Raw genomic sequence first — 121,896 nt, 5'->3', positions numbered from 1 at the left:
ATACGAAAGTAACTTTGAGAAGACTCGACGCGCCACCTTCGTTTGCCCACGGACTTAAAGCATGTGCCACTGACGAAGTCGGCTATTGTTTGTATTGGAAATTTGGAGTCAGTTTATTTTCTTTAACCACCTTTAACAAAGTTTGATCTGCTGGATGTGGAAGAGAAATAGTGGGAATGTCTGGTTCAGGAAAACACGCATGTGGTACGATTGTTGAAACTAGAGGTGATAAGGATTTAAAGGTGGAACTGTGACCCTGAAGAAAGCATGCTATTATCTCTACTCCATTTATCCATCTTTCATGTGTAACGTTAAATGTCGGGCTATTACACCCAAAGGGAGCCATTCATTCCAGTTTATGTCAAAAGGTTACTAAAGCTTATTTACAATGTGTTCTTATCTTGGATGACTAAAAGATGCCATGGTCCATGGTCAGTTAGGGGGAAAGTTGAGGGGGTGGGTGAGGAAAAGATCTCCAAATAGCTATAATAAAACCAAATGTAAGAGATCATTTTATTTGTCAACTTTTGTAAGCACGTTCTACTTCAGGCACGTTACATACTTTAAGTATGATGATGTGGACTCATGAACGAATGTTTTCGGTGAGAACCACACTGATTACCTCACTTCACCATTCATTGGTGTCTAGGGTTAGCCACGAAGACCTCTCTTGATTTTTAATTGGAAGGAAAGGTTTTTGGGTGTTGAAAAAGTTGGGAGGGGATTTGTTTGAGGGCTGGTGGGAGTGCGGTGAGAAAGAGAAAGCTAAGAGAAGAGGGAAAGGAAGTGGGGGAGGACAACAGGTTCCGGGCCTCAAGCCAGGGGGTATCAGTGTGACATGCCCTTACCGTTCATCCATCTGCACGTTGCTTCATTCTTGTGGTTTTCTGTTTTTAGCATCGTTTATAACGATTGCATATGTCATGACTTTACATCATGATGATTAGCACTGGACCTCTTCCTAAGAGTATTGGCGTTACCATGGAATTCATTCCAAAACCTCCTACAGCCGAAGACTGCGCTACTTCAGGTATCATGAAATTGTGGGCCCCCGTGGATTGAGAAGTTCTTCGACGAGACTGTACTCTTTATGATACAGACTCGCCAAAGGTGCTTTTCACCTTTTCATTCTCTTGCAGGCGGAGCCAAATATATATATATATATATATATATATATATATATATATATATATATATATATATATATATATATATATATTAATAGATAGATAGATAGATAGATGATAGATAGATTTAAAAAAACTACTGGGAAGGATAGTAAAAAACCTTGTACACTATATAAAACTGATACAGAATGGAATATTTAATTTAACACGTGGAATAAATGGATTTACTACAAAATTGCATTTCCTTCTGGTTATTCCAGTTGGTAATCACAAAAACAAAAGCAGCGTTTTCATCTGGGACGATACTGGACACGTTACGTATTCAGATCTATACAAAACCCATTTTCTTTTTCTTCGTCTCTACAATGCGTAAGATTACTTGAGGAAAGCGGTATGTTTTGCGCAGTGATCGCTGTTGTACAGAGATACACATACACCCTTAAAAAGAGCGTATAGAAGTTTTTGACCTGAATGGGAGTAAAGACAGCTCATGAGATGGGGTCCCACGAATGTGGAACTCCCTCCTCGTAGTCTACGATTAGGTTATTATATATAAACACACACAGACGCACATGAGCCATCCCACAGAAGGATCCATCCGTTGTCACACTTGAAGATAGTTTAACAAAACTATTGCAGTAGTATGTCGAGAGGGATGGTACCATCAGAAGACGCACACACACACACACACACACACACACACCTGGCCGAGTTATCACCTCAAGAGGAACCACACGAATAGACCGATAAATACGCTGGCAACCAAGAGCACCACAAATGCAGCGGTAGATGATGAACTTTTGTTCGAGCCGCTCCTTGGCCTGGAGACACGGGTCCGCTTGACGCCCCTGAAAGTACCGTCTTCTAAGTACACGTCGCCATCACCAACCGACTCGCAGTCGCCACCGCCACCCGAATCGTAGTTGCAGGAATCTCCACCACCTCCCCAGTCGTAACTTCCACCACAGCCACCCGAATCTCCGCCACCTGAGTCACAGCCGCAGTCGCTCATCTTCCTCCGCCTCCGCTGAGAACAGACATAGCCATAATTAGCGTTGAAAGTGTATCAACCAAAATTTGATTTACGCTTCTAATATACTACAACTGGTTGATGATTTCATGTCTTTCCAAACACATACACTCTCCGTGTGCAACTAATGATTTTACCAGTGCGTTCCAGTGGTTGTGAAGTATTTTTACCGGTGCTTTCTAGTGCTTGTGAAGCATTCTCCAAGCTTAATCCTTACAGAACGGCGGTATGATCCTTACGTATGACGGCCTGGTCTTCGACCTGTCTCCTTAGGGTTATGTAAAAGGCCAGGCCATCGTACTTAAAGGTCGTGCTCAAAGATCGTACCGTTGTGATTGGGTGGATGGAGGAGGGGGTGGGGGGGAGGTAGGTAACTTAATGACACTTGAAATAGCTTTCAAGCAATTATACTTATTACGATCCACTCACCATCCCAGGAACGCTGTAACAACAGTTATCACTAAGGAGGCTACATCAAAGCTTATCGACCTAAAGAGGAAGCTATACCAAGGCTTAGCATTCTAATTAGGCTACACAAGGATTATTAGTCTAAGGAGGATATACCAAGGCTCATCACTTTAAAGAGGATATACCAAGGCTTATCAGTCTAAGGTGGCTATACTAAGACGTCAGTATAAGAAGGCTTATACGTAAAAGTATTTGAAAAATTAGATGTGGACCTGCTTGCTTTCTTTTCTCACACCAGTAGTAACATACTTCAGTGTAGAATTTACTCAAACTCTTCCGTTCATAGGCTAATAGTATGCAAAATTACATGATTAATCATTGCCAGTGAGCACGGTGAGAATTTCTTCGTAGGCTATATATATATATATATATATATGCACACATTTCACTCGCCCGTATAACCAGTCAGTATTACTTGGGTAATGTTCAAGAATTATGTCGATTAATGAAACCTAGGCACATCCATGCATGTAATTGGCTGGCAGTCATATTTCGAAATAAGTACTCTGCAGGAAAAGTCACAGTTCTGTTTAGTGAGCCAGGATATATGGAATGAGAAAATTCTATTCACGCTAAACACTACTGTCAACCAGAGAGAATTTGTTCATCACACATGTGGTAAATAATAAAGATGCAGGGGAGGAAGTGAACCGCAAGCGAATTGGGAATTCATCCCTTCTTGCCTGCATGGTGGGTTGAGTAAATCCCCTGTTCCTCAACATCAGTTCATCTAAACGGTATTTATAAGTACCTATTCAACCCCACGTAAATAAGATTCACATGAAAGTGGGGGATGTGATAACACATAATACATGCACTACAAATTAGTATACATGCATACAGAAAAGTACATGTATTTCACATTTTTTTGTCACAACAAACCGTACGATATCTTTTCCAGCATCACTGGCAATGATTCGCTCTGTGTTATTGTTTTTTATGTTGAAAGTAACTTGCTAAATAGTCATCACTATATCCCACCAACTTATATGACGAATTTTCTTATCTTAGGTTAAAACAAATTCTAACTTGATTCTTTACCGATGTACAGTTTCGATTCTTTACCGATGTACAGTTTCGTTCTACCACTGTTGTCCAAGACGAACTGGGATCGTGGGCCGTAGGTCGTCCATTCTAAAGATGGGACTCATGAGAGAGACTGGGAGAGTTGGACATTTGCTGCCATTCCGAAACCATTTGACCCGTTAGATAACTCTGAATATTTAGATACGGTACCACATTATATATTTAGGATTTCGTTTTAGTCCTAAGGAATGTAGTAAGACTTACTACGTTGGGAAGCAAAAGATTTACTTCAAAGAAAATGCCAAATATTTATTTCGTCTAGGGATTTTTGGTATTCTTTGCCAACCTTGGTATAAAATTGCACTCCAAGACATCGTAGGATACTAGGAATCACGCCTCGCATATACATACTTAGTTCATAGAGCTCTTATATTTAATTGTCAATGTTTAGATGTTCTAATTCTAAGGTTTTGTAAGAGAAAACGTAAGTTCTCGGTTTTGATGCTTTATACTGGAGATTACAACAATTTGATATATTTTCTTTTCATCGTTTCGTGTTTGACCAGCTTACTGATGCATTCTAACGGTTTGTGACAGCTTACCATAGGTTCGTGAGCCCTGGCTTCGAGGATTCCATACTAATGAGGTTGGGTTCCGGATTCTTGAGAAGCGTACCACACCAGGCAGTGTTGAAATCAGAGTTGCAGGCAAAAATAACGTTTAACCCGTGATTGCGACTAGTCGGCAAAATAAACCACCATGTTCGGTGCTCAAAATGAACGTTTACTGTTCCTGACCGTGACACTCACGGGCCGGCCAGGGTCGAGCGCATAGGTTTGAATCCTGGTTGTGGCAGTCGGTCTACAGTCAACGTAGCTGTCCATCCATTCCAAGGGGTTAATCAATAAATTGGGTACGTGGCTCAGGCTAGGATATATATATATATATATATATATATATATATATATATATATATATATATATATATATATATATATATATATATAGCGTTAACGGGATGGCCTTGATTAGGGTCTCAACAGCCCGTGCCGTCTCAGCTAGCATAAAGAATTATTGTACCATTCGATGTTCTGTACAATCCCTTGCTTTTGCTTTTCTGATATTACGATTACACTATAGGTTTTGGTACACAAAGACAAACTGATTTGTCGTTGTAAACCAGAGGGGAAAATATGGAAATATGGGCAGAGTTGATAGGAGGCGAGTAAGGTTTTAGTTGGTTGGTTATTTAGGCTTCAGGCGTATGGACTGCCAAAGTCGTCATCACTAACATAGCAGTGACATTCTGAATAAGCCAACCCTTGTTCAGATGCCACTGAAAACATGAAGGAATATGATTTTTACTTGTCTTATGATCATATACAAAGAATGAATTTCATGATACAAGCATAAAACCATGGTAAGGAGTGAACAAAATTCATACACACTCGGGGTCTATGTAATGGTCTGGACTAACAAGTTTTACAAAGTCGTCCCTACTTCCTGTCTTTCCCTTAAGGTTTTCCTGTTAATGCTGCAAAGAAAACGGACATTTTTTTATTTTCATGAAGTGAAATTGTTGTTAGATTCTCCTTTGGACGTTTAAGGATATTCTGTGATGTAGATGAGTTATAGAAAAAGGATTAAGACTTGGTGGAACTTGATATCATTATCACTCGCCATTGCGGGTATGATGATGGGGTGCGGCCGCTGAACAAAGGCGATTTACGTCACAGACATCACCCATGAGCATGGAAGGAAATGGCGCCAAGCATAGAACCCACTTCTTGCATCCTGATTACTGGGTCGGTCAGTACTGGACCTGGCGTTGACAAAGAGTCTTCAATAGCCTCCAGATGCATGGGTAGCTTTCAAACCTTCTATTAGAGCTGTTTCGATTGATTGCTCGCTTCAGAGCCGGTGAGAATCGCCTAGGTTAGGGCAAGTACGTCATAATTCATATGATTGGGCAGTTGGGATCTTGTAATTTCCGATCAGTTTTTACCTTCGCGAAGACATTGAGGAAAGTCTTTACAAATCGGGAATGATCAGTGGCTTGAGAAAGAGCTAGTATATCGGTTGATAGAAGGCAGGTCGTCTGTGAGGAAGAGTTTGGTTGACAACTGGTCTAGCTCTTGAAGTAGGCCTCTGATGGTTAGGTAGCTTAAGAAGTAGGCTTCTGATAGTTGGGTGGCTTTAAAAGTAGACCACTGACCGGTGGTTAGCTTTAGGACGCCTCTGACTGGTGGCAAACTGTAGAAGGAGTCTTTTGATTGGTGATCAGCTGTGGGAGGAGACCTCTGAATGGGGTGGCTGGCTCTAGCACGAGACCTCTAGTTGGTGGCTAACTTTAGAAAGAGACCTATGAATGGTAGCTAGCTTTAGAACGAGACCTCTGACTGGTGGGTAGCTTTACAACGAGATTTCTGGTAAGTGACAACTATAAAGCGAGACCCCCTGATTGCTTATAAAGAAACGTTTGACTGTCTACCAGCTTTGGAACGAGGTCTCTAATGGCTAGCTTTAGAACGAGACCTCTTGAGGTTAGCTTTAACATCGAGACTTGATTTATGACCAGCTTTGAGACGAGACCGTTGATTGGTGGCTAGCTTTAGTAGACCATTGATTGGTGGCTAGATTTAGTAGACCATTGATTGGTGGCTAGATTTAGTAGACCATTGATTGGTGGCTAGATTTAGTAGACCATTGATTGGTGGCTAGATTTAGTAGACCATTGATTGGTGGCTAGATTTAGTAGACCAATGATTGGTGGCTAGATTTAGTAGACCATTGGTTGATGGCTAGCTTTAGAAAGAGGATTCTGATTAGTGGCTTGCTTTAGAAGGAAACATAGAAGAAGGCTTTTGATAGTGGCTATCTTTAAGACGAAACCTCTGATTGATGGGTAACTTTAGGATTGATGGGTAGCTTTAGGAGACTTCTGTTAGAGGCTAGCTTTAGAATGAAACTGATTGGTAGCTAGCTTTAGAAAGAGACATACTGAGAAACATATGCATATTTAGGTTTTACATTGCAATTTGAATGAATGTTTAGCACACATATAAATGACTAAGCAAATGGTGTCGGCTTTGGAAAATTATCAAATGAAAGGCAAGATGACACTCTGAGGTGACGAGTCAATTTGTTAATCATCTTTAGAATTGAATCATCTGTGGCCCTGCGTTCTCTGCACCGCGCTGGTGAGTGTTGTGCTACGCATTATGTGCGTAGCGTTGTTGCCTAATTAATTGCCCAGCTGTGTCCTAGATTCCATGTTAATGTTTGTACGTTGCCCGTATGGTGATTTGCTCTAGAAGCAACCTCATCTACGTCACACGTTTTGTTTTCGTTGTTGACTTCCGTTGTGACATGGTTGACGGTTGGATCACATGACACGTCACGTTGGGCATTACGTCCATTGCTTCAAGGAGGTATTATCCGGGACTTGTCAGGGAATATCCGTTTTGTGTGTGTGTGTGTGTGTGTGTGTGTGTGTGTGTGTGTGAGTTAATGGGTTTAATTATTATTATCATTATTATTATCATTAGTAGTAGTAGTAGTAGTAGTATCAATTATTATTGTGCGTGTTTAGAGTTTATATTGGGGGAGCGCTGCCAGACCCTAGTCGTATTAACAAGTTGTCTTCCATTTTTTTTTTTTTCGCTTTTACTGCCATAGGTGTATCAGTTTTGCATAGGGGAATGAGTGGGAGGGGACTTCAACCCCCCCCCCCCCCAAAAAAAAAAAGAAATAGTGCAGACTGACAGACCAAGTCGCTCGAGTGCATTTTTCCTGCAATGTCGGGCAAAAAGGAAAGCGGTAATTTCACTTTAGCCTCTTACAGTGTTAAATTTACTCTTATATCAAATCGATTCGAATCCTGAGGCGAATCGCCGATCGTGCTCGAATCTCACTTGAAGAAGGCAAGTGAGGCTCAAGCGCCGTACACACAGTGGTGTTATTAAAGCGGATGTTATGTGGACGTGTGATCTGTGATATCCTCTCCTAGCTTCGTTAGTCTGTTCTCCTCTCAACTCTCTGCTTCCACAGACTGTGTCGTCTTACCCGAATGATTTAGGCCAGCAAGCATTTGAGACCTGAGGGGGTCTGAGCCCTCCTTGGTTGAACCAGTTTATTTGTAGAACTAATGAAAGATTAACAAAGTTATAGACGCCTTTGGAAAGAGAACGGGACGAGAAGCTTCCTAGTCTCTGAAACTCAAATGTTGAAATTGATCGCATTGTTCCATTGTTTTCGTACATTGAGAATATAAATTACTGCATATAACACTGTGTTTAGATTGACTTACTTTTGTTATTACGCAAAGTCGGGATTTTTTGATTTTTTTTTTTTTGTAAAATTCTGTCAAATTTTTGCTAGTCCCTTAGAAGAGTTTGAGTCGGTGCTGTTATGTCTGTCTAACAAGGACTTCCTGTGTCTAGTAAGGCCTAGTGTAGTTCCCAAGTCTTTAGTATTTCTCGGAAATTTAGGGCGTAACTGGTAGGGTCGTCCCCTATGTACGTTGTCGGGAATTCTTTAATGTCTTTATGGCGTAATGTGGTATTTTCTTTGTGGGCTGCGACTGCCTTTCGAAATCTGTCATGGTCTTCACCTGTGATGACGAGGGTCATAATGGAGGATGTGGTACACATATTTTGTTTTTATTTTAGTGTGTTTATGCATTAAGTGCGTGGGTACATATGTTTATATGTATATATGTATGAGGATTTGAAGGGTCGTTTATTTGTGCATTTATCAGAAAAAAGGTTTTATTTATGCATGTGTGAGTAGTTGTAGAGATATGTCTCTGATGTGTATCAGCGAGCGTACGGAGATGTGTGACGCCTGGTGAGAGGAGAGGGTGTGTGAAGGGTAGGCAGGCCGTGTTGATACCGCGTGGGCAACACCCGCAGCTGTCGGTGCTCTTCACCTATGTAATTACGCAGCACGTGAGAGTACGTGTACGTAGTGTAGGTATGTGTACGTGACATACCTGTTTTGATAGATAACAGTAAAAATCCCGCGTGACTTATTTATAATGTAATCTTGATTATCAATAAAAACTAGACTTTCGTCGTTGTCTTAACCCGAAGCTAACTTAATATCACTACATCTAAAACTCGGTTGCACATAGCATTTCATGATATTAACAGTGCGTAAGCCTGTTTAAGGATGACTATGATATAAACGAGTTTTAGTTTTCCATTTAACCTTCACTATAAAACTGTCCATGTCAGTATATTCTGTATGTACAGCATTGTGTTGTTTGAGTATCAATTTCCCTGCCTGCTGACTTGAAGGTTATAGTGGGTGGGGAGGAGCTTTTTCATTTTTTTTTTCTGTGAATTACATGAATATTGGTATGTACCTGGGAAAATTAATACAACACGTTTTGTTAAACATTTATTTTCTATATACAATGATATCATGTTAAGAAAATAAAATTCTTAATGTAAAAAAACAGCATATATCTAAAAATGAATACATTCGTCACTGAAAAGGGTTTGATAGAGTATGTATTATCATAAAAAGTCTGATACAATCACGCTACTGGTCACAACTCTTATACTAATACAGAGTCAGGTACCTATTTACAAAAGAATTTGCAGTATATCTGGATTAAGATCTACCTCGTTTAACTCCCATGAGTAGATTTCGATGTTCTGCACGAAATACAGCCTTTGATTATTCTTATGATAACACTTTGATGGCAATCAAATAAGCAAAATCTTATATATATATATATATATATATATATATATATATATATATATATATATATATATATATATATATATATAATACATTGACCTGCCCCTTGCGCCTGTGAATTTTCACATGTTTACCACTGAATCTCACTATTTTCTAACTGAATGATTGTGACTGACGCAATACAATTGTAAGCGTTCATTGTAATTTACAGGTCATTATTTTGGCTTTAGACATGACATTTATACTTGTGAAGAAAATCCTTTAAAACTAGGTTCAACAAAAAGCAGATCACAATATTCCCTATTAGTTTTACAAGACTTTGTTCCTAGACTTTCGTCTTGGTGGAATGTTTGTTCTCTTTGAGGCCCGCAGGGAACACCCCTTTTTAGCAATCTTTGTCTTCATCAGAGTTTTCATAGACTCTGTACTTTTAGAGTCTCATTTCCTTCATATACTCACTTCTTTCATATACTCATTGTCTTCAGAGACTCACTGCTTTCATAGCTATAGACGACGAAGCAGAGACATCTTCGAACACTTAAGTCATACCGTTTCTCTCTCTTGTACTTTCAACACACTGAAATACAGCTGCTCGTGTCGTAAGGACGGTTGTCCGTATAAACCTCATGGTAATGTATATCTTCGGGGGTTGCTTCAGGGTTATGCTATATGGCAACCGAAGTTCCTGGAGTCATCAGCAGATACAGCAACATTCGGCTTGTTTTTGGTTTGAACCATTGTTCTTTCTCTTCCGTTTGGCATAAGATGTGCTGCTGGAGCCGCCCGCGCCGTTGTAGTATCTGCTGCTACTGAAGTTACTGTAGGATACACCTGGGTCGTAGTCAGTAGAGGAGTAGTTCCCTCCACTACTGTCGCATCCTCCACCCCAGGAGCTGGAGCCGCCGCCACCACTGTCGCATCCTCCACCCCAGGAGCTGGAGCCGCCACCACCACTGTCACATCCTCCACCACCTCCCCCACTGTCACAGCCACCACCGCAGTCACCCATTGTTATCTGCAATATGAAAGATTGATAATTTTAGATAGTTATCTTCACTGCCGTCCCGTATCTCTGGGAGAACATGGACCAAACGGGCAGTTCCTAACACGTAGTTTCTCCCAACAACAATATTTGTCCCCATCCAAAGCGGAAACCGCTGAATCCGCCTCTTCCCTACACCCAACGGGTGTCGTTTTCTACGATATAACTGATTTATGATTACCAGCAACGTAGAGAATACGAAATCAAATCCTTTATCCTATAATCAAGGTTCACTTCAAAAGCCTCTCTTGTAGCTGGTTTATAAACACGATGTACAGTAATGTTCTGCCAATTTGATAACCTTATATTTTTTCCCCATTTGTATTTAAACACGGGTATAAAAAAGACATTAGTACTGAGGTACCTTGTGTGGTTAACATGATTACTTACAGTATCTACTGTCTGTCGACTGTTTAGAGGTCACATTAGCTATTTCTTGAATCATTTACACAAATGTTTGGCATGCGACATGCGAAATATTAAAACTCATGTCAGGTATGAGGTTGCTTATATATACTCACATGATAGTAAGTTCCTCAACTGTTGTATGAGTTACGTTTGTTCAGAGTTGTCTCACACTCGGTAGTTGGATAATAACTGCATAGTAATGAAGTGTCCAACCTGTATATATACCCGTGAGCAGGATGTGACGTCATTTGGGAATCCCCAATACTGAACGCGATAGGCGCTTCTGATGACGACATTGTCAGGCTTGGAAGCCAACAACGCAAGAAATTATCGAGTGATACCAAGTGATAATGTTATATATATATATATTTTTATATATATATATATATATATACGCATATACAGCCCTCACACACGTGCTTGTAAATTACGTAGTTCTGTATAGATACAGAGAATGTGCAAATATGAATGAAAAGACTACGAAGAACCTCATATTTACTAAAAGACTAATATTATCGTAGTTTCTGCGGATAGTGGAAGTGAAGGTCACACATGAAGGTTAGTGGGGGTAAGCGTATATCGCACAACGGGTATACTACTACCACTACTACTACAAATAATGATACTGTGTGTGCGTGCAAAGAATCGCCAAGACAAAAGCTTGCCTTGGAAAGTTCCCCAAAAGCGGGTGGCAAGGTAGTGTTCGTCAGAAACAATGCGCGCGTTAGGTTGTGGGAAAATTCTGGCGAGCGAAAATACACATCTAAACAAGGCTGCCATGTTCCTCCTTTTCACTGATATTTGTTGAAGTCATTATTTCTGTGCACAGGTACCAGGTATCTACATCTTGCTTATAAAGTAGAAGAAAAGGTTTTCCAAACAACATCACTCGCACGCTTCCATAACCTTACGCAGATCACACATCTCTACATTCTTTGCACGAGCCCAAACTAAACAACCAATCTAAACCTAAGCCGTGATGATGTTTCTGTTACTAATACAAAGTTCGAAAATAATATGAGTAAAGTGGTGGTAACACCCGGCTTGCCATCCACCTCCCAGCCTGATCCCCGTGCCGCCCGCTCTTACCTCCCTCCTCTAACCTCTACCCCTTCCTCCGTGTAACACCCCACCTCCAATCCCCCCTCCCACACACCATCCCATCCCCTGCCACCCGCGTCCCTCTTGTCTCTGACGCTGACCTTCAGGAGAGTTACCAAGTGCAGTTTGTGCCTGATGTGGGTCTCGATGGGTTGCATGCAACGATATATTGTATTGATTATTCTTATTTCACGTGTGCTTCCAAGTTCAACTGTGTAGTTATGTATTTAGAAAGGCGTGTGTGTGTGTGTGTGTGTGTGTGCGTGTGTGTGTCTTTACGTTCAGTTACTTTTGTTCATATTTCCATCGTATTCCTACGCATATCTTTGTTATGTTAAATCGAGAAAAAAAATTGTGTTGATATGTGTACGTGTTTACTTCGTTGGTCATTTTGGTTGCAGGCCTATCGATTGCCATGGTCATTAAAGCCGTCAATGTCATATCATAACCACCAGTCAAATAGACTTGTACACCCTTCTCAGCTGTTCAAGATGATTCGAAAGTCATATGCACTTTCACCGGAAGTGTTGAGTGTTGGGCTTATCAATTGCCAGGATGATTAGGGCCGTCTACGTCAACATATAATCGCCAACAAAAATATTTTAATTCATTTTTCTTGGTTTAAAGATTAGTAATCCAAAGACCACACATACTCAATATGTATGTGGCCTGTTTGTTTGTGGTGATGGTCGGAGACATACAAAAAACCCTTTTGACGGGGGAAATAATGTTCAGGACATGTACAGCGATTTATCATTTTGTTTTCCTTAGTGAATTAGATGAATATTAAAAGACATTTTAGATATTTAGACATTTACTGATCAAACAAAAGTAAAAGATAATGATTTGTGTGATGAAGTTAAAGGCACACCAGTACGATCCTTGAGCATGACGGTGCATTCCTTTGGTATAATAGTCTGACTTTTGATCTGACCTTTAAGGATCATTGGAAAAGCCAGGTCGTCATACCGAAGGGCCGTGTGGTCGTGCTCAAGGTTTGTAAGGCAAGCTGAAGATCTGACTTTAAGGTTAGCCTTAAGTGATACAAGATGTATGATGACAGATATCCGTATTCACACGGAAGCTACAGACAGGGATCACGTCTTACATTTTAATTACATCTGTCTAATATTACGCTAGATTGTTAGGTTTATTGTTTAGCAATAAAACATGATTTCATAAAAAAAATTAGGGTCTTGAATGTGAGGCACATGTGGTGTATGTATACAATAAAGCTCATATTGTATTGAGGGTTTATGTGAATAAATAAATAGATGAATAAATAAATATATATATATATATATATATATATATATATATATATATATATATATATATATATATATATATTGCGCTAAGTTCGAGCGAACAGTAACTTTTTCCAGTCGAACATTCATTGCTCTTCTCCTTTAAGGGTTGCATGACGCTCCAGTGTATGAGATGATCTCACACGGTGTGAAGCTGATTGGAGCTGTACTAACGACGTGTTTCTGGGGACAGTTTCCTTCTTTGACTCATTGTCTTCACGGACCGGTAATAGAGGCAGGTACGTTGTTCTGGTTATTTCTTCCTTAGTACTAATCCCCTAGCTTGTGCCATGGCAGCGAAGCGCACGCGCTCCGCAGTTGTCAACAGACGCAACAGCATTCGTCTTGGGACTTGGCTTGGCGTTTACGTCTCTTTTGGTGTTTAGAGTAGTGTCCAGTAGTGACGCCGCCGCCGCCGCCTTTACTTCTGCTGGAGTGCCCTGCTCCCCACCAGCCCGTGGAATTATCTGAGGTGGTATGCCAGCCATCTCCGCCCCCGAAGCCAAAGCCTCCACCGCCACAGGAGGTGAAGCCGTCACTGCTGCTGCTGCATACACCACCGCCACCACCTCCTCCTCCTCCTCCGCCGCCGTCGTTGCAGTCACCCATTGTTATCTGCGGAAAGATAATGTGATTGTTTATCAGTAACTCGTTATTCCCAGCGTACCTATAGCAAGTTCGTGTTGTGATGACTACAGCACTGTCTACGAACGTAAACTCAGACCTAACGGTTTTGTACACTAATAATTTACTTCTGTGACTCGTATTTTCCCAGTACTTCGGGTACAGTCCGTGCAAATCAAACTTGATAATGAAGGCTTATGCTCTTCCTCCCATCTGTGACAACCTCTACATATTTATAGATAGCAACAACAGAAAGTGTGTTTGTAACGAGTGGCAACTTAACTCCCTAACATGTCTTCAATAATTTCTATGAAGAAATCTCGCGCCATGAGCTTGCAACCCGCTGCTGATAACAGCGGGGATGGGGTATCTAGACCAAGGTCAGATGAGCCATGTAATTTTCCTGTTTTTTTTTTTTTCCTGAGAATGAGCGAGAGTTTCATCACAGGTAGAATGATTAACAAAGAATATAAACTAACGTTACATATTTCATGTGTGCATGTATTAGTCAACTAAATTAAAAAAAATAGCATTGAAATTATCGTTACAGACTTACTTTTTTATTGTTGAATCAACGCTGAATAGAAGGATACATTATCGGCTTAAAATAAGCTCCTATGCAAGTAAACCAATTATTATGAAATGATTGTTATATATGATTTAGTATACTCACAGATATCTTTTCTTCAGTTTAAAACACTACGAGGCTGTGTAGATATTTAAACTGCTCTCTCAGTGGTTGGAAACCTAATGCATGAACTAAGCTTACAACGTCTGAAATATATACCGAAAAAATAGGACGTGACGTCATACGCTTTAGGACGCAACGCGTAAAGTGGGTGTGCCTGATAGCGTCAGAGCGATCACAGGAAGTTACAAAATACCGACCCGTATGATAAAAGATATTTGACGGAGTAATATTTCTGTATGTGACTGGTGTAACTGATTATAGTTGTGTCGTGAAACACCTATACTTGCCGACACATGAAACATGCATCGACTCTTGTAACGATCTATAGATTTTTTTTTTTTTTTTTTTTTTTTTTTATACTTTGTCGCTGTCTCCCGCGTTTGCGAGGTAGCGCAAGGAAACAGACGAAAGAAATGGCCCAACCCCCCATACACATGTACATACACACATCCACACACGCAAATATACATACCTACACAGCTTTCCATGGTTTACCCCAGACGCTTCACATGCCTTGATTCAATCCACTGACAGCACGTCAACCCCTGTATACCACATCGCTCCAATTCACTCTATTCCTTGCCCTCCTTTCACCCTCCTGCATGTTCAGGCCCCGATCACACAAAATCTTTTTCACTCCATCTTTCCACCTCCAATTTGGTCTCCCTCTTCTCCTCGTTCCCTCCACCTCCGACACATATATCCTCTTGGTCAATCTTTCCTCACTCATTCTCTCCATGTGCCCAAACCATTTCAAAACACCCTCTTCTGCTCTCTCAACCACGCTCTTTTTATTTCCACACATCTCTCTTACCCTTACGTTACTTACTCGATCAAACCACCTCACACCACACATTGTCCTCAAACATCTCATTTCCAGCACATCCATCCTCCTGCGCACAACTCTATCCATAGCCCACGCCTCGCAACCATACAGCATTGTTGGAACCACTATTCCTTCAAACATACCCATTTTTGCTTTCCGAGATAATGTTCTCGACTTCCACACATTTTTCAAGGCTCCCAAAATTTTCGCCCCCTCCCCCACCCTATGATCCACTTCCGCTTCCATGGTTCCATCCGCTGACAGATCCACTCCCAGATATCTAAAACATTTCACTTCCTCCAGTTTTTCTCCATTCAAACTCACCTCCCAATTGACTTGACCCTCAACCCTACTGTACCTAATAACCTTGCTCTTATTCACATTTACTCTTAACTTTCTTCTTCCACACACTTTACCAAACTCAGTCACCAGCTTCTGCAGTTTCTCACATGAATCAGCCACCAGCGCTGTATCATCAGCGAACAACAACTGACTCACTTCCCAAGCTCTCTCATCCCCAACAGACTTCATACTTGCCCCTCTTTCCAGGACTCTTGCATTTACCTCCCTAACAACCCCATCCATAAACAAATTAAACAACCATGGAGACATCACACACCCCTGCCGCAAACCTACATTCACTGAGAACCAATCACTTTCCTCTCTTCCTACACGTACACATGCCTTACATCCTCGATAAAAACTTTTCACTGCTTCTAACAACTTGCCTCCCACACCATATATTCTTAATACCTTCCACAGAGCATCTCTATCAACTCTATCATATGCCTTCTCCAGATCCATAAATGCTACATACAAATCCATTTGCTTTTCTAAGTATTTCTCACATACATTCTTCAAAGCAAACACCTGATCCACACATCCTCTACCACTTCTGAAACCGCACTGCTCTTCCCCAATCTGATGCTCTGTACATGCCTTCACCCTCTCAATCAATACCCTCCCATATAATTTACCAGGAATACTCAACAAACTTATACCTCTGTAATTTGAGCACTCACTCTTATCCCCTTTGCCTTTGTACAATGGCACTATGCACGCATTCCGCCAATCCTCAGGCACCTCACCATGAGTCATACATACATTAAATAACCTTACCAACCAATCAACAATACAGTCACCCCCCTTTTTAATAAATTCCACTGCAATACCATCCAATCCTGCTGCCTTGCCGGCTTTCATCTTCCGCAAAGCTTTTACTACCTCTTCTCTGTTTACCAAATCATTTTCCCTAACCCTCTCACTTTGCACACCACCTCGACCAAAACACCCTATATCTGCCGCTCTGTCATCAGACACATTCAACAAACCTTCAAAATACTCATTCCATCTCCTTCTCACATCACCATCACTTGTTATCACCTCCCCATTTACGCCCTTCACTGAAGTTCCCATTTGCTCCCTTGTCTTACGCACTTTATTTACCTCCTTCCAGAACATCTTTTTATTCTCCCTAAAATTTAATGATACTCTCTCACCCCAACTCTCATTTGCCCTTTTTTTCACCTCTTGCACCTTTCTCTTGACCTCCTGTCTCTTTCTTTTATACTTCTCCCACTCAATTGCATTTTTTCCCTGCAAAAATCGTCCAAATGCCTCTCTCTTCTCTTTCACTATAGATATGCACATAAAAAAGTACGACTAAGCTACCGCTCGGAAACTGAAAACAACATATCCATACATATACTTGTATACCATGCATCAAGTTTTTAGCAGATATACAAATGGTCAGAAAATAAAACACGAAACTATATATATATATATATATATATATATATATATATATATATATATATATATATATATATATATATATATATGTGTGTGTGTGTGTGTGTGTAAGCACACTTAACCTAGTAGAATAGACGACAGCAAAGTTACATAGATGTACATAGTCATACACAGTAAAACATACACACAACGCACGACCCACAAGAATGCAAACACAGACATACAAACACGCAGGCATGTGACCACAAGGCAGTCGCAGGAACACTATCACGCAGGAACACTGTGGACACGCTGTACGTCACACTTGCTGTGGAAACTTCCGTAAAAAGTTACTCCTTCTCAAATGCGGAAACTTCCTTGGGGAAGTACGATTTGTGTATCCTGTACCTGACTGTGACTCAATGATTAGGAGAAGACTGGTAGATTGACTCAATCGGGACGGCCCCGCCACCAAGCTGCCCCGCCCACACCCTCCTTCCTCACCCAATCCCCTTCCTCAGTCCCCCACCTCCCCTCCTCCGCTCCTCCTCGCCTGCGTTTGCATTTCGCTTCTTCGTCGCAAGACTTTTGAATCACTAGGAGAGTTTTTAGTACGAGATAGAAAGAAAACGAGATGAAAAAAATTGCCAAAGTTTACAGACGACTTCAAGACGTTTCTCTCCGCACTGTCTCTTACAATCATCAAGGCTCGAGCACACACACGCCTACGAGAGTGACACAAGCACTCTCACATGGCTGTACCCAAGGTCGGATGAAGGGTTTATGGAGCCCCACTCCACTATAAATGTTTTGATGAAGAGAGAGAGAGAGAGAGAGAGAGAGAGAGAGAGAGAGAGAGAGAGAGAGAGAGAGAGAGAGAGAGAGAGAGAGATCGTGGGTAGGCACGAGACAAAGTACAAATTTTTGCAATTTAATTTCTTTTGATAGATTATAAGGGAATCTCGCATGAGAATAAACATAGTCATATTTAAAGAAAACACTGGTGCTCAGGAAAACGTACTGGCATGTTTCTCATTCCGGCCCCAACTGTTTCCGGCAGACACCGTCACACAGTCTGTTGGGGACAGGCTATGGAAAGTTACCGAGTCAGTTGTGAGGAAACTTCCCGCACGGACACTCCCCTCCCCCTCCCTTAGGTACGAAAGCACTCTATAAACTGTAGGAAAAGACTGGTGAACTAACTCACCCGGTGCCGGAGCTGCCCCTCCCGCACCCCCCCTCCCCCATCACTAATCTCTAACCCTCTCCTCAACAACAAGTCCTCTTCCCTCCCTCCTTCTCCACCTCTGTGTTTGCATCATCGTCACAGCCGTCGTGTTACTGGAAGTTTTTATTACGGGAATGAATTAACAAAAAAAAGAAAAGAAAGCAGAGAGTAAAGATTGAGTAACGGAGATAAGTGGAACGAACAGTAGATTGGAAATTTTGAAATGTGGTATTAGTGGTATTTGTGTTTAGTGTGTGGTAATACTGTTTGTAATGTTTAGTTTGGTAATGATGTTTACAGTTTTTCTGTGGTACTGATATTATTCTATTTTTTTTTTGTGCGGTATTGTTGTTGGTTATTTTTGGAGCGGTTATGCTGTTGGTTATTGTGGGAGAGAAACATGAGAATACTTGAGCATAAAGAGCGGAAGAACACCATGCCAGCGTAGCACCTGTTCGTACGCATGGTGTCAATCACGTACACAGTCCAATCTGCGCGTGAAACGTTCAGTAGCTTTTGCACTTACACCTATCAGGCAGCTTATTTCTCCCATCAGCAACCCTGTTTCCAAATCAGTGTATTACTGCATCTTTTTTGTATTATAGATTACTAGCTTTAAAGCCATTGTTGTGAGTTTTCTAGTAGATGCTCTTGATATGTAATGATATTCTTTTTACTTAGTCCTCTCACCTAGATCAAATAACTTATAACTCTACGTCTTTTTAGGGAATGCACATGATTTTCCTTAGACCCACCTAGGGGAAAGATTTCCAGTGCTAGCTAGATATAGCGACCAAGCGTCGCTCCACAAAGTGTTTCCTTCTTGACGGCAACTTGATATGGTAGCGTCGCGGCGTGTGACTTCACCTGACCACCTAATCTCCAGAGGAATGAGACTTGCGGCTCACCCGACGGAAGCACCAATCAGCGTCGTTTCCAATTTCCAAAAGGAGGACACACCTTCTCTCAGACAGCCTTCGTGATCTGTCCTCCCTACCTGCTTCACCGTGTGAAGGCACGAGTCGGCCAGTTCGCTAGGTCTAGAGAAACAAGCGTACCGCTCCAGGACCTGAAGTCTTGGCTATGTGATTCCATCCAGACTGACGCTGTCCTCATGGCACATCCTCCGTCCGTAGACGTTCCTTACGTGACGTCACTCCCGACAACACTTTATCTTCTTGCAGGTTCGCCTGTGGTGACACATCGACATCGCTTGCACCTATAATGAGAAGCAGCTGAAAAATTATCCCGAACGTCTCTGAACAGAGCCTCGAACATCCTCTCAGAATATTCAGTCTAAGGACTCTGGTCGTGTTTAGAAAATGATTCGCATCTTCTGTAGTCGCCATATGGCTTACAGGCACAGTACTGAATATTTAAATTTTTTTGCCGTCAGGTTTCTTATTTCCTTCCTACGTTCATACCTTTAGTTTTTATTTAATTTATTCAAATGCTTAACCTTTTTTATTTATCGAATAATAGATATGGGTAGTTGCGGCGCACTAACCCTTCACTTAACCACAGATCTAACGCCATGTGACAATATGTGTGGCTATTTGTACTGTACGGGGAAGATTTTTACACTCGCGGCGCCCCAGCTCTTGAACATTTTCGACAACCGTGCAACCTTTTTAGCTTTCTGTATTCTGCCTAACGTTTACCACATCCTCTTCCAGTTCATACCATTCATCCACCACTTGTATAATTTAAAAGTTCTTACATTTTTTTTTACGACGTCTCTTGCTTAATTCATCACCAGTCTTTTATCAGAGGTTTTCTAAATGATTGAATTCGTTAGGCAGATTGTGTGTAATCCCAGAAACATTGTACGAGTCGCAATGGACAGAAGGTATCCGGTCATCACACTCTTCTGGAGTAACCGGCTTTAGTATTGATATCAAAATAGCAGTTGTATCATAAGTGTACTGTGTGATAACAGTTCAGTTGATAAGTGCCGTAAACAATGTTTGATGAGTGTACAGAGTTATCAGTCAGACATTAAGAAGACACATATAACTTTTTTTTTATAGAGAGAATTACAGTTGTACTCAGTGCAGGGTGTACGTAGTTTATAAACTACAAGAAGCGATAGTTACCCTTAAATAATATTTCATTTTCTCTCATGCACGGTAGCCTTCAGATGCATTTATCAACGTTTATGATTGTATACTCTCGTCAGTTGTCCACTCAGCTTCAGTTATAACAGTCTTTGATATCTTACTTTTTTTCTTCTTATGCTCATCAGTTTCCTCATCACAGGATACTAATATGATTACAAAATCTTTGTGATTTATCACAAAATGCAGTATAACAACTTGGGCATTACACGTTGCTGTCAGACGTAAGATCACTGCTGGCAGTTTACAACAAGTGAGGGAAGGTGGTTGTATACACGAGTACTTCTAACTACATCACCTGTGTACAGTAAGCAAATAGATCGTTTTTAGTTTCATTCATTTCACCGACGGTAGCTTAAGCATGTGTTCGACATCGCGAAGGAAAAGAATTTGTGTGGGGGTGAATAGGATGCTGGGGTGAGGGGGTGTTATAAAGAGGCTTTTGCTTATATTAAAGAGTACTATGATATTGGCAGCGTCATGTATACCGGGTTTGCGTGACGATTATGTTGTAAGGGGATTAAAGTATACTGAAAAGTATGAAATTAGCTGTGTTTCACCCTTGTCCGGGTAAGTGGAATTAGTATTCCCCAACGTAAAACAAAACGTACGTGTTTAATTAATTAATAGCATTACCGTGGAAAACAAAGGTCTGAGTTATGTTTTAGTCTAAATATCAGTTCTCTGCAGAATATCGTGGATTGACTACTAAGAGAATTATTGATTCGACATAGATGGGCTGGGCCAGATGACTTAGCGAGATGTTGCCATGAGGGATATGATGAGCAAGGCGTGGCTCAAAACGCCATGCACTTTACCATGAAAGAAGCCATGTAGTGCACGTATGTGTGTTGGTGCCAGACATAGCAATGTGCACCGGTTATGGCACCGTGCGCCTGACGGTGCAACCATGCAACGGACATGGTCTTACCATACAGCAAACACAGTACTGTCGGGTATGGGGAACACGCAGTCAGCGAATATAGATCAACAATTCGCTATACATGACATGCCACCATCACCTCATCACGAGATGTGAGGTGCTATCACTAGATATGAGACAATCCGCCGATGTTTTCAGTTTTGTGTGACATGCCATTGTACAAGGTCAACATGGCCGAGAAAACGTTAAATCCGTTTGATTGTAGCGACTGCTGTATTTAGCATGTTTTTCATTGATTTTATATATTTTTCGTATTATTTGTGCTTTAAGAACGCATACATTAGGCAGAGGTAAAGCAAGTGTGTTTGTGTATCTTTATTGTCAACGTGTGCTTTAGAAATGAAATAAATATTTTTAGGGATTTATAAAGGAAATGTTTATATCTGGTTCGAGTATTTATAATGTGAAGGCTAATACTTAAAGGCCGTAGTAATTAACCAGTTATAGCGTTTTATAAAAAAAAAAACTTTTTCTGGAAATGAACCAATAGTGACCAAAATTTAGAAGTAGGACTTACCATCGAGGGTTATCGTATTTTGGGGCTAGTAAGTTTACTTCGACCATATCTTTCTAGGTAAGGACTCTCTCTCTCTCTCTCTCTCTCTCTCTCTCTCTCTCTCTCTCTCTCTCTCTCTCTCTCTCTCTCTCTCTCTCTCTAATTGTGTGTGTGTGTGTGTGTGTGTGTGTGTGTGTGTGTGTGTGTGTGTGTGTTTATGTGGTTGTTTTCGATGCATTCCGCATGACAGCTAATGGATAGATGTGAGCGTATGTGGCCTTTCTTCGTCTGTCTTTGGCACTACCTCGCTAATACGGGAAACGTGAGTAAAGTATGGGGAATATATATATATATATATATATATATATATATATATATATATATATATATATATATATATATATACACACACACACACACACACACACACACTCACACACACACACACACTGTAACATGTAGGTATTCCCGGAATCTTAAGTGTAAATATTAAGAGGTATCTGTATTCCTTTATTGAGTCATAACTATACACGTCAAAGACCACTGATTAGTTGCTGAGTACATGTCGCTGATTTTCATTCGTTCTTTCACTTCTATTTTCAGATGGGTGACCGCGATAGTACTGCTAAGCGGAAAAGGAGTATCTCTGACTTGTAAGTTGCTAAAGGGCTACTACAGTTGTGAATAAGAGAGAGTGTGTATGTGTGTTTTGTTTGTGTGTTTGTATACGTGGGAATTTAAAGGTCTTGTTATGCGAGACAGTTGGCTTTTGCTTGTAGTCATGGCAACTCTGATACTGAAAATAGTAAAGTTACGGGTTAACAAGAGTCATTTGTAAATGTTCCTTAAGGGAGATTTATAGAGCAGGTCAGTTTGGGGTGACAGGGTTTTATATATATATATATATATATATATATATATATATATATATATATATATATATATATATATATATATATATTGCTTTTGAGTGACGAGCCCTTAGAATATTCACCAAGAACATTGTGCTCTAAAAAAGAAACAGTGAGGACGATGAGTTTTTATCAATAATTGAGGACACATAACGAATGAGAATTTGCAGTGAATTCTTCAAACAAGTTACCATAAAAGAACACGTAAAGCTCCTGGTAGCTAGCAGTAACATTGAATCATTAGCTATTTATTGTCAGAGAGAGGGATAAGTATACACCAGTCAAGTAACTGTGTTGGCTGTTTTGTCATAGAAAATTTTTGAGGAGTGTGACCTTATAATTGTATGTAGCATTGCTTTTAGTTTTCCTCCTTTTGTTTGATAAAGATTAGCCCATGTATGATGTTGATTAAAGCAAAGCAGCTGAGTTGAAAAAGAATTATGGGTGAAGGCGGTGAAAACATTGTAAGATGCAATTATCTGCTTCGTGATTTAGTATGTTTGTTTACCATGCCAGAAGTTTTTTAAATGCCCCATACCGGATACGGCATTCAAAGTCGGCATCTGGAGGTGGCCCTTTACTGCGTGTACATCACATCAGCAGTTAAGGGGATAACATCAAATTTGGTTTACTTAATAGTGAACAAGTGTATATTGTAAGTATAGAGCATTTTTAGCGAACGTAGGATGCATTTTTAGTGAACATAGGGTGCACTTTTAGTGAATATAGAGCCGTGAAATTGTGCATATTGTATTTTGATAAAGGATGGGGTGGTGAGTCTGACTGTGCTTCGTGTAGCTTAGAGTGATGAGTGATTTTCGTGATGATAAGAGAGTTTATATGGCATGATCTTGACAGATGAACATACCACTTAGATTTTTTTTAAGAATCGTTTATGTTTTCTTGTAAACTTTGAAGCTAAAGATTTTATGATTCAAGATTTTTTTTTTTTTATATTGAACATGTTTAAGATTGCTATCATGATACCACTATTTTTGTTTTCTGCCGTTTAAGTTATTTAAATTGTTACTGCCGTAATTGTCTTTCCATGCTTGCTTACTCATCCTTTCCATCTTATGTGTACTTGCACTTACTTAGGCAAGTACATAGTGTTTTTCGTAGTACTAGCAAATACTACTGTCTTCACGCTTATGGTAATTTAGTTGACTTGGAAAGTACTTTGACAAATGTTTTGAGCTTTGCAATTGGGATCATGGTTTGACATGACCAGAGAAGATTCATGTATAGTCTTGCTCTAATAGCAGAAAAAAAAAGATCACATTTGGAACGTATAGGAAGATCCTGGTTGAAGTGATAGAATATCATTGGAGGTCTTTCCTTAGAACAGAATCTTAGTAATTTTGTTACTTATAACTTTAATGAACTTTGAAATAGTGTGTTAGGTATAAAGGCTAGATATTGTCAGTACAGTGATTATTATTACATTCATGAGTATTTTACTCATAACCTTTCTGAAGTGTTAAGTTTTCCATACCGATTTCCCTTCTGTATGGTCATACCTCTAATCTCTGATAAAGTGCTCCATTTTCTCTTGTTTAATTTCTTTATTATGGTAATTTTAACGAATTGTTATTATATTTCGTTCAGACCAGCTATACCAAAGCGTCCACAGTTGGAAAATGGGGAAACAAGACACACTCCTGGAAGTCATAAGGGCAAAAGAAGACCCATTCCTGATGCTGTACTTCGCAGTCGATCAAAGAGGGTAGGATTTAGCTTTTAATGACTTGCGAGGTTTTTGTACTTTTTTTTTTTCTACAGCTACAAAACTTTGTGGTAAAGGAGTGATCCTCCATTTGTTTATTTCATTTATTTTTTTTCTTCAAACGATCAAGTTAGGAAATAGTTTTAATTGTATGAATTAAGGCTTGTTTCATGTTATCTTTAATGAAATTACGTTAGAAAAGGAAGTTTTCAGTTAGTTGAATTATTTCTGCTAGTGTACTGGTCAAGAGGAAACTAATGGTAAGCAAAAGCAGAATGATAGAGAATACATACTTCGAAACAAAAATACTTACATTATAGTCCCACTTTAGTGTTCTCACAACTTATTTCTGTGCGAGAGCACAAGATCCTTTCCATCTAAACTTACATAGCGAACATCCAACTTCCAAGGAGAAATAAAAAGCTTATCCATATTCCACGCTTTAGTGTATATATATATATATATATATATATATATATATATATATATATATATATATATATATATATATATATATTATCCCTGGGGATAGGGGAGAAAGAATACTTCCCACGTATTCCCTGCGTGTCGTAGAAGGCGACTAAAAGGGGAGGGAGCGGGGGGCTGGAAATCCTCCCCTCATTAATTTTTTTTAATTTTCCAAAAGAAGGAGGAGGGAAGGGGGCCAGGTGAGGATATTCCCTCAAAGGCCTAGTTCTCTGTTCTCAACGCTACCTCGCTAACGCGGGAAATGGCGAATAGTTTGAAAGAAAAGAAGAATATATATATATCCTCCCCACTTTTTTTTTCCCCCAAGAAAAGAAAAGAAAAGAAGAATATATATATATCCTCCCCTCTTGTTTTTTTTTTCCCCCCAAAGAAGGAACAGAGAAGGGGGCCAGAAGAGGATATTCCCTCAAAGGCCCAGTCCTCTGTTCTTAACGCTACCTCGCTAACGCGGGAAATGGCGAATAGTATGAAAGAAAGAAAAAAGATATATATATTTATTATATTTTTATTTCCAAGCTATTCACTATTTCCCGCGTCAGTGACGTAGCATTAAGAACAGAGGAGTGAGCCTTTGAGGGAATATCCTCACTTGGCCCCCTTCTCTGTTCCCTCTTTTGGAAAATTAAAAACGAGAGGGGAGGATTTCCAGCCCCCCCCCCCTCCCTCCCCTTTTAGTCGCCTTCTACGACACCTAGGGAATACGTGGGAAGTATTCTTTTTCCCCTATCCCCAGGGATATATAATCAGAGAAAGGTCTATAGAACCTGGTTGTAGATAGGGAGCTGTAGTTTCGGTGCATTACTCATGAGAGCTGTTATAAGCGCATGTGACCTTTCTGTGTCTTTTTCCTGGCGCTACCTCGCTGACGCAGGGAGCGACGAACAGGTGTCGTGGAAAGGAAGAGAATATTTGTTATCTTTTATCTTCATCATGCATGTGTGCTGTTTCCTGTGGGTTGTGATAGTGTTGGAAATGAATGCAGGCAAGTAAGACAGGAAAAACTGTTACGGAGAGGTGTTATTGGCTCTGTCATTCAGTACGCGGGGATGACCACATTAATGCGATCGCTAAACAGTCATGAAAATGATCTCCCCATAGATCTTGAAAATCCAATTATTCTATACCCCTCCGCTGATTATTCCACATGTAGCGTTATTGCACCTGACTTAGTTCATAATACTAAGAACTTTAATTTGTCCCCAGGCAATTTTAATTGCTAACACTAAGAACTTTGATTTGTCCCTAGGCAATTTTAATTGCTGACACTAAGAACTTTAATTTGTCCCCAGACAGTTTTAAAATCTATTACTAAGAACTTTGATTTGTCCCCAGGCAATTTCAAAGCCCATCCTATCATTAAACAGATCATTATGAGAGAATTGACAAAGCACTAAAATATATAAATTCAAGACACACGTAAGCTACCCAGGTCATCCCCCGCCAACCCCATATATATATATATATATATATATATATATATATATATATATATATATATATATATATATATATATATATAGTTCCAATTCACTCTATTCCTTGCACGCCTTTCACCCTCCTGCATGTTCAGGCCTCGATCGCTCAGAATCTTTTTCACTCCATCTTTCCTCCTCCAATTTGGTCTCCCACTTTTCGTTCCCCCCCACCTCTGACACATATATCCACTTTGTCAATCTTTCCTTACTCATTCTCTCCATTTGACCAAACCATTTCAAAACGCCCTCTTCTGCCCTCTCAACCACACTCTTTTTGTTACCACACATCTCTCTCACCCTTTTATTACTTACTCAGTCAAACCACCTCACACCACATATTGTCCTCAAACATCTCATTTCCAGCACATCCACCCTCCTCCGCACAACTCTATCTATAGCCCACGCCTCACAACCATATAACATTGTTGGAACCACTATTCCTTCAAACATACAGATACATAAATGCCCATACATTCACATATACATATTCAACGTATACATTCCTATACATACACAGACACATACATATGTAGACATGTATATATTCATACTTGCTGCCATTCCCGTCGCTACCCCGCCACACAGGAAATAGCCCCATTACTTATACATACATATACATACACAGACATATGCATATATACACATGTACATATACTTACTTGCCGTCATCCATTTCTGGCACTACCCCGCCCCACAGGAAACAGCATTGCTACCCCCTGCTTCAGCGAGGTATTGCCAGGAAAACAGACAAAAAAGGTCACATTTGTGCACATTGTTTCTATCTGTCATGTGCGATGCACCGAAACCACAGCTCTCTATGTACATCCAGGCCCCACAGACCTTTCCATAGTTTACCCCCAGATACTTCACATGTGTGTGTGTGTGTGTGTGTGTGTGTGTGTGTGTGTATGTGTGTGTGTCTGTGTATGCAAATACTATATATATGTACTTATTTATTTTCTTTTTTTATATTCAGGTGAAAGTACATGAAGACTTCTCCTGCAGATTGCGCTTCACAGATGATAACAATTGTAGCAAGTTTTTTATCATGCAGGTAGTCATATGCAACAACAAATTTGGTGTCTTCACACGGTGGGGTCAAGAGGTCAGTATTTCTAGCATATATTGTGTAAGATAGGTTAATGGATATTGACAGGGAGGGAGAGATTAGCTTTGAATAGTATTACAGCTTAATTTGAGAGGAAATAGATAAAATAGATTTGCCATAACTGGTGTGTAATCGATAGTAACTGTGGATAGCACTCTTAGCATATGAAATACAGATACAAGAGATTGTTTTTGAATCTATAACACTTTTGTTACATATTTCATGAGAAACACTTTTGTGGCATATTTATAATGGTTAAGGATTTTTAAAAATGTCACTGTGGTAACCCTGAACTTCCTCTCAGATTCTCATTTTGCAAACAGGACTGAAATTGTGTGCCTGCATATTTTTTGTCATTCTGTTGTCACAAAGCAATATACTCTTTATGTTCTTAGATCATTTCTGCCTGCAAACCATTCAACACCTTAAGTTTACACTATTTCCTTTCATTATTTTTCTCAGAGCTCAGTTTGTCTCACAGTCAGCTGTGACATGCCACTGTATTTGTTACAGCATGCTCCATAAATTTGCTTTGTCCTTTTACTTTGTGTATGTGTGTAACTTACTTTGATTTGAATATTTGGTGTATATGAGTCACCTTGAGCAATACTATATCACTGGGAGTAGTCTCATTACAGAACTTTTCCCTTGAAAGGAGTCCACTTTTTCTTACTACTGGATGTATCAAACCACAGCCTTGGGCTGCAGGAGCCTTCAGAAAGTGGTTCTGGGTATCACTAGCACTCTTTCATAAAAATTCGGCCTAAAGTAATTAAGTATGAGTGAATGAATGAATATATGAAGCAGTCAGAAAAAATCACAAAAAAAAAAAATGAGGGGCGTGGGTGTGGTTAGGGGGCTTTGGTTTTTTATGCATTATACGTATTATGACTGTTAGAGAGTTAATGTGAGCAAATAATGCCATCTGTTTGAGAGTTAATGTGAGCAAATAATTCCATCTGTTCATGTGTTCCTGGTGCTACCTTGCTAAAGTGGGAAATATTGAGCAAGTATGAAAGAGAAGAAAAAGATGTATATACTTACTTGCTTCCTGTCCCAAGAAACTCTTCTTTTCTGATGAGACTCCTGCAACACTAAGAAAATTGGCTAAGTCCACCAGTTAGGACCACAGGTCAAAATGTGTTGTGATGTATGTGCATCTGTGTGCAGGGAGTGCAGGGCAGTTGTTAGTAAGTGCACAGTATCTTCTTTATGGAAGGTTCATCATGGACATGAAGGATCTTGGAATATGTTGAAATGGTGTTTTTAGTGTTGTAGTGATGGGTGAGTTCAGAAGTTAGTTGGTGCTTGCATGGTTATTTCTGTGTTTATGTGTTTTTTCAGTGTTATATTTCCTGGGGATGGGGAATCTGTGAGTAGAGGTTACTGAAGTGTGAGTCAGGGGTAAGCATTTTATTTCTCCTTGGATGGGAGGGGTCTAGTGCTCTTTTATATTATTGAGCATGTTCTGGTGGGACTGTACTGGGAAGATCTTTGTTTCATGGTGAAGGTGTTGAGTGTTTGTGGTTGCTAGGTAGCTTTTAGAGGGTGGAAGACCAGGCAGTTGAGGCATGGTATTACTTTGGTTTTTTGCTCCCAAGAGCTGGCTGCTTGTGTGCCCACACCACTCACTAACTAGACCATGCTATACTTAGCAAGCTGCTGTGTCACAAGATTATTGTGTGGCCATCAGCATCTCAAGATGGGGCAATTTGATACCAGTTTCTTTCCCTGCACATCAGAGCTCTGGAACTCTCTACCCTCTCATGTCTTTCACAATAACTATGACCTAGCACATTTCAAAAGACAGGATTTTCACTTTCTCAATATTTTCCCGTCATTTTTTTTCCATCTCGTAATTCTCTCTGTATTTTAATTGAGGCCTGTCCTTGATGTTGATTTTTGGCTGTGACTGGAGCCTTGAACATAAAAAAGAAAATGAATTGTTTTGTATAGGATGTTGTGGGGTTCTTTTTCTTGTCCAAATCAAGTGGCATATTGTGTTCTAAAGGTATTTAGCTTGTATGATGCTTTTTTGTTGATGTTATTGGTTTGGGGAGTCTTGTGTGATGCTGTGAGTGGTTGGTGTTTTGCTCAGTGGGAGAGACTATCCATTCAAAGTGAATGGAGGGAGTAAGCTGGAGTCGTGTCCATTTAGGGCTTAGAGTGTGATTGAAGACTTCTGTGGAGATGCAGACCTTCTGTTTTGAGTGACCCATTGTTCTAATTGTATATTGTTTAATGTAGTGCTGCATGTTTGTTGTTGCTACTGTGGTGTCAGTGTGTTGTGATATGATTGTGAGATTGTGTGCATACAAAGGAATTTTCATGTTGAGGTTTGCCTGAGATAATGGTAAATTGTGAGGAAGAGATTGAAGAGAGTTGGAGAAAGAACTGCTCTGTAGGGTGCTCCAATGTAGAATTTAAGGTTTTAGGGAAGCCATTGTGAGTGACTCTGGCATATTAGGTGGTATGTGATTGGCCAGCCACTTTTTGTCATTGTTCACGCAGGATGGGGCTCCCTTTTACATTGCCAAACTGGTCACAGATTTGATTAAGGACTGTGCAGTGGAGTTTTTCGGTGACTGGCCCAGGAATCTACTGGACTTGAATCCAGTAAAATATGTGTGGGTGCTTATGACAATGAAATTACGTAATGAGGATACTTCGTCGATGTCAAAGCTGGTGGTGACCATTTCTCAAATTTGTGTAAAGATAGCTTCGGGACTATGCAGATTCTAGTCCTGGTCATTTCAAGGACTGTATAAAGAGGAAAGGGAAACCAATAAAGTATCAGTTGGTGGTGAATACACAGTTTTCAGGATTATATTTTATGTTTATCCATGATATTTGTGCTGCAACCCCTCATGCCAACTTCATGGGCAGGCACTGTATGTGTGGATGTGAAAAGTAAGTAGGTATCATATTTGAAAATGGATAGTTGTATTTATTACTGCCTTTATTATGTGTCAGTGTCATTATAACATAAATGTTAAATTGTAAGACATGTTTGTAAAGCTCTCCATAGTTTTTGTTTTTCTTGATATTATATTGATGGAATTTTTTCTCATGCACAGGGAGAGGAAGGTGAATGGGAAGCTAAGAAAGAAAATGGTGTGAAGGAGGCAATTAGAACGTTCAAAAAGAAGTTTCGAGAGAAGACAGATAATGGTTGGGATAAGAGAGACACCTTTTTACCTCAACCAGGAAAATTTTATCTTCAAGAGGGTAGGCAGGATAGAATGGCTTGTCTCTTTGTGGTAAAACTGTTGATTTGATGATTGCTGAAGTTTAGACTTAGGGAGCATGTGTGCACTTCATACTGTTTTCATGAAATTCCTCACATGTATACTGGCGGTCATGAAAGATGTGCTATGAAGGGAAGGCAAATGTAAATGTTCATGAATTGAAAATAGAAATGTCAGCCAGAAATGACATAATTTGCAAGCAAATTCACTATGTCTCCATTATTGTCTGTGATTTACTATGATATCTGCCATTCCTTTAGATGAAGAAGATGGAGAGATTGATAATGAAGAAGATAAGGAAGCAAGTGATGCTGAAATGGAGATGCAACCCTTGAATCCAAGGACTGAACTCATGCTAAGGCTTGTCTTAGATAGGAAGATGTTCATGAAGCAAATTAGTGTGATGAAGCTAGGTAAGGATGACACAAATTTATGAGAAATATTTGTTTATGAATTACAACTTGGTAAAATTTAGAGGACTTGTATAGTTCATGATCTTAATATTATGCTTAGGATTTCAACTTTATATGTAATTAGCATTCATCTGTATGTAGATTATTGTAATTACTTATAGTTATCTCTGCACCAATATTCATTGCATGTGCCTTCACATTGGTCAGTATATGAATCCTTTAGTTTTTGCTCTTTTTCACCTAACTCGTGCATTCATGGTAATTTTTTCCATATTTCTGAACCACCACTTCATTCTGTTATTTACCTTTTCAAGCACTACCCTTTCAGTTCAGGATCTAGGGTGGCAGTTAGTCCAAACTTGATTTTTTTTCTTACCAGACCCAAGAAAAATGATACCAGAAAAGATCACAGAACGACTGTTAAGCAAGGCTGAAGAAGCACTCTTGGGCATTGAAAGAGCATTAAAAGCTAGAATGGTGAGTACCTTATTCTATCTTAAATTGCCTAACTTTTTTTCTCTGTCTGTCTTTGGTAGCAATTGTGCTTTACAGACATTGTGAGAAATACTTTGAGAAACAAATGGGTTTGTTTGTTGTTATTCATGGATCTGGAGAAAGCATGTGATAGGGTTGATGGATGCTTTGTAGAAGATCTTAAGAATATACGATGTGGAAGGAAACCTGCTAGAAGTAGTGAGAAGTGTTTTTCAAGGGTTTAAGGCATGTGTATGAGTAGGAAGAGAGGGTAATGATTGGTTCCACTGAAGGATGGTCTGTGTGTGTGTGTGTGTGTGTGTGTGTCGGGGGGGGGGGGGGGGGGGGGGGGGGGGTGATTGCCATGGCTGTTTAATTTGTTTATGGATAGAACGCTGTGGGAGGTAAATTTGAGTCTTGGAGAGAAAGGTGAGTATGCAGTCTGTAGGGGATGAGATAGCTTGGAAAGTGAGTTAGTTGATGTTTCCTGATGATACGGCACTAGTGGCAGATGAGTGAGAAACTGCAGAAGTTGGTGATTGAGTTTGGAAGAGTGTGTGAAAGGAGGAAACTGAGAGTAAATGTGAGTAAAAGCAAGGTTATTAGATATAGCAGTGTTAAAGGACAGGTTAGTTGGGAATGTGAGATTGAAAAATTAGAGGTAGTGAAGTGTTGTAGATACCTGGGAGTGGATATGGCACTGAATGGAACCATGGAAGCAGAATTGAGTCGTAGGGTGAGTGATGAGGGGATGAAGATTTTGAAAGCACTGAAGAATGTGTGGAAAGAAGGAATGTTATCTGGGAGGGCAAAGATGGGTATGTATGAAGGGATAGTAGTCCCAACAATATCACATGGATAAAAGGCATGGGTTGTAGATAGGGATGTGCAGAGGAGGGTAGATGTGTTGGAAATGAAATGTTTGAAGGCAATATGTGGTGTGAGATGGTTTGATCAGGGCCTGAACATGCAGGAGGATGAAAGATGTGCATAGGAGAGAGTGGATTGAAATGATGTGGTATATAGAGGTCAATGTGCTATCAGTGGATTGAAATGGCATGTGAAGCAGTAGGGGTAAACCATGGAAAGGTCTTTGGGGCCTGGTTGTGGATAGGGAGCTGTGGTTTTGGTGCATTACACATGACAGCTAGAGAATGGATGTGAGTGAATGTGGCCTTTCTTTGTCTAATCCTGGTTCTACCTTGTTGATAAGGGAAATAGAGATCAAATAAGAAAATAAGAATATATTAATAAGATGGCCTTGATTAAGGCATTCAGTTGCCCATGTCATCTTACCTATCTTATGTAAATAAGAAGGAGAATCATGTAAGGAGGCTGTGCAGCACCTGTTTATTTGTAGACTGCAAACAAAACCATTGTATAAGAGAGCATGGATAGGATTATGGTGATGTAACTATTTGTTTTACCCCAGTACTCTTGGTGGTACAGTACCTCAAAGGTGATCTGGTGCTTAGCTATCTCAGCTGGTCATTATTATTATGAAAAATTGTTATTATTGAGATTGCATTGGTCATAAAGTCAGCTAGGGTACTGTCCTTAAGAGTAAATATAAAATTTTATAAGCAGTTTGGACATTCTTCTCAAAGAGACTTGTTTCTTACAGCCATCTTCAACACTGTCAGAGTTATGGTGTAAATTTTTTAAGGCCGTTCCTCACCTTGATAAGTCCTTGGTAGGTCCTCCTCAGCAGGTGGGTGAGGCTGCAGAAACATTTTTACACAAGAAGAAGGAATTGATGGGGATTCTCAGTGATATGAGACTTATGTGGAATCTTCTTGAACAAGTAAGAATCTAAAGTATCTTTTCATTTTATCTTTAAGTACAACTTTGTAAAGAATTAACATGGAGTAGATACTCATACCAGACATTCTTCATTTGATAGAGAAGGGTACCAATGAAATTCACTCATTTGGTAGGTCAGATGGAATATGTAATTATGGTTAGAGCTTAACTTTCTTCAGAACTATCTCCTTGTAAGACCTCACAAGATGAGTTACTGAAAATGTGTTGTACCTAAGGAGTAAGGCATTTAACCTGTTGTAAATGAAATAATATTAGGCTGGTTGAAGCAGTCAGTTAATGTTAGTGTTAAAATATTATTTATAAAACATTTGATAATGGCTTTGTGATAAATGAAGCCTGTAGCATAAGGAAAAAATTCTTCTGTTAAGGAATGCAGTACATAAAGTATTCGATGTTTGTTTGACATAACATTATTGCAGAAATTCCCATGAATGATGGCTGTGCTTATATACGCTCTGTGGTAAGGTCTCATTTATATTTCCATCCACTACAGAGTGAACCTGAAATGTCTGATAACTTTTGATGAAAACTGCCTGGGGAGAATTCATTTTTGAGTGCCTAGTTGTCTCTTGTACCACATATTTAGCTGCAAAATTTGTTAAGTAACCAACCATGCAACCACAAATACAGGAACTTGTTCCAGTATCAGTTTTGGCCAGCATGGTTGATGCAATACCTGCCTCTCATTATTGCGGGATGGAAAACCTGATGGCTGATTAGTTTTAACCATTAAACCATGGAACACTAGCTTTGCTGTGTTACATGCTGTGGGTCCAACTACTCTAGCCTTATTAAATCCTTTTATTTTATAGAAGGTGATTGGTTACACTGCAGATGTTGAACATGTAAGGAAGCTTGTTAGTGGTGTCCTTTAATCATAGCAAATGATGCCTCTTAGGACAATGCCCTGTTGAAAATGTAATTTTCACCCTTATGACATCCAAGGCTTCCATACATGTAGACATGAACTCCTGCAAGGGAGTCATCTTTTGCTGGGATCTCATGTCTCTAAGGTCCCAGCATGGAACTTTCATATCAAGAGGTATTACTGCTAGAGTCTTAATAAGATGGTTAATAGCATATGATAAAGAAGCACCATTGTTGAGATTTTCAGTAAAACCATACTCTTAGAGAAGGTTCATACTGGATATTAACAATACTCGGTAAGAATCTTCATGTCAAACCCATAGCATTGTTTTAAATGTCAAGAGTTTGATCAAGGGGAAAAAATCTGTCTCTGGTTCCTGCTATGGTAAGTGCATTGGTACTGGACATACTGTGGAGAAAATTACTATGCCAATATTTCATTGGCATCATAAGAAGAAGGTCTGCTCAGATAAGATACAGGTGGAGATGCTGAAAAGAGGGTACAGGCATTGCATGTGACACAATGGCCTTATACTTCTTATGCAAATAGGTAAAAAACCTCCTTCCAATCATAAGGCAGGATGTCTGATATATATACTATGTCTGTATCAAAAGAGGAGTATTTTTTGGCCTTTACTAAATGAGATTGTTGGACAGGGCTTAGGATTAATAAGAGGTGCATCAAAAAGTAAAATCATACAAAGTGGAATTATAGGAAAAAAGAGAAACAAATAGGATGGCTTCATCAGCTAGAGAAGTTACTGCTGTATCAGTTGTAACATCTCTTTTGAGTAGAGTGCTTAAAGTTTAGGTGGAGATGAAAGCTGTATAAGAAAAATTTTTTGTATTTTGTTGATGTTTATAAGTCTTATAAGTCAAAGATGGAAACCAAATTTCACTTACAGTTGAACTGTGAAAATCCTTCTAGGAAATTGTTATAATAGAAATTAGTGATGACAACATCCTGTAGATGATGCTTATTGCTGTTGATATATGAAATGATATATGATTAGCATTATCATTATTTTTTTTCCATCTGTTTTCAAGTCCTGTTGACTTGAACAACTTGGACAAGAAGTATGTTTTGTATTAAGTAAACATGTTAGGTTGTAGGGTTGGAAATGCACAGGTATAAGTCTGAATACAGAATTCCTGTGAGCTCTTTGCTTTAAACACATGGCAAGCCACACAATGATTTTCTCATGTTGCAAAATACAGACCTTGGCACATCTTATATCTTCAAGTTTTTTCTAGCCTATTAGTTGAAAGCATTTTTATGAGGGTAATAGATTTGCTTGAAAACCCTAGAAGGACCGTTTTTCATGCTGAATTTGAATCTGGGGTTGAGACATTAAGGCCCTGTAAATAAGTAATTAATGATTACTCTTTTAGAAGATTCTGTTATTATTTAGTTCATATTTATAAAGTGTCTGTTGGCATTGGGGAGCATTATGAGATATTTTCCATAATTATTACAATTATAGAAGTGTTTCATATGTCATATTTCGCATTTTAAACAAAAAGGTTTTTGGGCTAAAAAAAATCTCTGAACTATTGATACTTGCAATTTTGGTATTTTTGTGAGCGCAATAGATTTGCTTGAGAACCTCAGTATAAGGACCATTTTTTGTACTGAATTCAAATTTGGGGTTCAAGTACATGTTGGGGGGACATTAAGGCCTGTAAATGAATGATTGATGGTTATTCTTGTACATGATTCTGTGATTAGTTGGTTTATATATATTGGGTATCTGTCGGCTTGATAAAGTATTATGAGATATTTTCCATCATTATTTCAAGTATAGAAATGTTTCTTTATGTCATATTTCAGTTTTAAAACCACATGGTTTTTAGGCTTTAACATTCCCTGAACTATCACCGGCAATTTTTGGTATCTTTGTAAGGGTAATAGATTTGCTTGAAACCTCAGTTTTAATCTATTTTTCATGCTAAATTCAAATCTGGGGTTCAGGTATATGTTGAGGGACATTAAGGCCTGTAGATAAGTAAATAATGTTTATTCTTTTAGAAGATTCTATGATTGGTCAGTTCATATTTATTGGATATCTGGGGTTGAAATATATGTTAGGGGACATTAAGGCCCTGTAAATAAGCAATTAATGGTTACTTTTTTAGAAGATTCTGTGATTATACAAATCATATTTTTTTAGGTATCTGTAGGCTTGGGTAAGCATTATGAAACATTTTCTGTTATCATTTCAAGTATATTAGCATTTCATTATGTCATATTTCAGTTTTAAAACATAAAGGTTTAGGGCCAAAAAATTCCGTGAACCAGCAATTTTTGGTATTTTTGTGAGGGTAATAGGTTTACTTGAAAACTTCAGTATAAGGACTATTTTTATTGCTGAATGTAAATATGGGGTGCAATATATGTTGGGGAACATTAATACTTGTAAGTAAGAAATCAGTAGCTATGTTTTTGGAGGATTTTGTGATTATGCTATTTGTATTCATTGGGTATCTGTTGGGTTTGGAGAGCATCAAGAGATCTTTCTTTTTTCTTTCAAACTATTTGCCATTTCCCACGTTAGTGAGGTAGCGTTAAGAACAGAGGACTGGGCGTTTGAGGGAATATCCTCACCTGGGCCCCTTCTCTGTTCCTTCTTTTGGAAAATTAAAAAAAAAAAAAAACGAGAGGGGGGTATTTCCAGCCTCCCGCTCCCTCCCCTTTTAGTCGCCTTCTACAACACGCAGGGAATATGTGGGAAGTATTCTTTCTCCCCTATCCCCAGGGATAGGGGAGTATCTGTCGGCTTGGGATAGCATCAAGAGATATTTTCCATAAGTATTTCAAGTATAGAAGCATTTCATTTTGTCATATTTCAAATTTGGTACAAAAGTTTTTTTGCTAAAAAATTCTTTGAAATATTACATGCAATTTTTGGTATTTTTGTGAGGGTAGTAGATTTGTTTGAAAACCTTGGCATAAGGACTATTTTTCTAGTTGAATTTGATTGTGGGGTTGAAATATATGCTGGAGGACAGGAAGGCCTGTAAATAGGTAGTTAATTGTTACTGTTTTAGAAGATTGTATGGTTATTCAATTTGTTTTTTATTAGATATCTGTTGGTTTAGGGAAGCATTATGAAATATGTTCCGTGAGTGAAGCCTCAGATGTGAAAAAAGAAAAAATAGACACTGGATTGCCAGCCTTCCTACTCTTACTGTTTATTAAGTTTGAGTCAGTGTTTGATATTATGAATTTAAGAACTAGCTGAGCATAGTACTCCTCCACTTTGATGATGGGGCAACTGGTAGGTTTACTTAGCAGAATGTCTTCAGACTGACTAATTAAGGGTACCTGAGAATACCAGACTTGTGATTGGAGAATTACTAGAGAGATAATTTTATATGATAGTTTGCCATGTGAAGCATCTGGGGTAAACCATGGAAAGTTTTGTGGGGCCTGGATGTGGAAGGGGAGCCGTGGTTTTGGTGCATTACACATGACAGCTATAGACAGATTGTGAATGAATGTGGCCTTTGTTGTCTTTTCCTATTACTACCTCGTGCACGCGGGGGGATGGGAGTGCCATATCATGTGTTACGGGGTGGTGACCGGAATGGATGAAGGCAGCAAGTATTAATATGTACATGTGTATATATGTATATGTCTGTGTATGTATACATTGAAATGTATAGGTATGTATATGTGCGTGTCAGGGTGTTTATGTATATACATGTATATATGGGTGGGTTGGGTCATTCTTTAGTCTGTTTCCTTGCGCTACCTCACTATCACGGGAGACAGCGACTAAGTATAGTAAGAAATATAGAATATAGTTTGCCATTTACTTTTTGACTATCCATATGCCATTATTGACAGGTCATCACAAGCATGTACCTCTGCAGCTTGTACTTAATTACAGTAGTAACTCTTTCACTTTTTTCAGGACAGAGAGACAGAAGACTTGGACCCACAAGAACAGTATGAGTTATTGGGTTGTCGGCTCAGGCTCATAGACAAAGACGGTGAAGAGTATAAGGTATGACTTAAAAAGAAAGGGCAGCTACCTATAGTTAGAACAGTTATACTTTACACTATATTCAGTGGGAGGTGACAACAAAGCAGGTAATTGTCAGGATTTCAGTGACTCATGCAGACAATAGATCACCCAATACCCATGTGGCATTGTAATTGAATGTAAATTTCTTGAGTTTTAGTTTGAGTATTTTGGCTTCATGAATACTATAGTTATGTTGTAAGTGCTGTGTAATGTCATGATTTTAAACAGAAGTAATATTGCAGACATGTGAAATAGTGTTCAGTAGAAATATATTTTTGGTAAAATGCATGCAAATCACCATAAAATATTCTTCTTCAGCTTTTAGAGGTTTATCTGTTACTCATGCATTTCAGTAAACTTGTCATTTTTTGGTTAATAATTTTGCTGCTCTTTATCTTACTGTCTTTGCCTTTACAGCTCTGTATAACCAACATGGATATCTTAACTATATGCTTTGTTTGCTATCATTAAGTGCATTGTATATAATTGTTCAGGTCTTTTTTGTACTTTCAACAGATGGTGGAGGAGTATTCTAAAGCATGTAAAAATTCACGACAGTGCACTCTATTAGATGTGTGGAGCATTAACCGTGCTGAGGAAAAAGCCAGGTAAGGTACTGTCTAATCTTTTTTCATGTATGTATATACCAAAATGTTAAGTAAACTTCATAGTTTTTGTGTGCGACCAAAAAGTGTACAGATTTTGTATTTTAGCCTATTCATTCACACTCCTGAGATTGCTTGATCAATCTATCTATATCTCTGATGCCTATTCCAGTTGAAATTTCCTCAAAGGGGTAACCACAGCAACAGAGTCCCCATAACTAAAGAACCCCAATGATGCTTCTTAGCCTTTAGTGCCTCACTCTTAACAGGCATCTGGCAGAGGGCAAGTATAGCACAGTATTTGCAGAGGCTCCTACCTAATGTTTCTAATGGCTACTTCTGTCTAATGCTCCTACTTACTACTTCCACCTCACGTTTCTCCCTAAAGCTTCTGTCTAAATTTTCGTACCTACTAATACCATCTACTGCTCTTACCATTTTGCTGAAAGGCAATGCTACTGCATAGTGCTCACCACAGGAAAATCTAGAGGTATGAAGAATGAGCCGCTTGAGTTAAATGTTGTCAAGTGTTACATATAACAAGGAGAGAATGTATATTTGTGGACAGAATGCCAGTGGTCCACATGTTAGTGAGGCAGAAAGAAAACATAACTACCTGGGTGAGAGGAAAAGTGTAACTGTACAACCACCAAAGTGTTGGCTCACAATGGACTCCTATGGTGTAGTGGTTAGTGATCTTGACCTTGACATATTCATGGGCCATCCAGGGTCAACCACATGGGTTCAAATCCTAGTTGCGGCAGTCGGTCCACCCTCAACCCAGCTGTTAATCCACCCTTAGGAGTTGGTTGATAAAATGGGTACCTGGCTTAGGCTAGGGAGTATATATATATATATATATATGAGGATATTCCCTCAAAGGCCCAGTCCTCTGTTCTTAACGCTACCTCGCTAACGCGGGAAATGGCGAATAGTATGAAAGAAAAGAAAAGTATAAAAAAAAAAAAAAAAAAAAAAATATATATATATATATATTGGAAAGGATCACAATTTTGCTCATGATCAAGATATTCCTATGAGTCCACGGGGAAAATAAAACACGATAAGTTCCTAAATGCACTGTCGTGTAGTAATCACATCATCAGGGGAGACACAAGAGAGAAATGGCGTCCTAGCTTCGTCTCTTCGATGTATATCAACTGACTGTTATATTTCTCTCGTGTCTCCCCTGATGGAATTGATTGTTAAAGTAGTGGCAACAGTCAATATATCTACAAAATTCACTTATAACACATTAATAGTTAAGTAATTTCTGGGAGGGGAGAATTTTGCTTTTGGCTGTATTCAAGCATTTAATTACATTTGGCACAGGCATACAATATTAGCAGTTATAAATTCCTTTAGAGTGTCCAGCAATCCAAGAATTTAGGGAAGTGGGAAGATGTCAGAAAGAGAAATGGGAAACACAAATTTTTCTAGTGGAAAAATGAAAACTATAATGTGGGTAAAGAATAAGCTCACATTTTCCTAATTCATATTTCCAGTTTATTTTTTCTTACTAAGAGATTTTTCCCTAGATATGATGAGTATGCGGGTCTGCATTACCGGAAGTTATTATGGCATGGAGTGAATGTAGCGTGTGTTGCTGCAATCTTGAAATATGGATTGAGAATTACCCAATTTTCTGGGGGTAACCTTGGAAAAGGACTATATTTCACTCCTGAACATGCTAAAAGTTCATGGAATGGTAAGTTTTTTATTTCTGTTACTGAAAGCAGTGTCTTTCCTTCTGCATACAACTTTCCTATATTTAACGTCTGTAGATACATGTGGAGCTGTGATCAGTTTCTACTCTCTTCTCTTTTCAGTAGCAGGGAAAGGATGGATTCCTTTGAAATGGGTAGTACTTTGATGAAATTGTTCTCTCTTTCATTCATTGATTTTGGTACAACCATGCTTGAGATGAATTTTCATTCACAGTGTAACTACATTGCAGGCACAGTGTGATAACGCCTAAATATAAGTATGTGCAGTTTTACCTTTCCAAAAGTAGGAACAAACATATAAGGATTTTTCCCTCAAAGGCTCAGTCATTTGATCCATATGCTACCCACTAACACAGGAAATGGCTATGAAAGTTGAGAGTAAATGTGAATAAGAGCAAAGTTATTAGGTTCAGTAGGGTTGAGGGACAAGTTAAGTGGGAGATAAGTTTGAATGGAGAAAAACTGGAGGAAGTGAAGTGTTTTAGATATCTTGGAGTGGATTTTGCAGCGGATGGAACCATGGAAGTGGAAGTGATTCACAGGGTAGGGGAGGGGGTTAAGGTTCTGGGAGCAATGAAGAATGTGTGGAAGGTGAGAACGTTATCTCGAAGAGCAAAAATGGGTATGTTTGAAAGAATAGTCGTTCCAACAATGTTCTTTGGTTGCAAGGAGTGGGCTATAGATAGGGTTGTGCAGAGGAGGGTGGATGTGTTGGAAATGAGATGTTTAAGGACAATATGTGGTGTGAGGTGCGTAGATCAAGTAAGTAATGAAAGGGTAAGAGATGTGTGATGATAAAAAGAGTGTGGTTGAGAGAGCAGAAGAGGGTTTATTGAAATGGTTTGGTCACATGGAGAGAATGAGTGAGGACAGATTGACAAAGAGGATATATGTCAAGAGGTGGAGGGAATGAGAAGTGGGAGACCAAATTGGAGGTGGAAGGATGAAGTGAAATAGATTTTGAGTGATTGGGGCCTGAACATATGGGAGGGTGAAAGGCTAGCAAGGAATAGAGTGCATTAGAACGATGTGGTATACTGGGGTTGACAGTGCTGTCAATGGATTGAACCAGGGCATGTGAAGCGTCTTGGGTAAACCATGAAAAGTTTTGTGGGGCCTGGATGTGGAAAGTGAGCTGTGGTTTCAGTGCATTATACATGACAGCTAGAGACTGAGTGTGAACGAATGTGGCCTTTGTTGTCTTTTATATATAATATATTTTATTTTATTTTATTATTTTTTATTTATTTTATTTATATTTTATACACATTTTTCTTCTACTATATTTCATTTGATTGTAATTTTTATTATAGGTTCCGTGCAAGGAAACAGGACGAAAGAATGGTCCCAAACAACCCCCCCCCCCTCAATACACATGTACATACACACGTCCAACTACCATATATATACATAATCTACACAGATATGGAGTTAAGATACACTTCACTATTCTCTGATTCTCACTGAAAGGCTCGTTTACTGATACCAATGAGTCCACTTCACTGTGTTTTCTTGTCACCTCCATGCGATCTCCGAAGTCAGACAAAACATTTTATTTTTCCTATTTGTTCTCCCTTTCTCTTTTCATTTATTTGTTCCTTTGTATAATCTTTACATTTTATCGCAGGCCAAACCTTAAAAACATCTTTGTTTACAACATTTATTTATATTTACTTTTACTTATGGTATGTCTCACATAATCCATACAACATGAAATTGCCAATAAACCATGAGTTTTGTGGCCTGGAGAAATCAGTCTCTGCGTCAGGCATTTACATGCCAGCTCGAGACCTGATGTGAACAAATTGGTTGGTCCTTTTCCTTAAACATACCTATTTTATTTTTTTTTATATATATTTTCATCGATTTACATTTTTATAGTACACAAAATTTTTTCTCCATCATTATTATTATTATTCATTTTATTCTTAATACTAATATTAAACTAATTGCTGTTTTCCCGTTCAAAGTCACCAGCCAATGAATTGGCCTATCCACCATTAGACATGTATAATACTTGCTTTATTACATTTATTACAACTTGTCTATCCCTAGGATATAGAATACTACTCACCATCTCTGCATTCTACTGATAGAGGGTTGTTATGATTCATGGAGCCACACGTGCTCACCTCCAGGCTCTCCAATCTAAAAACTTTCATTTTAGTCTCCCTTCAGACTCTTTGCATTTACTTTTTTTTCCATATAACTTTTAAAACATGAGAATCAACACGCCTCTAGAAAACATTTGTTCACTTTTAGAATTACCTATCATTATGGCTGTCTCACATAAGTTCAATGCTACATCTGGATTAAAAAGAAATGCCACATGTTGATGATACAAATTCTCACCATATATTCTTAAACATTGCTAAAGGATATCTTGCAACACATTGGTTCAGATAATAAATGTAAACAAATCTCTGTTGCTTTTTCTCAGTATAATCATCTCATAATTCTTGTGGTATGAACCTGATTATCACATTTACTGATTAGATAAACCTTTTCTTTCCATCTTGATGTTCTTTACAGTTTCTCATATATATACAATGTTACAAGACATTTCTCAGATTCTCTATGACTCCTTAATTCCTTTGGTTCATTATCATTGGTGTTCACTGGCACTATGAGGAAAGCAATTCGGTCAATTATGGAGCACCTGCATTGGAGCATAATACATTAAATATGACAACAGCTCACCATCTGTCAGCCCCTTGTTTCAACATATTGCTCTGCAAGCATGCAAACCAGGTAGGCGGCTTTCTTTGCAAAGGCTTTTGATCTTTACTTGTTTAAATCATGTTGAACAAATTTGATTACACTGCAAGGAACTGCACACTTTTGCAGTTCTGCTTGCATCAGACAATTCAAGAGAAACTTCTAAATGATATTTATTCTTCTTCCATCACGTATCTTTTATATCCCATTACGACCCTCAAAGAAGTCATATGCTTGTGCATGAGACGTTTTACCTGTTGCCAAACCTTTTATACCACAAGAATTTGAAGAAGTGTTCTTAGACATGTGGTATGTGTATATTATGAGGGCAATTTGCGGCTACGGTATCTTGTCTAATTTCCTTTGCTTATTTACCCTAGCTAACTCGTGCAAACTCTCAGGCTTTTCACTCTGTGTAATATTAGTACTGTATTTTCAATTTCTAAATTGAAACAGAAAGCCTCGAAGTGCTCATCCATCCCAAGGCTCAGACTGGGTTTCGAATGTTGTATGTATCCAAGATGAATAGAGGACGATAGTTAATGTACTTCGAGGAAAGAAACTTGGATTTCTGCTTAAGTGAATTAAAGTAAGAATAAAGGAAGAATGATTGGTCTTTGGAGTTAAGCAGGTTGTGATATACAGACTAAGGAATGTCAGTACTCTGATCAGGAGTTATGGAATTCAATATGAGTTAATGAAGTATTAAATTGATATTATACTGAAATGGTTGGCAGAGATGGTGATATTGATGCACCATGGCAAAGACAAAGACATGGGCAATCATTTGAGCAGTAGTGATGCATATCACTTTTGAGTAAGAGTATATTATAGATAATGTAATGCATAAGGAATATGTGAGAGAATTACAGTATTATTGATGTCTATGGGTAATTTGTTTATGATGTAATGGTGAAGATGCTTGTGGAGTTTTGCTGAAAACTGGTGATGAGAATACCGGTTAAAAGAGAGTGGACACAGAACTTTTTTTTGTAGTTCCTCGCTTCATGTTATAGACTATTTTTTTGTTGTTTTGTGCTACGCTTGCAACTTTTGATAATGGGGAAAGAAAGTCTAGAAAGACATTTTGTTTACAACATTTGGATTGTATATTTACTTATACATGTATGGTGTCTGCACATATATTCATATGCAAATTGGAAATTAAGCAAGGGTAAGAGAATGCCACAATGATAATGGATGATACTGAAATTCTCACCAATAATCTTGAAAGACATTTTGCTAAAGGATAATCTTGCAAAGAATTAGGTTAGATTAATGAAAGTAACAATGCTCTTGTTGCTGGTAGGCTCAGAAGTAAATCATAAAACTCATAATTTTTGTGGTATTGAACTGATTGTATATCAGAATTTATGATTAGATAATATTCTTTTCTTTCTCATCTTATAGTTGCATTTAAAGTTTCTCATATATTACAATGTTACAAAGACATTTCTCAGATTTCTCATGATCTGCCATTAATATCCTTGGTTCATTACAGTTGGTGTTCACTGGGGCACCTATGAGGGAGAAAGAAATGTGGGGTTCATGTTTTTAGTGGAGACTGCATTAGGGAGAATGAAGTACATTAAAATGGGCAACAGCTCCCTCTGTCAGCCTCCTGAAGGTTTCAACAGTATTGCTGCCAAGGGCAGGCTAGAACCAGGTAGGCAGCCTTTTTTGCAAATAGGTTATTGTTGAGGGTCTAGTTAGATTGTTTAATGGCAGTTGAGGAAAATTTGATTACACTGCTAAGGAATCTGCCAATTTTTGGAGTTACTGCTTGCTATTTAAGACAGTTAAGTGGAGAAATTTCTTTTTAATATGAAATTTATTTTTCTGTCCATGTGTTTTATTCTTTGTATTCCCTATACAGACCCATCTAAAGACAAGATCATAATGCTTGATGACATGAGAGTGTTTGTACCTGTTGGCCAACCTGAACCACAGAGAGAATTTGAAGCAAGTGGTTTCTTAGACAGTGAGTATGTGATATATAATGAGGGGCAATTGCGGCTACGGTATCTTGTCAAATTTTCCTTTGCTTAGTTACACCTAGTAACTGTGCATACTCTCAGGGCTTTATCAACTCTGTGGTACATATTAGTCTGTATTTTCAATTTCTAAAATAGGAAACAGAAGGAGCCTGGCGGGAAGTGCTCATCCTCCTCGAAGGCTCAGACTGGGGTTTCTGAATGTGTGTGGATGTAACCAAGATGAGAAGAGAGGAGAGATAGTTAATGTGCTTGAGGAAAGAAACTTGGATGTTCTGGCTGTAAGTGAAAAAGCTCAAGAATAAAGGGGAAGAATGCATTGGTCTTTGGAGTTAAGCCAGAGGTTGGTGAGAGGACAGGAGCTAAGGAATGGGTAGCAGTACTCCTGATGCAGGAGTTATGGGAATGTGCAATAGAGTGTAAGGAAGTAAATTCTAAATTGATATGGGTAATACTGAAAGTGGATGGCAAGAGATGGGTGATTATTGATGCCTATTCTCATGGCCAAGAGAAGTAAGATCATGAGGCAAGTGTTTCGGGAGCAGCTGAGTGAGTGCATCAGCACTTTTGACGTAAGAGTGGATATTAGTGAGGAGTGAATTAGATGCAAAGGTAAGTAATGTGGTAGTTGAGAGTATAATTAGGGTGCTTGGGGTATTTAGTTTTATGAATGGAAATGGTGAAGAGCTTGTGGAGTTGTGTGCTGAAAAAAGACTGGTGATTGAGAATACCTGGTTTAAAAAGAGGAGTGGACACAGGGAACTTTGGTTTTGGTGTATTACACTTGACAGCTCATGTGTGGATGAGAGCTGATGCGGCCTTTCTTTGTCTGTTTCTGGTGCTAACTCGCTGATGCAGGAGGCAGTGATTGGATATGGGGGAGAAGAAGAGAATGTAAGTGTTATTATTTATTTCTTTTCCGTCATGCATTTATGCTGTTTTCTGTGGGTTGGGGTGGCATTGGGAATGGATGATGGCAAACAGATGTGCCTTTCTTTGTCTGGTTCATTGTTCTGCCTCACTGATGTGGGAAATAGTGTGCAAGTTTTTAAAAAAATTATATTAAAAATTCTTTTTTCTTCAGCCAAAGATAATGAACAGACTATTTCTTTGTCTTGTATTTATTTGGTTCTTGTATATTTGCACAAGTAATTTTTAATGAATATTTAGATAGTTGGACAAAGTTTCATTTGCATAAGATTCCATTCTTTTATGAAAGGTAAATTATATATGTAGACTTTATACAGTATAAGATAGGTGGCATTAGACTATGATTTTCGATCCAGTCTTTACTCAGTGTCTTTTCAACATTTTTTTAAAGTGCATTTTACTTTTCTGTAGATGTCCTCTTACCTAATGCTCTTGCCAGGTTTTCCCATCTATTTATTACTTCTACCTAATGTTGGAACGTTAGGTAGACACATTAGATTGAAGTAATCATTAAGAACATTAGGTAGGAGCCTCTGTAAAACACTGCGCTAAAGCTACCCTCTGCCAGTGGCCATTGAGAGTGAGGCACTGAGGCTAAGAAGTGGCACTCGAGTTCACCAGTAATGGAGACTTTTGCCATGGCCACTCCCTTGAGGGAGTTCCTGGAGGGAATGGGCATCATAGATATCAATAGATGGATTGTCTTCTTTTCACTCTTTTGCAAGTGGATATATCCTTGTCATAGATATATATATATATATACTGAATGTATAAGATAGTCTTATAAAAATATTGCTGAGTGATGGCTGTTTGTGTTTTCTAAATCATTTTTGAGAAGTAAGTGCCATACGGTTTGCAGATTGGGTAAAATTGTTCATTATGAATATGGCACTTTAATTGAATGCATAGCAGTTAGTGCTAAAATGAGAGTAGAATTAAGTTTATTTAATGTTGAATGGTAATATTCTTTATAAATGTTTATGCTAACTGTACATCATGAAAATTTTTTGTTTGAAACAGTAAGCCAGAATATATTTTTAACTGTTTTTGTTCAGAACAAAGTTGTGAATGACTGTAGGTAATAATATAATCTATATGGTTTTATTTTCCTGATATTTTTAATATGAGTAGTATAGTTACAGCATGAAATTGTAAGATAAATTGTGTATTGCAAGTTTCATGATTACTATGAAATAAGGAAACCAAATACAGCTATAGCTGTCACAATGTGTATACACCTATTTCAACAAGTAGACTTGAAACAAGAATAATGAATAGTTTGCAACTTGCTTTTAATGATTGGAGTTATGTTGTATTATAGAATTTACAGATTGTATCTGATATTGTTAACTCTTCAAGGCAATGAAGTTTCAAATGCTATTAGCAGTTAAAGAAAAAAAAAATGCGCTGTGGTTCCTGCTCAGGGACCCTTCAGTTCTTCCCCTGTTGGGATGAAGATGCAAAATCTTGGTCAACATGCATGAAGTCAGTTTTGTTCATTGACCCCATTCCAGTCTTTGGTTGTGGAGTTTGGTGTTCTTTTTATCAGTATCATTTATTTCTGTTTTATATTGTCTATACCTATATTGGAAGTGACATTTGTGGTTTCCACTTGGCTCTGGGAGTTTGCCAAGGTTGTACTGATGATTGGTTGACTTCTAATGGTTGATATATGTAACTGTGAAGTTTATTGTTGCAACTAATTCGATATTTTTTATTTGGTGTTTTGGAAATCGGTATAAGGTTGTGACGGGTGTTAAATAATATGTAGATGTGCATTAGATCACCCTCCCTCTATGTAAACAGCTTGACATTCATATATAGTTTCCACTTAGGAAACAACTCATTTTCTTTGCATTTTCTCCTAAGAATGTTCTTGAACCACCAATAATGGCTTAGTGGGCCGATTTCCAAAAGAATGGTAAACATGATCCAACTCACCACAATATTTTTCACTGGCAACAAAGCGATCAGTTGAAATCTTCTAAATGTATTCCAGTTTTCCTTGCCCTTACCACCATGGAACACTTCTGCCATAAAACTGAACCATCCCAAGAGCTTTTGATTAAACTTGATCCATGATTGCTTGTATGTAACTTGGATTATAAAAGTTAAAAGAACATTGCAAATGGGACTGGTATTTTAAACTTATTGTCATGCATTCTTGGTGCTAGAGCATATAAAATATGAGATTGTTTCCATTGCATACCTAGGGAAATTAGCAAAAGTTGCAATCAGCTGGGACATTTGCATCTTGAGAGGTCAGGGGCGTTTTGTTGGGTAATCTCTATATTTATAAAATTCATTCTGCTTTCATGCCTCAGTGATGTTTAAAGGTGTCAGCATTGGCAATCAGAACTCGTTGCCTTGCTTTAAGGTTCTCAAGATGGCAAATGTTTGATGATGTGGTTTCAACATTATTTCATTGCATCAGGTAAAAATATTCAAATAGACCTTATTCAGTTTTAATATTTGCTTAGTTTATGGTACCTGTTTCAAGTATCTTATCAGTCTTTAATTGCTTAGGGCATTAGGTGGTGTACCTTATTGCTACCTTTGGTTATACTAAAGAGTTTTGTTGAAGAGAATGGTATGGCTGTTGGATTTCCTGATATGTTCATCACATCTCTCTTTATTGTCTGTGAAGGGAAGGGGCATTCTACTGTGTTTAATGGTTCTTGTTTCATCAACCCCTTTGGAAGTAGATAATTCATGTCAGACATATTGAGTGAAATATGCTTGCTTTTTAAACATTTTACATTCAGGAATTGCAAGGGTTGCAGCTTTAAATCCATTCTTTGAAGGAAGACAGTGTAATGAGACATGTTTAGTCTAATTGTTTTGCTCAGGGATGCCCACATTCTGAGTCACTTTGATGAATGTATCACAGTATCACATTTTTGTGTCACTTTTATACCATTGCAGACACTTAGGGATTGCTTTGTCTATCTGTCACCTGTAAATCAACACACTTTAACCTTCAACTTAACATTGGTCACAACTTTAAAACTCTAAATCAGATATTCTTGAAACATTATACTGTTAAGGAAATGACTTGCACAGGGCCTGTAATTAGATTTTATCTTACTCATTATGCCTCGAAAAATGAGAGGTTTAACCTATAATATAACCTACCTCGTAACTGGAAGAAAATTCATCTTTTGGTAAGGAAACTATACAGACATTTCACATTACTGAAAGAACTGAATGGCATAAGACTCAAATCTCTAATTTGATTTTTATATCACTTACTTGAAAGGTTTAAACTAGAACTTAACCCGATTCATAACCTGAAGAAAATTCCTCCTTTGCCCAGGAAACATAATGCAAACATTTTCCAAATGTATTGTCACACATTTTCATGTCATTCCTAGTAATTGCTGCACTGCAAATGACAAGTTTTCCATGGAATACCCTTTTAGTGTAATAGTATGAATGCCAACGTATAGTTGTGTTATAAATAGTAAATTTGTGTGGTCCTGCCAATGAGTAACTATGCTTTGTGGAATTTTGACGTTTCCCACGTTTGAGTTATGTGACTAATTTTAGCGAACAGATATGTTGACTTGTAACAGACTGTATTTTCTAGCAATTGGAGTTAACTGTCTGTGTATGAATTCATTCTTGCTGTCCTTTGTTAAGTGTTATACAGACATGATTACATATCCATATGAATTGCAATCTAATGTTTCTGGTCTGCTAAAGAAACCTAACAGCAGATCAAATAAATTGTAACAACTTGTGGAGTACTATTTTCCCAATGTATAAGATTGTACAACTTGAGTTATTTAGGGAAGTGGTCACTTTAACTACATGGCAAACTTGATGCATGCAAACTGACAAAAGTCTTAATTGAAATTTTACACTTGCTAGAATAGCATTACACATATAGTGATCATGTAAACCAATGTTTTCTCAGAAAGGCACAACCCCATTTTGGAAAATTAAATGGAAGGGGAGGATTTCCACCCCCCTTCTCCTTTTAGTTGCCTTCTATCCAAGCAGGGAATACATGGGAAGTATTCTTTCTCCCCTATCCCCAGGGATAATATATTTATTCATTTTATTTATTATACCTGATTGCCATCTGTGTCAGCAAGGTAGTGCCAGGAAACAGACGAAGAATGACCTATCCACTCATATTCACATGTATATACACAAATGCCCACACACGCACATATACATACATATACACACATGTACACTTGCTTGCCTTCATCCACTCCTGGCACCACCTCACATCACAGGAGACAGCATCAATACGAATGTGGCCTTTTTGTCTTTTCATGGCACTACCTTGCTGATGCATAGGGTGGCAATGCTCTTTCCTGTTGGGCAGGGTGGCACCAGGATTGGATGAAGGCAAGTAAGTATGAATATGTACATGTGGATATGTCTGTGGATGTATATATACATGTATGTGTGTGTATGTATATTTTTATTCATTTATTGTACATAATCACTGTTTCCTGCATCAGCGAGGTAGCACCAGGAAACAGACGAAGAATGGTCCATCCGTTCATATACACACACAAGTGTGGCAACGGGAAAAGATGAAGGCAGCAAGTATGAATATGTACATGTATATGTGTATGTGTGTGTATGTATATGTATGTCCATTGAAATGTATAGGTGTGTGTATATGTGTGTGTGTGTGGGCGTTTATGTATATACTTGTGTATGTGGGTGGGTTAGGCCATTCTTTCATCTGTTTCCTTGTTTACCTTGCTAATGTGGGAGACTGCCTTTAAGTATAATGAATAAATTTATTTTTTGCATACTATTTACCATGAGTGGATGGGTCTTTCTTTGTCTGTTTCCTGGTGCGACCTCGCTGATGCAGGAGACGGCGATCAAGCATAATAAATATATATGCTCATAGAATTGAATACGACAATATATTTAGAGTTATTAACCTTATTTCCTATATTCTCTAACTTTTTTAATATTATTCTACCATTAGGTGGGTGCCTAAACACCAGTTGTCCGTAGTGCATCATTTGATACATTCAAGATTTCGCTTTCACAGAGGCACCATCAAATATCGACAAAAAGAGAAAAATACTGCATCACAATATAGCGTCAATGAAATGGCCTTGATTAGGGCTCCAGCTGGCTGTGCTGTCTCAGCTAACATTGAAAAAAATCTCCAAAGGCCTTGTAATTATCGTTACATTTGTGATGCAATTATACTGTCTCTATTGCATGATTCCTACGAATAAATAAAAGCTCAGCATAGAGGCTCAGCTGAACCCCATCTATTGTTTCATATTGGGAGTTCAGTCCATTCTCATCGTGTCTGACCAACTGGAAACCTAGATTCCTGAGACCTTGGATGACATTGATGTACAGGGCAACTGATTCACGCTTCCCTTCTACTGTCTTATTGCTGCGAAGTTCCTCGAGGTGAATCTGGGAAGAGAATGAAACAATGCTAAAGGCAGATTCACATGAGTAATTTCATTAGTGACTTTCCTCAAGAGAACTTGCTTCTGATGCACAGAGGTGTGCTAGCTTATTTTTGTGGCCAAAACCAAAAGTCTGCCATGCTCATCTTTTCCTAAGTGCTGACTAAACACCATAAATTTAGTAAAGACAACATTATGATCATTGAAAATGAATGCAATAATATCCATCAAACAACAGTATTTCTGTAATGAACTTTATATAGTCCTGACATGCAAGAAGTACATATTTTTGTATTGAAATTTTAAATAAACTGCTTTGAATTTGTATGGACTGAAATTGCTATGTTTGGATCCCTCAAGGCCAGGAGCTATCATTCTGAATTTCTTCAGGCTAGCCACCCTCACATCTACTTGATGAATCAGAAGAGAAGGGAACAAGGAGGAAGTAGATGGATGAAATTAATGAAGCTTCGAAGGTTTGGGACCAAAACATACCAGAGGATGCGAGGTGTGCAAGGGATTGAGTGAATTGGAACAATGTTAAGACACAGGCAATGACAGGATGTCAGTGGGCTGTATCAGGGCTAGAGAAGCGGTCTGTTGGGCCTGATTGTGGATAGGAGACTCTAGTTTCAGTGCATTTACATGAAAGCTGGAAAATAGCTGTGGACAAATGAGGCCATTTCTTTGTCTGTTCCTGGTGGTACCTTGCTAATGCAGGAAATGGGAAGGGGGTGAATAATACCGATTAATTTAGGAACTTTTTCAACATGAATGCTTGTTCAGGTACATATTACTTAACATTACTGCAAGATACATAAATTTCAAGGTACAGAAAAGCATAAGAGGGTCATCCTGAAGCATAGCTTAGGATAGGGATAATGATGGACCTTAAGGTGCTTACTTACTCGTGCAATATACCTTAAGCTTTTAGTTTTCCAAGTATTATTTTATAAAAAAAAAGAGTACATTTAAGGCAAGCATGCCACAATAATTTACCCAAAGATGGAACTACACATTTGCTCAAAATTGTGCCTTTGCTTTGGTTCCTATACTTTCTACTTTCCTATTTAATGTGCAGTCTACTTGATTTACTACCAGTTATTGCATATGTCCTTGATTTGTTATTTTGTTGAGGTACTGGGTTCATCTTAGTTCAGTCCTTGCGACTGGTGTAGGTCAAGGAAAAAAGTTATTTATTTACACTCATGTGACCTTAGCCACAATGACTGGTCTGTATATACCAGCATTGAGAGACTGGTCACCTAATCTCATGTTCATTTATTTTGACTTGCAGGTTTTATAGTTTCTTTTGTCACTTTTGGTTCCTATCTTTCAAAAATAATTTTGAATCAGGAGTGGATGAAGGCAGGCATGAATATTAGCATGTGTATGTATGTTGTGTCTGCATATGTCTATGTATATGTATGTATATGCTGATATGTATATGTATGTATATGTGCGTATGTGGGCATTTATGAATATATATGTGTATATGGGCCATTCTTCGTCTGTTTCCTGATGCTACCTCACTGACGTGCGAAAAAGCGAGTATGTATAATAAATACAATAATATATTTCATGTGTCTTAACTTTTTGTGTTTGCATGATGCCTTCATATTTTTTTAACTACCACTTGTTTAGTTTTAGTGTAACTGTTCAAAAGCCACTGTGGGTTTGTGGAATGTGTTAACTGCCGTGGCAGGTGTATGATCTAATTAGAAGTCCTAAACAATCACTCTAATGAAGTTAACCATGATTATAATTCTACCAGGAATTAACAATTTTAGAAGGACTGATAGGAATCATTATAAATATGATGCAGCAAGAGTAAGGGAAACGAATAACAGTTGAAGGCAATCAAACACTGACGAGAATCCAGAAAGAGAAGTGAAATGAAAGATGATTTGCACAAATAACATAATATGTTTGACAGTATAAAATGATACAGTGAACACTTGAGAACAATATTTCCAAATTCAACTCCTTTCTAAGAAGTACTTATAAACAAACTTTCTACAGAAACTTATACAGTGTTCACATTATAATGAAAAAGGATTAACATGATGGAATTAAAAACAGAGTCAAACAGAAAAGCAGAGAGTATTATAAGTTAATGATAGATAAAAGTAAGAACAGAAAAGGAAGTACCATTTCTGCATACCTATTACCACTAACCCCACTGCCATTTCAATGGAATACATAGAGGATAAAAGAGGACTAAAACATACTATCTTTAGAGGAAATTCTGCAAAATTGGAGTCGCTAGAACAGCAGGCTGGCAAAGGGATTTGACTTACTAACCTGTTGAAGCCAACACAAGCCACAAATATGTACAAGGGACTAACCTCCAGGGTCACCTGGGAGACAGTGGACAAGACAGAGGTGTTGTGCAGGATCTGATGTAACACCTTCCACTCCTCACCCTCGATGTCCATCTTCAGGTAATTCAACTGTCGGTCCTCGTGCCCCAGGTTTCTGCAGGTAGTGATCGCATTGATAGTGGTATTGCAAAAGATGTACATCTAATGTTAAAGAAACTCATTACTGGAAGAACCTACAAGTAAGACTAAGTAGACAGACTCATTACTGGAAGAACCTACAAGTAAGACTAAGTAGATTGGATCTGGTAGCACAACCCCTACAGCTGGTCTTAACATGTAAACCCCTCAAGCACAACGGTACGATTCTTTATGATTGCATGACCTTTGACCTGACCCAGAGTCAGGCCTGATATCATACCCAAGAGTCACAGCATCATGCTCACTGACCTGACCAAGGGTCAAACCATCATACCCAAGAGTCGTAGCATCATGCTTACCGAGCCAACTAAACGTTTTTAATATTAAGGTTTATGTATTTGGGGCTTTGTGATTATGAATCTAGGAATGTAAAACATGAATATGAATGAATCTAAAAATATAAATAATTCAGAAATCATCATTCCCTTATAGCTATGAGAGTGTTGACTAATACTACAAGGTATTAGAATAGGTGTATGTATGTATTATTATCAGAGACCAGAAGCCATTCCAGATGTTAACTTTATTATCGGTTGGTCCCTTTTTCTCTTCTGTATTTGTCATCATTTAATATCAAGAGATCTCTTGGATCACATTATTGAAGTGTCTGAATATTTTCTTTAGAGCTGTTGTGAGAAAGTAAGTCAGTAAATAACTCACCTGCGTATGTCAGCCATAGTCTGGTAGCGGAGAGCAGGTTCACATATACGTCCATGAGGAGTCTTCTCACAAATCCTGGAAATAGAGCATAGAATTAGATAAGATATTAATTCAGATCTAATCACGATTCATGGAGACAAAACTTTTATAGACTAATAATATATTTTCTAAAGTTTCAAAATAAAATCATATGAAACCACACTATATTAGTCTCATGCCATGAAACCCTATTGGACCTATGTATTATATCTAACCTAACCACTGTGGAATATGGAAAACCTGTTTTTTTCAAGCTTTGTAATTTCTCTATCCACAAATGGCACCAACAGGGAACTTGCAGTGCCAGAAGACAAACAATTGCAAGTTTAAAGCGAAATACAGAGCTACGTTTTGGACATTATCTTTTAAATACAAAGACAAAGTCTCCGAGAGGCTGAACATGAAAGGAGCCAGACACACACAACTGGGAGTCAATGTTAACCTTATGAACATGACAGGAAAATGTGACCAATGATCTGACCTATGATCTTATTTCTCTTAATTCTGTGTCCTGATTCAAATAACCCTTGCTTGTGTTAGGCAATCTCTGTCTTTGCACCTCTCTATCATAAGTAAAAAAGTAGAAACAACAAATATGAATAAAGACTAACAAAGACATGATTTTCACTAACAGCAACCTTATTATGTCCCTGAAGTTCATTGGGTGTCACTGCTTGCACGACATCAATATTTACTTGTACATAGCTCTCGTGTTTAGGGAAGACCTACCTCAAGAAACCTGTCTCAGAACCGATCCTGGCCTTGTGGAAGAAGGCTATGGGACCCAGCCGATGGTCATAGATCTCATGGTCATTGTCATGGTCAAAGGCGTGGACCTCGCACCCGAAGTCCTGAGGTCGATAAGAGAATACGCTGGAATTACTTTTGGGAAAGAAGGTATGACCCTTGGGTACAATGGCCTGAACTTTAGAGGTCAGGCCACAGTCAGAGGATGTACCTGCTTCCTCAAGTGCCACAAACTGTGTGTATGTGGTTGCTAGGCAGGAGAGAGAGTAGACCAGGCACGCAAGGCATAGTATTAGAGGAGAGGATGTATGGTTTGCAGAGGATGTTGAGACTTTTACCAAGTTCAAAACTACTAGAGCCAGATGGTGTTCTGTGGGCATTTAGTCTGTGTTGCCTCCGTGTTTATATCGATGTGGGGGTGAATATTATGTGTATTATGTGATTCTTAGAATGGTTGGTATTTTGTTCATAGGAAGTGTCTGTCCATTCAAGTTGACTGAAGAGTAAGCTGGTTTCTTGTCTATCCAAAATGTCTGAAAAAAAAAAAAAAATACATCCACCCATCTATGCTTTTACAAGTGTTCATGCCTCCACCCACGTGTAATTCTCTCCGCTCATCCACATAACCGAAACCTTACCAGATATAGAGAAAAGTGCATAAAATTTATCATAGATTACTCAAAAAACAAGGGTAAGAAAAATAGAGCAACGTCGTACCACTTACTGATATCAATGTTTAAATGTTCACTTTTTTTGGTGATTTACTGAGCAAATACCTTTTTCGTTGAAAAATGATAATTGTCTGAAAATAATGTATATATAAGGTAAGCTAAACCCCACTCTCATCCAAAACCCCATCATTGTTCACTACCAATAGGAAACCACAACATATCTATCAACAGAGATCATACCTTGTACTACAAAGTTATTCGATTTTACAAGAGCCTTAAAGGAAATGGATTACACATAAGAGTTCAGGTAAAGAAATAAATTAAGACGGGTCCACCAAGGTCACCTGCATGTGTTCGTCGAAGGTGAAATCGTTGCCAACTCCGAAGGAATACAGAAGGCACTCGAGGGGCCGGAGCTTCACATCCTCGTCCATACACACCAGCTAGGAAGTAATATTTAGATTGTAGATCAAATCCATTCACATTTTCTCTTTTTCAGTATACGTGCATCCGGGGCAGTTGCACTAAATGATCAAAAAGAGTACAATTAGTCATACTATTCTCATGTGTTTAGTCAAGTTCCCACGATTTGAGTTATGAGAATGTTTAACAATGATAAAGCATTCCACGTGTAAAGAGGATACTATAATATCTAATATTTCGGGGATATCAGAATAGGGTTGTGTTATCAAATGTAGGGACTTTTAAACAATAACAGCTGTAAACTAAGCATACATTATCTTCATAACAGTGTGTACCTCTTATGGTTTCTAGCTAAATGTTAATTGATGTTGATGGTCACCATTTCTAACAATAAAAATATCAAGTATAATGAAATTTGCTTATAATATGAAAGAGCAAGATTAATCTTTACAATAACCCACTCTTACATTCGCCATAACATTCTTTCCTCCCAGATAAATGTTTTTACCTTCAATGTTTCATAATTTTAGTGTCAACCTTTGATATGATGGTGCATTAGTATTGCCTCCACTTTAATATGAACATACAGGTATGACAGCTGTGCATATGGTCAACCAATCTGAAGTAGTTAACCATTTCAGGCCTTAAATATTCGTATCTTTTAATAGCTGATTTCAATTCCTTAAGGCACGACGGTACACCTCTGAACACCACGGTACAACCCTTGAGCACGACCGTGCTGCCCATAAGCGCAAGGATGGGACCCATGGGTATGATGGCCCTTATTAAACTGCTCACGTGTTCATCATCCTATAACCCAGTTCGTTAACGTGCATGCTATTTACTTATGTGTCAACCAGTACACGATGCAGTAAATTTGATTTTGAGGTGCGGACAACAGGTGCCACCCACCTTTGCACCGTCGTAAGCACCGAGGCACGACCGACCGCCCACCCTCACCAGCCTTCGACAGGACGTTGTAGGTTGCGTCAGGAGGCGCTGCAGGTGGTGTGCTAGGTCTTCTGTTGTTTCCTTCAGGTTATGGTTAAGGCTGGGACTCCTCGCAATGGCAGGAACCTGCGCTATGGGAAACACTCTCGTCGTGGGTTTCGGTAGGTCATCCGAGATCTGAGGTATATTGTTGCTCCTGACCAAAGTTTTACCCTTGTTTCTCTCTAGCTGTTTGAAATAAACGTTTGCTGCCTGGAATTCTTCGTCGCCGTCTTTTAATTGGTCCTCTGTGTGTACCTCGTAGACAGTTTGCCTCAAGAGATAATGATAATCTGTAGAGACGGCATCTGGAGACAGTAGAGACCTTATCCGCGGGAGGAAAGTTCCCACTGCAGCCAGCGTCATTACAGCAACAAATGACACGACGCTTCGACATAGTCTCATATTTTGCTTCATATCCCTTGTTTCTCTGACTGAAACGATGATTCACGCATAACACCACATTATTCTCACTTGTCCCCAAGAATATCGATTCTCCACAGTAAATTATCCAAGCATTTGTTTCGACGATCAACCTTACTGATCCGCTGGGTATGGTCCTGATGACATTGTTCATACCTCTACAGCTTCTGATTTTTTACCCCCTTCAAGAATCGAACTTCCTGTGACACTGGTGCTTTAGGGGGTTGTTTTACGGTCTTGTGGGGTTTTCTCTGAAGCTGTTTACGCTTCAAGTTGTAAGTAGACGTCACGTAAGCATCTTGCGCAGACCGAGACTATCCACAAGGAAAAAACATCCAGCCGAATCTATTTTCAGTATTACGTTTCCTAAACTTTACCGTAACTGGCGCTAGAATAAACCAGATTCCTAGTTTTCATTAAAACTGGAATAAACTTCATTCAATGTGTACAATTCCGATTGTCTTTACACCCTATTAGCCTCGCCATCCGAAATGTAGCTGTTAAAGGGATGAATGTTTATCCATCAGGACAAATTCAAACTTGGAAGGCAAGGAAGTAAGGTGAACGGAAGAGTTCAAGACTGAAAAGGAAATACATAGGAAACAGAAAAAAGGCGGGTTGTCCACGATGCTAACATATATGTGCTGGTGGTGGTTGAAAATAATAATGTCACCTAATTATTGATTGGAGATAAAGATTTTATGAGTTTAAGAATTTGTATGGGGTTTGATAATGGCATCTTACGAGTGCGGTGAGGAGAAAACAATTAAAAACAAAACAAAACAAGGAAACGATGAAGGAAACAGGTCCCGGGACTTATGTAAAGTTAGTAATGAATAGACGAGCTGGGATAGATGAAGGGATATATATATATATATATATATATATATATATATATATATATATATATATATATATATATATATTACTAACATCAAAATGTCTAGGACTTTATTTATATTGGGAGACAGACAGAAACATATGTTCAGAATCCTGTGACGAGACAACTTCTCACGAGTAACAGGAAAATGTGTCCAATATTTACTTGGAGCAGTTGCCTGTCGCGGACCTGGACCAGGATCAGTGTCGGGATGCTCCTGGTACTAGCACAAGAAGTAAATACGAAACGAAGAAAATGTGACAAGGATATTCTTATGAAAAAGAGAACAAACCTCTAAAATATGTAATATTATCACCATTACATACGTGCTTGATGCCAATGGGAAGTGACTTACTACCATGCAATTCTTTTTTGCAATAGGAACATCTGAAAACTCTGGCATGTGTCAAAAGTCGCCCTGTTCATGATTAGCGAGTGAGAAACTGTCCTCATATTCTCGTGCTAAATCGTCCATCTTATGTCTCGGTGATCATTCCCGTCGCTTCTAGTGACTATCATTGACGTCCCTCTCATACTTCGTGAGTGTGTCTGGCAGTCTTTCTCATGACTGCTATATAAGGCAGTTGCCCCGATCATTCTAATGATTATGACGAGAGTAAAACTTGCTCGTCTTTTCTATCGAAATCGACAGCAAGGGAGAAGTTCCTCCACTCAAACTTCACGACTGTGGAAGATGTCGACCCTCTAAATGCCCGACTTGAACCAGGAATTTCGTTGCTAGTTTTTCGACGTGGGACACAGATCCCGGAAAGGCTCACCATATATATATATATCAACTTTGTGCTAGATTTGGAGCTTTTACAGAAAGTGTTATCATGAGAATCAACATTTTGCAGCTGAGGATTGAAATGGTTCGAGGCATATCGCCCAGAGATGTAATCCAGATATTCATATTCATGTACGTATTTCAACTATTGTTTGTATACCACCAACTCTCTGATGCGCACAACCATGAGAGGGTCTGGCTACAAGGGAAATCGATTCGTTACAAAGAAATCCCGACGATGAAACATGAGAACGTTTACAATGCCGTACACGAAACAGAATCTGAGAAATGGCGGATTGATTTCTTAAAGATGGCCACGCGGGGCCTAAACTCCACACCAGCCAGTTCCCAGCCACTTGAGAATAAAATCCTTGGACCCACTCATATCCAGCAGGTGAGTAGCATGAATCCTCTTATTCTCCTCATTTCAGCAGCCTCAAACATGGTCGTTCATCGCTCTGAACCTCTTCAGTTTCACTCAGTCCGTCTATGCTTCGTCCTACCCTCTCGCTACACTTGTCATATCTACTTATAATCTACTTATCAAAATCCTTCTTATCCTGTCCTGTCCAGCCCAAGGCATCCTTACAGCTCATTTCAAGATAATTAAGACCAATAAATGATGCTGAAAAAAGTACTTCACACATGAGGATTACTTGGGGATCTTAACCTGCTGGAAAAACCTTAGTCTTCAAAAGCTTAGCTTCACGAACATACCACTGACAACTTGAACAGTGATACATGGCAAGTCTTCTTCGAATGTGTTTATTTATGGTCCACAAGAGGAGTCTTGAGTCACTGTTTTTCCTCTCTTCCTGTCCACCGGCAGGTGGCAGCAGGGGTGTGGCACAGATGGGAGCCAGGAGGAGTGGCATCCACCTTCCTGCAGTACGTCACGAAGCCTAGCGCCTTCTGCAGGAAACTCATCAAAGTCGGCGGTACTTCGTGTCTCCGTAGAGTGGACGGGGACAAGGTGAGCCTTTCTACCACTCAAGGTAAGGCCTGCAGGGTATAAAAGACCGCGTCCCTCAGCTGAGGAGACGACGGTGACTGGTGATGGTGAACGGGTCCGTGTAGAGGCTGGCGCATGACAACGGTCCCTTCCCCTCGATCGAAATTAGGGCACAGGCGTGATCCGTCTGACTGGCGCAACACATCACCCTTAACCACAGGGGAGGGATTTTAGCGACGATCAAAATGCTTGGCTAGGTCAGGCTGTGAACTACTCAGACGGAGCCTAAGTATCGCTCGGGTAGCTACTACTCTTACGCTTCAATAGTGATGTTGTAAATTCTTCCACCTAGTTTAGTACAGCGTCTACACAGACGAAGTTTCTTTCGAGGTGTTAAATGCTAATTATCGGCAAAGCAAAAGATGATTACAAAGAAAAATGTAATGGATAACCATATAGCTGAGTTTATACACTCTGTGCCCTGGTGAAACTACAGAAAACCCAGGTGAGTTTAGATTCTAAAGACTATTCCATAAACTATCAAATTATATAAGTTTACCTATCGATCACCGACATGAGAAAGTAGGTGGACGACTACATAGATAAGTGTGACACGACCCACCTAAGACTCTAGACTACCTAGATGAGACTCTAGATTACCTAGATGAGACTCTAGACTACCTAGATGAAACTCAGAGAGTGTACACTACCCGGGCGAGACTGCAAAACACCTTGAGGAGACTCTCAAGTCTACCAAGCTTACAATCCTCAGTGGTGTCGACGACTACTCACGTCTGGACACTCCTGCAGGTGGTGTGTATGGATCCGAGGCTGGGTGCAGGTGGGGTGAGGAGACTTTCACCCTCCAGCAGCGCGTCTTGCCTGGTGCTCTCAGTGGGGGTCGGGCACGACCTCTCCTTCGACCGAGCCATGGCTCGCCTCGCCTGCCGCGTCCATGCATTCGATGACGACCGTACCTACAAGTGAGTCGAACTGTATTTTACATATTAGCTGGAGAGCCTTGAGGTTAGTAGATGAGCTTTCTTGCATGTTAGAAAAAGAGCCTACGAGTTAGTCGAGGAGCCTTGAAATTAGTGGATGAGTTTGCTTGCATGTTAGAGAAGCAGCCAACGAGTTTGTTGAACCTAAACATCAGTCAAGCAGATTGGAAGTTTGCCTAGTCACAAACAAAGTTTAGAAGGTTGTTTGGGAGGCGAAAGTTTAGATCATCACATCAAGCCACCAGCAGCTCGTGAAAAGTGTTCTCAGCGACATTTTTATTCTTCATTCTCTAATCCTCCATTACTGGTCGTCTGCAGGATAGGCCTGTATTCTAAATGTTTCTTACCTTAGCTGACATACGCATCTTCACAGTAGAATCCTTCGTCAGGTCTTGGTCGAGGTACCAGGGTCCAGGTCTTTCCTTCCATCGAGGTCGTCTGGGGACTCAGACGAGGCGCTTCACCTTCTGTGACCTGGGCAAGGGCGCCTCCTCCTGCAGGAGCTACAGGCACTACACCCTCCAGGTCAGTCAGGGTTGATCCACATCCCTGGGAAGTAAATCAGTTGGTATGAACCTCATGATGCGTTCAGAAGTATGATGGAGGGGCTGGAGGAACACTCACTACAGGGGAAGACATTCGGTTCTGATGCTTAGAATGTTAAGGGAATCCGTCAGATGTGTTAAACTTCGAATCTGCTCAAGATCTGACCCTTTTAAAGCCAAGATGTTAATCCTGTAAAAGAAATGAATGCACATTTAACAACCTGATGTGTGCTACTGAAACTGCTTGGTGGATGTTAGCGACATGACCCCTCCCCAACAGCTGCCATCCAGTCGCCCACCACCAGTTTGGAGGATCATCGTCATGGCGACGTCATTAAGCTGACTACTGTAAGCTCAGGAAGTGAGGAGATAAACCCTAATGCCATAGGATCGACTCCCTCACAACCATACTGTGGCAGGTGGGTCTTCATTACCCATATTCTAAACCCTCCTCCATCCCTAGTTACCCTCAAATAATGATGCGTCATCGTTAAAACATTAATCAGAGACTTGGCAAACACAACGCACACTGTGTCCCGCAACATTAGTGCTCACAGTAAAGCAGGGTCAGGCGTTGGACTTTGACCCTCATGGCAAAATACATGGGAAGGACAGATAACTGGAGACCTGACGGTCTTTGACGAGTTTATTTGCGGTTATAATGTTAGAAATGGGATAGTAAAGCGAATGATACCCATGAATAATCACTACTACTACTACTACTACTACAACCACTTACTACTATTAATCATAAAATACGAATGGTATAACACTTGAGATATCTTACTGTTCTGTTAAAGGTTGAGACAAACTACAGCTTGAGTTTCTACTGTCATACAAGGGTGTGTGGGAAATCCTCACCACATTTCTCCCAACATGGCAGGAGATAAGGACTCGGCTGGGCTACGGTAACGCTCCAATCCACTACCTGAAGGTGGACATCGAGGGGGCCGAGTGGGACGTGCTCCACCAAGCGCTGCAGAAGGGATGGCTGAAGGAAGTCAAGCAGCTGGCCGTCGAGGTGAGCTGTGGGTGTTGGTTCATGGTCGTGAGTGTATGTTGGATAAGCTCAACAAGTGCATCATTCATCAACATACATATACACTTATAGGTAAAGATGTGAAGTTCACATCATACTCATAAACGTAAAAAAAGGACGGGTAAATCTCCAACTTATAAATAAAGTTTTTAGTATGGGACGCTAGACAGCGGCCTTATCTCATTCCATTAGATAAAATCCCAAGAACATATCTGTGGATATTGATTTACCATAACTTTCATTATCGTAATACTTCGATTATCCACCTCACTGTAAGGGCAAACGTTTATTCTGCTTCATTTCCAGATCCATCTGGAAGACCTACGTGACCCTACGTTAGGAGAGGACCAGAGGAGGGACGTGGTCGCTTTCTATCTTCAGGTGTTTGCGTCCCTGGAGGCCAGTGGACTTGGTCTGGCTTCCTTCACTCCCAACACTAGAAACCCAGAGACAACCGAACTGGACGGCGTCCGGATCCCCTGCTATGCCGAGCTGCTTTGGATTCGTGTCTAGCTGACCTACGCACACAAGACTGATAACATTGTGACTGAAATAAGAAACAAGGAGTCTTGCACGAACTTCCCGATACTCTGCTGCCACAGAACGGAACTACTAGCGATGCATTTGTATGCAATTGGGAAGATTATATACAATATAGATATTCTTGGGAAGATTATATACAATAAAGATATTCTGTCATATATAATCGTACAGCTGTGTGACTATTCTTTCATAAGAGACCGTGCCAGGCTGTCTGGGCGAATGTTCACACACACACACACACACACACACACACGCACACTTGTTCACCATTATTCTCTACATATAAACTTACGTGAATAAAATGAATAACTCCTTTGCCCATTTTATTGTACCTGCTTAGATGTAATAATTGTTATTCACGTCTTTAAAGAAGGTGTGGTCATATAAGTGTCTGGCATTGAACTTGTATGGTATTCTGAGGTACAATTTTTCTTTAGAGCTAACTTAACCTAACCAGACCTAAGGTAAACCAATTAACTTCTCAATACAGGGAAAAAGCGTTCTCAGTATAGCCTGGCAACATTATCAGTTAAATTTAGTCTTTTAGTTAATACCCTTTTTTGTTTTTGCACTAGCATAAATTTAGAGTCCTTGTTTCTGGAGAAACTGCAGCAGTCCTTCATAGTATTATTTGTAAGAGTTTGAACTTATTACATGCATACACAAAGTGCACTGCCGCTAGAATTTTAAAGTTTACCACTCAAAATATCGCCTTACAGAGCATGTAGGTGACAGGAAGAGAAGCCTTTAACAGTAACTCGAGTTGGATTAGATCAATGTGGCCAGTTAAGCTTATCTAATGAAGATGAATTAAACCCATTTTGAGGTTTGTCTTGTTCGCTGTGTTGAAGCTGAGCTCGCCTGGCTTTTCCCTTATATCTTTACATAAAACTTCAGGGAAGCGACATTTTCTTACAAAGAAAATAAAACTTTTTTTTTTTTAGAAGATTGTTCATTACGAAACAAAATAAATAACACCCACACAATCATACATTCATTTTCATAAATTAAAGTTCAGCAACTTTAAGCTACATGAGTGAAATAAGCTTAACTTGCTCATGTTCTACTTAAAGTTATATTTTCTGACATATTGACGTGATTTTTACTTACTACAATAATAAGGACAATCTAGCTTCATCAAAAATGTTATTCTTTGGTAGACTGAAGAGATTGTTATGTCCTGCGCAGGCAATATCTCTAAGAAAAATTGTGATATATGGTATTATCTACTTCTAACGTAAATAAATTCATTCTTAAATATGAAGTTTATAAATTACAAAGAAATTTTACATTAAATATAGAAATTAACACAAATTATATCTAAATGAACATACAATATAACAATGTATATTTGTATCAAATACATTTTATATATAAGCGACACTTATTAACTAACAAAGATTTTAATACAATATACAATATAAAATTTTTGAGTTGGGAGAGCCATGGTTCCATGATCTCCCCAACTTAATGTGGGCGATTCCGATAACATTATGACAGCTCCGGTTTCATGTTACTGACAGACCAGGCGCCAACATTGGAGTATGAAAATCAGTTAAGATTTCTACACTGTATATAATGGTTTCTATACGACGCGAACAAATGCCACCTGACAGGAGCTGGGAGGTATATTTCCTCAGAACTATTCTGAGATCTGATGCTCGAAAAAGACATTTCCTTCATAGTTTAATTACCATTGTCTCGTAATATTTCAGACTCCAGTGCTACAAAACTACAGTAAATGATTTGAAGGTTAATGAATGATCACAAACCTGGCGGGGACAAAAATCTTTGCGAGATACAATGTCAATTTCATGATGTTAATGGGAATTTTGGGTGGGTTATCATGCCCGGCATCATAAGGTTCGAGATAAAAGCAAAGCTAAACACTGTGTTTTCCTAATATATAACGAGTCGACAAGGTTTGGTACCATAAAGACTGAATATGACACAGTTGGTTTGTGCGTCCTTAAACTGGTGAATATTTGTTTCTAAACTTAATATTTAAGTCAAAATTGCCAAATAACAATTTACATTATTCACTGTGTGTGTGTGTGTGTGTGTGTGTAGATTCGCCAAGATTAAGCTTGGCATTGGCTGTTGTTCAATGACACCTCGTTCCCGGGTGTGCCATTACTGGCACAAGGCGGCCCATGAGGTCTTAAAAGGAGGTATGGTTTGTGTAAAATGTGATGAAATGCTTCATCCTAAATAAATTCTATTCTTGAAGAAGGTGGATCTTTAACCGTAAAATATCCAAACATCAAAATTACAAAAATTGAATGTGACGTTTGAATTACTCTAAAACTGCATAAGCTTCTAGTACAGTTATGATAAAATGCAATGATGAACTATAAATTAATTGTGACTCAATGTGCACAATTTTCAGTGAGCTTTGACATATCACCTCAAACAACCAAATTTAACGACGGTAAATTCTCAGCTTTTTTATGTAATACTTCTCACTTTTCCCACGTCCTTTTATTACACTGTACTTCATCTACAGTTACTCTCCACTACTAAAATGGTGCATATAACAGAAGGCTCGAATTCTACGACCTGAAAGAGGGGCTCAGCTACCATTTCCATACATTAATTTCCCTGCACCCCAAAGCTATAACTATACTGAATTTGATTAAATTTGTTTTGACTCTTGTTTCAGAAAAAACTTTATTCTGAGAGTTTAAAACGTTTCTTTAACCGATTACAGAATGGAAAAATTTACTTTAGTATCCTTTTAAAAAAATTGGTATTCTTTAATAAAATTGACAAACTGAATTTTTTATGAAAAGAATATGTATATATATCATGTCATATTAAATCTATATTAAAACCAATGAATAAACTACAATCATAAATTTAAAACTGATAAAAAATCTACTATTAAAAGAAAGAAGCAATAACGAAAAAATAATATAAAATACTGCAATATATTCGTCCATTTTAAAGAAACTATATATAAAATTCGTCAGTACTAAAATGTTAAATATTTACACATATTTACATAAAATTTATGAGTTGGGAGCGCCAGGGGCCCATGGCCTCCCTGATACCATACATTCATATGTCAAAGAAGCTAAATGGCAATCAATCACAGGTCGGCTCGTACCAATGACAACTTGGTGTGCAATCAACGGCAGAGGTCGGGTGCTTAAGTAAACGGGTCTATTTACATGGATATGTGTGTGTGTGTGTGTGTTAATATGTAAACTTTTATTAATAAATGCTGAAATCGGTTATGTAGCAGTTCTTTTTGAAGTTCATGGAAATGCTGTTATTTGACGAAACTATTGCTTCCGTCTAAGATAATTCTAATTGTTCTTTGACTTTACTTGGGTTGACGCACGTCGGAATAGTCAGTGTCTCAGATACAAGTTTGCAGGAGGAAATTTGTCGATAAAAGTGCCCGTGTCGCAACAACGTTAAAGGAAAATCACTGTTTCGTATACGTATAAGGGGTTAAAATTCATATTCCCTCCCCCTAATGGGCGCTATTATTTCTTACCGTCTGATCTTAAGTTATTACTGCCGCCATCTGCCGCTCGTTTATCGGGAACCATATACTTATTAGAATAAGCTTTAAAGGATTACAAAGATCACTGATAAATTTGGATTGGCTGTAAAGCCATATACTGTAATAAAATTGTTTCATTACAAGAAGTTTATAGTCTTTCATACAGCAATTTCATCGAGTGGATGGAAAACGAAGATACAATTTTTTTCCCCTTAAATATATGATTATTAACAAAGTAATGTGCCATTTCACGCGGGGTTTGTTAGGACATATACCTAAAAGATTCTCCTATTTTTCCACTAGTTTGTATCCACATTTCTGGCCACAGACTTTACAAATCGAACGATTTAGTAAAATTAGATAATGAGTCGAAGCGCCAACATTACTTAAAGCTTAGATTTAATGTTGCAAGGACAACTTCATTAAATTTTACCATGATTCGTTTGGGTTGGAAGGTAAACAGTAAGTTGAGATGTTCGTCGAGATAACAGGAATTTGTCTGTGTCAGGGACAGATGTGAGGAACTGATTCGATTCCTAAACCTACGTAGACGTCTGAGCTCACTCAACATATTTGCAAAACTTGGATTCAAACATTATGACGCATGGGGGTAATGGAATGCATAAATAGCAAAGGAAATCAGGAATGTCTAGACTATATAAACAAGTTTTCTTGTATGGCGGGTTCGTTCTATTTGTATAACGACATAAGAGACGAATAAAACTCTAGAGAATCCCCTAAAAGCGCTCCGGTGAATATATTTCACCGTCTCGAGAACTCTCTCTTTTCTCATGTAGAGGGAGCACATTAGTAAATGACAAAATGTCGAAGGCGTCCTTCCTATTCGTACACCATTTGCTAAAACTGAAGGAAAGTGTTACGAATGCATTACTTGCACTATAAGCTGTTCGTTTTAGGTGTTTTCAAACCACAGTTTCCCTCTACTTCACAACCCTGCCCACTTAACGACACTCTTCATGTTGATGGAGTTGGTGTTGTTACACCTAGAATTCGACACTTGTACATGAACTTTACACACCGTAAGGTAACCGTATGTAGTAACTTCGTAAAATTGTATTACCTAGAAACCGCAGAAAACGCGTGTTCGCTTTGTAAATTTTTACCGTATAAACTACGGCTTTACTCAATGAAGTTCAGTTTGTTTCACTTTAGAAAAAAAAAACTTAATTGCAATTATTGGTGTCTTTACCCCGGATACAATATGGATATACTTACTGAAGTTTCATCAAGGCAATTGCTTACTCTTTGATAGGTTTAAAAGGTAATGAATTACAGTGAAGAACATCTGAAGTTTTTGAACAAAGATTTTAATTATGAAACCTTAATTTTTAATCTTAGTTTTATTTGTAGATTATAAATAAAAATAAATTTTTAAAAGCAAACAGCATTGAATGTAAAATTTTTTATACAGTAATAATTCATATTATAAAAACATAAAAATTAGCAACTTATATATTTACTTGAGAGAAATCCTATAAACCTAAAATAACATTCAAATAAGAAACATATTTACATATATTTACATAAATTTATGGGTTGGGAGGGCCAGGGGCCCATGGCCTCCCTGATATAATTCATGCGTATCACTACATCTCTATCAGTCGAGTACAAAGTAAAATCATAAAAAGCTTAACACTTTTAACACTTAAAGGTGATCAAGATATTTCGGTTGGTAGTTACGTCCTGGCAGGACAGTTTTAAAGCTTAATCCACCAACACATTACTGATTTCCCTATATCTAAGCCGGCACTTGTCAATGTTGTGTACTTGCCATTACTCACGAAGACCGGGTATGTGTTCTTTGGGTGCCACTACTATGACTGGGCGGGAGCGTGTTTTCAGGGTGAATATACTGACATAGGTCATATGTGTCTATATACGATTTATGGGCTCTTGTTGGTGTTCTAGCTTTGGGATGCTTGTTTTACAGTTATGAAATCGCCGTCTGGTATAAAGATAAGAATTTAAAGGGATGGAGTATTCATTCGTATAATTCTTTATCTATTTAATACTAAATAACCCACTGATCGGTCTTCCATATGTATTCATGTTATCACAACTAACTAGATAAAGTACCTAAAACATAAGTATCTGTTTCCCAAAGCTAGTTTTGGTGTAGAGTTCAAACAAACTTTGACCCTAAAACATTTGTGAATATGTAACAACGTAGGCAAGTAGTGGCTAGGCGACGATGCCTCTCGTTCTTGAACAATGAATCTCCAACAAAATTTCAGTGAATCACTGAAAATTTCCTTCAGGATAAAGCGGGGGAGATTTGGACGTGTGATACCAATAACATCAAAACCTAAACTAATATTGGAGCTCAGACCAAGGAAGGGATGGGTAACAAGGGACGCACAGTCTTCTGTTGTGCTACACTTAAGTCTCTGTGGATCACAGATATTATGCACCTCGTCAAGAACAAACCCTGGGATGAGTACATGAATCCATGAACCTCGCTGGTCGCGGACACCAGAAATAAAGCTCCGTACGTATCTCAAACATTACTACGACGATGGCTGTTAATGTGACGCAATATCTAGATGTTGAAAATTTTGTCACCAACGTATTTGCAAGCTGAGGGATTACAAAAAACACCAAAGTTAAAACCCAGGACACTCTGACTCCTCAGGGATTCGAAGCACAGAACCATCTAGGCAAGCTGGTCTACCTGTTGTTATGAAGTAAGGGAACTCACCTTCTGTTGTCGCTGTGTACATGGCTTAGGTGCCAGACTGAAAACTTCATATCCCTGGTTTGGTATAATGTCTCCATAACTTCTAGTCACAAGCGTGATAGATGGTCGTGACAGCTGCTCTGATGCTGGCGAATCAGAAAACGAACACTGCACAACACTTTTTTTCCTTGTAATACTACGTTCTGAAGGAATTTCGAACATGCCAGCGTTTTCAGACCAGAGCTGGAACACTTCTCATGAATCAGGATAAACCAATGATGATCAAAGTCCCATAATCACTTACAAAAAGAATCTTACTCTTTGTTGTTACTTGACAAGTTTTACCCCCGACGAGTATCAACATAAAACTGAGAGCAGCCAAGGCAAGGGAATACATACCAGAAGGGAAACTTAACTGGGACATAATATAAATTATTTTGAATATGCGGTCGAAGGCTACATACACAATACCATCTACAGGCGCGAGTTTGCTAAAAATTGACCATCACAGAAAATGGTATTCTTTTTCGTCGTAGAAAACAGCCATAAGCTAGGGATAACTATAATAATAAAACGTCTTTAGGAGATGTTTGGTTGAGACAACTTATTCTTTTAAAGTAAAACTTTACATGTACATGTTACGTCCAAAATATATGTCATGAGTCTTGCATGATGATTTTGATATTCCTATTTCACATCTACTGGTATTGGTTTGCAAGTGTTTTCAAAGGTTCGTAAAGATCAAGCAGAGCCAACATTCTTGTCAATAACAGACCCTGTTCTCGGGTTGTTATTACGGGAGACTATAAGTGTAGTGGGTTCTTTTAAGTGTATGTCTGTGATGTGTAAAAGTGTGTTTACCAAACACTTTGTATAAAAGAGTTCGAACTATGGAGTGGTCAGGAGATAAAGAAATGTATTCAGTTTTCTTTCGTTTACACAGCAATCGTGGACACTGCCGTGAACAGAATTCTAGGTAAAATAAATTCAGATAACAATACTAATGTAATTCATCGTATGCATAGTGGAGGTGTATCTTAAAATTATCTTTAACATCTGAAGGTGTTTAAAATGTTTCGGTTGATAGATGTAGTTTGACATTCACAGCCACTTTGACCTTAAGAGTTGACAAGCTTAAATCCCAACGAACCATCCCTTACACATATGCAATCTTTCAGTACATAAGCATAATATCTACATAAACGCTGTATAATGTATTATTCTCACGTAGGACACAATTCAGCTAGATTCACTTAGAGTCTGTATACATATCAACCATCAACCTTGCTTTTTATATATAAAAAAAACTAACGATTCGGACCACAATTCTAAAAATGGCTTCTTTAAAGAAAAACTTTGAGTTTTGTGAATAAAGGTAAAGGAAAGAGGATAAGAGGCGGTGTTAGTGCTTATCGACATTTGCACGGTATAGTTTCATGGTTTTCGAAGTACTATTATTGACGAATCTTATTGGTAAAGTAGTCATATGTACACTGAACTGGAGTTATGTAGACATTGTGCGCTCGCCGTTCGTTAATTCAGTGAAATATCGTCTTTATTGTGTGTTGTAATGATGGAATGTCCTCTGGTTGCGGACTGAAACCAATGAATAATCGAATCACATCCAAAATCATTTCATGGAGTTCTTAAAAAAAGAAAACATGGTTTGTCATTTACCCACTATTCAAGTAATTTTGCTTGTCCTAGATACATTTTGGCCCAGGGCCATGCATCCAGTGATGGTGTATATGGTCTTTTAAGATCACCTTGAACATCTGCAAGCGTTTTCACGATTTTCTTTTGGTGTTTATGAATTGACGGTCACTGAATAGCCTTATGACACCGGTTTAAGATAGGCTTCAATACCAAATAAACATCCAACTCTATCTTATTTTCCCTTATGTATGGCATTTTTACAAAGCATTTACAGTCCATGATATTCGATTAAAAAAAATTATTACCTGGACAATTAATTTGATGCTAGATGTGAGTCCATGCATTGGGAAGAGCTTTGAAGATTAGGTGAAAACATGAAGTTAGATATAAACACTCTGTATAGAAATGGAAACCAAACAAAAACAAAAATTTCTTTACCTACGACTTTAGACATAATATACATCGAATTTCGCACGGCTTTGAAAACCAAACCAACCAAACCTAACTTAAACCTAATCAAAGCTTAACAACCTAATCAAACCTAACAACGTAACCAAACCTAACATAGCAATACTCATCTTTCTCTGCAATGGCTGTTCCTCGCTGGCCCATGGTCGGCAACGCTAACCAGTACTTCACAAAGGCTCGTATGTGTGTGTGTGTGTGTGTGTGTGTGTGTGTGTGTATGTGTGTGTGTGTGTGTGTGTGTACATATGGAAGTTAAGAATATATAAACATGATAAAGAGACTAGGCAACACGAGTGTAAAACTCTTTCCTCTTGACACACATATACTCACAAATGTACACACACACACACACACACACACACACACACACACACACACACACACACACACACACACAGTTTTCTTATGTTTAAAGCATATGTTCATGTCCACTGATGGATATAATGGCCATTTACTACTAAATGGCATTTATACCAAAAACTATCACAGTCATGTTTAACTACATTATCACGAAAACCTGTTGCACAAAAACATTTAAAATAATTAAGCATGGAGGAAAAACTGTCGTTTATTTTTATACATATAGACAGAAACCCCCTCTCTGTAGCAGGCTGAGAATACACCATTAAAACAAAAGCAAAAAAGAGAGAGAGAGAGAAACAGGGAATTTCCGTTGGAGGTGAAATAATTAAGAACATAAAAGCTCGTGGGTACCAGGGAGGAGATTACTCTTGTCCACGTCTTCTCATTTTCTCGCCTCTAATACTATTTAACACTCCAGCAGAACGAACGAAAACGGAGGAGAAAAAAAAAAAGAAATAGAGTAAGTCTCTTAGTAAATAATAGCATAAAAGTGGTACTTAAAGGGGGGATGGGGGGAGGGGGGTAAAAAAAAGAAAAAACAAAAGACACACTTGGATGATAAGCTACGCTATCATGTGGTCTCATTTTCACAGATAAGACCCAGATAACATTCCACGCAGGGCTTGGCGAGTGAGGGAGGAGGGAGGGAGGGAGGGAGAGAGGGAGTGAGTGAGTGAGGGAGGGAGAGAGGGAGTGAGTGAGTGAGGGAGGGAGGGGAGAGGAAAAAAAAAAAAGGAAAGAAAAAAGGACCATTAATTTGCGGAACTCCTCCAGGAATCCTCAGCGTTGTACATGCAGATGGAAATCCTATTACCACACCTCAGCAAGCAAAACTATTAAAACTTTGATTCAGGTTTAGTGTTCCGCGTGAGGGTGAGAAATGCCTCGTCAGGGGCCTTGTGGGCTTAAGCCCTTCCTTCCTTCCTACCTACCCCACCCCCAACAACCCCCCCCCCTCTATTGTGTGGATGGCCAGGGAAAATATATATAGAAAGACAAAAAAAAAAGAACTAGGTTTGCTCGCCGGACTTAGTTTGAGAAAGGGTTTTTGGGAGGAAATGTTTTTTAAGAAGTTTGCAAGACTGATCGCTTCCTTGGTAGATTGCTTAGAAGAAAAAAAAAAAAAGAGAGAAGGGGTCGGGGCGCTAAATTTGCCCCGATGATTCGTTGAGCTAGAGAGAGAGAGAGAGAGAGAGAGAGAGAGAGAGAGAGAGAGAGAGAGAGAGAGAGAGAGAGAGAGAGAGTTTCGTAAGAGTATTTTCTCGAAGATTCCCAGACCGAGGCAGCTCGAGAAAATCGTCACAAGTTATAATTGAAAAGAACATTGAGTAAGGGATAAGGCTCTTAGCGAAGTATTGGGAAAACGTTGTGGGTAGAATGTCCTTGAGTCTCCCCTCTCCAAAAAAGAAAATACTGATCAGTGGCTAGAAGTGATTGGGGGTCTTCCTCAAAATGCTCATCGTTGGGTTGGATTTACCGGGTAGTAAATGGATAAGGCACAGTGACCTCAACTTAACATACGTACACCTGACAGTGGGTTCCGAAGGTCTTCTACCTCCACAGCTGAGTCTGTTTGAAGCTGCAGCCCATAGGCAAAAGACTGAGTTACTATTGACACAGTTGAAAATCTACAAGGACATTATTCTGCGATGTAATAGCACCATAGATGAAAGAAATGGGTACACAATAGACGCATCAAACCGGAAAACGTAATAAGAATACCAGGACGGCATCAACATACACCACCACGTATCATAAAGGAATGTACCTACTGACTATATAGTTCCCCTTCGTCCTCACTCCTGCTATCCTAGTGTTGGAAACTCCTTAACTCTCACTTAGTTAGAATCTCATCCCTTTCAGATCACCGAGGTGCAGGGTCGACTAGTGATGTCTCTCATGGGACCTACTACCTCTAGTCTTCCCTCTTTCCCCCCCTTTCCTCTCTCTCTCTCTCTCTCTCTCTCTCTCTCTCTCTCTCTCTCTCTCTCTCTCTCTCTCTCTCTCTCTCTCTCTCTCCCTTCGTGGCTTTCCATATCTACAAAGTATCTGACAGGGTGTGGCTTCTTTTTTCTTTCTTTTGTTTTCTAAACCTCCATTTCATGGTTCTTTTTTATGCGTATAGTCTTTCTTAGTCGAATTACCGCGTTAATCAGCGATGGAACGACCTCATACATTAATCATCAATGGTGGTGTTCTTAAGGGCTCTGTCCTGGTGCCTTCCGTCTTTATTTTCTCCATAACATATATATATATATATATATATATATATATATATATATATATATATATATATTATCTATATTTTGCTTTGTCGCTGTCTCCCGCGTTTGCGAGGTAGCGCAAGGAAACAGACGAAAGAAATGGCCCAACCCAATATATATATATATTGTGCATTATAATGGCGATGAATAAAAAGAGAAGACTGGACGGTCAAGCGGTAAAGTAGGCTAGGCTGGTATAACTCGGCTTACTGGAAAAGCCTCTGAAACATAAAGCTTGTATATTGGTTCAGATGATAATGTTATTAAGTCTTGGAGTGGTCAGACATATTCATGAAACTTTCAATCATGCCCAACCAGTGAGTGATTCCATAGTACCATTCTAGATGGCGTGATATAACGATAGCAATAAAATCATTAGATGAAATGAAAGAAATCAACAGCCTTCATTACGTTATTTCAAGCTTGGATACAAAAAAATTCTTTCTCCAAAATATACATCCTGAGTTAATACCTTTGTTCTCCGGCCATTCCATTTTTGTTTTGAATTGTACAGAATCACATACTAGCATCATTATGATACGGGATAGTCTGTGAGACAGATAGATTGTGGCTAGAGACGTCTCTGGACCTTCTAACTGGAAGAACCACTGTCTGCCGCTTCAGTAACGGTCTAGTGGCATATCACTCGGGTCTAGAAACCTGATATGGAAACTGAGTATCTGAGGATGAGTAAACGTACCTCAGCGTTGAGCAATTGATGGAAATGAACGCACTTAACGTTGAGTACCTGGGGAGGTGCGAAAGGGAGGGTGGGGTGAGGTGCGAAAATAAAACCCACACGGGAAAACTTGCGAGTTACAATTCCAGTAGATTACTTGAAGAGTATCACTGTTCCATTCCAATCCTCTCCTCTATATTCTTTTCCATCTCTCTCTCTCTCTCTCTCTCTCTCTCTCTCTCTCTCTCTCTCTCTCTCTCTCTCTCTCTCTCTCTCTCTCTCTCTCTCTCTCTCTCTTCCTTTCCTGTAACCTATTGTTATTATTCCCTTTGTTACTATCTATCATTAACTGTTCTTACTATCTATTAGAAACCGTGCTATTCTTTTCAACACCCAGACATACGATTAGTCGTCCCTCTGTTTATGATCCAGACGTACGATCAACTTTCCCTCCGTCCACCATCCACAGGTACGACCAACTGTTCTCCAGCTTACCATCCGGACGTACGACCAAAAGTCCTCTTCACCATCAAGACGTATACGATCACCGATCCATCTATTCATCACCCAAACGTACGATCAGCTGCACCTCAATTCACCATCCATTATCCAGACGCACGACCAACCATCCGATAATTCACCAATCTATCAGTATGATCAAGTGTTCCTGCGTTTACCATCCAGACGTGCGACCAAATGTCTCTTTGGTCACCATCCGGACGCACGATTAACCGTCTCTCTCTGTTATTCACCAACCAGCAGTACGACCAATAGTCCCTATGCTTCCCAACCAGACGCACGATACATGACGAAAGGCTTGCGCTGAATATTATCAGTTTTGTTATATTACCATAAACGCGAAACGTTCTCGGAAATCTGATTTTGCTGTTGTTGTGCTGGGCTGGTGTGTTGTGGAGGTGGTGTGGTGTGTTTGAATAAGCAATATCATCTGCCGCCCGTAAAGGGGAGAGCAATATTGAGGCTATTTGGATGATATTCAATTTAACCTGTGATTGCTGCTGAAGCAATATCGCTCGAGTGGATAAGCCAGCACAAAATATGACACATTTGTCGACAAGAGACATGGGCAAGACTATAGGTTTTCCCGCTGTAACTTTTGTGGGGCGTGAGGCTCCTCCTCCGGAGAAGAACGACTCATTTTTACGATCTTGTTCCTCGTTTATTGAGACATCGAGATGCGGGTGGCCTCACAGGATAACCCTCGCAGATGACGCACCTCTCCCTGCCTGCCTCCCTCCCTCCCTTCCTGCCTCGCACGGAAGGATCTTCTCCTTCCCTCCCTCAGCCCTTCTCCTTCCCCCCGCCTCCCTCTCATCCTACTCCTTCAGCAGCCTTCGTCAGGTAAAATCGAAATCTCCTTGACCGTTTCCAAACCCAATAAACGTCCGGCTCGGCACAAGGACTGAGCAGAGAGGCGGCGTTGGCCTGAGGGCGGATGGGAGAGGAGCGGGAACGGGAGGGGGGAAGTCTAGAGCCAGGGGAACTGGCCGGCCACCGCGTTAAAGAGAAATCGTTTGGCCCGGGGCAGATGTGCTCCCGGCTCTGTATGGGCGACTTTATACGACTTCATATAAAACGTGACGACTTGAACTCAAGCAGGGGAACCCGTGGCTTCGGCGTTCGAGTATATACGCCACTTTATCTGTGGCTTTATTGGGACACTTGGCCATGCGTGGTCCCGGATGGGAGTGGGTGTGTGTTCCTGGGGTCGTGGAGAGGATTCCACAACGGAACGCGTAGGCTGTAGGGAAAACATTAGATGCAACGGTGAGTCAAAGCGCTGGGGGAAAGGAATGGCAAACGAGGAAGAATTTAAAGTGTTGTGAATAAACAATGTCATGCAGGCGAGGAAGAAGCGAAGCAAATTGCTTTTATTGTGGGGAGAAAAAAAAGGTTCATAACATTAGACGTAAGGAGCAGTGGCGAAGTGCTCGCTAAGAGGACAGACCAACCAACACTGAACCTCACACACGTTTAACCCCTGAGGCGTGATGGTACGACCCTCAAACACGATGGTACGACCTCTGGGCGTAACGGTTCGACCCTTTAACATGATGGTACGACCACTGAACATGACGGCACGATCCATAAGCACAATGGTACAACCTCTGAACACGACGGCAGGACTCTTGAACATGATGGTACGACCCTTGAGCATGACGGTACGACCCTTGAACATAATGGTACGACCACTGAGGCAAGACTGTACGACCTTTGGGCCTGGCTTTTGACCTGACCCTTACGGACATCTTTAAATATCACACATGACCATCTTGCACTCTCCTCTTTCACATTCCATCACAAAATTCTCACTCTCATCCTCTTATTATCTCATCTCTCCTCATATCCTCCCTCATCTTCCCTTACGATGCAACTTCACCACACCACTAGTTTACCTCAATATCTCTCTTACATTATTCCTCCTCACCATCTCTTTACTGTACTCTCCCCACAATCGTTCACTATCCTTCCTTCCCTTCCCTATCACTCTCCTCACCATCATTTGACCATCCTCTCTCTCATCATCACTGCACTCTCTCACCATCACTTCATTCTCCTACCTCACCATCCCTCACTATTCGATGATAATGAGGTACATCACTCTGCATGCAATTATAACAGACATGAACGTACAGCTGAAATTACTAGTATTAGATAAGAGATCAACCACCGTAATTCGACACAATAAATGGTAACAAGTGCCCCGTTGTTACATTTAGATAACAACAAGCGACTCGTTATTACAGAGAGACAATAACAAAGGATTTGTTATGACATATAAATCCAATAAACACGTGCCTGTGATTCTGTATAATTCATGTGATACAAAGTTAATCAAACACATTTTTTTCCCCAATAAAAGTCAATCATTGTTGACGTAAGTATGAACGAGTTGTTTAATTCGGGACAACAAACACAACTCATATATGATTTATCCTTGTTTTTTTTTTGATGGATTATGAAGTGAAGAACAAGAGTTCTCTCTATATAAGAGAAAGGGCAGATATAACCTGTGACGAAAGGTAATCAAGCAGGCGAAAGAAAAGCCTCATACACTGAGTGAGTTTGTGGAGGTATTGTGAATTACCTTTATGTTTGTACGGGGGAGGGAGTTCCACATTCGTGAGGGAGGGAGGAGACCCCATCTCTTGACCTTTCAATCCTGTCATACAATTTAAAAAGACTTTTCTATACTGCCTGTTCTTACAACGTCATCACTTACTCCATTCATCCACTACTCTGCTAATTGAAAGTAATTATTTACGTCTTTTCTAAGGTTTTTCTTGTCTAGTTTCTCATCTTATGATCTCTGGTTGCTATGCCTTCGCATCTCTCCAAGTGCTGTTCTCTGTTGACATCATTAAACTGCTTTAAGAAACTGAAACTTGTGATTAAGTCACCCTATACTTTTCTCTCTTCCGTGGCGGACAAGTTCATGTGCCTTTGATCTCTTACCGTAACACAGCACTATCAGTTCCAATATTATATATATATATGTTGCCTTTCTTAAGACTTTCACTTTATATTTCTTGAAGTCCGGTGACCAAACCTGAGTAATAGAGTCTAGTTTTGTCCTAATATGCGATACAGTTAATTTGTTGACTATTTCCTTATGCCACTTACTAAAAAAAATAACCTTTTTTTTCAGACTCAAAAGCTTTCACTAGTGTTTGCGAACATCCCAATCCACACATTTTCAAGTGGTGGTGGGGAACCAGGTTTAGAGGGGTATGGAAACAATATATATATATATATATATATATATATATATATATATATATATATATATATATATATATATATATATATATATATATAGATAGATAGATAGATAGATAGATAGATAGATAGATAGATAGAGAGAGAGAGAGAGAGAGAGAGAGAGAGAGAGAGAGAGAGAGAGAGAGAGAGAGAGAGAGAGAGAGAGAGAGAGAGAGAGAGAGAGAGAGAGAGAGTTTCTACTATACAGAAGGACGACAAGAAACGTTGCTTTTCAGTTGCCAGTTTCCTACACACTGTAACAGTCAACTTGAGTAAGACTGAACATCTCCCCACCAGCTTCCCAGCGACGAAAATTATTAAAAATTTCGTTGCGGAGCGAAAATTCATCATGGTTACCAAAACAATTTTTAAGGAACATAAATTTCTCTTATATGTATTTTATCTTCGGAACGGCAAGCTCACCAGCTGAATAAGTCTCAGGAAGCAACAGTTTATAAACTTCTTCGATCAAGGTAGAGCATATATATATATATATATATATATATATATATATATATATATATATATATATATACACGGATATTTATCATTCGTTTAGTCACACACGCATATCTAATATTTTCAATAGCAACTGTCCCATATGTGTGTGAAATTGCTTCACAGTCATAATGATACGCATGTGGGAATATTTAAAATGTTGTACATTACGCTTGTGAGAGCAAGCACATCTCCAAGTCTGCGAATCAAGTGTGGAGGCCATACCTGATCAAGGATGTTTGAAGCGGTGGAAAACGTGTGCAGTCTTGTTTACGTGGCTTGTGCCATTATCAACAAATTTATCATACGAGTGAGTAAGATATTCAGGAAAACACAAGGGGGGAAACATGATAGAGATTTAAGGTTCCATGTGGACTATATGATACGGATGGGTGTGTGTGTATATATATGAGACAGTGATGGATAAGAGTGTATATATATATATATATATATATATATATATATATATATATATATATATATATATATATATATATATATATATATATATATATTTTTTTTTTTTTTTTTTTTTTTTTTTTTTTTTTTTCCAAAAGAAGGAACAGAGAAGGGGGCCAGGTGAGGATATTCCCTCAAAGGCCCGGTCCTCTGTTCTTAGCGCTGCCTCGCTGATGCGGGGGGTGACGAATAGTGTGAAAAAAAAAATATATATATATTTATATTCCCTGGGGATAGGGGAGAAAGAATACTTCCCACGGGTTCCCTGTGTGTCGTGGGGGGCGACTGGAGGGGAGGGGAGCGGGGGGCTGGAAATCCTCCCCTCTCTTTTTTTTTTTTTTTTTTTTTTAATTTTCCAAAAGAAGGAACAGAGAAGAGGTCCAGGTGAGGATATTCCCTCAAAGGCCCAGTCCTCTGTTCTTAACGCTACCTCGCTATCGCGGGAAATAGCGAATAGTATGAAAAAAAAAAAAAAAAAAAAAAAAAATATATATATATATATATATATATATATATATATATATATATATATATATATATATATATATATATATATATGACAAATATGGATGTGAAGGTATATTTCAAATGATTTGAGGTAATTATTACTAGACGACACAGCAAGGAGAAACTCTAAAACAGGAGCTTCTAATTCTGTGGAGAGATATGAAGAGAAATCTGGAGAAATTCGTCTTCTCATCCAATCAAGGAGAGAGAAAAGGAAAAAAAGAAAAGAGCTTAGTCAACATAAATCAAGGTATAATAGAACCAGTAAATGAAAGACCATCGTATTATGTATTCCATATTTCCTGCTCTCTTGCTGAAGTTGAGTCGAAGTTCTAACATTTAATCCAGCACTTAAAGTAATTCCCAGAATTTGAATTCCTTTTGTACGTACGTATCTCTGTCGCAAATGCGCATTTAAAGTCGTTATATCAACTGAATTACCTCGCACAACAGAACTACCCAGCCGTTTAAATTGTCAATTTGTTTGTGGTGGTACTTTCTCTTTGTATGTAATATATATTACTATCGAGAGAACTTGTCGAATATGAGCGAGATAAAAGTAATTATTCGCACGTAATTTTTACGTTACATAATCAAATGTCAAACATCAAATGATTTTTTTTTCTTAGCCAGACTTCATATACCAATACGTCTACAGGTACGTATTATAAAAAAGAAAACAGTACTGATAAGTTAACTGTTAAAAGGTGAGTTGGTCCAACCAGCTTACCAAACTGCTCAAGGGGGTTTATGGAGACTGAATGTGCTTGATATGACATAATTTTGAACATCTAAGATGTTCCAAGATCTTTTTTTTTTCGTTTATTATGATAATATCAACGGATTTACCCATCCCAAAACAAACAACAAAACATGAATTATCATAACTCATAGCTTTAGATTAGGTAGCACCCATACTTTCTACAATCAATTCTTTTTCTTACTTAAACTGTCACAACACTTAGTTGCAACACCTTCACTTAATTTAATCCCTTCCCTCCACCTACCAATGTTTGTAGGTTAAATTGTCACATATTACAGACTCAAGCTTAGTCATTAGCTGTTGATAGCCACTGAAAACATAAATATCCAAATATACGTAAAATAGTTTATGATGTAACGTTTACTGTCGTTACGTATATATTTTTTCCACAATATCGTTGGAGATATTGCAGTAATATATTTCGCTTCTTTGGAAATCACCTGAATTCCTCTATTGTGCTTCAGTTGGGAATGATTCATGTTTGGGTTATCTGTGTTCCATTTTCTTGATGGTATCCATGGTTATCTTGGCTAATCTTACGATAAGACGAATTATCTTAGTTACTTCGTGGATACCTTTGAATGGTGGCAGATCTCACAGGCTTGGTTTTCAACTCTGCAATATATTATTGGTTGTCTATCACTCAGAGATTAAGTTGGAAGTGGACACTATATAGTCAAGGATAGGATCGCCCATGGGTTTTAACGTTCTATCAATTACTCTATGTACCAATGACTGACGTATTTGACCTTATATAGATCTGACGTAGCTACATATATACCATAAGTAAACCCCGGAGAGTCAGCCATTGTTCTTGAAATTCTATAGGTGCCCAGTTGTATTTCCATGTCTTTTCCTGTAAATTTCAATGTCTTAGTTTCTATTTCCTATTTTTTCCTCCCATCTCGATTGATTTTTCTTCTACTTCTGTACTGGTTCTACCGTTTCAGGTTTGGATTTTCATTCACAGGACACTATTCTGTGAAGTCATCTGCAAATCCTATATATTCAATTTACGTAGAGGGAAAATAAGCAGATCTTTGATGTTAGTTCTGTAAAAAGGTCACACTGGCTTGTGGGGGAGGGCCTCCAGCTGGGAGGTAAAATTAGTTTTGAGTTCGAGAATGTAATGTTCATGTGAGTCTGTACCGTTCGAGCTTCTATGAATTTGCATGTTGTTCTTCGCATCCTATTTCTAGTGAAGCCGAGTTGACTTAACATGAATTTTTAGCCCGATGTACCAGGACCTTACCAAAGGGCTTTGTTAACATCTTTGAGTAGCAGATGACAAAGCTGTTTGTGAATGAGTTTTAGTGCTGTTATTTCTGTGGATGCTGCTTGCGTGGTTCCTCCACTTTGTATGAATCCAAATTGCTCTGCGTTTTAGATTATCACTAGAAATATTCTGTGTCTTGTGTTCAGTAGCCTAGGTTGATATATTCATGATACATTGACGGAGGAAAAAAAATATGTAATTAAAAGGCTACAAAGGAAAATTTCTACACGAAGTTAGCGATTGCTGAAAAGAATATAGTAACAAGAAGATCGCTATTAATTTCATGTCATTCAGATATGATTTTGGTTTTTCATGATGCCAGCTGAGGGTACCAAAAAATACAAAATCATGAAATCCTTGTGTACAGTGAAACTGTATTAACTTTGGGTGGATATGACATAAAAACAATTTGTAAACGGCATTTAAAAGCCAATTTATTACAGCTTTTAAATAACAGCAGTACACACAATTGTAGCCCTCATGACTACTAACGAATGCATTCGCATTTCATTATTCCGTGACGAACTAAACATGGCAACTGTAGGAGAGATGGAAAACAGTAAGATAAACTAGCAGAATTAAATGCCAGTGAGGAGAGTGTGGCAACTGTACGGGAATCCTTTCAAAGGACTCCATGCAGATCGCTAAAACAGGCATCCTGTTAAATCAAGTAGCCCACAAACAAACGTGCACAAAATTCTCAGAGTGAAATTGCAGTGACTGAAGAGCAACTGGGGAACATTTTCAAGCAGATGCAGGATCGGACTGAGCGTTGGAGCATGATGGTTTGGTTGAAGTCTAGAACCGGGAACCGTAATTTTTCAATAACTTTGATGTAACTGTTCTTGAATGCCAACATGATCTCCCTTCCTCTTCACACCTTGCTTGAAAAATAAGGACTGAACAAGGCTCCTTACCTCGGCCAACACCCCCAAAGAAGAAGAAGAAGAAGAGGAAGAAGAGAAGAAAGAAATACGATTAGCTAAGTGGCTACAGAATCACCAGTGTGGTTCGCCCGCTATCAGCTATTTACTGCTAGTTTTCTGTACTCTTAAAACATACTTTCTGTTTATCATCTTTTATTCAAAGAAAAAAGAGGAAAAATTATTTATCACATATAGTATACTGTTTATGAAGCTTTCTAATATGCTTATTAACCTTCACCAAAAACTATTTTTGATATACGAAGAAAGTGTACCAGACATATTTGATCTCATTGTTTATTTTCAAGTGTGTCATCAAGCGAGGGTCCTACGATATATTTGATTACATAAAGTCTAATGAATATGAATGTTTGCAACTCGCTTGTGTTGATTGGTTAAAGGTCATTCAACTACAATGTGTATCATATGTCAACTGATAAAGATTTGGTTGGGTAGGTTAATCAGGCACCAAGCCTATGAAACTGCCAAGTCGTTAAAGCTGCCAATATCAAGTTATGATAATCAAAAACCTTGAACACTTTCTCTGGGTGTGAAAGATATAACTCTCTCTCTCTCTCACTGTCTTTATAAAATTGACAATTATGTCTTATTCGACTTGCAAGCCTACTGGTTTATGACTGCATTCAGGATCCTGAAGCCGACCTCATTTTTCAGACCACAATCCTAGCCCTTATTTTTATGAGTTCCCATGAAACTTGGAGCCATTCTTAATTCTTAATTCTTAATTCACGAGAACGGAGGGCTCGACTTTAAAGGGGGAAATAGCTGAACAATTCCCCCCCAAGAAGGATGATCTATCCTTCAGCCTCGGGTAATGTGGTAATGTGTTTGTGCGAGGGACTGGATCAAATGTTGAATAAGCTGAAGCGCTCAAAGTTCGCTACGCTAAATTTCAGACGCTACGCGGAGGAAAATTGGGAAAACTTCGCGAAGTCGTCTTGGTTCAGCCTCTAATCTGAACTAATTTGTGTACCGCTATCAAGATAGTTTGTGTGTGGGTAATGCACACGGTTTTTCTGAGAGTGAAATTGATGGATTTTATACAACTGTATAGAGGAATGGAGTTTATGCATGAGTATTATTGTTCCAGCAAATCATTCGGGTATAAAAACTGATGATGATTTTTAACTAGATAAATCCCATTGACGGATTTTTTTTTGTGTTACGTTAGACAAATGACTTATCAAAACATCCCAAAATTACTGAAACGCAGACCACAGAAAATGGGCCTACAATGTATTCGTAGAAGATTTTCAGGGAATGACTGATTATCTATTGATTCTAACGTCAATATAAAGAACTGGCGTCAGAAAGCAATGTATATTTCATTTGGATAATGTTCAAATGATAGTAGTTCTGGTTGTAATATGCACTGCTGTTTTAATTCATGTGTTCTAGTGTACCATTTAAAGTCATGAATGCTAGCAAAGCTACTTTGGCTCACAGAAAACATCTTAGGTCATTTCTCCACACACGCACATAGACACACACACACACACACATCACTCGCTGAGTCCTCAGTCATCCATCATGTATATATAAATAAAGGATTCTATCCTGTTTACAGAAATACAACTGTTGAATATCTTCAAAAATAACTGTAAAAATCATGGAGCTCGGGAAACAAAAGATGGAACCGAGACGTAAACAGTGCTTCAAAGATCAGCAACATCAAACAACTGGGGTTATACCATCGGCTTGTCTACCAAGAGTTGTGCTTGCCTAAGATATCGATAGCATGTAGCTCCATCGCCTAGCCATCCTGAACAAGGTAGTTATAGATATAGAAATACTTGTAGTTTCCAACCACCGATCGCGCCGTTGTTCGTGCAATGAAATTGAAATTGACTTTGAGTAAGGAGTGGTTTACAAGAGTGCTTGGTGTCTGTGGACCACGTCTGCCATGTCAGTATCGGAGCAAATCGTGAGAAACAACGAAAAAATATATTGACTGCTGTGACAATACCATAATACTTTGCGTGCATTTAGACTGATTGGACTCCTATATGGGTCGGCCAAAATCTCTATCATGCTTGATAGGAATACTTCCCGTTCAGACATCCATGATATTTACCATATACGTGCATAATGGTTTAGTTGATTATATATTCCTTAAGCCAGGGTCGTGAAGGCCGTCAACGTAAAGCTACAGTCACCAAACGAAACATATTTATCACCTTCTTCACGTATATAAGATCAGTGAAATACCAAATATATATATATATATATATATATATATATATATATATATATATATATATATATATATATATATATAATGTTGGTGGCTGGAGATGACGCCACGAAAACATCTCGTCTGTTGGTTAGAGCGAAAGGTTTGGGAACTGAAGAACCTGAGAGGGGTTTTGATGGAGCGGCACCTCAGAGTGTGTGGTGCTGAAGAGAATGCTACATAATGGGAGGGAGAAGAGGAGGGTAAGAGGTAGGTAGGTCTTAGGGGCTCCACGCACGAACGCTCTTGTAACTGTAAAGTGATAACAGGTTATTTCAGTATTCTGAAGTCTATTGTTGTAAAGTTTGAGACGGTAGCGTACCAAGGAATAGATCATTGCGTACGTACAAAGTTATATTATCTAACAAACTTTCTGCTGTTAATCAAATGGTCATTATTGTAAAAGTGTATTATATACACTAAAACGTACAAAGCTAAAGTTATTCCAATCGTTCAAAAATGTGTGAATCATTTTGAAGTCAGAGGTTACCAATCGTTCATAAATGTGTGAATCATTTTGAGGTCAAAGGTTACAGGTCGTTGAAGGGTCATTGATCCATGAGCTAAACTATAAACGTCAGACTCACATCACAGACACTCAGTAAACACACATCTGTCTGAATATCATACATTTTATTTTTCTGATGAATAGCAACTGCAAGCTCAAGTGTCTTACTCAAGTTTCTGAAATTCATAACTTACATCAAACATAGACGAGATATGTTTGTTCTTTCTCTAAATGTTATGAGAATGATTAGTTTAGTTTAGACCTGTACACACACACACACACACACACACACACACACACACACACACACACACAAGTAGTGACTCATACAAATGGAGATGAATTATTATTAATTGATAAATTGCTGGCATTTAAGTTTTTGTGTTTAATGAAAGTCGCGCCCCTGATATTGTTGATGTTGTGGAAAGAACGCTTCTTAAAGAGATAAGATTTGACCTATTCTGTCCAGAGAGACATATACATGGGGCAAAGCGGAGACGTGATCGTATATAATGCTCAAATCTGATTATGCGGTAAATGAGGAGGTGAAAATAACAGAGACGAAACCTGATTTAAAGATGAGACACGATCGTGCTAACTTAGACTTCGACAATTTCTCCGGCAACATAAATTGGGAGATGGAGTTCGGGCTAGCCAAGGGACCTTGCTTGGCCTTTGTGGTGAAAGGCTCTGTGAAATTTACAGTGGAATGGGAACATACGAAGGGAAGGTGGGGGGTTTAAGAAAGAGGGAGGAGTGGCTCAATACTCGATATCAAAAAGTGGTGGAGTTTCCAGTCAGGCTGTGACGAAGATGCTGTATGTATACATATATATTGGGAGCACTCCAGGCCAGCCACCGTTCGTAAGGGATGAGAGAGAGAGAGAGAGAGAGAGAGAGAGAGAGAGAGAGAGAGAGAGAGAGAGAGAGAGAGAGAGAGAGAGAGAGAGAGAGAGAGAGAGAGAGAGAGAGAGAGAGAGAGAGAGAGAGAGAGATAACAAAGGAACGTGCACAGCAGTATAAGAACAGAGGAACATAGAAACTTTGAATACAGTGAACAAGGGAAAAAGACACACACAACAACACCCCCCCAAAAAAAAATTCCTACAATCACCTCCCCCCCAAAAAAAAACACCTTTTCCATGAACTCATTAAGAATGGACTCTCATTTCAAGGAATAGCTAATAAAGCTAAAGGTTTCGGAGGAAAGAATTATAGAGGAAGATGTAAAAGAAAAAAATACGAGGAACTGAATGACATGGTAAGAAACATGTCCTTTTTTTTTTTATAGATGGAAGACACCATCGCCAAAGCATCAATGAGATGGAACGGTGGGGAGGAAGCCTTACATAACAGAATACTAAAAGATCTTGACCCATCCAAGAAAAAAAAAAAACGATAGAATACCGACATACGGCTCATTGTCCTAATGAAATTCCACCATAGGTACCTAAGAAACGCGCACATACACCAGGTAAACTATTTGAAATACTGTTGAAGGCGTTGCTGTAGACAGTCAAAATGGGTAAGGGAGTGGGAAAGGGAAAATGTCATAAATACCCATAGAAAAAAAGAAATGTTGACCATTAAGAAGCACTGAGGTACATATTAGCGTCCTTGTTGGTCTGTTTGGAGGAAATAACCAGAAATCAAACGATGACAAAAAAAAAACCTATTAAAGAATATATGAAGTTCTTTTATGGTATGAGAGTGGCGAAGGGATGGAATCAACTGCATGAGGCACATGATGATTCTGACTGCATATATACACAAGTTTAAAAAGTTGATGGCATGAGCATGTCCAAGACATAGGAACCCACTTGTGTAAAACTCCCTTGTCGTACAGTGCACATGAGGGGGGCCCTCTAAGGTGTAGTGGTTAGCGTTACTGAGAAAGAGCACTCACGGGCCGGCTCGGGAATCGGATCCTGATTCGGCCCACAGCCAATCCCAGCTGTTCAGCCTCCCATCGGGGCCGGTCTATAAGTGGGTATTTGGCTTAGGTGTGTGTGTGTGTGTGTGTGTGTGTGTGTGTGTGTGTGTGTGTAAGTACACAGGGATGGACGAAGACGTAGCCTCAAACAGCTGTCATGTAAAATACGCCTGCTTGATGTTAAAACGCAAGTGTACAGAAAGTCTCGTCTAAGAACTTCTTTTTCTTCGAAGGAGTCCATCCTGTCCCTGCTACTGGGCGTAACGCAGTCTTAAAGATGCAGAGGTTCCTGAACCACTGGGAATATATATATATATATATATATATATATATATATATATATATATATATATATATATATATATATATATATATATATATATATATATATATATATATGTATGTATGATTAACGCAAAGATATCAGTAAGATTAACCAGTGTCAACCAGCGTAAGGTTTTTCATTAAAAAGGTCGACATAGGATTATGATGCAATTTGTGTGGCATTATCTATACCCATGGGGAAAAGAAATGATTTGTAAATTAGACTACAGTTCTGATTCCGGGAAAAATCAAGGGATGTATATTTTATCGGTATATTTAATCAGGGGAAGTATATTTTGTCGGTATATTTCATCAAGGGATGTGTATCCTATCGGTACATTTCATCAAGATATATATATTGTTGTCTGTAATTAGTGGATATATCTTGGACCTGTTTTAGTTGTATGAAATGCCTGGATTATCAAGGTCGTCAACTGCATAAGCCAACTAACAAATCTTCGTCACCATAAATGTGTTATGGATAATTTCAATCTCATATCTTCTCTCATGTAACTACCCTTCGTTGGTTGGTTGTTTGGGCTTTAAGGCCCATCAACTAACTACCAGGACCATAAAGACCGTCGACTTTAAGTTATACATCCACCAACCGGGACACCTTCAACGCCTTCATCAGGTGCTGAAGATACTTCTAAGACCACATACACGCTCACTAAACCGGGACACCTTCAACGCCTTCATCAGGTGCTGATGATACTTCTAAGACCACATACACGCTCACTAAACCGGGACACCTTCAACGCCTTCATCAGGTGCTGAAGTTACTTCTAAGACCACATACACGCTCACTATGCATGTGGCCCATGACTTTTCGTAATGTTGGAACCTACATCGACTGATGACTGACTACACACGTTTTAATTGTACATCTTTACAACACGTTCTATTTTGCGTAAATTTTTCTTTTATAAAAGTCTCCTCCAGATGACGAGTGACAGTACCTGTAAAAAAGTTAATTCTACAACACCAGTGAGATAAATTGAATGTACTTGTTCTTGTCAAACTGATGTAATGTTGGCACTTATATAACCGTTCGCATTTATAATGGCATATTTCTAGTGAATATTTTGTACTTGAATCTAGCTTTTCTCTTTTTCTTTTCTCTAAACCTTCTCGTTATCTCAATATGTTTTGATATGATTCTAGCCACGTGAACACCTGATAACAGTGCATCTGTTATTCTTGCTTTTACAGAATCTTTTAAGTTATATTCTTAGCCTCAGGTTATATTGTTAATGTCACATTCGCCATGCTAATGAAACGTAAGTCCATTCATATCTATCTCTTTTTCCTCTCTAATTCAATCTGCTTTTCCTTCAAATACAACCTTTGTCGACACATCTCAATTATTCTCAGTTAACTTCCACAAACTTTTTGAGCGAGCCAGACGCAGATTTCTAACAGAGTATTTGTCATTTATCATATACTTTCTAAGAGAAACTTTCCCTGTACTTTTTGCCCGGTCTCGAAGTAACTTTTGTTTTCACGTAATAGAAAAATCGTAACATTAATTCACATTTAGCTCCCCCCCCCCTCAAAACTACTTTTGTGGTTTGTAAATAAACCGATAATTCTCCTTATGTTCTTTAACGTCTCTGCAGGTGTAAGCGTTCTCCGTGCTCTCTCTCAAACCATGATGTTAGGTCAGACGATTTCGTTCAATGGACGTAGGACAAAAGAGGTCACTGGTCACAGCGCATGCGCAGGACCTCGGACATATATCCCCGGGTCTTCGCCTGTTGATTCAGTTGCCTTGTGGACCCTGCGCGGTGTGGGTGATCCGGTCTCCTCCCGTCAGCCAACCGCTCGAAAGGCGTGGTGCGAAAGGCGTGGTGCGAAAGGCGTGTGCGAAAAGTGCTCTGTATATCCCACCCTTCCTCAAAGAATATTGACCTTATTTTCCCCCCCAAAAAGAAAAAAAAAAAAAAATAAAGTATTCATACCTTGAATCATGTGAAATGTTAAAAGTATCATAGTTATTTTTTTTTCATACGGATTTATGGCACTGTAAGGGAAAAGCAATTTGGCCCTCACAATGTTAAGGCGGAAGTGTATAACCATCTTGTTGATGCGCGCAGCTCTGCTAGTTCATGGAACCACTGGGAGTGCAGGTGAGTGTGTGTGTGTGTGAGTGTGAGTGTGTGTGTGAGTGTGTGCGTGTATGTGTGTGTGTGTGAGGAGGGGAGAGGTAATGTCCGTGGTGGCACTAGGGTCATAGATAAGAGGAGCGGGACTTAGTACGTGGCACCAGAGACACAGATAAGAGGAGAGGGACTTATAGAGTAGTGATAAGAGGAAGACGCTGTGCCTTTGATGTGAAGAGGTTCGACACCCGCGTCATTAAGAAATGAACTATGTTGTGCTCGGGGAGGAACAGCAATTACATTACGTTACGCGAGAAATACAGGACGAAGCTTTGGCAAGACTCGTCACATAATTGTCCTCTGGAGGTACTACTTGTCATGATGTATTAGCCATGACTTTCCATGAAGTACAGTCCATAAGAGCAAGTGGGAGGGAGACGTACCATGAGTTGTTATTGACGGATATCCTACCGTCTCATAAGAGAGATAAATGTGACGGGAAGTTGGTAAAGGACACAGCTGATAACGATAGCCAGGGACGTCCCTCAAAAGCCCGTCATATCGGTTTGATAATGATAACATCCGTGACTCACTAAGGCTTCCTTCGAGAATGCGCTAGTCTTTGACGAGAGAGGAGAAAGAAGGAGGAAGCTGTATGCTAGCATCCTATCCTCCCCAAGAGTAAAACCGAGACGGATATGATCTGGCAGAAACATCATGATGTCAGAATATCAATCTTAGGATCTTCACGTCACAGTAAACTAGAATTTTCAACGGAGATGTTGTCGACAGAGGGAAGTGGGACGGTCGTCCGAGAGCGAAAAACATGATCTTTATGGCAACAAATTTCGTGGCCAAAGAATCAAAGCGCCAGTTATTTTAAAACATGACTAAAAGAAATAAATTTTTCTCGTCTTTGAATTTTGTAGGATGGATTTCGATCTTTGTATATTTCTCATTCATGATATGATAATTACGTACGTGTGAAAATAGATTATATTTCTTTTATTTACATGAAAATAGATTATATTTCTTTTATTTACATGAAAATAGATTACATTTCTTTTATTTACGTGAAAATAGATTATATTTCTTATATCCGCATGAATGATTAGAGTCAAGAGGTTATAATAATGTAACGAACATATATCAGTTACAGTCAGCATACTTAAAAACCTCTATACAAGAATAAACAATGTACAATCAATGTCATAATGTCCCAGATGCTCATCTGTCGTCCCGAGCATCTATACATGTAAACCTACATTTACAGCCAGTGACAATTAGAAGTGAGTGAATCTCTAGAATAAAAATGGGAGAGAGAAAAAATAATGGCGACATGATTTTCCTATTGCACAGTATGGCCGCAAACTTGTGTATATGGGTAGCAATCTTAGACCGAGGGGGTTGAGTATGTACATTGCCTCCGTTAGGCGGACAGTCCAAATGCCGTCAACTCCTTTCCGTATTTCCCCTTTCTAGACGTTTATATTCTTCCTTTCATCCTTATTTTCCTTTCCCTCTAATTTGTCTCTTAGGATATTATTGATACCTTTAACAGCAACAGTTCAGTGCCGTATATATATATATATATATATATATATATATATATATATATATATATATATATATATATATATATATATACACACACACTGACGGAGGTGGGTGTGCGTGTATGGTCTTCGAACCATCACGACCGCCGAAGAAGTTGGTACTCAAGACTTTACGATTTGAGGTTCGAACACGACGTTGAGGGTCTTAATAACCTTGGCATTTATTTGGGGCTGAAGCCTAAATAAACAACCACCATCTGTAGACTCATATGCCAGACACAATCATATATAATTACGTCTATCACATCACCACAGTCTATCGGTATACGATGGCGTAATACGAGAGAGAGAGAGAGAGAGAGAGAGAGAGAGAGAGAGAGAGAGAGAGAGAGAGAGAGAGAGAGAGAGAGAGAGAGAGAGAGAGAGAGAGAGAGATTTGTGGGCGGGTGTAAGCAGTGAGTTTAATAGCAGGATAATTCTGGGTGATATATTTGAGAGGCCATCATAAAATTCCCTTCCATAATGCCTGTCATCCATTACGCCTGATTATTCGCATACAAAAAGGAACGTTGATCAAAATTCTTATATATTTTTGTCTCTGTAATTATCATACACACAGCCTCCTCCTCCCCCATCTCTCTCTCTCTCTCTCTCTCTCTCTCTCTCTCTCTCTCTCTCTCTTATGACTCAAAGATAATATGATAATGATAATAATGATAATAATGATAAGGAAAAGGTATTTCAGGAAAATAACTTTGATGACATGTTTTCTTCTTCTTCTTCTTCTTAACCTTCGATCTACTCCCTTAAGATATATTTGGTCGAATATATCATCTCTTCATCCCACTCTCGCATGTAAAGATACGACAAGACCAAGGTTAAAATGGCCTATTTTCAGTGACAACCCGTTTTTCCGGTGTGCCATTATTGGCACAGGTCGGATATGCGCGTTCGGGTATGCTGTAGCTGGCTCAGGTCGTGTGTGTGTGTGTGGTGTGTACTCGGGGTGCCACTGTTGGCTTAGGGCGAACAGTGTGTTACCGTAGCGTAGCGGGTAATGATGTAGATATGTATATGTGATGAAATGCTTCATCTCAAATAAATCCGAATAATAGACCTACATTCCATCATCTATCTTATTCATGTCATACATTTAGATTCTGATGAATAGCCATTAAGCCTACCTATGTACCAAAATCTTTGATGTGAAACTTTTAGGACGTAGATGGAAGTTTGAGGACAATGTTTTCAATCCATATTAGTAAAAATAATGAAAATGAAAGAAAAATAATTAATAATGATAATTAGAATTGATAATTTCTGTAACATGAGTCATCTGGTTGCCCTTTATCAAATATCAAATCCTCAAATCCTCAAAAAAGGATTATCTCTTCCCAGGCGTTGAGGGTACAAGGTTTTCCCTGTGAAGATAATAAGTCTTTTCTTTTTTTTCTTTTTGCGCCTATCAACGGCAAGGGTCAATAAGGCAGTTCAAAATCAAGCTATGACCATTCATCAAAAAAAAATTCTATGACGCTTTCTTAAGCAGTTGCGAGCTACAGTTAGGACCACGAATGCTGTCACTACATTTTAAAAATTCTTGAAATCTGTGAATCTAAGTATTACTGTAAGGTTCACTTGGTTTGTACTGTTGACTGGTCCTGCTTGGGCCTGTCACAATCTACGATACATCGCAATCTTTCAGGCGAAAATATGTCAAAAGTGTTATATATATATATATATATATATATATATATATATATATATATATATATATATATATATATTTTTTTTTTTTCTTTTTTTTATACTATTCGCCATTTCCCGCGTTAGCAAGGTAGCGTTAAGAACAGAGGACTGGGCCTCTGAGGGAATATCCTCACCTGGCCTCGTTCTCTGTTCCTTCTTTTGGAAAATCAAAAAAAAAAACAAGAGGGGAGGCTGGAAATCCTCCCCTCTTGTTTTTTTTTTGATTTTCCAAATATATATATATATATATATATATATATATATATATATATATATATATCCCGAGGAAGTATTGCACTAAATATTGATATAAATTCATTTACCATTAACCAGAGCACAACTGAAAGCATATATATATATATATATATATATATATATATATATATATATATATATATATATATATATATATATATATATATTCAACGTTTGACTATATTATAGTTACAGTATAATCATAATGAATACCTAGGTGTCTTTGCAAAACTGCTTTGCTGAACACCTGAGTCATCTAGTTAATTACGAAGGTAACCCTTTATCAAATTATAATTAATGCCCATTTACTCTTCTTTACCGTGTCAGCATAATTCATTTGTCTTAAATGTTGAAGCATGATATCAAGTGTTAAGGCATTTATAAAGTTTTTTATTTTGTTAACATACTTATTACAGTATAGTACATATCTAATGTAGGTTTAATCAATCTCATTTTTACTGGTAGTATAAGACCTTATAGTGTTAAATACTGTATAGAAATATTCTATGTATGTATGCTATAGAATGTGATGATGAACCATACCATAAGCCATACACATGTTCATGTTGAAGGTTCCATTAAGCCCACAGTCACACACGGGTCGACCCATCCTAGCCATGGCACTCGGAGAACACACACACACACACACACACACACACACACACACACCCGACCTGTGTCAGTGATGGCACCTCGAGAACACTAGAACACACACCCGACTTGTGCCAGATATAGCACTTCGAGAACACGAGAACACACACCCGACTTGTGCCAGAGATAGCACTTCGAGAACACGAGAACACACACCCGACCTGTACCTGGGACAGCACCTCGAGAACACAAGAACACACACACACCCGACCTGCACTAGGTTATTTATGAGGAGTTGAACCTGTTGAAGAAGGATGATCCATGTTACACTCTATCTTAAGTATGTTCTTAAAGACGCTAAGAGAGGTTAGGGGTATACATAATGTAAAGTATAATCAAACATCACTACTTTGATATTATCCTTAATTGGTTTTCAGCTTTTTTGTTTATATATCCTTTTGCATACCTTATTATATCCCCGTTCATAAATGCTGCTTATACCCTTAGATATAGTCTTAGATATACTTTGACATACTCTTAGATACCTTATCAGTTTACATTCACTTGGAGATATGATCTATACAATCAGATCGCTCTCCTGAGAGCCAGCTTTTGTTTCACTGTATCACTTCAAGTCTTCTTTGCAACTTCTCTCGCTGTCGTGTATTGTACATCTGACACATCAGATTTTCATTCTTTGCTACAGTAACTGTTTACAGGTGTGCACCATCCATTTCATCCATTCTTTATCGTATTTCAATTTCCTTCTATGTTACGATATATATTATAATGACAGCGCATGCGCATCACATCATAACCCTATCATCATTTGTCTTTTAATGTCCAATCTAATCTAAGATCCTTTCCACATTTAAGTCTTCAGATAACCCATTTCTATTTCTTACTTTCTTCTCTATCCAAGCCATCGTAAATTCTCCAAAAATTTTGCCCTTACCTTCACCACCACCTCTTCAGATATTCTTTTATTATTTTTTTTCAAATTTTCGGTAACTAACACACTGGCTTTTATATTCTTCCTTATACTTTTCCTTTCCCGCTTTTTCCTTTGCCTCACTAACGTCCACATTACGCACACTCAAACTGGGTTGTTCTACTCTGTTTAACTGTTCTCTGCACCTCTTCATTTTGTAATGTTCATATCTGAGTCACTTACTCAGCTTCACGGATCACCTGAATCGCTTCCTCCGCTTCCCGAATATCACCTGAATCGCTTCCTGAGTCACCTGAATCACTTCCTCAGTTTCTCGAATCACCTGAATCGCTTCCAGAATCACCCGAATCACTTCCTCAGCTTCTCGAATCACCTGAATCACTTCCTCAGCTTCCTGAATCACCCAAATCACTTCCTCAGCTTCCTGAATCACCCGAATCACTTCCTCAGCTCAACTGCTGTTCAACAGATCTGTGATCATCTCTCACATCATCTATGCTCACTCAAATCTTCAGACGAAGTTACCAAGAATTCTACGTACCTTTCATGCATATCTCTAGACTTTAATGACACATCTTAGCTTCTCAGTAAGCATTCTGGTTCGAATAGACGTGTGGTTCTTCATCATTATATTCCCGGGGATAGGAAAGAACAATTACAGGCCACGTATCTCCTGTGTGTCGTAGAATGAGATTAAGAGATGCAGAAACGAGGGTTAGGAAATCATCCCCTCCTGAATTATTACTTTCTGAAAGAAGGAACAGGAAAGGAGCCAAGCGAGGAGTTTTCCTCCAAGGTTCCGTCATCTGTTCCCGACGCTCGCTCACGTCAGAAAACGGCGAACAAAGTAAATAAAACTTTCTTTTTTTTTCTACCAAGTTCTGGCAGTTCTATTCTTTACTAGAAGGGCGAAAAATAATCTTCCTACATGTTTGTATTGACATATAAACGCTTTCAACTTTATAACGTTTACATATTGATATACCTAATGACTCTCAACATACAGGCACCCGAGTCGAAGTGTATTATGCAACACCACAAGCAACATCTATGTTTATTTTATTGGCTGTCGACCACTAAGTTGTCCCAAGGCCAGAGACACTTCGTTTAAGGATTTCAGTTCTATTCACTAAGGTTTGGTTAAAGGCTGGACCGGTCCGAGCGTTGACATAGCATTCCTATCTACCATAAACCAGCCACTTCTCGGAGTGTAGAGGGTCTGGTGTTGTTTCCAGTACCTATGGCAGGTGTCCTACGTATGACGACCGTATTGAACAGACTGAAGATTGAGGAGAAAAGGGCATGGAAATAAGGATTGGGATATCAGAAACACGAAGTAAACACTGAGGAAAAAAAAAAAGGGTGATGAAAAGAAGGGGTGGGTGGGTGGGTTAGCAGAGGGGATCAACAGGGAGGAAGAGGAGCACAAAAGACATATTAATAGATGGTGTGCAGATCGTCTTTCTGGTTCTGGGATCTAATCCTATACTGTAGTAGATCTTGTGGGAATCCTGTCATGTCCGTGTGGTACTGCCCGGATAGTCTTTTTTTCCCCCCAAACATATTCAAATACGTAAATATAAGTATACACTAGCAGTTCTCATCGGGAAATTTAGCGGTGGAGGGAGATACAACCCCGGAAATCTACCATGATAGGAGGAAAAAGACTCAGGGAGCTGAAGACTTTGGTAAAGGTGTCCTTAGAGAGCGAGGGCTCTTGTGAGCGCAGAGAGAAATGGAAACTTTGGAAAAGGTTATGTAGATCCGGGGGTTCAACCCGAGTGATCCATTGCTTTAGGTGTCTGGGCTTTAGGCCTCTCAACTGCCAGGGTCATTACGGCCAGCACCAGTGGATAAATTCTTAAACGCCTTCTTCAGGCGTTAAGGGTAAAGTCTACGACCACGTACATTCATATTATGCATTGGCCAATTCCACCGTTGTTAGCGAGGGATGAAAAAGTGTCCTCAGAGAAATTAGAAGTTAGGGACAAACGATGAGCAGAAGAATATAGTAGAACAGAAAATGAAATACAATAGAAGTAATGGTATATCGATGTTATTTGTCTGAGAAAGAACATTTGTACAAAGAAACACGTTGGAAAATATGGGGAAATTGAACAGAAGAACCTTTGATATCAGAGAAGGAAATCCTGAAGAGAAGGTATATGACCAATCTAGCTAACGGAAATGATTTCAAACATATATATATATATATATATATATATATATATATATATATATATATATATATATATATATATATATATATACGTACATACTCATGATCATGTCTAAGTCATGTTAATACATTATCATGCACTGAAGACAGGCAGGTTCTTAATCGGAAGAAAGAAAGCAAAATAAAACCCGGCCTAAAGTGGGGGAATCGGTGCTGCCAGTCGCCAGCCTAGCCGAAGCCTCACGTCGCTCTTACTCTATTTACGATCTGGTGAACATACTGACGTCGGGCGAGGAGTGGCAAGGCAGCAGTCTCTCACAAGGATTACAGGCAACAGCACGGGGAGCTGCCAGCGATTCCTCTCCCGTATATAAGACAAGTTGAACGGAAACTTCAATCAATGATTTTGTTAAGAGAGAAACGGATGATATATAATCTCTCGTTTTTTTTTTAACCGCCCATCAAAATTAGGTGTAGGTGATTGAATCTGATTGGATACAATGTTTGCTTAACAAATTCCATATATTTTCTCTATGAGGGTTTTAGCAGCAGTGGTGGATTAAGGAGCAAATGGGTCATAGGCTGAAATTTTTGCGAGTCTCCCATATTGTATACAGGCAAAAATACTTTAAACAGACAATACAACACTTTCAAACATCACAAGGACCACATCCTATATGTATACTGGTACAGTGTAACTAAAAGGTAAATACATATAATTTCAGCTTCATATTCTTGTATCAGGTTACTGAAGTCTAGGTTTCATATAAAACCTTGCTATTATTTACCACTGCAACCGTCCACCCTCTCCTTAGCCACTGCCCTAGAATTAATATTTCTTTTTTGTATACCACTAACTACACGTCCATGATGTCAGTTTCACTCCATTATCCTGGGTATAAATGTCTTTGTACCCTCTACAAATGGGCCCATCGTAGCTACTTACACTGGAGATTATTAACGATATTCTTTTCTTCGACGCTGCTCAAACTGGCTCTTGCTGTGCTCGGTCGATTGGGCCAGACTTATGAAGCCTAGCCCGCACCATCTACCTTTGGTCATTCATTAGCACGCTTCCCAAATGCTTCCTGCACTTAATACCGTAAATGTATTTGTATAAAATAAAAAATGATAATATGTGATGCCTCAGTGTATTTTAGCTCTTAAATATAACATTTTACTAAATGACATGATTATCTTAATCGTCAGGAGCCAAAGGGGGAAAAAATAATTCTCCACACGAGCGGGATTCATTATGGAAATATGACGGCAACCGAGAGTAAAAGAAAAAAAAAACAAAAACAATCAGGCTGCAAAGACTAAAAATATCTTCATGTAGGATTATGCACAAATACATACCTTAGCACGCAAAAGAATTACATTATATGTATATATTACGAAGTATCAAAAGCTGATTTGATTAGTGTCGACCGAAACAGATATATGGCAAGCTTAGATTTGCCTGATTTCATTCTTTAGTACCAGATACTATCTCGTGTAGTAGACATTTTCCTTCGCTTATGGCGAAGTTCTGCAACGCCCGTCTATAGATCGAGCGCGTCTGGATGGTATTCCAAAGCAGGGTTGGATTCTAAGATGGTGACGGAAGTAATGAGCAGAGTGATAGTTAAAAGGGGTTTATAAAGGGATTATACTTTAAATGCTGTAAGGTTATTTTTATTTAATCTTAACCCATATTCTTACGAATATCACTTGTTTTCTCTCTAATTCATGTTGTGATTTTTTTTCTTTTTTCCCCCCCTCTGGGTCAAGGATTGAACACCGCTGTTTTTTCATCATAGAAATACTACGGTAACATTCTTATAAATTTCAGTTCTTTAAAAATCTTGTTTTTCCATCATAGAAATACTACGGTAACATTGTTATAAATTTCAGTTCTTGAAAAATCTTGTTTTCGTCATTATTTTTGACCTGTCCAGGAAGAGCGATGTAGGTGATGGGAGTTAAATACTTCTAAGCAGAGGATCAAAGTAACCTAGAAAGCTATGACTTTGAAATCTTAGAAACCTAGAATATTTGGAGTGACGAACACTGTACCACGAAGACTGCGACTTGTCAACCCCCGAATAAGATTGGAAAACTTCTTGACGACGTAGGATGGAGTTTGCGCTGAGTATAATGAACCTCAGAATATATACAAACCATCTCGAAAACCAAATACCCAGCTCACGTTTCTGTACATTATACTACGTGATGAAGGCGAGGACGACACACACACACACACACACACATCTCGCTATACCAGTGAGGGATACGATTCGTGTTGTTTCAGCCATAGTTGAACTCAAGATGGGAAGGATAAACATGGATTACTTGATGATGTTTTATATTTTTCAGTTGGTGATGATTGTCTCCCTTGACGCTGACGACCATAAAGACTGACAGATGATATGTAATCCAACCGACCAACCAACCAACCAACCAACCAACTAACCATGGCAACAATGCCTTACACAATACACACATGCCTATCTGTATGAACCCACGACATGGCATGACGCAGCGTCCGTCTTGTGCCAGTATTGGCACACCAGGAACACACCCCCGACCTGTGCCAGTAACAGCAAACCCAAGAATAAAACGGACCGAAATTGAGAGAGCCACACACACACACACACACACACACACACACACACACACACACATATAAATAAATAAATAAATGAATATATATATATATATATATATATATATATATATATATATATATATATATATATATATATATATATATATATATATATATATTATACTTAATCGCTGTTTCCAGCGTCAGCTTTTCAAACCTTTTCATGGTCGACTTATATCAAAACAAATGTTTCTGTTGGGAGAGTCGATGGGACTTGCTCAACCACTGGAGGTTGATGGATCTGAATATTCGTCTATAGACGTTGATAGATCTGAGTGCTCATCCCTAGGGTGGGGTAGGGAGGTGGGGGGGGGTTGACTGCCTTTTTCTTTTTTTTAAACCCAAAGTTTGATGGACTGTAATGTACGTACCGCTGGAGGGAAGGGTGGAGGGAGGTGGAGGGAGAGGGAGGGACTGATAGACTTTGAGTTCTCGTCCTCAGAGGTTGATGGACTCGAGGCCGTCACTCCTGGAGATTAACAAAGAAGAAGGGCTCTTGGTCGTTGATTCTGTAGACCTATAAATTATGTAGGTAAATATTCATCTTCTCAAGTTGAGGAGGGGGGAAAAAAGAGGACGGGGGGTGTAGTAGTGGTGGGAAGAGTAGGGGGTGGAGATGGTGGGCGATGGGGGAGGGGAAGGGAAGGGAAGGGAAGGGGTGGGTGGAAAAGGTATAGATATTTAGAGAGAGAGAGAGAGAGAGAGAGAGAGAGAGAGAGAGAGAGAGAGAGAGAGAGAGAGAGAGAGAGAGAGAGAGAGAGAGAGAGAGAGAGAGAGAGAGAGACACCGTTAACGATATTTTTCCAATGAAGCGCTGGATGATGATCATCATAACGACAGACAGGTTCAAGTTACTGGTAATGTTAGCACTAATGGGGGATGTGGGTGTGTGTGTGGGGTGGGGTGGGGGAAGAAACACTCTCTATATAACGTTAAGTACATGTCAGGACACGGGAAACACTCACTCTTCATATAACGTAAAGTACGTGTCACGAAAGGATATTATCATGCTTCGGCAAAAACCCACCTGTCTCTAGTATATAAGCGGATGATACAGCGCCTTATATATATATATATATATATATATATATATATATATATATATATATATATATATATATATATATATATATATATATATATATCTTAAATGGAAAAGAAAGTGGACGCATCTCGAGGTATCACACACGCATCCCATTCTCGCGATTTGTAACGGTATAAATTCCAGTGTTGTTGCTTCGATGTCAGCAGTAGAATAGAAAACGTGGGTCGGACGTTAGGATAAATATCGCATGTTTACATATCGTTATACTAATGGGGGGGTGCCAACCTCCTCTCATTTAATACAAATCGCTACAATGTGTTAACATTTTTTAGCTATTTCTATGAGGCAATACGCCTAGGAGATGCTAGCGTTCTATCATTCTTTAATGCGATAATTCTTACGTAAAGTAACCTCATAATATCTAATTAGTATGATATAAAAGTAAAATTAATTTGTAGGCCTTCCTGAAGAATTTATAGTGTGTGGACTCGCATTAACACAAAGCACTAGGATCGTAAACGCTGCAGTACTGATCCAGCTTACTCCTTGTGTATACTGAGTTAGCACGACTCACACTTAACGCACTGAATTGGATATTTAATGTGCGGGTTTGTTTCAGATGCTTTCTGAACTCTCAACAAAAAAAGAAAATTGTTGGCTTGGAAGTGATTTTCTTTTTTTTCTTTTAGGGGAGACCAAACCAATATTTTGTGGAATTCTAAGCATTCTGAGAATGTATTTACATTAACTAAAATAACTGCTAATATTTAGAAGAATTTTGAATATCTTTAGAATGTATTATAATCTAAATGAAAAGGAGAAACTTTCGTATATACCTTTTAGTGGATGGTACGTGAGATGTATTTATAAGTTCTCTTGTACTAATACTTTCGTCACAAGTATGCTCCTTGTGTCACTCATGTAATCAACTATATCCATTCATTACTTCTTGTCTTTTAATTATTACTTTTAACATGCAGAGCTTCCACGAATAAATAAAAACTGGTCTATCTCTAGCGACAATGATTGAATTACAAGTAAAGACATCATGTAAACGCAAGAAGAAGAATAAGAAAAGTAAATGAGTGAAGGGGACGAGTCGAGGTGGGATGATGCGAAATCTACTTCTCAGCTTCTGTTGACCATATGCTAAACTGGACTCATAGGAATATACTTGATCACGCGCAAAATTGTGATCCTTTCCAATATATATATATATATATATATATATATATATATATATATATATATATATATATATATATATATATATATATATATATATATATATATATATATTGGAAAGGAGATAATTTGCTATACAGAGTAAAATGGAAACCACACTTATTTCGTGATAGGAATCGTGTTATGAAACGTAATTTACAGTTAGAATAGCACTGTAATTTGACAATGGGCAGTTAGATGGTTGTCAAATGCCAGTATCTTACTGGACAAGAATTCTAGTCTTTCTCAAATGTTTAAATTTGGAGTGATCATACTATACAATCAACATACAATGATTCAAGCCCAGTTTGTAAAAACTTTTTTAGATACTGATATCAAAATTATGATTTGAACTCACTACAAAATTCTATTTTTTTCGGTCTTATATGTTTACGTATTTCAGATGGTAGTTTAGCTAAAGAAATGCGAAGGAGAGGGTGCAACGTTTCCTTTGCATGGCTGTTGACAACATAAGTGTTCTGTAAGAAAGATGGTTTCCAGAATAAACAGTACTGTACACTGAGAGAAATGAATATAAAAGCAAACATTTTCTGGAGAAATATCTGTAAATGAATTCGTTGAATGTTTTGCGATTCGTTAAGACATACTTTCTTCTTATTTATTATTGTATTACTTCATTATTTTATTTCCTTTAATAACTCCTTTGTTATAGACACAATACTAGGTTAGGGTACATGATTACAGACATATAGCAGTATAGACCGTGAAAGTATGAGGTGGGCTTGCAACATGACAAAAACATATTTAGTGCGTGGACACTAATTACAACGCACAGAACATTGCACATATTTCGCATGAATTTTTGATACGGGTCTGGTTTTCAATGGGGCAGTGCTGTCTAAAATTAGTCTCAGGATTTTTTGAAAACATCTGGTTAATCAGGGGATGTTGTCATGTGGTTGTGTTGTGGAGGACGGATAAAACTGGCACGGGAGTAGCCTAAAGTTATAAAAAAAAAAAACCCATCGCACACACACGAATATGTCATGGTGGTACACACACACACTGTTCTCTAGGCCAGTACAAGCTAGTGTGACGTAGTGGCAGCGACGTAGATATGAGTGGCGGTCTACCTCATTCGAGGCTTGTGTTACCCCCTTTCTCCGCTGGGGCGTTTCGAGAGAGAGAGAGAGAGAGAGAGAGAGAGAGAGAGAGAGAGAGAGAGAGAGAGAGAGAGAGAGAGAGAGAGAGAGAGAGAGAGAGAGAGAGTAGAGCATATTGGGATGTATGGGGAAGATTGATAACAGCAGAAGGCCTACCGTTCGCCCATGTCTAAGGTACCCTGGACATAATCTACGCCTGTGTGCTGGCGTTTCTCATCTCAATGATGAGATAAAGACAGAACACCAAGAATACTCCTCCACCTCCCTCCCTCTCTCTCTCTCTCTCTCTCTCTCTCTCTCTCTCTCTCTCTCTCTCTCTCTCTCTCTCTCTCTCTTCCCCCCTAACCCCCTGTTTACATTTACAGCAGCCGGCAAGAAAAGTAAATGGAACAAAACCATGTAGTGGTGAAGTGAGCCTGCATAGAATCTAAGAGGATAGAATTAGAGAGAAATCCTACTAAAAAAAGATTTTACTACACCATCCCATTCCCTTGATGCACGACAGTATTTTCATAGGGTCTTTTCTTTCATTGATTCACCAGATACCCGACCTGATGTAAAATCTGTCTGACCGGTTTTTGAAAATTTTTATAGTGTTTGAATTGGTGATATAATTCTGTTCAACGCATTGTTTGGAAAGATATTTTTTCTTGCCATTTCTTAGCTTTATTTTCTTTCTTTTCCCGTTATCCACTCACGTTTTCTTGTATTTCAGTAAGATTTTCCCTGTTTATATTGCAGAATTTTTTTTTCCACGTTTTGAAATCTCATATTTCGTCACCCTAAAGTCTACGCTTCGAAGAGAAAAGAGACTTCAACTTCTTAGCTTCTCATCATACGTCCCAGTACTCACAGCTAGATTTAGTTTTGTCTCCCCTTTTTTGTACTTGCTCTAGTTTTTTTTTTTTCCCCTCAGCCTCTTTGTGGTACGGTGGACGCACAACTGTGATGCAATGTGATCTTACTAGAGCGATAAAACGAATCGGGTATTGATTCTTGTTCGATGCTCGTGGCTCATGATATACAATATCAGGTTCCCGTACCATTTTGCTGCTCTTCGCCGCTTCGTGTACTTCGGGTTGTTCCGAGAGAGAGAGAGAGAGAGAGAGAGAGAGAGAGAGAGAGAGAGAGAGAGAGAGAGAGAGAGAGAGAGAGAGAGAGAGATGTGGTGGCGGTAAGCTGGCGGTAGGAATATTTCTAAATTGCCTAAAATACTTTTATAATTGTATGGAAATACTTTTGCGGTTGTTGAAATTGTTTGTCATAAAAAAAAAAGATTACCCCCACACCCACACACACCACCTCCTCCTCCTCCTCCTCCCTCTCCCAACACTGTATCTACAACAGAGTGATCTTTTGAATCCAGGTTACGCCTGTAATAATATGTCGAATGATACAGCCGCCATTTGATCTTTGGACAAAACGTAAGTATGTTCATTGCTATGATTAAGTATAAGATGGTAAAGATCCAGTAGGATAAAAGATTCCCTCCCCAAAAAATATGGCTGTGACCATTTCTCATTCTACCTATGGAGCGATCGTCCCTTTGAGTTTAAAAAAAGGATACATTATTTTGATCAGATCTCAGAATCTTAGATTTCACAACAATGATATGTTCTATAAAGTCTTCAACAGCGTTGGTTAATAGGGTGTGTACCGATTCGCTCTCACTGCTAAATCTACGTTGGCAAAACTGATTCGTCTTCTGTAAGTAAACAGCCCACCTGCTCTCTGCTTCCCTTATATATTTGTGGAGTCTGATCTTGTAGGATCTTATTGATTCAAACAGTTCCTTTCTCCTTCCCATTTTGTCCCTTTGGGACTAATATCATTACCTCGAGCAATAACAAGAGAATAGCGCATTTGTTTTGATTGATGTTCGCAGTCCTTATCAATTTATTCCATTTCTTACCAAGTTGTTGAATCAGATCTTACACAATAGAATTGTTTTCTCGCCACATTATCTTAGATTCAGGGGCTCTCACTGTCAGGAGCGAATGATTTCTTTAGAATAAACATCAGTTTCAAACTCTTCCTAATAGGTTCTGTGTAAAAATGTTTATAGTTACCATCTGCCTTCAGGTATCTGAGGAGGAAAAAATAAAAGAATGCCTTCAGCTTGTATGAATATGACTGACATATCCTGATGACATCAGACTGGTTGGGATCCCCTGCAAGGACTGGCCTGGATTTTACTGACAGTTCCTCCTCATCCGAGACAGCAGGAGGTTCTCATATTCATGTGTCGCCTGAGGAAAGTACTGCGGACATAGCTTGACCCTAACAGCTTGAGTGACCATGACGATTGACCAAACAACCACGTGGAGTGTGTGTGTATATATATATATATATATATATATATATATATATATATATATACATATATATATATATATATATATATATATATATATATATATATATATATATATATATATATATATATATATACACACACACACACACACACACACACACACACACACACACACACATACTAATACATCAAAACGGTTTCATACAAATCAATAAACATTTCTGAGAACGTGTCCTTCCTTACGTTGTGTAGCAGAGGGCGACGTAACCAGTCGACAATGTCTAAAGGCTTGCAAAAACTCCAAAACAACAACAACAACAACAACAACAACAACAACAATAACAACAAAATGCGATTGGCGTCAGGCAAAGACTGACAAATCTATTTTTGTTTCCACGGGTTTTCTGGTGCCATATATCATTATGGCCGTGTCAATCAGGTTTTCATAAATGATAATGCTAATGAATAACTCCAGTGATGACACTGGGGGTTGAGGAGGTGGAGGCGGGGGGGTTGTTGGTGGCTTTGGGGGAGGGGGGGGGGGAGATGAGGAGGAGGAGGAGAAGGTCACCCACTGGCCACACCTCGCTTGACGTCATGGAAAGCTGTGTTTCGATTGGCCAGTCTTTCTCTCCCATCTCACAACCGTTGTCCTCCGTACATCTTCAACTGATAGTTTTCTTTCTAACGAATTAATCTAACGAAGAAAGTGTAAGGTATAACGAAGGTACGGGTAACAAGACTCGTACGTATAGAAAACGGGATGACATTTTCAGAAAAGGTTCAGCGATCGTCTTTGACTAAGCAACTCTTAAGCAATTTTTATTCTTAATTCCTTAAACGTTTCGTGTGTTCGTGATGGGCGTTCGTGTTGTAGTGGCCATGATGGCCAGGATGGGCCCGCCTGGGGTCGGGTCTGCATGGGCGCAATAATCGGCCCATACCCAACCCATGGTGTTCATCCCTCAGTGCTAGTCGATAAATGGGTACCTGGCTTATACTGGTGTGTGTGTGTGTGTGTGTGTGTGTGTGTGTGTGTGTGGCGGTCTGATTTGTAGTAAACGTCTGGGCGGATGACACACACAGACACACACACACACACACCTCGGCTAAGTCGTATTCAACGGGGCAAATACAGTCACAGCGCGATGAATGCAAATTCACCCCGCACGTAAAATTTGTATCGGAAATGGCAGTAAAATTTGACTAATCAGATTTTTCGTAAGTAGGAAAGCGGAAGAGTTCATAGCTTTGAGTTTCCTTCCTTCTAAAGATTTTTTGGCCGGGCAGATTTACATGGTAAAACTTGTTAGGCATTGTTTATTATACTAATGTGATCCATAATTCATAACACCACTCTCTCTCTCTCTCTCTCTCTCTCTCTCTCTCTCTCTCTCTCTCTCTCTCTCTCTCTCTCTCTCTCTCTCTCTCTCTCTCTCACACACACCCACTCTGTTGTATATTATTTCCAGGTTCTGATGTTAACGGAAAGATTTGATGTATATACTGTGTGTGTGTGTGTGTGTGTGTGTGTGTGTAGTTATTACACAGGCGTCCACTTCAGTTATCAGTGTACGATAATCAAGTGACGATAACAATGCGTACGATGGTATTAAGTGGCCGACGGGGGGGGGGGGGGTATAAAGTGTTTCACTGACCTTTATAAAGAAAAAAAGAACACAGAGATAAAAATTTTGTCCTTTTGGTCGGTGGAAATGTCATCTTATAAACCATGTCATTGGTACTAGATACACATTCTCCACACTTTGCTGATCAGGTGTGTTCTGCAGGCTCGATAAATAGCTATATCATAAACTCTCGACATCAAAATCAAGTTTTATAATTATTCTATTTGGATAATTAATACATTATAGATTATCGACATGAAAATCAATTATTAATGATCTTATTTGCTCTACGATTTATATTCTGAAGTATTTTATTGCCTTGTCTTTCATATCTACTTGATTTTTTCTTTTGACAGTAGATTTCAAATTTCAGTCTTGCTCCCCCTTAAGTGACTGTGATTTTCTGTGAGCCAGCAGGCTTTCAAACTTGGGTTTGGTTACGTATATCAATTTCCATGGACCATGTACATGAAGACGGTGTTTAGAAATGTTTAAATTAGTGGTTATGATATGTTATAATTTGACATTGATATCTCTAACAACTCTGGTAACTGAGAAATATTAAATCCCAAATATATACGAACAGCAATACGAACAGACGCAGTTACTGCACTATATATGTATGATGGACGGCAATGACAAGAGCATAATGATCACCAGGTGTTGATGTAAAGTTAGTTGAATCCAGCAACACGCATGATTAATATAGTACGAATAATAAGACTCTTTCTTTTGGTATTCTTTACTTGCGTAGAGGAATGTCTGTGTGAATGGGTTGGCGGGAATACTGGCGCAGGAGGAAGGCAATGAGAGATCTCTCCGAGAGCGGAGGGAATTCTCACAATGAGGATGATGAACTTCGTTTCATCCAATGACGATGATTCATTGTTGACGAAGATGACCTCATTACACCTACCCTGTAACCACGTGCAGGCATAGTCCGATAACTCGTGTGTGTATATATATATATATATATATATATATATATATATATATATATATATATATATATATATATATATATATATATATATATATATATGCATATATATATATATATTCGCCATTTACAGCGTTTGTGAGGTAGCGTTAAGAGCAGAGGACTGAACCTTTCAGGGAAATCCTCACTTGGCCCCCTTCTCTTCCTTCTTTTGGAAAATTAAAAACGGGAGGCGAGGATTTCCAGCCTCCCTCTTCTTCCCCTTTAGTCGCCTTCTGCGACACGCAGGGAAAACGTGGGAAGTATTCTCTCTCCCCTATCCCCAGGGATACCTATCCCACGGGATACTGTATATATATACATATATATACTGTTCTTACGAGGCCTTATTGTGTTTTGTTTACGGTGCGCAGACGCTGCCTTAATGATCATAACCTCTTACCAACCATATCATCGAACAACACACACACACACACACACACACACACACACACACACACACCTACGTGTGAGATGTGGTTCCCGGACGCCTGTGACTATACCATTATGGCCAGTGGGTGTTGGGCGAGAGTAATTAACTTTTTAATTTCGTCACGCGGTGTCACATTGCCTTTTCTGATATCACTCATTGACAGAACGCTATATTTAGGCGTCGGGGCAAAAAGGTGAAGCCGAGTTTCTTCTTTTTTTTTTTTTTTAAGGGATTATCAAGATCCCTCAGGGTCGCTGATGAACGAGAGACGCCAGGGGTGTTCTCTCCCTGCTTTGTGTCTACAGGAGTGATGAGGCATCTGTCGGAGTCAGGGGGTAGACGTGCTCAAGCTCTCGGTCATTTGTTGTTTGGGTTGTTCCCTCCACAACCCATCCTCCCTCCTCCCCCTCCTTCTCGAGGAGAAACAAACTTCCCCCCCTAAAAGTCGTCACGTGAGTTGCTATATCTGGCCACAGTCGGCGCTTCTGTACCAAACCCGTTCTAAGGTTCTAATGTCTTGTCATGATCGTGATTTACGACCATGATTCATGTCACTTTCGTCCCAGGATTCTCCATAGATCCCGGGAAGTTGATTTGCTTTCCAACGGTTCTTTTGTTCTGACTCTATTTCAATCGTGTTGCCTTAGAATTCACCTTGCAAGAGTGATATGCCTGGTGAGTGTGGACGGACTCATCACGTCATAAACGGAATCCAGGCGTGAGACCACTTTTGATTCGAACCTATCAGCCTATAGACGGAACAACACGGTATGAGGATCAGTGGCAGACTCTCGACACCCCTCGCTACAGGCATGTACAGCCTCACCACCAGCAGACTCAGGAGGCCATCTAGGTCAAGAGACCTGGGGTCATAAGACTCTTAACTTCTCTCTCGCTGTAGACTCCACAAAGACCAATGCATCTCCAGCAAAGTTCAGACTACACAGCGTGAAATTACCCACTGATGCTCCTCTCCTCATTCTACGTCCTCCCGTCCATCTCATCTCTGAGGAAGTCGGAGGGAGATGGTGCGCTCTCCACGGCTGTTGAAGGAGGGAGCCGAGGAGAAGCTACAGATGCCATATGGAGCCTGGCATCATCATGTTTGAACTCTCCTCTCGAGTACAACGGCTACTGCAGACAGCCACTGTCAGGGATCATGGCGACGTTGGTGAAGGACTCCAAGTTGCAAAAACCATTCTACTCTTCGGTCTTTTTCTTTTTTTTTGCTGTTGTGAATCCAGACTGCTGCACTGACAGGAGATTGTCAGCATTCTGTGCCAGTAAGAGATGAGAATATAGTTTGCCTGGAGCACAGAGCGGCAGAGCATCTCGTTAATTCCCGCAGTGTTTTCCACTCTCTCTTTCTTTTCATACGGGAGTGGTTCAGGCCACTTTCCCCACCGAGGGGAGATGGCTCTACGCTGGCAAATTTGAGGACGCAGACATCTACGTCTACTTGAATCATTACTTTCTTATCAGGTATAAGTAATTATAACTAGTACACCCTCTTTCAACCTGTCTTTAAAACTGAGCTATGCATCCCTTTTTTCCCAACCCTGAAATGAAATGATCAACCTCCAGACACAACATGCCGGGAGAAAGAATTCTTTTCAGTTGAATAGTAACCATACAACCCTGCTACTGAAGGCCACGAGTTCACGGAATGATTACACACACACACACACACACACACACACACACACACACACACACACACACACACACACACACCCACCCACACACACAAGTATTATGTTGCCTGTCTCATATGGAGTTGATTCTGGAGATGCTATACACCTGCGGAGACAAAGACGTTCACAGCAAGTCTGACCTTTTGAGACGTTTCGCCTGAGGTAATATTACGACTCCCAGGTCACCTTTCTTGCAGCTTCCCCTGAGGCAGCTCCCCTGCGTAGTTCTACATCACCAGCAGCACATCCTGTCCTCAAGCGGAGCCCCTTCAGTAAGGACCGCGGGTCTCTCTCTCTCTCTCTCTCTCTCTCTCTCTCTCTCTCTCTCTCTCTCTCTCTCTCTCTCTCTCTCTCTCTCTCTCTCTCTCTCTCTCTCTCTCTCTCTCTCTCCCGAGAAGACATACAGACCGAAGTGCAGACGCTGTCGACCACTATGGGTCATTATCAACAATGTTTGACATACACGAGGAATTCAAAATGCGAAGTCCTAAGATTAAACCTATCGGCCTGTCAAACTCAAACCATAAAAATCAGTCGAAAAAACTTAAAATCAGTCGAAAAAAACATAAATCAATCAAAAAAACATAAAAATCAGTCGAAAAAACATAAAAATCAGTCGAAAAAACCTTTTGAACACCTGAAGGTATTCAAAATATTTGTAAGACCGTACACGCTCTCACGGCATATATGACCCTTAGGGTACACACATGTTGCTGTCAGTCATAACTGACAACATTTATCTCAATAGAGACATTGAAAGGCAAGGCAAAAGGATAAACGGAAGAATCTATAAGATTAAAAAATAGATGGAAGAAAATAAGCTGTCCATCTAGCGAAGACGATGCTAACCCATGATCAGATTTTTCTCATTTGATAAAATCATTATTATCATTTTCATCATCAAAGACTGAGTCAAGATAGTGATGAACAGAAGAATTAGGGTAGAAAAAGAGAAATGTTTGATAAGATACAAGCAAACATGTACCTAGCAATGGAGGTGTATTGCAACACTATGATGATAAAGCGATTACACTCTATCTCTTACAAAATTATATCATAAACTTCTCATTCATCTATAAACTTATTCTCTTTATCATTCAGTACTCTCTTTTTTTTTCTCTTGTTCTATAACTGGATTTCCAAGTACATTGTTAAAAGTGATATTTCTCTTCGTCCCTTCCCTTCTAAATTGATCCAGCAAAATTACGTTATGTACCAAGAAGCCACAGGTATGGGAATAGGACTTTCAGCTCATTATATATAATAAGATTCCTAATTGAGTTCTCTGATCTAATTTGACGTTTGGGACTGAATTGACAAGTCTTTTCTTTTTTTTCTTACGTTCTATAGTATTTTGTCTAAGCTAATACCTACTGTCTTGTTAAAAAGAGAAAATATTTAGAATACGATATAAAGAAATGTTTTATAAGTTTCTTAAATCCCAACTTTGTCTTAGTATTGTTGGTTTATTGCTTTATTACAAAGTGATATATTCAAATATGTTTTAAAAAAATGATAATATTAATCTCCATTAATACATGTATCAACACTAACTCCATGTCTATGTACATGTGCGGATCAAAGGCAGTATAGTAATGTGTCTGCAGGATATGATATGTATAGGGCAAGGGTAGGATCTTTTGCACTAGCCCCAAAGGCTGGTCAAAAAGTGCGTGTGTGTGTGTGTGTGTGTGTGTGTGTGTGTGTGTGTGTGTGAGTGCGCGTGTGTGCCAGAAATAACCAGTCGAGATAACGTGAGCGATATGAAAAGAATATTACCTGCTCTTATCTGTCTTGACTCAATATTCATTCCTCTTATATCTATAGTGCACCACAGATCACGACCGCTACAAGGTAATTTGCTGGGAATACTATTACCAATTTATATATATATATATATATATATATATATATATATATATATATATATATATATATATATATATTCCATACTATTCGCCATTTCCCGCGTTATAGAGGTAGCGTTAAGAACAGAGGACTGGGCCTTTGAGGGAATATATATATATATATATATATATATATATATATATATATATATATATATATATATATATATATATATATATGACTCATGGATTAAAAGAATATTAATCATAGCTTATCCCGGATGAGGAGTATAAAAGATAACTCCGCTTAGATCTTATATACCAAACTTATCGACGAAATAAGAACAAGAGAATCGGTTAACGGATAAACAGAGAATCATAGATGAATCTCTGGCGTTGAAATCTATTATGTACACTCTAAAAAAAAAAAAAGGAAAAGAAAACATCAAACGGAATGTTAGAAATATATTCGTAAATACTACAGCGCCATGACCAGTTTAGCACTTGACTGCCTCCCAGTTGCCAGTCTGCTCTGACGCTTCAGTAGGTGATTGATACATGTAAGTGGGCCGCATTTACATTCACACGTAAAAATGTCTTTTCTCTTTTTTTTCATACTCCAGCATCAGGAGTTCATCAGTCTGGTTGTGATTTTTGGAATGGACACACACACTGCTTGCCAGGAAACGCCACATCGGGCTGGCAACACTGGTGTGGAAGCTCTCTCATACTAGCTTTATCATAATTGTGGTTATAGAATGCTAGTGATTATGATATTATCAAAAGTGGTTGAGATAACAGTAGTGGGGACAGTGGAGAATGAATACTACCAACGTATGTCTCCCGTGTCGAAGTTGATGATGACTAAAAGGGGAAGGGACTTGGAGGGGCGGCCGGAAACCCTTCCCTTCTGTATTATTACATTTTAAAAAAGGGGAGAGATAAAGAGGCAGTGCGAGGAATTTTCCTGGATGGTTCAATTGTCGACAGTACGTCATTGAAATAGGAGAGGCGAGCATGTATGAAATTATAATGGTGATGATGATGACAATAATAGCAGTGGTAGTAGTAGTAGAAGTAGAAGTAGTAATGATAATAATAATGATGATAATGATAATAATAGTAGTAGTAGTAGTAGTAGTATTAGTAGTAGAAGTAGAAACAGTAGTAGTAATAATAATAATAATAATAATAATAATAATAATAATAATAATAATAATAATGATAATAATAATAATAATAGTAATAACAATGATAACAATAATGATAATTATAGTAATGATAACAATAATAATACCGTAGTTATCATTTTGACATCTTTTTTTGGAACACTTTCTTTTTCTTCGTTTGAGCCACCTTTGTGTTACGTTGAGGTAGGTTAGGACTACGATGTGTTCGCATATGATATGGGTAGTTATTTGGGCTTTAGGTCAGAGTCGTTAAGGTCGTTAAAGTCGGGTTATAACTACCCATCAAATATGTTGAACAACTTCTTCAGGCGTTTAAATATTTCTAAGACCAAACACACTATATTTCTATGTATGACACTTGTTGTGTAAAATACACGATGGTTATTTATCATTTGGGCTTTAAACTTTTCAACCGCCTAGGTCATTATGACTGTCTACATCAAATTATACCCAAACCAGAAATCATTTATCACCTTCTTTTTTAATTGTGAAAGAAAATGGCCTCCCTCCATGGGGATCTATGATATTCCTCTGGGTACCCAATATTACCGCGGACCGTACACTCAACTGGACTGTAACCAGTCGATTTATCTCTAAACGAACGCTCGCTAGGGGTTGTTCGCCAACTGTAATAATCGCAAGACAAGATTTGCGACGACTTTAACTACGGCTTCATGCAAATTAAACTGCGAAAATGAGATGAGATATCTCCCCGCAAGCTTCCCTCACAAGTGCTCAGAAAAGGGATGCGACTGTTGGCCACAGAGTTCCACTCTATAATAGTTTCCGCTTCAACCAGTTTATCAGAGAGGGGGTTGAAGAATAAGACCATCATCTCTGCTATTCTTACCATTCAAAATAATCTTTTTTGATATTCACTCATTTGTATATCAATACAATCATGACCTCCTTCGGGACTGGTGGAGCGAGCTTTTGTTTAGAATAGTTTACGGTAAGAAAAAAAATGTTTGTAATCTATTCTCTCGAAAAAGAACACAGATGTGATACTTACTTGACATTTTGATCAAACACAAGTATATTTGTAACACAGTATGACCCATGACGTGAAAATTACGAAATTAATTCACAAGTGGATATCAAAACCCAACACTTCAAGGAATAATATCACAGTAATAATAACTATAATGATAATAATGATGATGATGACGATGATAATGGTAATAATAATGATAATAATAATAATAATAATAATGATAATAATAATAATATTAATAATAATAATGATAATAATAATAATAATAATAATAATAATAATAATGATAATAATAATAATAATAATGATAATAATAATGATAATAGAAATAATGATAAAAGCCTTCTATTACTACTGCTACAACTGCTTCTACTACTACTACTACTACTACTACTACTACTACTACTACTTGTCTTAAGTAAAGGCCCTCCTCCAGCAGTGGAGTCTTCTCTGCTCGAGTCTAACTGGCCTCGCTAGTTGATCGCAGAACCGCTCGATGGATTTTTACTGTCTTTGACGATGAATTACTCAGTAGGATGCTGAGAGAGAGAGAGAGAGAGAGAGAGAGAGAGAGAGAGAGAGAGAGAGAGAGAGAGAGAGAGAGAGAGAGAGAGAGAGAGAGAGAGAGAGAGAGAGACTACGAAATTGTTAAAGAATGGGAATTAATCGCATCCAAGCCACACCCACACACACACCCACACACACAGATAGCATGCACCGCGGAGCAAGGCTGGCTGGCTGGCCACCACTAAGCAGTGCGTCACCAAGGCGACCGAGTGGAAAATGTAATACGATAAGACAAAAGTTCCCTGACGACACGGTAAAGTGAGGCAAGCGATGGCAACGGAACCAACCAGCCCCCTTCCCCCTCGGCAAGTCCTACAAAGGCTGGGGGAAAAAGCCCCCCCCCAACCCCCCAACCCCACTAACCCCCTTCCACGCTGGAGGAACCCAATACGAAGTTCCACAAATCTGGGAGAAACTGGAACATATTAGGGCAACATGTGAGCACGTCAGGCGAGGTGATACACAGGGAAGGTCTCCTATCTGTTATGGCTCTCTAGTTTGGACTAAGATAGCGGTGAAACTACCACCTTTTAAAGGACAGACAAACAGGAGAGTAATGAGTTCTTTTAATGTGTGTTTAGATGGCCAAATGTATATAGATGGACATAAAAGGCCGATAGTGGGGAGGTGAGGCGAGGTTCGAACCCGGAGTTGAAGCATCGAATTCATTGTTCGAGAGAAAAGCCTCGTCTCAACGCAAAACAAATACTTCTATATATACGTATATATCTCTGTATAGTTATCTGTCTCCCGTCTCTCTGTATAGTTATCTATCTATCTCTCTGTATGGTTATCTATCTCTGTGTATGGCTATCTATCTCTCTGTACGGTTATCTATCTCTGTGTATGGTTATCTATCTCTCTGAATGGTTATCTGTCTCTGTATGGTTAGTTATCTATCTCTGTGAATGGTTACCTATCTCTCTGTATGGTTATCTATCTCTCTGTATGGTTATCTATCTCTCTGTATGGTTATCTATCTCTCTGTATGGTTATTTATCTCTCTGTATGGTTATCTATCTCTCTGTATGGTTACCTGTCTCTCTGTATGATTATCTATCTTTCTGTATGGTTATCTATCTCTCTGTATGGTTACCTATCTCTGTATGGTTACCGAACTCTCTGTATGGTTATCTATCTCTCTGTGTATGGTTATCTCTCTTTCAGTAAGGTTATCTATCTCTCTGTATGGTTATCTATCTCTGTCAATAAATATATCTCACCTTTCCCTATTGCGCCGTCTCCCACTGCCACTGAGGATGTCCCTAACGGACACGTCTCCCCTAGCCCTCGTCTGGGAGCACCTCGACTTAACTGCCTCTAACCACAGGGTCATCTACTGGTCCACCATCCGTACTATGGTGACATAGTTCCTGCAGAGACTATGTATGATCCCCATTTTACTTCATCAGTGCGTGTCCATTGGCAGCACGTAGCCCCCCTGTATACCACATCGCTCTAATTTATTCTATCCCGGGCACGACTTTCGCCCTCCTACATGTTCAGGTCCTGGCGCTCAAAATCTTTTCCACTCCATCCTTCCATCTCCAATTTGGTCTCCCTCCTCTTGTTCCCTCTACTTCACACACATATACATCCTCTTTTGTCAATCTCTCCTAACTCATCTTTTCCATATGTCCAACACATCTCAGCAGAATCTCTTCATTTCTCTCTCTCTCTCTCTCTCTCTCTCTCATATATATATATATATATATATATATATATATATATATATATATATATATATATATATATATATATATATGAGAGAGAGAGAGAGAGAGAGAGAGAGAGAGAGAGAGAGAGAGAGAGAGAGAGAGAGAGAGAGAGAGAGAGAGAGAGAGAGAGTCTAGAGGAGAAGACAAAAAAGATGAGCCACAGAAACAAAAATATCATATCAGAATAAATTTTCCAAGAGAGTAAAAAAAAAAAAAGCTCCGTGCAATACTCTCCCAACAGAGGCGCCCCCGACAGTTGCAAGTTAATGTGAATAATTCAACCAGGAGGCTGGCAAGCTGATTTAAAACATTCAGTTGGGTGACTGGAAAAGTTGGCATACAAAATTCAATTGGTTTGCTGGCAAGCTGTGGGCTGGAGAGTGGGTGGGAGCTAGGTTTTACAAGCTCCCTTTTATCACATGGATCTCACATGTCTTCAACCATGTATCCAAAGTAACCTTGGAGTTCGCCCCGCTATCACCTCGTAAGTTGATGCAAGCCTCTTCGCTTTCCACTACCCTCGAGACCTATGGCAACATCCGCAAACATACTGTACCAAGCAGGAGATCAGTCCGTCTTGTAGGTCATTTACACACATCATTTACAGCAGCGTTCCCAGAGCAGAACCCTGAGGTACGCCTCTCGCGACCTCAGCCCATTTCGAGACGGCTCCTCTGACATGCTTCCTTTCTACCCATCTACTAACATGATCTTGTATCTATCGACGTTGGCTTTCCCCTTATTCCTGTTAGGTGATGTAGTAGTTCCTATGTGCGGTTTGGTGTCGAATACTTTTTAGGTAGCTCAGATACAGACAATGCACTCAGCCTTCCCTTCTGTCTAACACAGAGTATTCTCTCTCTCCCTCTCTCTCTCTCTCTCTCTCTCTCTCTCTCTCTCTCTCTCTCTCTCTCTCTCTCTCTCTCTCTCTCTCTCGTGGAAATCCAATAGGCTCTTTTACACATGACCTTCAGTTCCTGAAACTGTGTTGTTCTAGTCTTGGTTCCTTCTGCCACCCAGAGAATTATCCATTTGCTTTCTGATTTCTTTTCCACTCATGTACAAACCACACTCATTATGGGGACTGGTCTGTAGTTCAGCACCTCTGTCTGGTCTCCTTTCTTATATAGAGGTATGGCAATTGCCGTCTTCCACTCCCTTGGCATTTTGTGAGCAAATGGTCAAGGATTTGTCAAACGTATTTACAATCACCTTCGGCACACATGACATGGAGGAATTTCATCAGGACCAGGAAGATGGGCACAGATCCATGAGTAGTTTATTGTTTCTTTAGATATTTCAGTGTTTTCACAGAGCACCTCCCAATCTCACGCCACTAGTGTGAGGATTATAGTGTTACCCACTGTGAAAACACTTTTGAACTTGTCATTCAGTTCCTCACATCATCCTCTCCTAAATCATCCCTCTGAGCCCCTCAGCTTGATTAGCTGCTCTCAAACTAGCAGTTTACTCCTGATGAATCCATGGAATAGTTTTTGGGATTATCCTGTGTCTCGTCCACAACATTCATCTCAAAGGTTTTCTGTTCTTCCCTTTCAATCTAACTATAATAGTTTCTTGCTCTCTTATAGCTGGCTGGCGCGTCTCCTATATCTAGAGAGCGAAACTCCTTCACTCTTTGACATCTGTGTCACTGATCCATTCCTCCCTCTCTCTTTCTAGACCTTCTCTCTCTATCTGATGATTGAAGCACCCATGTTCCTACTCCTTTACAATATAAGTTCACAAAACGTTCTACCACAATGCCCTGATTCTTGACGATTGGATTCTATTCCGCCGGTTTATATTACCATAGAGAGTGTTGAGTACTGTGTAGTGTCCACGACTGTATGTACTCTTTGAGTCGGATCTCATCTCTGATCTTTTAACATTGCTATATACTACGTGATTAAACTGAAGCATTACAAGATCACTTTTTCCATTCGGTGTATGGAATATGATATACTCAGTTTTCATTGCTAGTATGTGTATTAATGATGGCGTACCAAAGTGACATGTTGGTATAGGATATTTTCATGGAAACACGCTTAGAACCTGTGTGTATATATGTACAATTACCATTACCTATACTTGCAATGTATGGCGGAGGGAGTTCTACACTCGTTGGGCCCTATCCCTTGTGTGTGTGTGTGTGTGTGTGTGTGTGTGTGTGTGTGTGTGTGTACGCGTGCGGGTAATATCGCAATGGTATTTTGTCTTGTCAGAAACACCTAAGACAGGTTACTTGAACAAGTCGAAAGACTTGGTAAACTAATCTTTCTCCTGTCTGAGATCTGTGTTGGGGAGCTGGGCTCGCACTGTACCGGGGCAGGGTGGAGGCCACCTCCCAGGGTGTCGGGGAGGGCGAACAGCGACTCAGTAAGGCGTCAGTCACATACGCCAAAGATCACATACGCCAAAGATCACATACGCCAAAGATCACATACGCCAAAGATTACGTACGCCAAAGATCACATACGCCAAAGAAAGATCTCATACGCCAAAGATCACATACGCCAAAGAAAGATCTCATACGCCAAAGATTACATACGCCAAAGATAACATATGCCAAAGACAAACTTGTCTTACATTCTGTACGTCAACAGAACAAGTTGTTAATGGTATCATAGTAATTGACAATCGTGCAGTGTGGTGTAATAGTATGATGTCTTTCTTAACTTTAAGGTTTACTGAAAAAAAAAAACCTTTTCAACATAAATTCTTTTGATCATGAAATAACGTTAAATTGTTAAAGAAGCTTGCTTTTGAGTATGATATGGTACCGACCATTTCTTACACCTGTGGATGTGATATATGTTTATATGTATGTATGTATGTATGTATGTATGTATGTATGTATGTATGTATGTATGTATGTATGTATGAATCTGTCTGTCTGTCTGTCTGTCTGTCTGTCTGTCTCTCTCTCTCTCTCTCTCTCTCTCTCTCTCTCTCTCTCTCTCTCTCTCTCTCTCTGTCTCCTCTCTCTCTCTCTCTCTCTCTCTCTCTCTCTCTCTATATATATATATATATATATATATATATATATATATATATATATATATATATATATATATATACATAAAAGCAAAATACAATCGTTCGTAGTCAAAACTTCAAACAGCAGAAATGTGTGTATTCATGCACCGGAAATAGATAACGTATTGAGAGCATTCTTTTGAAACACGGAAGAAAAAAGAAAGAGAAAAGAGACAGAGACTCCCTGATTGGCTTAGTCACGATTCTTTTACCGTTTGGTCTGGAGAGGAGTGAAACGCACGGACCACCTCCCTCCCTCCTCCTCCGTGCAAGACGTCACGAAGACCATATCGGGGGGTCTGTGACTGGGGCGTGAAGAACACGGGAGTGTTGACTGGGAGTGACGCGGACCACTGAGTGGTTGGTGAGAGAGAGAGAGAGAGAGAGAGAGAGAGAGAGAGAGAGAGAGAGAGAGAGAGAGAGAGAGAGAGAGAGAGAGAGAGAGGACCTGAGGCTTAGTCTTAACAGAAGTGTGTGTTCTCAGAGAATGTGTGTGTGTGTGTGTGTGTGTGTGTGTGTGTGTGTGTGTGTGTCATGTCAAACCCGGCGAAATGTTTCATCTCGGAAAAAAAAAGAATATACAAAATGAATACATTTCCACTGCCTTTATTATCAAAATTAAATACATTATTCAAATGTTATTGAAATATGTAAATATCTATATAAGTAACTTAAACTATAATTATTCATCAAGAATAATAGAACAAAATAAGTTTTGAACTTTGATTACAATTTCCTCTTTAAGCTTGTGTCATTTTCCAGAGAATAATTTGTTTGGACAAAGACATGTTGCACCCCTAAATTTGTATCAATTTCGCGTAGTAATTACTTTTGGCTTCTGGGTGATTGAGTTGGACTTGCAGTGTTTCGCCAACAGGCGAAGAAAAATAACTATTGGGACTTGTGTTGATTGACCATGTGTGTTGTGTGTTGTGCTGTGTGTTGTGTTGTGTTGTGGTGTGTGTGTGTGTGTGTGTGTGTGTGTGTGTGTGTGTGTGTGTTGTGTGGTGTGTGTGTTGTGTGTGTGTGTGTGTTGTGTGGTGTGTGTGTTGTGCTGTGTGTGTGTGTGGTGTGTGTGTGTGTGTGTGTGTGTGTGTGTGTGTGTGTGTGTGTGACAAGTGGTTTACAGTTATTTCAATCTAGTGG

General features: G+C 39.0%; 4 protein-coding genes and 3 long non-coding RNA genes across 11 annotated transcripts in view; 3 read left to right on the top strand and 4 right to left on the bottom strand.

Annotated features, from left to right (window-relative positions):
• Window positions 1-1,288: 1,288 nt before the first annotated feature.
• LOC139755289 (uncharacterized) lies at window positions 1,289-3,797 on the bottom strand. The gene is made up of 2 exons (XR_011714066.1): window positions 3,667-3,797; window positions 1,289-2,154 (listed from the first exon to the last, which is right to left on the bottom strand). It is a non-coding gene; the product is annotated as an uncharacterized lncRNA (long non-coding RNA).
• A 5,244-nt stretch (window positions 3,798-9,041) lies between these two features.
• On the bottom strand, window positions 9,042-11,063 carry LOC139755572 (uncharacterized). Its single transcript, XR_011714127.1, has 2 exons — window positions 10,927-11,063; window positions 9,042-10,378 (listed from the first exon to the last, which is right to left on the bottom strand). It is a non-coding gene; the product is annotated as an uncharacterized lncRNA (long non-coding RNA).
• A 1,647-nt stretch (window positions 11,064-12,710) lies between these two features.
• LOC139755578 (uncharacterized) lies at window positions 12,711-14,856 on the bottom strand. The gene is made up of 2 exons (XR_011714128.1): window positions 14,519-14,856; window positions 12,711-13,836 (listed from the first exon to the last, which is right to left on the bottom strand). It is a non-coding gene; the product is annotated as an uncharacterized lncRNA (long non-coding RNA).
• On the top strand, window positions 13,699-55,729 carry LOC139755574 (protein mono-ADP-ribosyltransferase PARP3-like). Of its 3 annotated transcripts, none has more exons than XM_071674052.1 (14): window positions 13,699-13,851; window positions 22,481-22,530; window positions 24,397-24,514; window positions 27,455-27,583; window positions 30,664-30,814; window positions 31,095-31,247; window positions 31,627-31,724; window positions 33,346-33,525; window positions 38,330-38,422; window positions 38,960-39,051; window positions 40,587-40,756; window positions 44,995-45,159; window positions 45,370-45,474; window positions 51,381-53,418. In XM_071674052.1, the coding sequence occupies exons 1-14, from the start codon at window positions 13,699-13,701 to the stop codon at window positions 51,407-51,409; spliced, it is 1,686 nt and encodes a 561-aa protein (XP_071530153.1). In that variant the 3' UTR covers window positions 51,410-53,418. The 3 variants fall into 3 exon arrangements, with proteins under 3 accessions (XP_071530153.1, XP_071530154.1, XP_071530155.1); XM_071674053.1 differs by lacking the exons at window positions 13,699-13,851; window positions 51,381-53,418 and adding exons at window positions 20,649-20,745; window positions 53,600-55,729; XM_071674054.1 differs by lacking the exons at window positions 13,699-13,851; window positions 51,381-53,418 and adding an exon at window positions 20,649-20,745 and having other exon boundaries at window positions 45,370-50,157.
• LOC139755575 (probable methyltransferase-like protein 24) lies at window positions 49,034-61,848 on the bottom strand. 2 transcript variants are annotated; one of them, XM_071674056.1, is made up of 6 exons: window positions 61,712-61,848; window positions 56,809-56,907; window positions 55,776-55,897; window positions 55,008-55,082; window positions 54,174-54,303; window positions 49,034-51,829 (listed from the first exon to the last, which is right to left on the bottom strand). In XM_071674056.1, the coding sequence occupies exons 2-6, from the start codon at window positions 56,896-56,898 to the stop codon at window positions 51,605-51,607; spliced, it is 642 nt and encodes a 213-aa protein (XP_071530157.1). In that variant the 5' UTR covers window positions 56,899-56,907; window positions 61,712-61,848; the 3' UTR covers window positions 49,034-51,604. The 2 variants fall into 2 exon arrangements, with proteins under 2 accessions (XP_071530157.1, XP_071530156.1); XM_071674055.1 differs by lacking the exon at window positions 61,712-61,848 and adding an exon at window positions 57,800-59,105.
• LOC139755576 (probable methyltransferase-like protein 24) lies at window positions 59,370-64,292 on the top strand. Of its 2 annotated transcripts, none has more exons than XM_071674058.1 (6): window positions 59,370-60,361; window positions 60,797-60,940; window positions 61,730-61,902; window positions 62,310-62,445; window positions 63,349-63,576; window positions 63,811-63,941. In XM_071674058.1, exons 1-5 carry the CDS (start codon window positions 60,017-60,019, stop codon window positions 63,574-63,576), a joined length of 1,026 nt encoding a protein of 341 aa, XP_071530159.1. In that variant the 5' UTR covers window positions 59,370-60,016; the 3' UTR covers window positions 63,811-63,941. The 2 variants fall into 2 exon arrangements, with proteins under 2 accessions (XP_071530159.1, XP_071530158.1); XM_071674057.1 differs by having other exon boundaries at window positions 59,388-60,361; window positions 63,349-63,486; window positions 63,811-64,292.
• Window positions 64,293-90,704: 26,412 nt separating this feature from the next.
• LOC139755571 (lachesin-like) overlaps window positions 90,705-121,896 on the top strand; it is a 162,569-nt gene continuing 131,377 nt past the window's right edge. The window contains exon 1 of the mRNA XM_071674049.1: window positions 90,705-91,046. Coding sequence (XP_071530150.1) covers window positions 90,971-91,046 — 76 coding nt within the window. The 5' untranslated portion in view covers window positions 90,705-90,970. The remainder of the gene's footprint in view (window positions 91,047-121,896) is intronic.

The sequence above is a fragment of the Panulirus ornatus genome, chromosome 19, assembly GCF_036320965.1.
Source record: "Panulirus ornatus isolate Po-2019 chromosome 19, ASM3632096v1, whole genome shotgun sequence".
Classification (NCBI taxonomy): domain Eukaryota; kingdom Metazoa; phylum Arthropoda; class Malacostraca; order Decapoda; family Palinuridae; genus Panulirus; species Panulirus ornatus.
Note: the sequence above shows the minus strand (reverse complement) of the source record. Positions and strands in the feature narration are given on the sequence as shown.

What these genes read in the sequence shown, in the direction of transcription:
- LOC139755574 (XM_071674052.1), top strand. Translation starts at nt 13,699, where the DNA reads ATGCCAGCCATCTCCGCCCCCGAAGCCAAAGCCTCCACCGCCACAGGA. An exon ending in GTTATCTGCGGAAAGATAAT is followed by an intron (nt 13,852 to 22,480) that starts GTGATTGTTTAT and finishes TTCTATTTTCAG; the next exon opens with ATGGGTGACCGCGATAGTAC. An exon ending in GAGCATTAAAAGCTAGAATG is followed by an intron (nt 31,725 to 33,345) that starts GTGAGTACCTTA and finishes TGTTTCTTACAG; the next exon opens with CCATCTTCAACACTGTCAGA.
- LOC139755575 (XM_071674055.1), bottom strand. Translation starts at nt 58,294, where the DNA reads ATGAAGCAAAATATGAGACTATGTCGAAGCGTCGTGTCATTTGTTGCT. An exon ending in GTGCTTACGACGGTGCAAAG is followed by an intron (nt 56,908 to 57,799) that starts GTGGGTGGCACC and finishes ATTACTTCCTAG; the next exon opens with CTGGTGTGTATGGACGAGGA. An exon ending in ACTATGGCTGACATACGCAG is followed by an intron (nt 54,304 to 55,007) that starts GTGAGTTATTTA and finishes CACTACCTGCAG; the next exon opens with AAACCTGGGGCACGAGGACC.
- LOC139755576 (XM_071674057.1), top strand. Translation starts at nt 60,017, where the DNA reads ATGAGAATCAACATTTTGCAGCTGAGGATTGAAATGGTTCGAGGCATA. An exon ending in GACCCACTCATATCCAGCAG is followed by an intron (nt 60,362 to 60,796) that starts GTGAGTAGCATG and finishes GTCCACCGGCAG; the next exon opens with GTGGCAGCAGGGGTGTGGCA. An exon ending in GTAGAGTGGACGGGGACAAG is followed by an intron (nt 60,941 to 61,729) that starts GTGAGCCTTTCT and finishes ACACTCCTGCAG; the next exon opens with GTGGTGTGTATGGATCCGAG.